The sequence below is a fragment of the Podarcis vaucheri genome, assembly GCF_965113315.1.
Source record: "Podarcis vaucheri genome assembly, chromosome: 9".
Lineage (NCBI taxonomy): Eukaryota > Metazoa > Chordata > Lepidosauria > Squamata > Lacertidae > Podarcis > Podarcis vaucheri.
The window spans coordinates 62,995,014-63,139,192 of record NC_138767.1 but is presented as its reverse complement, the minus strand read 5'-3'; the positions used below and the strand labels follow the sequence as shown (position 1 = coordinate 63,139,192).

Sequence of the window (144,179 nt, the reverse complement as noted above, 5' to 3'; positions counted from 1 at the left end):
GCCCATCTCACTCAAGAGGCCGGGGGCCAGCGCTGTCCGGAGACACTTCCGGGTCACGTGGCCAGCGTGACAAAGCTGCATCTGGCGAGCCAGCGCAGCACACGGAACGCCGTTTACCTTCCCGCTGGTAAGCGGTACCTATTTATCTACTTGCACCCGGGGGTGCTTTCGAACTGCTAGGTTGGCAGGCGCTGGGACCGAGCAGCGGGAGCGCACCCCGCCGCGGGGATTCGAACCGCCGACCTTTCGATCGGCAAGCCCTAGGCGCTGAGGCTTTTACCCACAGCGCCACCCGCGTCCCATTACAGGACTTACTATAACATAATTTCCAACGTGTATACAAAAATTATATACAAATTTTATATACCTAGAAAGAAAAGCCATTCAACTTCTGAGGTGCGTTCAAAAACAGAAGCATTTACTTCCGGGTTTTCGGCGTTGGGGTTCCGAAATGTTCGTCAATGGAGATGTTCGAGAACCGAGGTACCACTGTATCTGACTTTTAGAATACATCTGAAGGCAGCCCTGTATAGGGAAGTTTTTAATGTTTGATACATAATTGTGTTTTTAATATTTTGTTGGGAGCAGCCCAGAGTGGCTAGGGCATATAAAGAAGAATTAGAATTCGAATTCGAATTAGAATTAGAATTAGAGACCATATAATGAATCTGCAGCATTACATAAGTGCTGCATCATCCTATGCATGTCTAATCAGCCCACACTCACATACCAAAACACACACACACAATGGGGAAGTTGTGGAAGGTTCATTTACAATATTACGATGTAGACCAGCAGGAAGCACAAGGCAGTTTCTGCTCTCCGTCCATTAGGATAATATCCAAAACCACTCTGAGAATTCACAAGTTCATCTAGGCATTTGGCCAACTTTTCCAGCAGCTCAATGAGATTTATTTATTTATTTATTTGTTGCAAGAATTTCAACAGCTAGAAGTCTGGCACTGAGATGATGATGATGCCCTACTGAAAATCAATGGCATTTAACACATAGACAAATGGGAACCATACCAGGAAAAAAAACACCCAGCGTTTTGTCAATAAGTGTTGCTTCTTCACCTTTACTCTTTGGCTCATTCATGGTTTTAGGACAAAGGAGGTTTCTGGGATGGTTCTACATAGGAAGAGATGCCACTAGAATTCTTTACCTACCAGCATAACAGACAACTCCTACGGGCTGTGGGGGCTTTGGCCCCTACGGGACCGTCTCTCCTGGTATGTCCCACGGAGGACCTTACGGTCTTCAAACAAAAACATATTGGAGGTCCCGGGCCACAGAGAGGTTAGGCTGGCCTCAACCACAGCCAGGGCTTTTTCGGCTGTGGCTCCGATCTGGTGGAATGCTCTGCCACAAGAGACTAGGGCCCTGCGGGATTTGACATCTTTCTGCAGGGCCTGCAAGACAGAGATGTTCCACTAAGCCTTTGGCCAAGGCACAGCCTGACCCCCTCCTTTGGTAATTCTTCACAGAACTCTAGCCCAATGGTTGCCATCAATTTGATTTGAACTGATTTTTTAATGAATTGATTTTAGAATGCTTTATTATTTTACTGTTGTTAGCCGCTCTGATCCCGGCTTCGGCTGGGGAGGGCGGGATATAAATAATTTATTATTATTATTATTGTTGTTGTTGTTGTTGTTGTTGTTGTTGTTGTTGTTGTTATATTAGATGGTGCCGGGCCCCCACAAAGTTGCTGGGGATTCCCATTCAAATGGGGTGTGTGATCAATTATGTGATCATGCCTACCAGAGAATTCCATGTCAAATGACAGGAGCCATCACAGAGCACTTGGTCCTTTAGAAATGAACACAACATGAGATGACCAGAACAGGCTTCCTAAAGCAATCAAAGGATTAAATCTGATATACATCAGATTTATTTAGTCCATTGATGAATTGCTTCCTATGAAACAAGTGATGGAACAAGGGAAACATGTATAAAAACAATTTCAAATGCAATGCAGGCGCACCATTGTGTTCCAATACTAGTCCTACTCCGAGGAGACCCATTGAAGTTATTGGCCAGGACTATCTTGGGTTTCAATGGGTGTATGCTGAGTATAATTTAGTTGGATGCAACAAAGAGAGAGGGTCAGAAGTGCAGGCTTTTGCTCCTAAGGCAAAATTTGTAGATCTGGCACTGATTCTAAGTCTGCCCCACTGAACCACTATGTAAACACTTGGCTTCAGCTGATTGTTGTTGTTTAGTCGTTTAGTCGTGTCCAACTCTTCGTGACCCCATGGACCAGAGCACGCCAGGCACTCCTGTCTTCCACTGCCTCCCGCAGTTTGGTCAAACTCATGCTGGTAGCTTCGAGAACACTAGCCAACCATCTCATACTCTGTCGTCCCCTTCTCCTTGTGGCCTCCATCTTTCCCAACATCAGGGTCTTTTCCAGGGAGTCTTCTCTTTTCATGAGGTGGCCAAAGTATTGGAGTCTCAGCTTCAGGATCTGTCCTTCCAGTGAGCACTCAGGGCTGATTTCCTTCAGAATGGAGAGGTTTGATCTTCCTGCAGTCCATGGGACTCTCAAGAGTCTCCTCCAGCACCATAATTCAAAAGCATCAGTTCCTCTCACAAGCCTGAAGTCTGCCTGCTCTTTCTGCAGACAATGCTGAGCTAAATGAACCCATGTTCTGACTCCGTGCAAGGTCACTGCTTGTGTTTTTCAGTAGGGAGAAGAGAAGTAAGAGACAGGAGCTGCTATTTTTGGTTGCAACTGACACCTGCAACATAGGGTGGGAAGATAGAAAAGGGGGCAGGGACCCGACACCTTGAATAATCGGGTAGAGGAGGAAGAATTTCGTTGCTGCATTTTCAGGGCACAGCTTAGAAGCTCTACTGTCAGTATAAACTCCCCAGCAGTACACATACCACCGTTTATTTTTAACTTTTTAATTGGTTCCTCTCATTAGAGAATTGCACCACAGCCTAGAAATTCTTCAAACAAGCAAGTATTGTTTTTGGCTGATTTGTCGTCTTTTTAATCAGTGTGTTGGGAGGGGCTCCTAATTATATGTTTACCTAAAATGGCTTGGGTTCCCCACCCCCCTAAAAAGTAGCTTTCATGCAAACGATAAACTACTGCTTTCTAAACTCAGTGTCTAAAAGTTACCCCAAGTGACAACACTATTTTAAAAAAAATGTGTGTGTGTACATGTTCATCCATTTAGGGACGCAGGTGGCGCTGTGGGTTAAACCACAGAGCCTAGGACTTGCCAATCAGAAGGTCGGTGGTTCGAATCCCCGTGATGGGGTGAACACCCGTTGCTTGGTCCCAGCTCCTGCCAACCTAGTAGTTCAAAAGCACATCAAACTGCAAGTAGATAAATAGGTACCGCTCCGGTGGGAAGGTAAATGGTGTTTCCGTGCGCTGCTCTAGTTCGCCAGAAGCAGCTTAGTCATGCTGGCCACATGACCCAGAAGTTGTACGCCGGCTCCCTCGGCCAATAAAGTGAGATGAGCATCATAACCTCAGAGTCGGCCACGACTGGGCCTAATGGTCAGGGGTCCCTTTACCTTTACATGTTCATCCACCTGTATGTGAGTCTACTGGCAGACAATGCAGTTCTTTCAGCACAGGCATAGGAAGGGGCTATGCACTGAATATCCTAGCTGCTGCATTATGCACTAGCTTAAACTTCCAAAGAAAGGGAACAGGTACTCTAGTACCTTTCTAGTAGTCTAACTGTTCTATTACCCAAGCATGCCTTTGAAGGTGACTCGGAAACTACAACTAATCCAGAATGCCGCAGCTAGACTGGTGACTGGGAGCAGCCGCCAAGACCACATAACACCGGTCTTAAAAGACCTACATTGGCTTCCAGTACATTTCCAAGCACAATTCAAAGTGTTGGTGCTGACCTTTAAAGCCCTAAATGGCCTCAGCCCAGTATACTTGAAGCAGTGTCTCCACCTCCATCGTTCAGCCCAGATGTGAGAAGTGAGGTTACAGGGAACCAGGCAGAGGACCTCCTGAGCAGTGGCTCCCTCCCAACAGATGTCCAGGAGATAAAGAACTACACAACTTTTAGAAAACATCTGAAGGCAGCCCTGTATCGGGAAGTTTTCAACGTTTGATGTTTTATTATGTTTCTGTATATGCTGGAAGCTGCCCAGAGTGGCTGGGGCAACCTAGTCAGATGGGCGAGGTACAAATAATAAATTGATGATGATGATGATGATGATGATGATGATGATGATGATGAACCACCACCATAGCCAGGCTTTGCGTCTTGAGGACCCAAGCCAGCCCCCCACGGACACAGAATTAAGGTTGATGGGTAACATTAAGGCCACAACTTTATTGATTGCAAATTAAATGTGATAGGTATTGGCATAGGCATTGGCTGAAGACTATAACAGACTACTGCCCCAGTTGAGTTTATGTAGGTAAACCCATCGGGGCAGCAACATCGGGGTTTTGCCTGACAGAAGCTTGCCGCGAGGTTCTTGTGATCCCGGCATGGCCCTAGCCCATCAAGCGGACTTCGGATGAGGTCAAGGACCCCCAGATTCCTTTAACGGAATACCTTTTGATCATTGAGGGGCAGGTGATGGCCACACCTCCCCTCCACACACAAAATTAAGCCAATGCCTAACCGCCAAACCTGGAAAGTTGTGATGATTGCTAAGGGGGTAGGCAAAAAACCAAGTAGCCAGTGCCAATTTGCCAAATGGATAAAAATTCCTACCCAGCCCCTGTCCCAAGACAGGCGACTCACACATAGTCCAAAGCAAGGCCGAGAACCTACACTAAGGGTGGGAGGGCGGGTGTTCAGCAGTGCCAATCAAGTGCCTATATAAGCTGATGCTTATATAATTCCTTAACCACCCCCACCCCTTTCCTGATTGGCTGTGACCCATGATGCCTATTTAGAGAAATGAAACTTAGACCTAGAAATGAAACCTATTTAGTCAGGGGTGTGTCCAGGGGCCCAGTCGCAAGAAGGACCGGCTTCTGAGGACAATCCCATATCCCTATCCAGGAATGGATGCAGTTGTCATAGCAACTGAAGTCGATAGTGGGTACTCCATGCCATCAAGACCACCTGGGCCTCCAATGACAGAGATGACTCCAAGGGCACTCCCACACTACATAACTGTTCCTTCAGGGGTGCAACTCTATCAAGAACAGGTAACGCAACTCAGACCTGGGGAGCCACCCATCCATCGGGACTTTGTGTTGTAAGGACTCCATATCCGTTTTGTTAGCCTTCATCCAGTCCATGACTGCAATGACTCCATCCAGACCCCTTCCTTTCAAAGCCTATGACTTCATTTCACCAGTACCCTTGTGACAAGCCTAAAGCAGCCTGTAAGGAATGGCACAAGCAAGTGTGAAAATGAAACTGCAAAATGTAACGAAAGCACAATGAAATTGGCTGCACAGTGCCAGTTAACAGAAGCATCGTTTTCAGGAATTAAAGGTATCATCTGTGCAAATGCAGAAACTTAGCACCTCCAGCTAGGGAAGTCTAAAGAATTCAGCTCTGTGAATTCTGGTGAATACTGGCCTGCTCCACATCTACCAGATTAATCTGCAAATGGAAGATCATTATCCTTTAGATTTTGAACTTTTCCAAATTTTGTGATACAATTCTAGAGGTGTTTTTTTAAAAAAAAAAAAAAATACCAGAATGCATTAAACTGTGTATTTTAGGATGCAACATGTTTAGAAAGTGAGTCCTTGAGATACATTATGTTTACAGATGTGCATTTTGTGATACAATACTACTTAAGTATATATTTAAATACAAACTTCCACGTGGATGCTTTGTAGTACTTTTTGGTTTTATTTATATACAGTGGCACCTTGGCTTACAAACTTAATCCGTTCTGGAGGTCCGTTCTTAAACCAAAGCGTTCTTAAACCAAGGTGTGCTTTCCCATAGCAGCGGGGGACTCAGTTTACAAATGGAACACATTCAACAGGAAATGGAACATGTTCTGCTTCCAAGGCAAAGTTCACAAACCAAAACACCTACTTCCTGGTTTGCAGCGTTCTTAATCCAAGTTGTTCATAAACTAAGCTGTTCTTAAACCAAGGTACCACTGTATATCTATTATTTTAAACATTTATTGTATGAATAAAGACAATTTGGCCCTACACATAAACACAGAGGGCGGTATTCAACTAAGTTTTACTAAGAGTAGACGTATCAAAATCAGTGTCCCTAAGCTAGTCATGTTCATAAATTTCAGTGGGTCTCCTCTAAGTAAAACTTAGTTGACTACCATCCAGAGGACTCTCTCCAAAATTAGTGCAAATCACAATGAAACTGGTGAAATTTTACTCACTTGCGTCCATTTATCTCAATGGGACTGCTCTGAGTGTAAGTTAAGTTGGATGCCACCCAGTGAATAAGTCACAGAACAGATAATGCCTTATTAAAATATTGATGAAACGTAATTGTACAAAAAAGCATCAGGACACAACAAACGAGTCCATTTTAGAAAGAGAGGAAGCACATCCTGGAAAGAATTCTTAAAAAGAGGTAATGTTGGATCCTGGGTAATGGGATAGAGAAGCACAAATGGAAAATAAATGAATTTCCATGGCAACCACTGTGTTTATTTTCCATCTGGCAACCAGACTGAAGACATTCTGGGCCTTTAAATATTTAATTGGCAATAATATTAAGCTTGCATATTGGGCAACTCATTCCAATGTTCTTGTCTTGCCAAGCTGGGCATCGGCCACATGCTCCAGGTGGTCAAATGGGAACCTTCATTTTGTTTCTAATTCTGCTCTTTTCCATTCTCACTTTCAGAGGTGACAAGTTCCCATCAACATTGGCACGGGGGGGGGGCTCGTTGTGTGCATGTGTGTGTGCAACACACACTTTGGAAGGAGGCCACAAGGCCCAGAGAGGTCTGCCACCATTGTGAGAGGCCCGGTAAGGCCCCTGGGGAGGTCCGGGGAGGCCCCACTCAGCCCCATTCCCACATACTTTGGTGCCTATGCTCATTCAAGTGCAGTGGCAAAGAGTGTGTGTATGTGTGATACACATGTGATACACCTTCATGGTGCCCAGGTTTTACTAAGTGTTTACTAAGCCCTAAACGGCCTCGGCCCAGTATACCTGAAGGAGCATCTCCACCCACATCATTCTGCCTGGACACTGAGGTCCAGCGCCGGGGGCCTTCTGGCGGTTCCCTCACTGCGAGAAGCCAAGTTGCATGGAGCCAGGCACAGGGCCTTCTCGGTAGTGGCACCCACCCTGTGGAACGCCCTCCCACCAGATGTCAAAGAGAAAAACAACTACCAGACTTTTAGAAGACATCTGAAGGCAGCCCTGTTTAGGGAAGCTTTTAATGTTTAATAGATTATTTTAATATTCTGTTGGAAGCCGCCCAGAGTGGCTGGGGAAACCCAGCCAGATGGGTGGGGTATAAATAATAAATAATAAATAATAAATTATTATTATTATATTATTATTATTAGGTACATTTGCTTGGCAGAGGGAGCAGCCATCCCTCAGCAGCAGAGAATGCCCTTTGCACAGAGAAGGTTAGAGGGTCAGAGCCTGACATCTTTCATTAAAAGAATTAGAGTGGGAGGAGTGCTTGATTCCCTGGAGAGCCAATCAGATTAGATAATACTAGGCTAGATGGACAATGGCATTCCTGTCCTCAGGTGAATTAGCCTATCTCAATCAAGAGGAAGTCTCTCTCTTTTTCCCCCCATCACAAAGTATTATTTAAAAAATAATATAATGAAATAAAACTGCTTTGGTCTAAAAAAGAAAAAAGAACAAAGGGGGAAAGGGGGAAAGGGAAGGAAAAGAAAGAACTAAATAGAAAGAAGAGAAAGAGAGAGAAAAGTTTTTAAAAAGATAAAGAAGAATAAAAGGACTTCTGACTTCCTGTCTTGCAGCTGTGGTGCTGTGGTCTAAACCACTGAGCCTCTTGGGCTTGCTGATCAGAAGGTCAGCGGTTCAAATCCCTGCAATGGAGTGAGCTCCTGTTGCTCTGTCCCAGCTCCTGCCAACCTAGCAGTTCGAAAGCACTCCAGTGCAAGTAGATAAATAGGTACCGTTGTGGCGGGAAGGTAAACAGCATTTCCGTGCACTCTGGTTTCCATCATGGTGTCCTGTCGCGCCAGAAACGGATTAGTCATGCTGGCCACATGACCTGATTTAAATTAAGTGTATGTTTACAAAAGGGAATTTTGTGAAAGGTCAGCTAGCCTGCCAATTAAGTGCCTTCAGCAAGCCTTATTTATAAGAAGGTCCAGAGTTCAATTCCTGACATCTCCAGATAGGTTTGTGAATGCCCTTGCTTGAAACTCTGAAGAGCTGCTGTCAGTCATTCTGACAGCAATGTCATACTGACAGCATACCAATGCCCTGACTCGGTAGAAGACAACTTCCTGTTGCTACACTGTTAACTACTAATTTTATTACATTCCTGTTTGCCACCATACCAGATGGTTTTTTCCTCCCTGTTTTAAAGTTAGAGCATCTTAAAAAGCAGAGACATCACCTTGCCAACAAAGGTCCGTATAGTTAAAGCTATGGTTTTCCCAGTAGTGATGTATGGAAGTGAGAGCTGGACCATAAAGAAGGCTGATCGCTGAAGAATGGATGCTTTTGAATTCTGGTGTTGGAGGAGACTCTTGAGAGTCCCATAGATGGCAAGAAGATCAAACCTCTCCATTCTGAAGGAAATCAGCCCTGAGTGCTCACTGGAAGGACAGATCCTGAATCTGAGGCTCCAATACTTTGGCCACCTCATGAGAAGAGAAGACTCCCTGGAAAAGACCCTGATGTTTGGAAAGACTGAGGGCACAAGGAGAAGGGGACGACAGAGGACAAAATGGTTGGACAGTGTTCTCAAAGCTACCAACATGAGTTTGACCAAGCTGCGGGAGGCAGTGGAAGACAGAAGTGCCTGGTGTGCTCTGGTCCATGGGGTCACGAAGAGTCGGACACAACTAAATGACTAAACAACAACAAATTGATTTCTGGGGTAGGGGAATGACTTCATGTTTATTGCTCTACAGTCTCTTTCCTCTCTCCCCCCCTCTATCTTTTTAGCAGGCACATTACCATCTTGCTGTGAATTGCATAATTCATATTAATTAAATCCCCCCCTTTTTTTTAATCCCAGCTGGAATAAAGCACAGTCACAATGAATTCCATCCTCCTCCTGGCTTTGGGGAAAATATACAGGAGAGGCTGCTCATCACCTCTTCCCTGCACAGACCACCTCTCGTGGAAGGATAAAGAAGAGTTTAATTTGAGAGCAAGGTTCAAAGGAACGGGTTTATGAAATTTTCATCACAGGCCAATTTGACAATGTTTGTTTTGGCTATACCTTTTGAGTTTTAATCCTAACGGAAGGCAAATGCTAATAGCTCATCACCTCTAGCTTCAAGAGGCGGCAAGCTGCTGAGATGCTATTTAGCATCCCAGCAGGAGCCTCTTTTCCACATCACTTAAGACCTGAGAGTATAAAAAGAGAGAGCGAGAGAGCCCTAGAAATAGAAGGGAAGTGGAATGCAGTCTGTGATTCCCCTCAGAAGGAACTTCCACACAACCAGCTCACACAAATAGTTGCTCTTAGGTTAGATATCTGAATTTGGACCTACACAGCTGGTCAGCCATGGAGCCAACATGGCAACTGACCAGTCAAGTATGGTGGCCCAGGAGGACCTCAGTAAACGTCCTCTCTTTGCTGCCTGCCTAGAACTGCTAAAAAAAAGAATGAGTGTGTTGTTCAGCACAAGGAAAAAGTGTAAGCCTTATGGGCTGTGTTCAGCTTGGTGGATCACAGTTGTGGAAGCTTCAAATTAGGGTGGCCATGTGCCCTGCTTTGCAGAGGACAGGCCTCTATTCAAAGATCTTCCTAGTCCAAGTCTGTTTTAAAGATCAAGAAAGAAGAGAGCAGGAAGGTTAAGTCTCCCATCAACAGTTCTGTGAACTGCCCTGGGACCCCTGGGTACAGGGTGGTATATAAATTCAAGAAATAAAATAAGAGTTTGCACATGGACAGGAAACTGATCAAACATGCTACTGACCTCGTCACAGACGTCCCTACCTTGTGTAATGCCTTTCTCTCTATACTGGAGAGAGAAATATTTCTTGATTTGCATCTGTACACAAACATGAGCACAGTCGTTACAGGTTTTCCAGCATTCCAGATACAGTGGTACCTCGGGTTACATAAGCTTCAGGTTACACACGCTTCAGGTTACAGACTCTGCTAACCCAGAAATAGTACCTCAGGTTAAGAACTTTGCTTCAGGATGAGAACATAAATTGTGCTTCAGCGGCACGGCAGCAGCAGGAGGCCCCATTAGCTAAAGTGGTGCTTCAGGTTAAGAACAGTTTCAGGTTAAGAACGGACCTCTGGAACAAATTAAGTACTTAACCCGAGGTACCACTGTACAGACACCAGATCCCTGAGTCATCCAACACCAAGATGTTTCCTACTGCGTAGTGATACTGCACTTTGACATTTGATATTGCTACAGGACAACCAGCAGCTATTACATCCTAGCGTGTTGACAATATGAGAGTTAATCATTAATGAAGTTTAATTGGTTGCTAATCCAACAATACAAAGTGGCTAATTGTTTGCTTTGTGTAATTGTTACCAAACGAAATCCACGGCTTTTTAAAATGAGAAATGTTGACTCCTTCCTCAGTCCCACTTTTGTTTCTGTGTTCTGAGGCTGCGATTCTAAACACGCTTATTAGGGAGCAGGTCCCTTTGAACACAGTGGGAATACTTCTGAGTAAACATGTATAGGATTGGACTATCAATTGTCCAGAAATTGATTCTGGTCTTGGCGATCTCCACTTGTCTTTTTCTTGATGTTGTATTATTTTAATGTTGTTAGCCTCCCTGAGCCCGGCTTCGGCTGGGGAGGGCGGGATATAAATTAAAAAAATATATTATTATTATTATTGATCATTGGCTATTCTTTCTCTGTTCACCAGCTCACCATACAGAGAGCTTGCTATTCTCTTCTCTTTTTAAAATTTATTTATTTGGTTTTGCAACTTAGAATTTTACAGAAATATATCAAACATAAATAATAAAAACAAGACTCCAAGGAATTTCCTGGACTGCCATCCTCCCCTTTGTGGGTCCTATTATTAATCCTTTCCTCCCGCATCTCCCTTTTATGATAATCCAAATCTTTTACATCTCCATTATGTCCAGAATTCAGCCTTAAACTACAAGTGATATTCCAATCCTACTAATGATTTTAACTGTTTACAATGGTCTTTAAGATAAGTTATAAATTTCCCCCATTCCTTGTTAAAAATTTGGTCTTCCTGGTTTCTTACTCTTCTTACTCAATTTAGCCATTTTAGCATAGTCCATTAATTTCATCTGTTATTCTTCTCTGGTAGGGACTGTATCTTCTTTCCATCTCTGGGCCAGTAACAACCATGCAGCCATTGTCGCATATATAAATAGTGTTTTCTGCTCCTTTGAGATTTTGGCCACTAGAATTCCTAAAAGGAAGGCTTCAGGCTTTTTAACAAAGGTTATTTAAACTTTTTTTAAAAAAAAAACAACTCAATATATATCATTTCCCAAAATCCTTTTACCACCTTACAATTCTACCACATATGATAAAAGGTGCCTTCCGTTTCCTTACATTTCCAGCATACATATGAGCATGTTTTATACATTTTAAAAATACATTTTTGCTAATTTAAAGGTAAAGGGACCCCTGACCATTAGGTCCAGTCGTGGCCGACTCTGGGGTTGCGACACTCATCTTGCTTTATTGGCAGAGGGAGCCGGTGTACAGCTTCTGGGTCATGTGGCCAGCATGTCTAAGCCGCTTCTGGTGAGCCAGAGCAGCGCACGGAAATGCCGTTTACCTTCCCGCTGGAGTGGTACCTATTTATCTACTTGCACTTGGACATGCTTTTGAATTACTAGATTGGCAGGAGCAGGGACCAAACAACAGGAGCTCACCCTGTCGCGGGGATTCGAACTGCCGACCTTCTGATCGGCAAGTCCTAGGCTCTGTGGTTTAACCCACAGCGCCACCCGCGTCCCATTTTTGCTAATTTGCTAGGAGTTAAATACCACCGGTACCATTGGTACATCATTTTCATATAATTTTCTTTCGATGTATAACATGACAAAAGCTTGCTATTCTAGGCTACAACAGAAACTCCCACTATTGACCCTCTTCGATTCGTAACCCTGTCTCCTTTCTCAGAAATTAATATCTCAACTAAAGTTGTTTCTAGCACAGTGTTTCACCCTGGAAATCAGTACTGACCACTGCATTGAATAACATTCCCCAATGTCTCTTTGACCATGTGCTGTCAAAGGGTGTTAAAGAAGACAACTGGTCCCCTGATAGTTGTGGGGAAAGAGCCCGGACAGATGAGCGTATCTTTGTGGGAAGAACTATACATCCAGTTGCAGCTAAGGATGAGGCAGCAGTTTGCATTTACAGGGAAACCTACCTAGTTCACACTTTCTGAAAAGCTGTGGAGCAAAACACATCCTCTGAAAATTTGCACTTCTCTAAATTTTGCAGTGCAGTTCTCCAGCCAAGCAAAGTGTAGAAAAATATAAAATGTGCATGTGTGTGTATATATTACTGAAAATAGCATACAAACATGCATTACATTTGGGGAAACTGCTGTGCAAAAACATGTATATTGGGCAAAATTGCATACAAAAAAAATGTGTGTATTAGGAGAAATCCATACTCAGATATTGATGGTATTTTGGAAGGACTTTAAAAAAAAAAAGCAGACTGATGTGGAAATGTGGAGGACCACATTTAAGAATGGGTAAATGAGAGAAAGCAATTTTAAAATATTCTCCCATCCCTGCTGGGAGAACATCATGTTCTTTGTCAACTGTTACTCAGAAATATATTGCCACTGATCACTGAGGTTCAGTTTTAGGTCTCCCTTACAAATAGGCTCCCAACATTTTCTGATCCACAAAATGTTGTTCTAGGCTGCTGGCCCATCCACATCTATATTTGTCATTTGGGGTGCAGCTGCCTACAAGCCTTTGATAAACCCTTCCTTGCATCAAGTTCCCTCATCCCATTGTGAAAGACACCAAGGCATTTAGCAGCAACTCCACATGCTGTGGCAGTGAATTTTTTTACATGTGAATCCATTTAAATTTACCTTAAACTTGGTATCAACCATTCCCAGCACCTGTAGTAATTGTGTTTGCTGGGGCAATAGAAGTTAGAGCAAATGCTTTTGCCCAAATGTGATGCTCTAAGCCATGGGTAGGCAAACTAAGGCCCAGGAGCCGGATCCGGCCCAATCGCCTTCTAAATCTGGCCTGCGGACGGTCTGGGAATCAGCGTGTTTTTACATGAGTAGAATGTGCCCTTTTATTTAACATGCATCTCTGAGTTATTTGTGGGGCATAGGAATTTGTTCATCCCCCCCAAAAAAATATATATATAGTCTGGCCCCCCACAAGGTCTGAGGGACAGTGGACTGGCCCCCTGCTGAAAAAGTTTGCTGACCCCTGTGACAGCTTACTAATTGAAATTCTACATTAATACAGTGGTACCTCGGTTTAAGAACAGCCCTGCTTACGAACTATTCAGTATACGAACTCCGCAAAACCGGAAGTAGTGTTTCAGTTAGCTAACTTTACCTCAGTCCACGAATGGAAGCCAAACGGTGGAAGGGCACCAGCGGCAGGAGGTCTCATTAGGGAAAGTGCGCCTTGGTTTAAAAACAGCTTTGGTTTAAGAACGGATTTCCAGAACGGATTAAGTCCGTAAACTGAGGTACCACTGTAGACAAAGCAAAACTGCTAGTTCATCAGCACAACAATGCAAAAGGCAAAGGACAGCTAACAGTGCAAGCTTAGCCATGTCTACTCAGAAGTAAGTCCTGTGGTGCTTTCTCCTAGTTAAAGTGATTTAGGATTGCATGGAAATAAATTATAGTCCTGGAAAGCTACCTAGAAAGGCAGATCTTAGTAACATTTTAAAAATAGCAAACAAATCTTGCTCGCATTGTCCTTGTTGCAGAGTGCATGGGGGTTTTTTTGTTTTGTTTTGTTTTAAAAAGAGGTGAGTGTCTTGTAACAGCGCTCCTGGCAAACAGCCTGTGAAATGTATATCGCATGCCCGCAGTCACATCTTATAATCATAGGATTAAATAAAAATAAAAATAGAGAGGCAGATATAAGGAACTGTCAAACAATTCCTGCCTCAGTTCACAAAACACAAGCGTAAATGCTGCCTGGTGTCAGACTGAATCATTTTCAGTTACAGAAAAGGAGAATTAACAAACACCACTGTGTTAGTAGAAGCTGCTTTGATCAATACGGGACTGTTCGCCAGCCTCGTTCAAATACTATTAGATAAAAAGTTAATGGCCTCTGAGTAAAAGCACATTCTTGAGCATTTTCTTTGTGAAATCCTGGGAAAGGCATTACAGACCACAATCTGAGGTGTGTGCCAGCTCCTTAAGCTGAGGAAATAGATGTACAAAAATGTGATTCCATAGAAACGGAGGATCAAGAAGATCAATTAAAAGAGGTGTGGGGAAATTATGGGAGAAACGTATGTTGAAAATGCTGTTTATATGAATAAAAGAAGATTATTATAAATTAGTTTGGAGATGGTATTTAACGCCAGTCAGATTAAATCAAATGAACAAGGAATATCTGGTGTTATGTTGGAGGGGGTGCCAGGAAACAGGGAATTGTGTTCACATGTGGTGGGGGTGTAAATATGTACAATTTTTCTGGCAAAGGGTGTTTAAGGAGATAACAGAAATCACTGGGGTAACGCTGACCGAAAGTCCAGAGGTAGCATTATTATCAATTTATGATGTGGTGGAGGCTTCACAGGCTATGAAGGACTTGCTCACAAAATTATTGACAGCTGCACGCATTATGATAGCTAGGAAGTGGAAGGGGCAAGCAGAATATCAAATGGAAGAATGATATAAAGAGGTGTAAAAGGTAAAGGTAAAGGGACCCCTGACCATTAGGTCCAGTTGTGACCGACTCTGGGGTTGCGGTGCTGATCTCGCTTTATTGGCTGAGGGAGCCGGTGTACAGCTTCCGGGTCATGTGGCCAGCATGACTAAGCTGCTTCTGGCGAACCAGAGCAGCGCACGGAAACGCCATTGACCTTCCCACCGGAGCGGTACCTATTTATCTACTTGCACTTTGATGTGCTTTCGAACTGCTAGGTTGGCAGGAGCAGGGACCGAGCAACGGGAGCTCACCCCATCGCAGGGATTCGAACCGCCGACCTTCTGATCGGCAAGTCCTAGGCTCTGTGGTTTAACCCACAGCGCCACCCGCGTCCCTCTATAAAGAGGTGTGGGATATAGCTATTAATAAATTAACATGTGCCATTAAGGTAGGATGAGGAATATGCAGAAGAAATGATTCTGAGGAGATATGGAGGGTGTTTCTAGAATTGGTACCGTTAAAACAGAAAGGGGTCAAACCATCGCAAGAGGTGTTGAAATTTTGGGAGGTTGGATAGTTACAATGGAATGGTCTCGGTGGTGGGGTCACATTTTTATTCTTATTTATTTTTTATTGTTACTTTGTCAAAACAAAAAACAAAAAAACACACACATGTGATTCCATAAATTGGGACCACCTGCTCCAGCTACATGGTATGAAATTACAGGCCCCCTTTCCTCCTCTGAACATTGCAGAGAATTCTGAGAGTGACAGTGCGTTTTTCACTTCATGCCAGTCAAGAGAGACTAAGCAGTTTCCTTCCATTTAAATAAAAAGGCAAGCCTGTTAACTTTTCGCCCTGCCCCCAACACCATGGTCATAGTCACCTTGTGGTCACTTAACACTTTCGGTTTGTCCCAGACAGAACATAAACTGGGTTATAATTTCTATTAGGCTGCTTTTAATGGTACTTAATCATACCAACTTTCGCCCCCAGTACAGTGCCAACTATACTGGGAAATCCATATAAGTGCATTTAGCAGGTAAGCTCTGATAGTTAATTTCCAATATTTCATCAATTAGAAATTCAATAGACACCAGCTACCATTTAGACTCAGTGCCCAAGTAGCTATTAAGCATTGGAGGGGCATGGGCTGAAGCACGCACTCATGTGATCTTTTTAAAGCTCCAACTCTTTTTCTATTAACAACGTTTATCCAATCTAATCAAAGCGTTTCTGAGTCCAATTTGGCACTCTTTTGAAGACGGGAACAATTTTGTTCAAGCCCCATTCTTTTGCCAAGAGTATTCAGCTTCACAAAGAATTTAGCAAGGTTGAGAGTCTACAGATCAGGAGTCAAACAAAGGGTAGCAGGGGATATTTGTTCCTTCGTGCATCCAGATGAGCTTTTACTTTCACAATGGAAACCAGTGGGCAAGAGGATTGTGCAGATAACATTGAATTGACAGAATGACTTAAAGGAGAAGAGAGGAACATGAGCTGTGCTGTTACCAGAGCTTGCGAGTCAAGAAGAATTCCTGTAGATCTCCATTCTGGGGAACATTGGGGCAAATGGGGCACTGCCTCACCATTCTCACTCTGTCCTGAGGTAGCCCCAACCTTCCTAACTAGGGGTGGGTGAGTCTGCCACTTTCGATTTCCCCCTTCTTTTCTCTTCTTTTCCAGTTCACATTTCCACATCAATTTTCGAAAGTCGTTGCGAAAATTCATTAGCATTTTCCCTGCAAATTTGTCCTAACATACGCATTTTTTTGCAAAGCAGTTTTCCCGAGTAGAATTGCTGGATGAGTCCCGGTTTGTCTTCAATGACTTCATTTGTCCAATCCATAATCCCTCATTGGCTAGGATTGCCCATGTGACCTGTCCAGGATGCTTTGCCTTCACTCTAACCTGATTTCGTAAGCCCTCTGTGATGTCGTTATGCAGCTAAATCTGAGTGGTTACATAACATTGTAATGTTGTCAATTTCAGGGTGTGATCCCTGGTTAGCTGTGATTACTCTGGGAAGAAGACAATGGGGGCAGAATTTTGCCAAAGAATTTTGCCAAAGGTCATGGAAATAAAGGAAAGATAATGGTACACAGTATAGTAATTTATTTGGAAATATTTCTGCCTCCGGGAAGTACGATGTACCCTAAAAAACTGATGAACATTTGGCTCTAAGTTATGATCTCTGTAGGCATATTCCTAAAATGGGGCTGGCTAACCTGTGACAACCCCCCCCCCAATGTTGTTGGCCTACATTTCCCACCATCTCTGATTGCGACCATGCTGGCTGGCATTGACAGAAATTGGAGTCCAATAACATCTGAGGGTCACAGGTTAGCTAACCCATTGTCAAATATTGTAAAAAGCCCTCTTCAGGAGTGATGCTCTCAGGCTTTGGGGAATCAGCTTCCTCCCCTGTGCCCTGTGGTAGTAAACAAAAGATCAAACAAAAGGAACGTCTTACCAGTTAGAATCTTTAATAATCACAGTGTGAGAACAAAAAACACGTCTCCTAGAAATGGTGGTGTTCCCAGTTAAGGATCATTCCCCCGCTCCATCCCTATTAATCTACATCACTCCTACATCTTGTAATCTGAGTTTGTAGCCTCTGCGCTTTCTGTTCTAATACTTTCTGAGCTCTCCGTGACTTTGGAGACGGGGAGTGAATGCTATCCAGAGACTGTGAATCTGTGAACTCTCTCTCTCTTCTAGCGTTTCTTCTGCTAGCTGTTCCCCATCCAGTATTTCCCAGCTTCTACCTTCTGAACTATGACCCTCTGCAAACCACTGTTTCAAATCTATACTGTCCTCCTGCTCCTGGGAAGATTCAGGGTCAGGGGGTGGCTCAGCACAATTTCTAACAGATGCTCACTGCTTGAACCAGGCTTCCAGATTGCATGGAAGAATGTAAAGTCTTTCATACAAACAAAATGTCCGTTGCTGCCAAAGTTCTCACCGATATGTGGATCATGACTTTTAGAAGACATCTGAAGGCAGCCCTGTTTAGGGAAGTTTTTAATGACTGATGTTTTAATTTATTCTTAATATTTTGTTGGAAGCTGCCCGGAGTGGCTGGGGAAACCCAGCCAGATGAGTGGGGTATCAATAAAAAATATTATTATTATTATTATTATTATTCAGGGCACAGGGCAAGCTGCTGTGTGGTGTTGGGGGTGGGGTACCTGGCATAGGCCTGTTGACACACTGGTTCATAAGTGTGAATGTTGCTTCAGAAACAGGGTAGAGAACGTTTAGAAACTGGTTCAAAGAGGATGCGGGAATAGAGCCACTTCCGACCTAGGGAGGAGGTGGTGTTGCGGGCTTCCCGCACCCAACATTCACGCGGTGGCTGACTCCCAGCCCCACGCGACCCGGAGAATCCTCTGCCGCGTCATTCTCTGGCCAGCCACTCGGCTGGCTCGGGGGGGGGTGGCTTGCCCCATTTAAGGGCAAGCATGGCAGAGGAGTGTCCTCTTTTGCTGCCGATCAGCTGGGGTCCAGAAAGATCTTGGAACGCTTGGTGGCTCGTAGAGTGGGGGCACTGGGGGGATGGATTATTGCCCACCCCAACATTCAATTCAGCAATGCGACCCTCTACCACAGGGATGGCGTATATCTTTCCAATGAGGGGAACAATGTCTGGCTGGCTGACATTTTGTGGGGATTAAGGATTGGTTGCAGGTCTGAGGGTATTGGCGGCGAGCTTTGCTCGAGTGGCGGTTAGGCATTGGTCGGGGTATTGTTATGTAGATGAATGGATAGTGAAGGGCTGTCCGGTAAAGGACTCTGGGGGCCGTGGCCCCATCCGAAGCCTATGGAGGCCAGTGCCCAAGGCACGCCCCCGAGCGGTGACTCCGGGGGAGTGCCTAGTTGATGTGCATCAGCAGGGCTTCCCCTGCTGGTGTTAACCCTTCCCGGCCTCTCAGACAGACAGACTGAAGCCGGGTAGTTGATTAGGACCAATGCCTAAGCCAATGCCGCTCATCACCTGTAACCAATAAAGTTGTGGCCAATTTTCGATCATTAACCTAAATAATGTTGTCTGGTGTCTTTATTTCTACTGGTGGGAGGGGGGAACTCGCCACGCAACTAAACCTGCAGGATCCACAGGGTCCTTCAGAAGGCTGTCAGGCAGGTTATGTTGAGGCTGTGATCAATATTCACATAGAAGTCTGGACAGTTCATGCAGAAATGTTCTGTACAAAGCTGTGCCTATGTTAAAAATATACTCTTCACAATTAGACACCATTTGACAAGAATTTAGCGAACAAGATCTATTTAGGGTATTAAAGACAGGACAGCTATAGCAACATGTTTTCATTACACATGGCTTCGAACAGTTCCTGTGCTGATGTGAATATTTCAAAATTGTTAAACACCGGTCCAATTAGGAGGTGTGCACACTGCTGGTTTTGTTTAGGAAAATAATCCGAACTGCCACACACATACACAAACATGAAGAATTCTAACACCGTAGTACACGTTTAAGGTGGAGAGAGCAAACCTGCGATTCTGACATTTACTTTTTGGGAATTATAGAAAGGTTTTGCTTAAATTAATTGCCATTTTAATATAAAATAATAAATACATATACAGAAACAAATTCTAGAGATATAAAAATCACAGTAGGCGTAATATAATTATTGCGATGCGCAGATGTTATATAATGAAAAACTGCAGATTGGATTTAATATTCACATAACCCAAGACCGAGATGGAGGGAAGTCAACTGCTATTTGTTGTAATGTTTGTTTTTTGGTTGGTTAAGGTGTTTCTGATTTGGTTGATGTTTTCTTTTGTCTTTGGTATGTGTTTGTTATTTTTCCTTTTTTGTTGTTGTTGTTTGGTAATACAAAATGAATAAAAAGAAGATAAAAATAAATAAAAATAAATAACTTTTACATATTAAGTTAAACCATACTAAAGGACTGTTTACAAACTATTTGGTTTATGAGCACCGCAAAACCGGAAGTAGTGTTCCGGTTTGCAAACTTTACCTTGGTCTATGAACGGAAGCTGAATAGTGGAAGGGCATTGGCAGTGAGAGGCCTCATTCGGGAAAGCGGGCCTCAGTTTAAGAAGGGATTTGGTTTAAGAATGGACTTCAGGAACGGATTAAGTACGTAAACCAAGGTACCACTGCAATGGACTTCCTCACAGGAATTTCAGGAGGGACAAGCTAGTTAGTCCTGGCAGGAGCAGACTTTGGTATTTCAAATTTCAGAGGCGCCCTGTGCAAGACCAAAATTCACTCCCATACACACCTTGCCTTCCATTCTGTTCAATTCACAAGATCACAGTTGTGGTGCCCTGCAGCACCCCCTCAGCTCAGCACACAGTGTGATGAAACCAGTTGTGCTTCCCTAAATCCTAGACAGCGTCTTCCAATCCAGAATGTTGGAGAACAAGTAACAGTATGTTTGTGGAAAGTATGTGAAGGTTGGAATGTGAAGGTTGGGTTTGCAAGAGAACCATGTGAGAATCGCCTCCATCAGTTGTATTTGGATCTGGAACAATAGTATGGACATTCAAGTTTCTGTGCTGGTCCCGTGGGTTACCCGAGAGGCGAGGTCCAAGTCCGGTCCAAGGTCCAAGGTGCACATGGAGGCAGTCTGTCGTAACTGAAGCTGGGTGCAGGGCAGGGAGTCGGGTGAAGTCAGGAACAGGCATGCAAGAAGGGAGCCAGGGCGGGTCAGGAGCTCTGGCAGAAAAGCAGGACAGGGTTCAGGCAGGAACTAGCAACCAACAATGTTGCTCCCACAACATTGGGATTGGGGCTGGCCGGATTTTATCTGCCCTGAGGCATTGGGTGACCCCGATCCTCTGGTGACTCACCTCTCCTGGCCTGGAGGCGAGCACTCCTCCTGCAGGAACTTAGTTCCCTCTGCCTCTCTGCCCTGAGCCTCTGCAGATCAGGAGAGGCTGGAGGGTTACTGGACCCAGAGGCAACCTCACCTTCCCCTGACGGGGCTGAGAGTGGAGCACCTGCAGGCAATGGGTCCTCCATCACCTCAGGAGCCAGAGCAGACTCAGCTGGTGCCTGCACCTGAGGATCCTGCACAGGTGAGGACCCTTCAGGCTCATGCCCCAGCCCCGGCTCAGCTGGTTCTGGAGGCGGGGAATTCTGTGCAGGCTGGGATCCCTCAGGTTCAGCCTCCAAGTCTGAATCCCAGGCCATCACAGTTTCTCTCTAAAGTGTCATCACATGAAGGTGACTCCCTAGGGAACAGTTTGAATATTCTTGCCCTTCCCTCATTTCATTGCTTCTGCTGTTGCCATAGAGATCTTGTCAGTAAGAAACCCATTGTGCTGGCAACCATAGCAGCCGTGGCTATGATGAAGCAGAAAGATGGTGGAAGCATTCAAGTTGCATTCAAGCAACAGCCCTGCTATGGCCCAACGTAGCGGTGCAGCAATAAAACTGCTAGCACATTTGCCAAGCTGAGCAAATTTGATGGAGGACTGCGTGTTGAGATTCTTGCATTGCAGGGCATTGGACTAGATGACTTCTAACTCTATGGTTCTACATGAAGCCATGTGTATGGCTGGTGACACCAGCAAAACTTCTAATTATGTTGTCCATCCTTCGAGTCAAGAAGGATGTATAATCATCTCTGAGTGCGAGACATTGAAATTGTAATATGTCCATAATTAAAACTGTTGCATTTCCCCCCTGCACCCACGTGGTCTGAGTGGTTGGAATTACTATGCATTCAGAATGCACCAGTTCCTGGTAAACGGCAAGGACAGAAAATGAGACTGGTAGGAGCTGCAACACACTAGGTTCTCTGATGAAGAATGTGGTACTTCTGCTTTTGGTTTCTTCATGCCTGCTGTCTCCTTGGTTTGCAAACAAAACACGTGATAAGACTGGCTGGTCAAAGAAGGGTGCATCCTGGTTCATGACACACACGGGTGAAGAAAGTTGTACTTGTGTGGTGCATATGCACGAAAAATTTGGCTGTTTCTGAAATTGATAACATAGGAATGTTTGTTCAAGAATATACCACTGGACTCATAAATCAGGCCCCGACTACACATTGCACATGTATTTTACAGAGGGGTGATTCCTATTGGGAATGCATTATGCATGGAGGGGAGTTTTTATCTCTTCCCTTCCCAATGTGATCAGAACTAAAAATTGATCCCAGTGATCAGATAGCTTAAGGGGGGTGGGAACTTCCCACTGGGGCCAATGGGAACATTTTTCTTGGTGATGTAACTCCAAATCACAAAGGGGTCATTTCACCCAACACTGGTTGAGTTTGGGGTTTCTGTTCAAGTCAAAGTGCAGGGCATGACTACAAGAGGCCTCCTCAGTATCTCAACACCAGTCAAAGATAGTAGATTCCCATTGCTGTTGTTTTCCATGCCATCATTCTAAAGCCTTAAACGGCTCAGGACCGCAGTAACTCAAGGACCACCTCTTTCCATATGAACCTACCCAGAGACTGAGATGAGCGCTGCAACCCCAGAGTCGGCCACGACTGGACCTAATGGTCAGGGGTCCCTTTACCTTTACTGTAATTTGAGGAACAACCCCTGTTATACAGCTGGCGTGTGAAGCTCTCTTCCTATCCTATTCTAGTTCTTTACCTCCTCAGATTCTGGTGAGATTTTTTGAGACAAGCCTTTTTCCCAGATGCCTTAGGTGTTCAGTGCAAACATTGTAATTTGGATTTTTAAAATAGCCTTGCCTCAAACAGTTTCAAATATCTTTCGACGGATATTTGATTGACAGCAAGTATGCTGTTCCAATTAATATCGGTCTTAGAACCTACATAGGAAGATTGCTGGGGATATGAATTTAGCCCAACTGCTGAAAAACTCAGATTGTGGTGATTGATGGAAGAAATTTTTGTAGCTGCAATGGCTGGTTAAAGTCCAGAAGACCTGAATAAGAAACAGAGCCCTTCTTAGCATACTAATTTGCATTTTGACATTCTAACATGGATTCCAGTCTGGGCTGTTTATGAGCCTGTCAGCAACAGTCACATTTAAGATGACAAAATGACTGACAACCATATTACTATGCCCATCTTTATAATCTTCTTTGGCGGAAAATAAGTGACAGCTTACCTAATACCTGTCACCCTTCATCAATTAGTTGTAAGCCATCCAGATACAAAGGTCCAAATTGGATCAAAGAAGACGCAGTTGGTGAGGCGTGAACATTTCGTACATTTTGAAATGAGGATGTGTTTTACAACAGAACCCGTCTGAGTTATTTATTAAGAATACTTTATCACATTTTATCCTGCTTTTCTTCCACGGAGCTCTGGGTGGCATGCATGTTAGCAACACAGCAACTCTGAGAGGTTAGTCTGAGACATGGTGATTAGCTCAAAATCATCCAATGAGCTTCATGAATAACTGGGGATTTGACATCGGACACGGGTGGTGCTGTGGGTTAAACCACAGAGCCTAGGACTTCCCGATCAGATTCAAATCCCCACAACGGGGTGAGCTCCTGTTGCTTGGTCCCAGCTCCTGCCAACCTAGCAGTTCGAAAGCACGTCAAAGTGCAAGTAGATAAATAGGTACCGCTCTGGCGGGAAGGTAAAAGGCGTTTCCGTGCGCTGCTCTGGTTCGTCAGAAGTGGCTTAGTCATGCTGGCCACATGACCTGGAAGCTGTACGCCGGCTCCCTCGGCCAGTAAAGCGAGATGAGTGCCGCAACCCCAGAGTCGGCCATGACTGGACCTAATGGTCAGGGGTCCCTTTACCTTTACCTAACAACTTTAAAGGGTCTCTCGGTGTCCTTATAGGTGCTGACATCCATTACTCTGAAGTCTGTTCGTGGAAAATTATTAATAAATATATGTGAAGGCTGTATTTGGAATAACCATGTATATCATCTCAAAAAGAAAATGGTGGCACTGGAAAAGTTTCAGGGAGGAAAGTAATAAGATCAAAGGATCAGAGAAGGATATACTTTATGGGGGGAAAGGGCTAAAATGTGGAGCTTTCCTTTTTAGTGAAAAAAGATGACCAAAAATAAGTCCAGAAAATTACATATGGTATGGAGGAGAATCATGAGGGGATTTATTACCCAGTTTCAAAATAACAGAACTCAGGATTACCCAATAAAAGTGGTCTAGAGCAAGTTCGAAATGAACAGAAGGAAGTCCTGTTTTACACATAGTAATATATGGAACCCACAGCTGTGAAGAATCAGGCTGGCTAAAGTTGGAAATAGGATACTGATCTAAATGCACCCTTTGTTTCATCCATCAGGGATCTTGTTATGTTTTTATGATGGGGATGTGAGGTGGAGAACGCAGGTTCAGTTCCCTACAAGATTTGAAATACTACAAGATACTGTATGTGAGACATGGAGGAGGAAGAGGAGAATTAAAGCATATTTGTTTGCTTGTTTAAACCATTTTTGCCTTGCAGCAACATTCTCTTTCTACTGCACTGCTGACAGACAGAGCTGTCACTGTATGCAGGAAACATATCTTAAGCATTGATGTAATCAAAGACTGCCCAAGGTATGTTGGTACCTGCTGAAGAAAAATATAAATTGGCCCTCTGGGAAAAATAAAAATAATTGAAATAAGGTAATTAACATTTTGCAATTCTTTCATGCATGGGTGATGTCAGGCCTGAGGAATCCCTCCCCTCCCCTCCCTAGCGATTCGAGGAGCCAGGAGGAAACAAGAAAGCTTTTAAGTAAGATTTATTCAGTCTCTGCGATAACAGACAAGATGAGTTGCTCACTCTGACTGCTCCTCCTTCCCTCTTTCCCAGCAACACCTGCTCCAACGGAGTCTTCTCTTGGACAATTTTCTCTGCACATGCTGCTCTCGTATCCTTAAAAACCTCCTCATTTGAGAGGAAGGCAGGTCACCTACGCTGTCTAATGAAGTGTCGGTTGCCTGCGCCATTTCTGTTCCTGCTTCTGTTAAATCCTCATATCTAGGGTGTTCGCCAGCCTCTGCCTGATTCTCTGGGTCGCTTGGGGCATAAAAAGTTATCCACCCCTGTTTAAACTTTTTTGTGTGTGTGCTTCAGGATCTTTTATTCAAGTAATACAAAAGGGTCTTATTCCCCACGCTTCTCTTCTTGAGGTGGTTCATACTGAGCGAGCTTTGCTTTTAGTTTCTTATTTTCTTCCAACATGGCTTTGTATTTCTCTTTCATCACTGCCACTTCCAAGTGAAGTGAAGGAACAGGTTAACCAAGTCTAAAACCTGCTTGCACAGAGCTACCCAAATCAGGCCCCAATAACTCCCGAATCCCCTCTGCAAGGATCCATTAGCTAAAGTCCATTAACTTGAGCCAGTGTATAAGCATTGAACCCAGCTGTACAAACATAGCCATCTCCCTTATCAATCCATGAAGGCTTAATGACGGATGGCCTTGTCAGTTCCGAGTGGAGACGGGATGGAAGATCCGGGTCTTATCTTGTAGGTCCTGACCACAGACCTTGCCTGTCAGGCCTGTCAGCCCCCCTCTCCCAGAGATGGCGCCAGGAGTACCCTATAGCTGGGTGACCTTCTTGACCCAAGATAAACACACAGGAACAGGGATATCTGTTCATGCTCAAGGATGCTCTAGGATGTCAACTTACGTGTACAGGCTCACGAGGCTGGATTCCTGGGGAAGGGGGAGAGGGGGCTTGGAGAGGATATATACTGTATGCAATTTCTCTTTCTTTTGTGCTTGCTGTGAACCGATTCACACAGTGCCTTTCTGCTGCTCCGGAGAGCAGAAATAAAGACTCTTTCTCTGAACCAAACCTCGGTGTCTCTTGACTCCTTCCTCCCCTCTCGGGAGCAACGCACACCCAACCAATGGGAAAGGTATGAAAGGCTACAGAAAGGCTTCCACTTCAGGATTTTCTGGAGCAGTAGCTCTTAAATGATGTTTCATAAAGTCCTAGGCACAGCTGGGTTTCTCCGGTTCTTCGTATAAGGCCACCAGGACTTTGGTGAGGCTGTCCATGACGCCGGACTTCTCCAGGTAGCGGCGGAACTGCTATCCACCCCTGTTTTAATAAAAATCTGCTGCCTGCGATGAGTTTCCTCAACCTGCCTAACGGATAGGCTGGCCCTGAATGACACTTGGCTTGGCTGAAATCGGACAATTTACTGGCATTAAAGAAAAGGCAGCATCAAGAATTCTTCAGAACGCATATGAACAGGAGCCAAGGGAAGCGAAAACAGATGAATTTCCGAGTGCCTTGACTTAGCTAATCAGAATTAACTACCTGGTGAGCGACAGAGCTGTTACAAAAGTGTCAGTCACCGGGAAAGTGTGCATTTATGGCCTTTCAATTCTGGAGGGGGAAGTTATAAAGCTTCTGTTAAGCCAAGTGTGCTGGAGTTCAAGATATTTACGAAATATAAGACATTGTGGGGGATGGGAAGGAATCGTTGGCATTTACAGAACAGCTATTATAGTTGGCAATGAAACAGTTCTAAAAAGAAACAGACAGCATAATGATTACCCCCAAGCAATGTGCTGCAGACATATATGGTTATGCATATTAGTACTTTGGGAATATATGGGTAAGTAAAACTTCTTATAAAATGTCTCACTGCAGGGTCTCTGTTCTCTAATTTAACATGAATTGTCCACTAACTACCTGACAGCTTGGTAGAACAAATCGGTTCTATTATTACATACCTGATTGTTGGAGTTTTTTTCCCCTCTAGTCTCAGTGTGTAGTTACTTAGGTTGCAAATTGATTTAGATGTTGTACTGTTTAATCTTTCTTTTCTTTACCTTACTTTTTTTTTGATATTTTTTTTAAAGCAGTTTGCTATAGACACAACTTCTGCCGACGTTTTTGTGGTTCGGCGTTTGTGAGTAGCAGGCGACAATGTGGTATTCAAATTGGCTTTATCTGGGTTACAGCCAGCGGAGTGTATATACATGGGCAGAGCTTTGCAAAGGATTTTTGTGCACTAATAGATTATTGAGGCATGAGCCACTACTGCCAATTCCCGTGCAGTATATTCAGCTATGACTGTGTTTACACTCTTGTTTACTGTGAACTCACTGCATTCCCAGTGCTGGGTTTATAACTTGTGTCCACACAAAATTATCCAATATTCATTGAAAATCCAGGCTTATGGCTAGATAAAAAATTGCTTCTGCTTCTTGCCATTTTGACCTTGAATGAAGCTGATACGTCAACATGCTTGCTGAATGTTTCAAGAGAGGCGAACTCTGGGTTGTTGTTACAGTGGTACCTCAGGTTAAGTACTTAATTCGTTCCAGAGGTTCGTTCTTAACCTGAAACTGTTCTTAACCTGAAGCACCACTTTAGCTAATGGGGCCTCCTGCTGCTGCTGCACTGCCAGAGCACGATTTCTGTTCTCATCCTGAAGCAAAGTTCTTAACCCGAGGTAATATTTCTGGGTTAGCGGAGTCTGTAACCTGAAGCGTATGTAACCTGAAGCGTATGTAACCCGAGGTACCACTGTATACTTAGAGTGCTACCGGAATAAATTCCTGCAAAGAAATAGCAGAATGAATACAGAGAGGCCAACAATGCTGAATCTTGAATATCATGCAATTGATTGTGCTACAAGATTCCCATATGCTGCTGTGTATTAACAACAGTTCTTACAAAAGAGATGAGGAGGCTCAGGTATCATGTTTTCTTTGTAGCCTTCCCATCTGGGCTTTCACATAACACATTCATATGCCCCTAGGAAACTATCCTCTTACAACCTTATCAACAATACAGTTGGAAATTAATCTCCAAATCAGATTTGAAGCTTGCCTTCTGCTTTATTTATTCTGCTGGAAATGCCAGAGGGAATGATCACAGTCCAGTAGGATTGCTTACTTATGGGTACATCAGCATTGCCTTCAGTTTAATTGCTGCCGAAAGATACAGCAGTGGCAGAACAAGCCTCTTTGCCAGGAGTCCAGCTGAGGGACCTTTGGAATCTGGGTAAATGTTGTTCCACCTGGGTAAATGTTGTTCCACAGGGGGTATGCTGGTCTTTTGTGAGTGGTAGGAACCAAACTGGGGTTGATCGAGGCTGAAATTGGGTGGTGTCAGGGTAGCCAACTGTAGTGATCAGGTGGGATTGCTATGAGGAATTATATTCAAATAACTTCACCTGCCATTCCAATTTAGTTATCTCCCTTCCACCATCTAGCCATTATCAAGACTCAGAGGTAGAGGAGGATGAGCAAGTCAGGTTTGCTATAGTGCCAGATGGATGGCCGACCTGGGTTCCTAACACTGAACTGATGCTCATGGACCTGCACAGATCCATGTGTCCAATTTGCTTGAGGAACAAAGTCCCCCCTGCTCTTCACCTGCTCAATGGTGGAGGGAGTGCACCAAGTGAGAAGCTACAGAGCACATGTCAAGCACTCACCTTCATGTCAGGGCCACAGAGAGTACATTAGGCATTTCCAAAGTCCGTTTTGGGGCCCTAATTCGGCCCGCCGGTCAGTTTAATCCGGCCCCCATGGCAGTTTATTTCCTGGGGTAAAATCCTAAAAAAAACCTCAGCAACTTTGGTTGGCCCTCACGGTCCTTCACTTCATCAAATCTGGCCCTCTTTGAAAAAAGTTTGGACACCACCGGAGTACATGGAGCTCCAGCAGTGCTCGAGAGTTGTTCACTTGGAGCTATCCAAGGTTCTGAAATTCAAGCTGTCTTGCCTCATGAGTTCCTGTTGAGTATCTGTAAGAACAACTTGATCCTGTCTCCTGGTTCTTTGCCCCAATTGTCTCTGTGGTCCTAACTACAGTGGAACCTCAGGTTACGGCGGGGATCTGTTCCAGAAGACCTGCCACAACCCAAAAATGATGCAACCCAAAGCGTTGCTTCTGCGCATGCACGAATGGCACAAACCCAGAACTAACCCATTCCGGTACTTCTGGGTTTGCCCCAGTCTCAAGCTGAGGGTGATGTAAGCCGGAGGCAACATAACCCAAGGCTCCACTGTACTGGATTTGTCCTCTAGTTCCTCCTGACTCCTACCTCAGCTCAGGCTGCTGCCCTCAGCCCAGCCCTGACAGTTCTTGGGTGCTAACTCCTTCTCTAGGAGCCTAAAGACCTAAACTCTGCCAGCAGAAATCTTTCCCTGCGGCCACATCAGAAACTTGCTTCAAAAACCAAGCAACACCTAGCTACTCTATACATATGTTCAGATAGAAATAAAGTCAATGGTGAGCCGTCAACCAGCCTTGAAACAGTAGTCTGATAATGATGATGATGATGATGATAATAATAATAATAATAATAATAATAATAATAATAATTTATTTATACCCCGCCCATCTGGCTGGGCTTCCCCAGACACTCTGGGCGGCTTCCAACAAAATATTAAAATACAGTAATGCATCAAACATTTAAAGCTTCCCTAAACAGGGCTGCCTTCAGATGTCTTCTAAAAGTCTGGTAGTTGTTCTTCTCTTTCATCTGGTGGGAGGGCATTCCACAGGGCGGGCACCACTACCAAGAAGGCCCTCTGCCTGGTTCCCTGTAACTTGGCTTCTAGCAGCGAGGGAACCACCCGAAGGCCCTCGGTGCTGGACCTCAGTGTCCGGGCAGAACGATGGGGTGGAGACGCTCCTTCAGGTATACTGGGCCAAGGCCGTTTAGGGCTTTAAAGGTCAGCACCACTTTGAATTGTGCTCAGAAACGTACTGGGAGCCAATGTAGGTCTTTCAAGACCGGTGTTATGTGGTCTCGGCGGGCACTCCCAGTCACCAGTCTAGCTGCCGCATTCTGGATTAGTTGTAGTTTCTGGGTCACCTTCAAAGGTAGCCCCACATAGAGCACATTGCAGTACTCCAAGCAAAATATAACCAGAGCATGCACCACTCTGGCGAGGCAGTCCGCAGGCACATAGGGTCTCAGCCTGCATACCAGATGGAGCTGGTAAACAGCTGCCCTGGACACAGAATTGACCTGTGCCTCCATGGACAGCTGCGAGTCCAAAATGACTCCCAGGCTGCGCACCTGGTCCTTCAGGGGCACAGTCACCTCACTTGGGTAAGGAGAATGGTGTGGTTTGGGTATGATCAATTAATTTATTAGCTTGTGGTAAGTATACTGAATTTATTTTATCAATTGGCAAGACTAATGGAATACAAGCTGTGTGTGTGTGAGAGAGAGAGAGACTTCCCTGTTTCATCAGCAATGGAAGAAAACTAAAATTAAAGAGATTCATCATTCTATGCATCATTAGAAAGATGGCTCCCAGTTTTGAAAACTATTTCCAATGAAAATGAAAAAGCAGATTGAAAACTCTGTTTGGATCACTTTTAACAGGGTGTCTTAATGGATCTATGTGAATGCACACATTCCTGTTGTTGTTTTACTCTGCCAAGGATATGCAGTTTATGTCCCACGGTTGGAAAGGCAGTGGAAGATAGAGAAATACATTAAATAGAAAATATAGTGGAAATTCAAATTGTATTTCTTTTTTTAAAAAAAACAACAACACCACACACATCCAAGCCTTATCAATGTTTTCTAAATCTCCATGCAGGTCTTCTTACCAGCTTCTTCAAGACAATTTGGCTTAAGAAGACAATAACAATTTCTGCTCAGCACTCTGGCTTGGTATTATGCAAGACTATACAGTGCTCATACTTACAATAACATGCTTTTCAGCTATCCTACATGTTATATAGTCATTCATGTTTGCCATGTTCCCAGATGGTAGAATGTTGAAAATAAAATGAAAATTTTAAAAAAAAGAAAATATCAGTGCATCTTTTATTAGGGGTGGTATCCTAGCACATACGGGAGATTTATGCTGCCTTCCTGTATTTTTATTTACAAGTTGAGCAGGATGACACCTAGAAAGGCAGAACAAGTCTTTTAATGCAACATGTTCCACTGAAAGCAACCACATAGCTTTGAAGCCTTCCATTCAGGAGGCTCATTGACAGCTAGATGCAAAACTCATCTGGTGAAAGAATAGTGCTTTTACTGAATTTCTTTTTGGCAAAAAAGGGGAAAGAAACAAAAATTGCATCCCAGCCATGTGAGCAAAAACACCCTCATTCACTAAAATACTGTGTGGTTGTGGCTCCATGTACCATTCAATAAGGTTGATGGGAAATCCTAGACACATGGAATCTCTGTGTTTCAAGATAGCAACCCAAAAAGCCTCTCTTTTTCTTTTTTTCTTCTGACTAACATTATTTGTTATTGCTACCCTATGACCTTTTAATGAGGGTGAAAGAGGAGAGCGCAAAATATGGTCTGAAGCTCAACATCAAAAAAACGAAGATCATGGCCACTGCGCCCATCACCTCCTGGCAAATAGAAGGGGAAGAAATGGAGGCAGTGAGAGATTTTACTTCCTTGGGCTCCATGATCACTGCAGATGGTGACAGCAGCTACGAAATTAAAAGACGCCTGCTTCTTGGGAGAAAAGCAATGACAAATCTAGACAGCATCTTAAAAAATAGAAACATCACCTTGCCAACAAAGGTCCATATAGTTAAAGCTATGGTTTTCCCAGTAGTGATGTATGGAAGTGAGAGCTGGACCATAAAGAAGGCTGATCGCTGAAGAATTGATGCTTTTGAATTATGGTGCTGGAGGAGACTCTTGAGAGTCCCATGGACTGCAAGAAGATCAAACCTATCCATTCTGAAGGAAATCAGCGCTGAGTGCTCACTGGAAGGACAGATCCTGAAGCTGAGGCTCCAATACTTTGGCCACCTCACGAGAAGAGAAGACTCCCTGGAAAAGACCCTGATGTTGGGAAAGATGGAGGGCACAAGGAGAAGGGGACGACAGAGGACGAGATGGTTGGACAGTGTTTTCGAAGCTACCAGCATGAGTTTGACCAAACTGCGGGAGGCAGTGGAAGACAGGAGTGCCTGGCATGCTCTGATCCATGGGGTCCTGAAGAGTCAGACACGACTAAACGACTAAACAACAACAACCCAGCATGGAGACAGCAGACAACTTGGGGAAAGAACATTTCAGCTGTCCCACCCTTAGGATTTCTCCACCTACAGAAGATCACCTGGTGCTTAGAGCAGTAACTTTCCAGCAACAAGTGAAGACATATATGTCCAGCTTTTGCCAATAGGCTGCAGTTTCTTTTCTGTAAACGATTTTGAAATAATTTGCCCAGATGTGCACATTATTCAGAATCAGTATGACTCCCCACAAGGCATTGTGCTAAAATGATACTGTATTCTATTCTAAAATGATTGTTATCTTGTGTGAAAGGTACTCTAGTTAGCCAAAACAAGGCTTGCCATTCTCAGCCCAATATGTCATGGACAACCGACATTGGAAATATTTTTTTTGACATGAATTTCTCAGGAAATGCACTTGTGTAATGCAACAACAGACGACGAGGATGAAAGGTCAGATTTGATGTGGTGTGGGGAAAGCCTCCCGGGTCTTCATCACATCTAAGTTAGCACTTCCTTGAAAGTTCAAGGTCATCCTGACCTATTTCTCCTTTCACTTTCAATAAATCTCAGGGTTACTTTGAAACCTCAACAACCAGTTTCATGCCCTCCTGTGATCAGCATGAGCTTCTCACTGCATTTCTGCTGTTAGTAAATAAATTGATTATACTGCACCAGTTTGGATCTGATATCCCACTTTATCACTACCCTAAGGAGTCTCAAAGCGGATAACAATCTCCTTTTCCCTTCCTCCCCCACAACAAACACTCTGTGAGGTGAGTGAGGCTGAGAGACTTCAAAGAAGTGTGACTAGCCGAAGGTCACCCAGCAGCTGCATGTGGAGGAGCGGGGAAGTGAACCCGGTTCACCAGATTACAAGTCCACCGCTCTTAACCACTTCACCACACTGGCTCTCCAATGTGCTTAGTGTTTTACAACATAAGTGGACAACCTGTAGCCCTGAGGGGGTCAACCTCATTTTATGCAGCCTCAACACCACCTGATACTGCCCCATTCCTCCAACCCATTAGTTCCTGCCTTCTCTTAATTTCCTTCTTATTTTTCTTCTTTGACAGTGACCCTATCAAACCCAGATGGGCTTAGTTTTGAGTAGTCCTGCGCAGGGTTGAGGATTTTATCTGAGGTAGCAATGATGAAAATTGAACCACGGTGGTCTTGAGTCCAGATTAGTTAATCCATCATACCATTCTCTCTCGCACTGTCCTTCATAAGTTCTGGCTCTGACCAATGCCAGAATGTGGCCCCTGACAGATTACTCTTGAGGGAATGCGGCCCTTGACAGAAAAAGGGTTGCCCACTTCCCAGAGTCCATTGGTGTTTTTCTTTGGTAGCCATTCTGGCTACAAATTGGCTTAATTGAGTTTCTCCCTGGGAGCCACACAGTGAAGGAATCTTCCTTCACTGCTTCCAATTTTAGGCTCTCAAGAGGCTCATATTAAGGCTCTAGCCATGAATACAGATAACTGAAATGCTGTAGATTTCAACAAATGATGGCTTAAGAGCCTACTGCTAGCTAATCTGACAGGAAACAAATGCAAGAAATAAAATAAATAGAATTAGTGTCCAAGCCAATTTTTTGATGCCTCCTGAGCAGTAGCAGATACCAGAATGGGACAGCAATGCTCACCTGACCTCCCAACAGCTGAATCACTGCAATTTACCAGGAAGGAGTGGGCAGAGCAGTGCAGAGGATGTTGCAGTTCAAATACACCTGCAGAGCCTATGCAGCCTCCTGCCAGTGCATTCGCACCATGCCAACCTCCCTGCCGACTCGCTGCTTCTCTTCTCTTTCCTGGTAAGCAGCAGCGACTTAGCTGTCAGGAGGTCAAAAGAGAGTCCATCTGCTACAGCCATTGACTTAAGACTAATAAAAATGAGTGCTGGGGCCATCCTGCACTGTGTCCTCAGCCACCAAGTAAAGTTGGCACCCTAGAGAGAAGAAAAGGGTATTGGTGATGAGGCACAGCGCACCAGCAAGCAAGAGATTCTCTTTCCCCTGTGTGAAAATCGTCAGGGTTTTGCTCCCCCTCTCATTTTCTGCAAAGAGCTAGCCAACTTGTTGCCTACAGCAGCAGCAACAGCAGCAAACCTCAGTGAGTCAAAATGGCCTGACTATTATCAGATGACCTCAGATTCCAAGAAGAAAGGTTCCCTTGCATCTTTCCCTTGCTTCTGCGGCACTATCAAAGGTTATGCATCTGCAAGCTTCTCATCGCTGTAAGCTTCTTTTTCTGGAGTGTGACAAAATACTGAAACTTTTTATCAGAAATTATAAAGTTTCTACTTCCCCTGTCCTCTTACATGTCTGAAAAATTCACACCAGACCTGCTTTAAGTGCATAGTGTTTCCAGTAAAGCCATCTGTAATCAAATATCCAATTCTGATTGACTCAGCAATTAAAACTAATATTGTCATTGTTGTCAGGAGTTCAGCTTATACTCGAGTAAGACCCTGGCAGAGACACATGCCCGACTGGCATGTTCTCCCCCTCCTGATCGACTGTTCGGGAGCTTCATAAGCTTTCTTCTGCCCGAACATCACAGTGACCAATGCCAACTGACACCGGCACACTCAGAGATTCGCAGAGTTTGTGCACCTTGCGTGACAGACCTCAGCAACTCAGCATTTTGGCTAATCTACTTTATTTACATATAAACATACACTGGAGCACTGCAACATGGCTCCCTCTCTCTCTAGCATCAGACAGCAAAGAGAAAAAGAACAAAGGACAACAGTCCCACGTCACGGAACACAGTAACACAAACATCCTGTCTCCGTCACATCCCACTCTGTGGAGTCAAAACATATACCGTCATGTGAAAGACAAAAATCCCATGACTGCAATCATGGAGCAGGAATCTTAACATCCTCCCCCGATTCATGATCTGTGTTGCAGTCATTTCTTTAAGCAGGTGGCTGTGATTTTACTTAAGTGCAGATGGCAACCATTTTACGCATGTGCAAATTACCAACGTGCAGGTACTTTTGGACCAGAAAGAGGGAAGAATGGAGGGAAATGGGGGGCAAAACAGGGGTGGGAACATGGGCAGGGCAGAATTGTGCTTATGATCGCTGTGCCAACACACACACAGGCCAGGAACGGAACCCATGTGCAAAATGGTCTTTGCCTGTAGTGGAGGAAATCGAGGCACCCTATAGTAGGTCATTTTTTTTTCTTTTGGGAGTGTTGAGGGGGGGAGAATGAGAACTGCATAATTTGTAGTGACTGTGCAAAAACAAAACAAAAATATGTTTAATTTTAAAATTGATGTGCTCTGCAACTAAAGATGCATTGCATATACTGGGTACATGTATACATAAGTATGGAAAAGTCTGTGTCTTACTTTTCCCTCACTTGGTGCGCACACCTCCTACATCAGAGAAAAGGCTTCAGGGGTCAGTGAGATATATTATTTCATGGGGTGATTATCTTTCTCCCAATGGTCGTCTCTCACACAGATCCATATAAGCACTAACAACACAAAACTGGGGTGTAATTTCATGTCTTCTCTTTCTCTCCTTCGTTGTCCTCCCCACCACTGCCCTTCCCTCTAGCACCTATATTCAGTCTGCCCTAAGCTGGCAAACAAATTACAGACAAGCAGTGCAGATTTAGGGGTGGTCCCTAACACACAGGGTGCCAACATGAGCAGGTGCGAAATTGAGAAGCTCCATAATTGAGAAGATCCATTTGGGGGCACCAAATTTTGGTCTCACACAGGGCACCATGTTATGAAAGATCACCAGTTCCATCCCTGTAGACAAAGGGCACAGGGAAAAATATATATACCGTGGAGTGATCCTGTTCAGTGTTTCAGTCACATCCTCTCCCATGATAAAATATTCCATTTCCGGTAGGGGCTTTTTTCATTTCCCCCCTAAATTCCCAGTATTCTTTGGCATTCTGAGCATGCTCAGTCCTCATTGGGCTGTTGTGGAAGGTTTTTTTGTGTGTTTGCAACCTTACAGGTGTTATCCCTTGTTTTTGTGCAAACTTTGGCATTTCCTTGACTCCTCCCTATGTCTCTGTAGCCCAATTGTGGCTAGAATAATGTTGGCATGACTTGAGTTTGCTATTACAAGTGCTGTTGGTTTGGCACTTTAGCCTCTCATCTCCTATTCTCTTCCTTAAAATAATAATAAAATTTTCCATTATTTCCCCTGACAACTTCTGAGATTTGTGTAACACTCTGATAATGTCTACAGCCTGAATTATACAACATGTTCTGTCTTTTTAAACCTAAACCCCGAGTGTGACAATTGAATGCAGCAAATCAAGCCTATAATGTATCAACTGAAAGAATAGGATGAATGATGCAGTTTTCCAAGAATAAAAATGTCATTTAAGTATTGTCATACAATACAGTGCCAAAAGCCAAAGCCCGTAGGATCTCAGCATCTCTAAAAGAATGCCCTAGATACTGAGACCTAAGAAAGGAAAGAATTGCTGCTCAAGTATTTCAGATCATTCTGTTCCAGTTCAGTTTGTGGCACCTGCAGTTCTGCTGGGAATGGCCATTCATTGTGTAAGAAAGAAGTCACCAATTATTTTCTTTATACAGATTATTGTGTGGTCGGCTGAAAGGTCTCACTTTTTCTAGGTTCATATGTGTACAATATCCACAGTTCAAAATAGTTCTGCAAACTTTGCTGAATCTTTACAGCCTGCAGGTTGCAATCAAAACAATAAACATGTACAAAACAGCAAGGTACCCAATGTACCACTAAGCCAGTATGGTGTAGTGGTTAAGAGTGGTAGTCTCGTAATCTGGGGAACCGGGTTCGCGTCTCCACTCCTCCACATGCAGTTGCTGGGTGACCTTGGGCCAGTCACACTTCTTTGAAGTCTCTCAGCCCCACTCACCTCACAGCGTGTTTGTTGTGGGGGAGGAAGGGAAAGGAGAATGTTAGCCGCTTTGAGACTCCTGAAGGGGAGTGAAAGGCGGGATATCAAATCCAAACTCTTCTTCTTCTTCTAAATTAAAGTCACTTAGCAGTAAACTTGTGCTAACAGAATAACATTGCACAAGGTTGTCATCAAGCATTGTCCAACAGATTGCACAACAAGAAACAGCTATTGCATAAGGGAAAACACAAATAACTTTGCAAATATTGTTGTGCAAGCTATTTCACAGCAAGAATCAGCTCTTACACAACAAGCTTCTGCTAGAACACCTGTTGCATTGGGTTCTTTGGTGGCCCAACCATTTAAGCTCTGCCATCTGCTGATTATGCTGCTGGACAGACAACATTGGTTATGGCACAATATGTGCATATGATACATGAGTTCGTTCATTCAACGTTTTCAAGAATCTTCAAACAACTTCTCAGAAGAAGAATGGCCTAGAAACAAAGGAGCTCTCATGTAGTTCCAGGGATGGTTGAACTTGTACTGTATTTCTCAAAATGTATTCTGCCAGATGGTGATGAGGATTCCAAACACATTGATCAAAAAGATCAGCCATTCAAGAGAAGAACTTTAGAATTCCTCTGGCTGCATCCAAGTCATTAGCCATGGCTGATGTCACCCTTCAGACCCAAACCATCAGTTAGAGGTACTTAAGAGAATGAAAGCAGAGACATCACCTTGCCAACAAAGGTCCGTATGGTTAAAGCTATGGTTTTCCCAGTAGTGGTATATGGAAGTGAGAGCTGGGCCATAAAGAAGGCTGATCGCCGAAGAATTGATGCTTTTGAATTATGGTGTTGGAGGAGACTCTTAAGAGTCCCATGGACTGCAAGAAGATCAAACCTCTCTATTCTTAAGGAAATCAGCCCTGAGTGCTCACTGGAAGGACAGATCCTGAAGCTAAGACTCCAATACTTTGGCCACCTCATGAGAAGAGAAGACTCCCTGGAAAAGACCCTGATGTTGGGAAAGATGGAGGGCACAAGGAAAAAGGGATGACAGAGGATGAGATGGTTGGACAGTGTTCTTGAAGCTACCAGCATGAGTTTGACCAAACTGCGGGAGGCAGTGGAAGACAGAAGTGCCTGGCATGCTCTGGTCCATGGGGTCATGAAGAGTCGGACATGACTAAATGACTAAACAAACAAACAAGAGAATGATGATATGGAAAAATTAATTTAAAAGGTTATAAATGAAGCATAGGCCAAACTACACAAAAAGGATCTGCTTGGGGCAGGGCTGCTAGGATCCTGATAATTATCAGTCCCCTCTCCATTGATGCTATTTGCATTTTTAAAGACATGTGGGGAAACTCTAAAGAAACAGTGTGGGCTCCAGAGGAATCTGAATTAATGGTGCTTTGAATCTGTTACTGCTTATGTGCTTGCTTCTGCTTATACATTTGTAAATAAACAGATTATTAGGAAGTTAGTACCATATGTATCCAGTGCTCCCTTCTCCACAGAAAACTTACCCGGAAAAGGCTGCTTTATGCTTCCTAGCAAATGAGAAACAGAGAACCTAAAACAGTATATTGCCAAAAATTTTGACAGGGCAGTCTAGGCATTTTTCCAAAGCAATTTTATAGTAAAACAAAACAGCAACACTGTCACAGGGTTATAAAGTAGCTGAAGTCTATGTCCACACTGCAATAATCCCCCCCCCCTTTTGCCAGTATCACAAGGACAGCACTGCAAGAGTTTTGGGTTTTTTACAGCTGCAATAGAAACAGACATCCATCTCCCCCTTTCCAATTGACATTTACGGTATCGAGTCCTAAACTGCCTTGTCAATCCTCTACACATGAACCTTCTGTATTGTATTGTGTTCTTCTGGAAGATAAGATAGCTGAAATGGTAGTGGTGTCTCTAAGTTTTAATTGGATCAGTCGTTTAGTCTTTCAGATGCCAGTCCTACCTCTGGACTGGGACAAGAAGAACTTAATGAGAAAAGTAGGTCACTGGGTTTCGTTTTTAAAAAAAGAACAGGTTTTTTTTAAAACCATGGCCTCCTGATTCATTTTTTTAAAACCTCATTTTACAAAGCATTACCCATGTTCAGGGGCCAAGGACTTTTCAGGCTGGCTTCAGTCTATCTTATCAAATATGCACTTGCATTTCAAAATCACTGAGAAGATCGCTATAATCTGAAACAACTGTAATTTAAATGGAAACTAGCTAAACTAGCATAAAACAGGGCACTAGCCACAGCTGTCTATATTTGTTGGCATTCAACTGGGCTATCAAAGCAACAACAGATGGATACCTTCCATGCAGATGTTCGGCCTAGCACTTATTTAGAGACAAAGCATGTGGCAACAAAATTATGAAATGTGTCACTCTGGCCTGAAGGTAGCATCTGTTGAAATTATTGGGTGTCTCATTTATAATTTACCTGGAACAGACTCTCATTGTTCTTGATGTACACACTGTAGTCCACTGAGCCATTATATATTTATTTGCTTCTGGGGAATTTAAAAGAATATTTCCATCACAAAACTTGTCTCAACTAGCCCAAGGCAAGGAGTTAGTTAGCAGTTCCTCGTGGGAAAATTTATTCTGTATCGCTTACCAATTGCACACAAAGCTTGGTGACTGAGAATTAGGAATGAGCAAATAACTCCTTCTGTTGGGGTAGTGTGAATTATCATTTCTAGATCAGTGATCTCCAGTATCCAGCTCAAGACAAGGCCCGACCTCTGCAAGACAAGCTTTAGTCTGTCTTGATCCATTGTGATATGATGGCCCCAGCAAGAGGAAGACTGGTAGGTGCTGGAATAGACTGGAAGCATAAGGTGAGGAAGATCAGGACCCTGGACAAGGACCAAGTTGCTGGTTCAAGACCACAATTAGCACACCTGCAACTGAGGGTCTAGGAAAGTTGGTTATCCGTGGTACAAACAATAACACACCCCCAATGAGTTTGCCTGTCTTAGATTGAAGTTATCATGGTTAACTTGATTTATGCCTCAGGATATCAGTCTCTGAGATCCAAGCATTAGCTGCCACGACAACAAAAACGCTCCCATTCTCTTTTACAATATGTGTTGCTGAAAAGCATGCATCAAAAGAGCAGCAGTTGGTAGCACTGGGTGGAAGCTGTAAATAAAGAAGCAAAATAAACAGGTGGGAAACAATCTGAAGTACTTTCATGTACAGAAATGTTTCGGCATCAGTTGCGGGTGAATAGAGATGAATGATTAATAGTGAAATCATATGCATGTCTGACCAGAAGAAAGTCCCACTGAAGTCAATGGGGCTTACTTCCAGTCTGAGAAGGGTTACAAACATTACTGGGTGAACTGGAGGGTAGAAAAAGTTTATATGTATGTCGTGCTTTTTTCTGGGGGGACACAGGGGTACGCATACCCCTAAACATTTTGTGAATCTAAGTTTGGCCTCATTGAGGGGCAGTATTTCCATATGAGTAGGAAAATGAGCCCCTTCATGAATTGCTGCCTTGCCGTGGCGAAGGGGCTTGAATAACTCAGAGAAGCTATGAGCTATGCCGTGCAGGTCCACCCAAGATGGACAGGTCATAGTGGAGAGTTTTGACCAAAAATGATCCACCTGGAGCAGAAACTGGCAAGCCACTCCAGTATCCCTGCCAAGAAAACTACATGGACAAAGACAACAGGCATATAAAAGTTATGACACTGGAAAATGAGCCCCTCAGATCAGAAGGTGTCCAACATGCTACTGAGGAAGAGCGGAAGACAAGTACAAGTAGTTTCAGAGCTGATGAAGCGGCTGTGCCAAAGCCGAAAGGTCGCTCAGTTGCGGATATGCCTGGAAGCGAAAGGAAAGTCCAATGCTGTAAAGAAAATTATTGCATAGGAACCTGGAATGTAAGAATCATGAACCTTGGCAAGTTGGATGTGGTCAGAAGACAGGTGTACCTGGCGTGCTCTGGTCCATGGGGTCACGAAGAGTCAGACACGACTAAATGACTAAACAACAACAACAGGAAAATGAGAGTACCCCTAAACATTATTATATTTTAGGGGGAAACACACTGCACGTATGCTTTGACATGTCAAAGACAACTAGGCATCTTCCAGCTCAATGCTTCCTGGAATTCTAGCAGAGTCAGTTCACATATGTATGCTTATAGTTTTAGGCTGAAATCTTAACAGTAGTTACATGAGTGTAAGCCCAACCGGATTTGGTGGTGTTGAATGCTGAGCAAACATGGTTGGAGTTGCCCCGTTATTGGCTGTAACATCAAAAGAGTGACTTGCATGTGTGAATGCGACAAATCATCGTGGATAGAATTGGGCTATCGCCTATTGTCACTCAAACTCCTTGCTGTTTGATGTTGACAGTTAACAAGGAAAAAAGAAGATGCATGAGTCTCTTTTGAGTTCGGTACCAGCTGTCCTCTCAAATTTCTGAAAAAAACTTCAAACATGCAAAGCTTTCGTGAACAACCTGATGGTAGCTTTTGAATTTTAACCATCTCCCTCTGAAGTTGTCCCTGACACAATCTCTTCCTGCTTCCTAAGAAGAGGTAACTAATCTGGACATTGACATTTTACCCACAGGGGCTCGGATAAAAACTGGAATGCAAGATCTGACTACCAGAAGTATACTGACAAGTGTTTCCTCCAGTATTCTTTATTAATAATAACATATTTATTGGGCACAAATTAAGATGTGCTTTTTTCGGAATTAGGACTGGAGGCACTTCTACCTTTGACAAGATTTATTTTAGGGTCAAACTCGACAAGATGGCAATCAAGCAATTGGCAACTGTGTGGCTGGCATATTTAAATTAAATTACATACAAATGCGGGACGTGGGTGGCGCTGTGGGTTAAATCACAGAGCCTAGGACTTGCTGATCAGAAGGTCGGTGGTTCAAATCCCCACGATGGGGTGAGCTCCCGTTGCTCGGTCCCAGCTCCTGCCAACCTAGCAGTTCGAAAGCACGTCAAAGTGCAAGTAGATAAATACTTCCGGCGGGAAGGTAAACGGCGTTTCTGTGCGCTGCTCTGGTTCACCAGAAGCGGCTTAGTCATGCTGGCCACATGACCCGGAAGCTGTACTCCGGCTCCCTCGGCCAATAAAGTGAGATGAGCGCCACAGCCCCAGAGTCGGTCATGACTGGACCTAATGGTCAGGGGTCCCTTTACCTTTACCTTTTACATACAAATGTAGAGGGTAAACCAGATTGGGCCCCTGGCAAGGGAGCCAGGGAGATAAGTGGGGTCCCAAATCTGGATTTAGGGAAGGCAATGACTGCAATTATACATTCTTTATCAGTTGTTGTTGTTTTTTTTTGTTGTTGTTGTTTTTTAGAATATACATATTTATCTGACTTTTTAATGGAATGATCCTTCATGTGGCTTACAACAGCCTGCCACAACACACACACTTGACCCAAACCCATACAATCCATTCTTATCTCCTTGGCAAATGGATGGGACCAGATTGTTCTTTCCTTCTGCTCTTCAGTCCCAGGTCTACTGACAGCTGGAGCCAAGAGTCTTTTCTTGCAAAGGGAGGGAATCTAAACTCTCCATCTGCACCTTCTCTGGCTGATGAGTAGAGTCACACTCTTTCTTCCTGGGAGGCAGAGGGTACAGACTTGTTGCTGCTGCTGCTGCTACTACTACTGCATTAGTGGACAGAGACAAAAGAGATTAAAAGGTATAGGATTTCAGTTTGGATGACGTAAGCAAACAGGGGGAAATTGTCAGTTTTGCAAATTGGAGAGAGAGGGCCAGAGAGAAGAGGGTGGTTTCTTTTATGCAGTGCTTTTTTCTGGGGGATGCAAGGGGATGCGTACCCCTAAACATTTTGTGAATTTAACGGGAGAAGAAACTATTTTTTTTAAAAAAAATAGTTTCTTCTCTAGCATGGTGAATCGTCAGTTCTGTTGCTACCCCCCGATGGCGGCCTCATTTCCTTTCCCAGTATTTCCCGAGTCTCAGACGGAAGCAAGAGTTCAATGTGTGAAGCATTTACTGTATTTATTTTTCCCGATTTGAACTATAAAATGGTGATTTTCTTGAGTCAAAATAAGAGTACCCCTAAACATTTTTTTAGAGAGAGAAAAAGCACTGGTTTTATGTTTCAGAGAGAGTTTGACACCATGGAATTGCAGCCTGCAGTAATGGAAGGAACAGAACCCTCTTGGGACGTGAATGTTCTGCACTATCTCCATCTAGGCTCAGGTTGTATATATGTGTGTGTGTAAATAAACCATATATCATAAAGACACCACAGTCTCTGCTGTGCCTCACTGTCCAAAAGGAAACACAGACCCCTGGACTCCCACAGCACTTAGTGATTGGGGAGGCATGTAACGCTGTCTTGATGGATGCCCCACCTCAAGTTCTCAATATTATTGCAGAAAACTTGGAGGAAAAGGAAAGAATGGTGACAATGCTCAGAAAAACCTCTTGTCAATCTAGACCAACACCTCAAGGGTTCCTGGGCCTGATTTAACATGTGGGCTTTTTGGTCACAAACCAAATGTCAGCTAGCCCATTACAGTGGTACTGAAGTGAAAGCACAAGACAGGTGTTGATCATCATGTGAGCTGCGCACAGGTGGGCTGAAGTGAGCTGCTGAACAGTCCTGTGGAGCCTCCTTTTATTGAGACAAATATGCAAGCTAGCCAGATACATTTTGGACTGTGACCTTTACACACCTTCGGTCCCGAGATTGTGGGGTGGTACAAAGTTATTTTGGTACCTGTTTCCACTGCGTCATTTTCCCCTTGCACAGTGTATGACGAAGGAGACAAAAGGTCTCAGGGACAAAGGTTACAGACAGGACACCGCCGAGTACTGAGACCGCAAAAGGTCAGACAGAGGAAACGATGTACAGACAGCTGTGGCTTGTCTTGGGGGGGATGTACCCCGCACCCCAGGGTCATGCGTGCAGGCAGCCACAGTCTCCCTCTGGACCCCACTGCCCAGTCCGCAATATCCCTACAGGTACCTTGGTTCTTGAGTGGCTTAATTGACCAACAAATCGGCTCCTGAACATCGAAAACCCAGAAGTAAGTGTTCCGGTTTTGAAACATTTTTCAGAAGCTGAATGCCCAACACAACTTCTGCTTGTGTGAAGGAAGCTCCTGCAGCCAATCGGAAGCCGTGCCTTAGTTTTTGAATGGTTTTGAGAGTCAAACAGACTTCCAGAATAGATTGAATTCGAGAACCAAGGTTCCACTGTATTTTTTTTAAAAACCCACATAATAATAATAATAATAATAATAATAATAATAATAATAATTTATTTGTACCCCGCCCATCTGGCTGGGTTTCCCCAGCCACTCTGGGCGGCTTCCATAGAAACCAAAAAAACACTAAAATATCATACATTAAAAACTTCCCTGAACAGGGCTGCCTTAAGATGTCTTCTGAATGTCAGGTAGTTGTTTATCGTTTTGACATCTGATGAGAGGGCGTTCCACAGGGCGGGCGCCACTACTGAGAAGGCCCTCTGCCTGGTTCCCTGGTTCTTGCAATGAGGGAACCGCCAGAAGGCCCTCGGTGCTGGACCTCAGCGTCCGGGCAGAACGATGGGGGTGGAGACGCTCCTTTAGGTATACTGGGCCGAGGCCGTTTAGGGCTTTAAAGGTCAACACCAGCACTTTGAATTGTGCTCAGAAACGTACTGGGAGCCAATGTAGGTCTTTCAAGACCAGTGTTATGTGGTCTCGGCGGCCACTCCCAGTCCCCAGTCTAGCTGCCGCATTCTGGATTAGCTGTAGTTTCCGAGTCACCTTCAAAGGTAGCCTCACGTAGAGCGCATTGCAGTAGTCCAAGCGGGAGATAACCAGAGCATGCACCACTCTGGCGAGACAGTCCGCCGGCAGGTAGGGTCTCAGCCTGCGTACCAGGTGGAGTTGGTAGACAGTGGAGTTGCTAATCTGCTAGCAAGCCAGTAATATCTCATTTAAGTAGCTTCACCCGCTATTACTACTGACTTGCTGCATTTTAAGCATGCTGAGCTGCGCACCGCTGCTGCATGGAAAATTAGTAGGTAGATTTCTGGATTTAAAAATGGGTTCTCTTTTAAAGGGTGCTGCAGCATATCACAACATTCATGAAGACAAATCTTCTCCATTGGGAAACCTGCCCTTTCAACTGGGCAGCTTGCCCAAGCAGAAAGCCTCCCTTATCAACTATAACTAATGGCTGCCTCTCTCACCTGTTCCCTTCAATTATTTAGGTGTCCCCGGCACTTAGATTGGCTTCCTGCTGACAGCATCCTGGAGCATGTCTATTAATCATCGACTGTCCTTGTGCTCCTTCTTCTTTTTTGCAATGGACTCAACCCAAAAATAGAACATTATTTTTCCGTCCAGATGAACAAGTGACAGTTGTGTGCTTCAAGATTTCACACCTCCTCCAAAACAGGCGATCCATGAATACCCTAACAGGCATGTGCCATAATGTGAGCGGAATGTATATCAAACACAATATGAGGCACGAACAAGATAATAAATACCTAGGACCTCCATTGCACACCTTGTTTCTGTACCCATTGTAGTATGTTTCCTAGATGACCGCTGTGGTCCCTTCCAACTCTGTGATCTTTTGATTTTATTATTCTACCTACCATAAACATTGAAGAGGTTGGCTGCAGTCAGTGGCATAGCATGGGGGAGGCACATAGGGGTGCAAAATTGTTAGGGGTGCAAAATTTCAACATCAGGTGTTGCCTCAATGGAGAGATAGATAGACAGATAGACAGATAGACAGATAGACAGATAGACAGATAGACAGATAGACAGATAGACAGATAGACAGATAGACAGATAGACAGATAGATACCTGGCTGGCTCTTTGGCGATTCTCCCCCCAAACTTAAAAGCTCATCTGCACCAGCTACTCACAGTATGCAAACATCAAGAAGCATCTTGGTTCTCAAACACCGAAAACCTGGAAGTAAGTGTTCCGGTTTTCAAATGTTTTTCGAAAGCTGAACGTCTGATGCGGCTATCAGCTATTCTTCCCAGGGTGCCTGCACCAATCAGAAGCTGCACCTTGGTTTTCGAACATTTCGGAAGTCAAACAGACTTCCGGAATGGATTAAGTTAGGCGCTTCTGTTTTTGCTATTTGCGTTTTTGTTTTTGAGGCTTTTCTGGTTAATTTGTTCTTGTGACTGTGTGGAACCCAGTTCAGCTACTGATTGATTGTGTGACTGCAGAAATGGATAAAAGGCCCCCCCATCAGTGCAATTTTTATCATCTACAATACTGTCTTATTTATTTTATAGTACAGTACGTTGATTATCGCTTTCATTTTATGGATCAGTGGTCTCGTTAGATATTAAAATTCAGGTTAAATTGCTGTTTTAGGGGTTGTTTTTAAAAGTCTGGAACGGATTAATCCATTTTGCATTGCTTTCTATGGGAAAGCGTGCCTTGGTTTTGGAACGCTTTGGTTTTGGAATGGACTTCCGGAACGGATTAAGTTTGAGAACCAAGGTACCACTGCATATACAAAGTATATAAGTTCATGAAAGCATACAAGTTTGCTTTGGCCCAGTAAGGTCAGTAATAGAGGACTAGCTAGAATGAGAGAGCCAATTAGAGGACAAGAAACTCTATGTCTTGCCCACACCTTTTATGAGTGAGAGATACATGAAAGATAGAAATACAGTAATAGAAAAAACCAACAGGGTTTGGGGGTTCAGGTGTGTGGGCGTGCAGTACCAGATGACATGCTTAAGAGAAATGTGGGGGGGGGGGTCAACAAAATGCTGCAAAATACCTTGTCTTTTTGCCAAGCATTCTTCAACTACAGTGGTACCTCAGGTTAAGTACTTAATTCGTTCCGGAGGTCCGTTCTTGACCTGAAACTGTTCTTAACCTGAAGCACCACTTTAGCTAATGGGGCCTCCTGCTGCTGCTGCGCCACCGGAGCATGATTTCTGTTCTTATCCTGAAGCAAAGTTCTTAACCCAAGGTACTATTTCTGGGTTAGCGGAGTCTGTAACCTGAAGCGTATGTAACCTGAAGCGTATGTAACCCAAGGTAATACTGTACTGCTGTTAATAAAGCCACTGTATTGGAGAAACACGTTTTGGCATCAAAAGAGTGGGGAAATGTACCTAAAACAAAGCAGAGAACCTCTGATCACAAACTGACAATAAGCTAGCCATCCAACAAGAATGAGATTGGTAGTGCCAAAAGATATGCCAAAAACTGGGGTGGGGGTGAAGAGAGCCACTTCTTATGAAGGTGCAAAGTCTGAGGTGAGGTGTTACTATCTCTATCATCTATCATCTATCATCTATCATCTATCTATCTATCATCTATCTATCTATCTATCTATCTATCTATCTATCTATCTATCTATCTATCTATCATCTATCATCTATCCATCCAAAATTGGAATAATGTGAGGCTACTGAGAATAGACAAAACATTCCAGTTGCCTGGAATGTACCTGTGAGGCAAAAAACAAAGTTACTCAAAGAAGAAGGTCAGCATTCCATCTGAAATGAAGAAAATTCTTTAAAAACAGGAACAGAATCTCATGGCACCTTGAAAATGAGTTTCACTGTGGCATACATTTAAAAGCAAGAGTGAATCACCTTTCCTCAGAACTTCCGGAGACAATGTCAGCCTGATCCAGAGATTTATGCCTAGAGGGATTTTGCAAAATTATTTTTCCAGGAATCTGGGCACTTTCAGACAAACGTTAAGTGCTACATTTATTTAAAAACCACAAGCATTTAATATTAAAATACATGTTCCATAGCACAGCTTCCTTACATAAATTATGTGTTTTAGAATAAATGTTGAAAGTGACTCTTCACATAGTTTGAAAATACCCTTTTTTAGTCCCTTCTCCACCAGGGAAAATTGCTTTTTAAAAGCACATTCCCTTACCTCCAGCAATTATCCCCAGCAGCTACCTGGAGGTCATATTGGAACTACCTAGAGATCAGAACACCAACTGCCTTTTATTTCATTACTTTCTTTAGTTATAAACTGTTATTAACACTCACAACCTCCAAGCCAGTGGTGAGGAGCCTCTGGTCCTCCAGATGTTGTTGGACTCCAACTCCCATCATCCATAGCAGTTGGCCATGCAGGCTGAGGCTGATGGGAGTTGGAGTCCAACAACATCTGGAAGACCTCCATTCCTCATTCCTGCTTTAAGTGGCTTACATAAAAACAATCAAAATATATTTAAAGTTTTATTGTGTTATGTTTTTAGATACACAGATGATGATAGATGATAGATAGATAGATAGATAGATAGATAGATAGATAGATAGATGATAGATAGATAGAGATGATAGATAGATAGATAGATAGATGATAGATAGATGATAGATAAAATAAATTGAGTACCACACAAAACAAAACATTAAAATTAGCAGCCAGTGTCTAGGAAAGCTTTGGTAAACATGTAAGTTTTTAAAGAGGCATTTAACATGCATTACAGTGGTACCTCAGGTTACATACGCTTCAGGTTACAAATGCTTCAGGTTACAGACTCCGCTAACCCAGAAATAGTACCTCGGGTTAAGAACTTTGCTTCAGGATGAGAACAGAAATCGTGCTCCAGCAGCATGGCAGCAGCAGGAGGCCCCATTAGCTAAAGTGGTGCTTCAGGTTAAGAACAGTTTCGGGTTAAGAACAGACCTCGAGAACGAATTAAGTACTTAACCCGAGGTACGACTGTACCCCACGACGGGGTGAGCTCCCTTTGCTCGGTCCCTGCTCCTGCCAACCTAGCGGTTCGAAAGCACATCAAAGTGCAAGTAGATAAATAGTTACAGCTCCGGCGGGAAGGTAAATGGCGTTTCCGTGCGCTGCTCTGGTCTGCCAGAAGCGGCTTAGTCATGCTGGCCACATGACCTGGAAGCTGTACGCTGGCTCCCTTGGCCAATAAAGCGAGATGAGTGCCGCAACCCCAGAGTCAGTCACGACTGGACCTAATGGTCAGGGGTCCCTTTACCTTTACCTTTACCACTGTACTGTATTTGCCTCATCAATTACTGAAGGGAGGACATTCCAGATTTTGACACAAGAAGTAAAATTAAATTCTCCTCCTGACTCATACATTTGGAAACATGGACAGGGGCGCCGACTTATAAAAAATATTGGGGGAGCCCATGAATAATAAATAATGAATAATAAATGAAAGCTCATGAATAATAAATAAGCTCATGGATATGCAAATAAAGTGGCGCCACCTCCTTGTGAGCGAATAGGGGAGAGCGTGCTGTGCCTATTAATCAGCTCCTAAGGAAATTGGGTGGAGCTTTTGCTCGGGAGGGAGGGCAGGAGGCATGCAGCCCGACCCTGTGCATTTTGGGCTGGGGGAGGGGCGGCGATTGCGCTCTGCTGGAGGGGTGCCCGAGATTATTGGGGGGGCAGAGCCCCCCCAAACGAATTTTTGAGGGGGCTCGGGCCCCCTCAGGCCCCATGGAGTCGGCGCCTATGAACATGGAGTTCATGAACTGTGCCCCAAGGAGATGGTCCAAGGAGGAAAACGAGGTGTCCAAACATCTCCAGCAATGACCCAGAGATGGATGAAGATATGAAGGTCTTGTTCTTCAGACTCACCTTTTCAATTCCCTCACATTTCACTCTTGTAGTAGCACCAGAGCTGAAAATCTTTCAATCTGATTCCAAATTGGAGGGGATCGTGGCATGAACCACCATTGTGCCTTCCCCAATGTTGGTGATGGACTGACTCTCCATCCTCGCTCTTATTTAACTAGATGTTAAGAGAGAGGCAGGACATACCTGAGGAGAGGGATGATGGAAGAAATGATAGTGGCATTCTTCTGAGGAGCACCAGTTGGCCACTGCTGTGGTGGACCAGCAGCAGCTGCCTGAGGATGCTGAGGAACCACCATTGCTGATGCCACAAGAGATGCTGCGATCTCTTTTCTCGGACACTGCTGAGCACATCGTGGTCACCTCTATAATTGTCAACATTCTTACCCACTTTTCAGTTAAACTGCATAACTGTGCACCGACAGCATGTTTGCGTTTGAATCACGCCTGCCTCTGGTTTCATGTAAACAGCTTAGAAGCCCATCTTGGCAATTAAACACTCTATAAATTAAATTGTAATAACGTTACATGTGTCAGAATAATACAGTTATAGTACTGAAACCCAATTTAAAGTGTTTATAAAAAAACACACGATACAGGATACGTTTCCGTAAAATGTTCTATTATTAATAACTGCAGCAACATTTTGTGTGATCTCAGAAGTAGTTAACAAGCCACTTACAGAGATAAATGTTTCATTTGCAAAAAAAAAAAAAAAAACACTTTTGGATTTTTTTTCTCCCCTGCAGTTTCCAGCCATTTTGTAGGGATGTTTCCAGCTCACAGCTACAATGTCTTAACCTTGCAATGACAGCCGTGCAACCTTAGCTATTTGCTCAATGGATTATCTGGCAGAGAGCAGTGTCTGAGCAGTTTGGCTGGCCTCCTTCCTTGAAGATTAAGCAAACAGTCTCTTTGACATCCATCCCCCTCCAACATTTCATGGATGAATATAGGAACATTTGTATCTTTGTAACACCTATTCGCATACTAAAATCACTACTGGGGGACCCTCCAATTACACACTGAGGCTGTTTTCTGCTTGCTCTATCCTTCTTTGTTATTCTACCTTGTCCTGTCCTATCCTGTCCTGCTCTGACTTAGAGGTTCTGTTAGTTGTTGTTGTTGTTGTTTAGTAGTCTAGTCATGTCCGACTCTTCGTGACCCCATGGAGCAGAGCACGCCAGGCACTCCTGTCTTCCACTGCCTCCCGCAGTTTGGTCAAACTCATGCTGGTAGCTTCGAGAACACTGTCCAACCATCTCGTCCTCTGTCGTCCCCTTCTCCTTGTGCCCTCAATCTTTCCCAACATCAGGGTCTTTTCCAGAGAGTCTTCTCTTCTCATGAGGTGGCCAAAGTATTGCAGCCTCAGCTTCAGGATCTGTCCTTCCAGTGAGCACTCAGGGCTGATTTCCTTGAGAATGGATAGGTTTGATCTTCTTGCTGTCCATGGGACTTTCAAGAGTCTCCTCCAGCACCATAATTCAAAAGCATCAATTCTTCGGCGATCAGCCTTCTTTATGGTCCAGCTCTCACTTCCATACCTCACTACTGGGAAAACCATAGCTTTAACTATACGGACCTTTGTCGGCAAGGTGATATCTCTGCTTTTTAAGATGCTGCCCAGATTTGTCATTGCTTTTCTCCCAAGAAGCAGGTGTGTTTTAATTTCGTGACTGCTGTCACCATCTGCAGTGATCATGGGGTTCTGTTAGTAAAGAGACCATAATCACTTCCTAAGAAAATTTCAAAGTTAACCTGATTTGAACTCCCTAAAGCACCTTGAACTGTAGTAGTCTAGCATAACTACCTTGTGGGGGAAACTGATAAAAAGTGACATTATTTATAAGTTGAAGGAGCTGGGTATGCTCAGTCTGGTAAACAGGAGACTCAGAGGAAATAGTATAGTCATCTTCAAATATCTTAAGGGCTGTCAAATGGAAGGTGGAGCTAGATTATTTTCTCCTGCTCTGGAGGATGGGACATGAATCAATGGCTTCAAGTTACAAAAAAAGGCGATTTTGACATCCGGAAGAATGTTCTGATAGTAAGAGCTGTTCAACAGTGGAAGAGACCCTCACAAGTGGTGGGTTCTCCTTCCTTGGAGGATGGAGGGCCATCTGTGATATATGATCTAGATGAGATTCCTGTATTGCAGAGGGTTGGAATAACTTTGATCCCTTTGAACTCTTCATTTCTGTGATTCCTAACAGCACACAGCTGAAACTTTCTGGTCTTTTGAATTGGGTAGTCTCCATGAACCAATTTCATGCCCAGTGTCAATTTTACAGCCCTAAAGTCTACTATTCTCCCTGACAGTGAAAGAAGCCAGGAAGTGATTCCTCCATACTTCTGAACTGTTTCTGCCTACATGAACTTTCTGTCTCTCCTTGCCCCTGGCATGTACCAGATTGACATCTGTTGCAGATTTGACATTGCCAGTAGCACTAGAACAGGCATGTCCAAAGTCCGTTTCGGGGGTCTAATCCGGCCTGTCGCCCGGTCTAATCCAGCCCCTGTGGCAGCTTATTTCCTGGGGTAAAGCCTAAAAAAACCTCAACAACTTCAATCCTAAAAGAAGCTCAACAACTTTGGTTGGCCCTTTGGTAATGATTAATAAAATAATAATAATAATAATAATAATAATAATAATAATAATAATAATAATAATAATTGTACCCCGCCCATCTGGCTGGGTTTCCCCAGCCACTCTGGGCAGCTTCCAACAAAGATTAAAAATACATTAAAATGGTGGACCCCCATGGCCCTTCACTTCATCAAATCTGGCCCTCTTTGAAAAAAGTTTGGACACCACTGCACTAGAACATTCAGTCACTGGGCCCTAGTAGAGATCAGTGCAAATCTCCACTCTGGATCTTCAGAAAGAGGAAGCACTAGTGAATCATGAATCCCTTGCTGGAAACCATTGTAATTCAGCCCTCAGCCTTGTCTAGGTAACAAAAACAAAGGAAGTTTTACTTGAGAAATAAGGTGGTGAAGCAAAAAATGAGAGGCGAAAGGTTCTGTACACACTTCCTCTGATGAATCATTCCATATTCAAGAACTTTCTGGTTTAGTCTGTAAAACTAATATAAGGGAAAGGAAGCATGAGAACAAATTCATTAATCTCTTTGAAAGATTGAGACGACCATCGCATAAAGGACTATAAATAATAAAAGCCAGAGGTACCGATCAACAACAGAGGTAGCTGAACAGGGGGAGGTAGGCAGTGTAAAGTTCTGCGTCCCCACAGTAAAAGCTGGACTCTTCCCAGCTATACATAGAATGTCTGATGAGGGGCTCGTAAGTTAGCTCAATAAAAATATCACTTTACATAAGTTGTCTTCTTCAGAGATACTGCCACCGTTTAAACTGATTTTTTTATATTCCCTTTTTTGTTATAAATGGCCCCTGGAAACTCATGGTAAAGGGTGGGTGGCTAAAAAATCAAACAAATAAATACACAGTGCAAACCAGAGGGGCAAATGGCTCTTTCTTGAAGTTTGGCTGCTAACGATGAATGAAAACACCGCAAAGAGGCATTTGGCCTTACCATGTGCTGCAGCCTTCAAGATCAGCCTCTGAAATACAGCTCAGTCCAGCCTGACTGGTCCAAAATGTCAACATGCCAGCCATGCTGTAGTTCCTTCACCTATAGCACCCATAACCTAGGAGGAGTAGCCATGGGTTTTCCCCATTTCTGTATGAGACATCAGTTGCTGAGACATGTTCCATTATCTTCTCCCCAGGTTCTTTCCCCAGAGCATCAGTGATCTCAGTTCCATCAAGAACTACAGGTAATGGCATTGATCCACTAAAAAGGACAAAGTTGAGGCAGACCTGAAATTATTGCTGGCTTTTATATTTTCAAAGGAAGAATGTCCATGTGTCTCTGAACATCTCATGGATGGAGGGCAACTCATCTATTCTTAGGGAAATCAGCCCTGAGTGCTCACTGGAAGGACAGATCCTGAAGCTGAGGCTCCAATACTTTGGCCACCTCGTGAGAAGAGAAGACTCCCTGGAAAAGACCCTGATGTTGGGAAAGATGGAGGGCACAAGGAGAAGGGGACGACAGAGGATGAGATGGTTGGACAATGTTCTCGAAGCTACCAGCATGAGTTTGACCAAACTGTGGGAGGCAGTGGAAGACAGGAGGGTCTGGAATGCTCTGGTCCATGGGGTCACAAAGAGTCGGACACGACTAAATGACTAAACAACAAACAACAACAAAGGGCAACTCACGCCAACACCTGAGTAAGGGAGCTTGACATGACACAGCTCTGCCCACCTGGATATCGGATACAGACCAGATATAGCATTGGTAAACCTGTGGCCCTCCAGACGTTGCTGGACTTTCAATTTGCATTATCCCTGACCACTGGCCATCCTGGCTAGATGTGATGAGAGTTTAGAAGCATTAGAATTGTAGAGCTGGAAGGGATCTCATGAGTCATCTAGTCTAATGTCAACTAAGGTTGTAGCCTAATAACATCTGGAAGGCCACAGATTAGCAACTCTTGATGAGGAACAGAGCCTCAGAGCTAGCCCTGTAGAAGGCAAGCTGTAGAACAGACTTCTCCAAACATCATGTCTGCATTCTCATGTGAAACTGGCTGTACCTCATCCAAGCAAATGTATGTGCACATGAATATATTTTTTTAAAAAAAATCCTTCTAGTAGCACCTTAGAGACCAACTAAGTTTAGTATGTGCACATGTTTAGTTATATTTATATGAATCTATCTTCTGACAACCTTGTGTCAACTAGTTCCCCAATCCCAAAATATTCCTATTCATTTCAGAGGTAATAATTGCACATGGTCTGAGAAACTGCTTGCCTCTTATTACAGTGCAGAGTATGATCTCTATTGCAATGATTTGAGCAGAAAGCTGGATAATGTCATTCCCTTCCTGAAGCAAGCTTTTTGCAGTTAAATCCAAAAGATATGCATTTGTGAAGTACACCATTGAATGTGGATAGACTTCTAGCTTATTCATCATATCCAGGCTTCCCTCTTGGGGAAGTGGAAACCCTTTCCAGATGTCTTGAGCAAGTGAGCCAAGCCACGTGCTATGCTAGAAGGCAAATGGTTGATTCAGTGTTTTTTCCTGTCCTAGTCCTTCCTTCATCACATTTCAGAGCACAACTCTGGCACAGCCACGCTTGCAGAACATATCCAAGACGGCATTTAGTAAGGCAGTGCAGCATGCTCCATCAGCTTACAGAAATCTCTATTAGGTACAGTAGACTTGAGCCAGAAATCCTACTGATTATTATTTCTGCCACGGGGGGGGGGGGGGAGCCTAGAATCACACAGTGAAATTCCTAGTTGATTGCAAGGATTTTCTCTGAGATTAAGTGCTTTGTTCCAGATCTGGAACAGGTGTAGAGGCTTTTTGGCACATCTGCGGCAGCAAGTCACGAGATAGGCAATGAAAAAGGATAACCTAAACACGCAGCTAAATGAGTGTAAAAATACTGGCAGCTGTTGCATTGGATTCCCCAACTAATTTCACGAACCTTAGCAGATCTGGAGAAGCCACCCTAGCAATGAGCAGGACATTTTCGATGATGACACTGCTCTGAACATCTTTGCAGGGGTGCCCACAGAAACTATCATGAGATATTAACATGGTTCTTTATACACCTTTTATTTTCAGTCTAGCATTAAGCCTGTTGACTTGGAGGTGAATCCCCTTTAGTGAATCTTATTCCCAAATAAATGTGCATAAGGATTTCAACCTCAGAGAAATGGTAGAACAGTTAATTTAACAGTGATATAATTGCATATATGTGCATAGGTTTTTAATATATGTATATAGTTTTAATTCTATCAATGTTTAATTGTTTTTAATTGTTGTTTTTCCCCATGTTTTTAGCAGTTCTTATTTTTATCCGTAAACTGCCTTGAGTCCCTTCAGGGGAAAAGGCCAGGTATAAATAGAGGCAGGGTAATAACAATAACAATAATAATACTGACCTGTATTTTATTAAAGTGTGTGCTTTGATTTCTGCTCATAAGCTTAATAATTGAATACTGACTATTTTATCTTATGTAAGTACCACAAACCGAAACCGTATTTGGGTCGGGGTGCCATTTGTTTTAAATGAGCACCCTTCTTCTTCAAGTAAAGATGTTTAGGATTGCAGCTCTAAATTACCAAATGTACAGAAGGTGCAGCTCAGTTAAACTGGAGGAAAACGCTGATGATATTTTCCATAACAGATGGTCTTCTCTTAGCTTGACTGCAGGCATGTTATGTGTTCCGTGGATCTAGCATCTTCCTAATTGCCGTTACAAATTCTGTTGTAAGATTACTTGCAATAACAATTTTCTTCAAGAGCGGGGACAAAGCAAGATTGAATGAAGTGCATGAGAACATTTTCGTGAGCTTCCTTTCCCTGCTTTTATATCCTATCTGAGCTCTGATTCCCTATTGTGCCACCTTAGAGAATCTGTGTGGTCTGGGTCAGAGTCCTACCTTTGCCACGGACTCAATAAGTCACTTCCTCTATACCTCAATTTTCCCTTCTGTAAAATGGGAATAGTAACCTGCACCAGGAGGTGAAAAAACATGTGCTACAAAGGCTATAAACCAGGGGTCAGCAAACTTTTTCAGCAGGGGGCCGGTCCAATGTCCCTCAGACATTGTGGGGGGCCAAACTATATTTTTTTTTGGGGGGGATGAACGAATTCCTATGCCCCACAAATAATCCAGAGATGCATTTTAAATAAAAGCACACATTCTACACATGTAAAAACACCAGGCAGGCCCCACAAATAACCCAGAGATGCATGTTAAATAAAAGGGCACTTTCTACTCATGTAAAAACACGCTGATTCCCCGACCGTCTGCGGGCTGGATTGAGAAGGCGATTGGGCCGGATCCGGCCCCCGGGCCTTAGTTTGCCTACCCATGCTATAAACTGTAGCTATAAACCATGGGTTGGCAAACTACTGCCCGGGGGCCGAATCCGGCCCAATTCCCTTCTGGATCCGACCTGCGAACGGTCCAGGAATCGCTGCATGGATCGGCATGGGGATTCTGATCATTCGGGCTGCGTCATTCCCCCCCCCCACACACACACACAAACACTGCGGTGGCGTCTCCACCCTCCCTCCTCCTGGCTTCTCCCTGCCCTGCCTAGAGGAGGAAGGGGGCTGGGCTTTGTTGAGCCGCTGTTGACTGAGCGCCATTTTATGCAGCCCCTCTCCGGAGTCAGCCTTCTCGCGCCACTCATCATCCCGCCGCCGCCAGCCCCTGCTGCTCACAAGGCACAGGTAAGCAGCTACGGGGCCTCAGCCGTTGCTGTGGAGAACAGAGGGGAGAGTTGGTGGGGGGTTTTCCCCAAAACATAGTCCGGCCCCCCACAGGGTCTGAGGGACAGTGGAAAAAGTTTGCTGACTCCTGCTATAAACTATGGGGAATGCTCCTACTGGCACAGGAAGCAAAAGACTTTTGCTTATTCCTCCTCCCTCTGCAACCTCCTCCCACACTGTTCAGTAGCTACTGGCATAGGGTGGGAAATTGGTCAAAGGGGCCTCTCTGAACCATTGCATTACCTCCAGGAGGGGGGATTTAAGGGGCAAAAGGAGATTGGTGGCTTTGGTACCACTGGGCTGCCAAGTTGTTGCAAGGTTCTGTGACATCATGATAGCTTGGCAGCTCAAATCATAGCTGTCAACTTTTCCCTTTTCTTGGACAATCGGACCAGAAATTATTGAAAGAATGGGGATGTGTTAAAGAGTATATGAAAAAACATTGTTCTGGAGTAAGCCTTTCGGTATGTAATGAATGATGCTTTACAGGGTTAAAGAAAAAGAAAAATGGCATCAAAAAGTATAAAGATAGAAGTAATCTACATTAGACACAACAATTTAGAAAGAGTAAAATTTTTGAGGTCTTAGAACAAAGGAAGGAATTCAATATGTGTATATGTATGTAATGACTAAATTAGAATGAAGATATGGTTTTATTTATAGATGTGTGCTTTTTCTTTTTTGTGGGTTCTGTTTTTCTTTCTTGTTTGTACAGTATTATTTTGGAGTCAATGTTTGTAATTTTTGTTGTAATTCAGCATTGAAAATAAAAAAAATAAAAAAAAACTTTTCCCTTTTCTCGCGAGGAATCCTATTCGGAATAAGGGAATTTCCCTTTAAAAAGGGGAAACGTTGACAGCTATGGCTCAAATCCCGTAGGACCTGAGATTTCAGGATCTCGTGAGATTTGTGGAACCCTCTAAAAGGGGCCTGCACACATAATACCTCATAACTACTATCCATTTGATTGCCACCATTCCATCCAATTATCCAGAAATAGAATTAAGTTGTTGGCACTGCATGCCATCCCCATCGCTACCTTTCTTCAACAGGAATCCCCTTCTGGATCATAATAAAAGCTTCCATGGACAGAAAGAGCCTTTCCATTTGCAGAAGGTGAAGCCTAGATCCAACTCAATAATAACTTTTCATGAACACAAATATTTAGAACTTTGAGAAAAGGCATTTGTATAAAAGCCACATAAACATTTTAAAGCAGAAGGGGGATAAGTATAAAAATGCTTACATACTCTAGAATACAAATGGTTCCTTTCCCAAGGAGTTAACAATCTAGGCAGTGGCGTAGCGTGGGGGGTGCAGGGGGGGGCCGGCTGCACCGGGTGCAACACCTGGGGGTTAGGGTTAGGGGGCGCAAATCCACGGGTTAGGGGGCGCAAATTACTTGCCTTGCCCCGGGTGCTGACAACCCACGCTACGCCACTGAATCTAGGGCAAGATTCAGGTCTTTAAAATCCCTTTGATTTAAATGACGGCTATTCAAGCTCTCTCAACGAGATCCTTAAATGCTTAACTTTGACTGGATCATATCTAAATTTGGCATTGGGGAAGACAACCAGTGTAGGAGGGGGAAGGGAGGAATGACTAAAAAAAAAAACAGAGAAGGGGGAGGAATGGAAGAAGAACCAGTAACAAGGGATGGATACGAGCCATATTGATATGATTTAAACACCTACGTTTAGAATTTGAGGAAAACATGATGAGCTTTTACTTATCTAGCTTCGAAGGGAGCTGAGAATTTTAGACCGCCACATTTCTTTCTTTCCTCCTTTTTTTTGAAAAGGAAAAACAACTCCGTTTGACATTTTACCAACACTTCTGCAGTTACAGAAGATAAGGCAGATTTTCTTTAAAGCTGAAGATGAAATAACATTGCTTGTACCACTGCCAGCTGGCAGACCATACTAGAACTTAGAAATAAAAGGGGAATATTTCTGCATTTGCATTTCAGCAACAGTAGCTAAGAGGAGAAGTTCCGTAGTGCTTCTTTCTTGGGTTTGGTCTGTTTCCTAATGTGAAATAATTCAAATATTAGATCTGAAATGTTGTTGTGCTTCATGACTTCACAGGAATATTTTTCACACATCTCTTGCACAAGTGTTGTTGTTTTTTAATTGTCTTGTCATTATGTTTATACCCCCATCCTAACCCATGGGCTCAGCACAGGTCATGGTAATTTTACCAAAGTTACCACTGTTCCTGGAGGGCTAACAATTTAAGGGAACGTTCCCACCATAATAACAACAACAACAACAACAACAACAACAACAACAACAACAACAATAATAATAATAATAATAATAATAATAATAATAATAATAATTTATTATTTATACCCCGCCCACCTGGCTGAGTTTCCCCAGCCACTCTGGGCGGCTTCTAATCAAGTGTTAAAAACAATACAGCGTTAAATATTAAAAACTTCCCTGAACAGGGCTGCCTTCAGATGTATTTTAAAGATAGGATAGCTGCCTATTTCCTTCACATCTGAAGGGTGTTCCACAGGGTGGACGCCACTACCAAGAAGGCCCTCTGCCTGGCTCCATGCAACTTGGCTTCTCGCAATGAGGGAACCGCCAGAAGGCCTCCAGCGCTGGATCTCAGTGTCCGGGCTGAACGATGGGGGTGGAGACGCTCCTTCAGGTATACTGGGCCGAGGCTGTTTAGGGCTTTAAAGATCAGCACCAACACTTTGAATTGTGCTCGGAAACGTATTGGGAGCCAATGCAGATCTCTCAGAACCACTTTGGCATTCAATGGGTCTACAGTCGAACACTGCAGTTGAGCGCTATCTGTACTGCCATGTCAGCGAGAACGCAGCTGAATTGGCAGGGCGGAAACGAAGCACTTACTGTTGGAACCATTTTCTACTGTTTTAGAGTCTAAGTTCAAATCCTTTGTAAGTAATGGGTATGGATTGTTTTGTTATTATTTATTTATTACATAATCTACATTTATATCCCAGCCTTTCCACCTAGGAGCTCAAGGGGGTCGGCATGGTTCTCCGCCTCCCCATTTTATAATCACAACGACCCTGTGAGGTAGTTTAGGCTGAGAGTGAGTGACTGGCCCAAGGTAACTCAGTGAGCTTCATGGCTGAGCAGGGATTTGAACCCAGGTCTCCCACGTCCTAAAATGACATGCTAACCACTACAGCAGGGGTCAGCTGTTAAGTTGTGGGTGAACATATCAGACGACACAGCAATTCTTCAAACAGCTCTTGTTTATTCACAGGCCAGAACAGAACTGAACTGAAGGGTTCAGCCAGCCTGCTTATATAGAGCTCCACTAGAACGCAACAGTAACCATTTTCTGTAACTATCCAATCACTGAATGTCACTTTCGATCCCTTATTTGCATATGTGGACCTGAACTATCTACAGTATCCCCTTGCTGGCCCAGGGTGAGAACTTCAGTAGATAACACCCCTCCCCACTGAGATAAAGCATTAGTTACAATCGTAATGGTTTCCTTATATACAGCATTACACGTAATGGTTCAATTAGGCACAAAAGCATATCGGTTACATCCCACCTTCCTCACCAGTGTTAAGTTGTGGGTGAACATATCAGACAACACAGCGATTCTTCAAACAGCTCTTGTTTGTTCACAGGCCAGAACACAACTGAACTGAAGTTCAGTTATATAGAGCTCTGCTTATATAGAGCTCCACTAGAAAGCAACAGTAACCATTTTCTGTAACTATCCAATCACTGAACGTCACTTTCGATCCCTTATTTGCATATGTGGACCTGAACTATCTACAGAACTATCTGCTGGCCCAGGGTGAGAACTTCAGTACATAACAACAGCAACCTTTTTCAGCCATGGGCTTGGTCCACCGTCTCTCAGACCATGTAGTGGGCTGGACTATATTTTGAAGGGGGGGGGGAATGAACGAATTCCTAGGCCCCACAAATAACCCAGAGATGCATTTTAAATAAAAGGACACATTCGACTCATGTAAAAGCATGCTGATTCCTGGACTGTCCGCGGGCCGGATTGAGAAGGCGATTTGGCCTCATCCGGCCCACGAGCCTTAGGTTGCGTTGCCTACTCCTGCACTACAGCATACTGGTGTGAAATCAAGAAATAAAGGTGAACGTGGACAAACAAAAAGTAATAAATTCCTAACAGCTCACTAAATTTTTATCATTCTGATATCCCAGATATTAATCACAGCAGCCCAACCACAATAACACTGGGATAAAGATAAGATCCAAAACAAGTAGGTTACTGCATTCACTCACACTTGTAGCTTAAATCTGATAACGGGATTTTGAGATTGAAACATAGTATGAATAAATGCAAGATCTGGGATGTCTATCAGGGATCTCTAGGATACCAAACCCAGAATCCAGTCCAAACTCTGGTTTGCTCACACAGAATGGGTTTAAAATGGATTTGAAGCAAGTCAACAACTCCCGACAAGATCAGTTGGCCATTGACTTTCATCCCATGTCACATCATAGCATACCATATATGCCACATTTTCAAACTGTTTTCCAGGTAGGGATGAGGAAAGAGATTTGATTCCGTTTGCATTTTGAGCGGAATGTAGCAAATTGGTACTTTTTGAAACAATATGTGAAGCAAAACACAGCTATCCTTCAAAACTAGTACTTATCTGAATTTTACTAAGCATAGTGCCAACCACTTTTTATAGGAGAAAGTGTGCAAAAAAAAGAGAGAGAGGCTATATTTGTGGAAATAACACAAAAATGCATTGCAATAGGGAAGATTGCATGCAAAAATGTGTTCATTGGTCAAAACTCCATATTAAAAATGTGTTTTTTCGGGAAAATTAGCAGTAGATTGCTGTTGACTTTTCACGAGAAACTTTTTTTAAAAAATCCGAATTGCTACAGGTGAAGAACTGAATTTAAGACTGGAAAAAATGATAAGGTGAGAGAGATGAAATTGACCAACCAAGAGCAGGAAGATTCGGTCCTGTCAGGGTCTGAAAGACTCCGAAAGAGCATGCTGAAGCCAGCAGAACTGAATCCTTCAGTCGCCAACTGGTGAGCAAAGGATTCAGTCCTGCTGGGGTCCACTTCACCAGTGTGTTCCTGCCGAAGCAGATGCCTGCAGCCTTCTCACCTGTTGCTCTCCCCTCCGACAGCCCTGTGTTGCTCCAGGCAGCCCAACATGGGGCTATCTCCACCCATTTCTCTGGCCCAAGCCCAGGTCCCCCTGAATGGGCCTGGTTCCATTCAGAATTTGGCTGAATCCAGTGCATAGCTCTCGTATTAAGCAGCTGTGGCTGAAACACTCCAGAATATCTTATTCCTTATAGACATTGTTACGAAATGTTAAGTTGTGGGTGAACATATCAGACGACACAGCGATTCTTCAAACAGCTCTTGTTTATTCTCAGGCCAGAACAGAACTGAACTGAAGGGTTCAGTCAGCCTGCTTATATAGAGCTCCAGTACAACGTAACTGTAGCAATTTCCTAAAACTATCCAATCACTGAACGTCACTTTCGATCCCTTATTTGCATAACTATCTACAGTATCCCCCTGCTGGCCCAGGGTGAGAACTTCAGTACATAACACTAAAACTTAGTGAAAATAATCACAGCTCAGTCGGTAGAGCATGAGACTATTAATTCCAGGGTCATGGGTTCAAACTCCATGTTGGCCAAAAGATTTCCGCATTGCAAGGGATTGGACCCTCATCCAAGTCTATGATTCTGTGATTCTTTGTAATGAGGGAGTTCATACAATACCCAAGGTGATAGGTACTACTGGTTGTACCTTGCTCAGAAAGTGAATTCTGACATGATCTGGCTCCAGCAACCAGCTGGACTCTGGGAAAGCTTCTCCTCCTCAATCGGCTGGAGGCTTGGGGGCAGAGTTTAGCCGCTCAAACACGGCCGCAGGAGCGTTTCCCAGCCATTGTGCTGCTGCTTCTCGTCGGATCTGGTTTCCCCGATTAATAATAATAATAATAATAATAATAATAATAATAATAATAATAATAATAATAATAATAATTTATTTATACCCCGCCCATCTGGCTGAGTTTCCCCAGCCACTCTGGGCGGCTTCTAATCAAGTGTTAAAAACAATAGAACTTTAAATATTAAAAACTTCCTAAACAGGGCTGCCTTCAGATGTCTTTTAAAGAGAAAATAGCTGCTTATTTCCTTCACATCTGAAGGGAGGGCGTTCCACAGGGCGGGCGTCACTACCGAGAAGGCCCTCTGTCTGGTTCCCTGTAACCTCACTTCTCGCAATGAGGGAACCGCCAGAAGGCCCTCGGCGCTGGATCTCAGTGTCCGGGCTGAACAATGGGGGTGGAGACGCTCCTTCGGGTATACAGGACCAAGGCTCTTTAGGGCTTTAAAGGTCAGCACCAACACTTTGAATTGTGCTCGGAAACGTACTGGGAGCCAATGCAGATCTCTCAGGACCGGTGTTATGTGGTCCCGGTGGCCACTCCCAGTCACCAGTCTAGCTGCCGCATTCTGGATTAACTGCAGTTTCCGGGTCACCTTCAAAGGTAGCCCCACGTAGAGTGCATTGCAGTAGTCCAAGCGGGAGATAACTAGAGCATGCACCACTCTGGCAACACAATCCGCAAGCAGGTAGGGTCTCAGCCTGCGTACCAGATGGAGCTGGTAGACAGCCGCCCTGGACACAGAATTAACCTGCGCCTCCATGGACAGGGGCACAGTTACCTCATTCAGGACCAGGGAGTCCCCCACACCCTCCCGCCCCCCCAAAACAGTACTTCTGTCTTGTCAGGATTCAACCTCAATCTCTTAGAAGAAGAAGAAGAGTTTGGATTTGATATCCCGCCTTTCACTCCCTTTAAGGAGTCTCAAAGCGGCTAACATTCTCCTTTCCCTTCCTCCTCCACAACAAACACTCTGTGAGGTGAGTGGGACTGAGAGACTTCAGAGAAGTGTGACTGGCCCAAGGTCACCCAGCAGCTACATGTGGAGGAGCGGAGACACGAACCCAGTTGTCGAGAACCTGCTCGTCATCAATAATCAGCCTCACGCCAAGTTGGATTCAAAAAGCCTAACCAACATTTATTGTGCACAGCAAAAAATACATCCTCTCTGCCTCCAGCCCAACGTTTGTTCTGCGTCGTACCCAAAAAGTAACAATCACAAGAATGCAACCTTGCCTCTGCCCGCAGACAAAGAAGTTGCTATATTTTGGCATCAGGTCATCACACCAGACCCTGTAACAAATCAGGCTATACTACGTGGGCCAATCATTAGTCTAACATGAGGTGTTCACACGCTCATCATGCTCCAAGCAATGTCTTGTGCTGTAAAATCACTCTGCAATAATAAAAGCTTTTGTTCATGCTTTTATGTACAAACAATCATTTTCCCACACCCAGTTCACCAGATTACGAGTCTACCGCTCTTAACCACCATCCATCCTCCAACCGCCTCCAGGCACTCTCACAGGACCTTCACCGCCTAATCATCCAGCTGGGGGAGAATGATTTAGCCTTCAGAAAGAGCGTAGACTTGCTATGGAGCATAAAAAAGGACTTTGACGAGCTGGCTGCTCTATCCCCCGGGACAATGTTGTTTTGATCCAACATTCTGAAGAGAAGGGTCTGGCGTGGCTCCCATAGCCCTATGGCCGTTGAAAAATCCAGGAAACTTTTTAACCATGTGGTGGCGCGCAAATTGTGCTATATGTATGGCCAAGTGATTCAGCATGCTGACATCTGGTTCAGCGAATGGTCTTTATTTCATGATGACGGAGTTCACCTTTCGGACCTCGGCAATGATATTTGGCTGGCTGACATCATCAGAAGCCTTAGAGATTGGTTGCAGCTGTGAGGATGTTGGCGGCGAGTGTCTTTTGGCTCGGGTGGCGGTTAGGCATGGGAATATGGTTGTGTGTTGGAGGGCAGGGTGTGGCCATCACCTACCCCTCCATTTTATGGGTATTCCAGTAAAGGAATCTGGCGGTTGTGGATCCTGTCTGACGCCCTTGCTGGTGGCTAGGGCCATGGCATGACCCCCGGTGACATCAGGGGGAGCTTTCCGTTGTATTTGCATCAACAGGCTCCTCCCACTGGTGGTTAACCCTTGATAGACTCACCCCTCCCTGAGGGGGTGGAGTCATGCTCTGTTGTTTTATCCAATACAGTGGTACCTCAGGTTAAGTACTTAATTAGTTCTGGAGGTCTGTTCTTAACCTGAAACTGTTCTTAACCTGAAGCACCACTTTAGTTAATGGGGCCTCCTGCTGCTGCCGCGCTGCTGGAGCCCAATTTCTGTTCTTATCCTGAAGCAAAGTTCTTAACCTGAAGCACTATTTCTGAGTTAGCAGAGTGTGTAACCTGAAGCGTATATAACCTGAAGCGTATGTAACCTGAGGTACCACTGTACCTCTCACATGCTGTAATCAATACAGTTGTGGCCTTTTTTAGCCCATTAACCTAATATACCGTGTCCATGTGTCTTTCTTATCCTCAAGCCCGGTGGTCCTCGAATCCCAAAGCACAGCTTGCCTTTCATTCTGAGCCGCCTTGGAAGAAAAAGATAATGCTCTGCAAATACATCTTCAGGTACAATAATATGACATGTAGCTGAATTGTGTGTTCCCAGTGTTTCAATAAGCTGCTGTTAGGTAAGGCATAACACACTAGGAAAATGACTTGTTGCTGACAAGATGTTTCAGCAGCAGCTGAATGCAACTACCCAGTAAGATGAGGAGGGGGGAAATGAACAGCATCATTAGAGTAACTACTATCTCATTGTGTGCCTTAGATCTGCAAAGCTAAGCAAAGGTCAGCCGTGCTTCATTCACCGGTTCATCAGAAATACCAAGGTGTTTTTCACCTCCATTTCATACAAGGCCACAAAGGGAGTGACAGCAACTCTCTCTAAAAGACAGGGCACCGAAAGGCCACATCTAAACTACGTAATCCATTATTAATCATTTACTGAGGTTTCCAAAATACAAAATAAAATCCAAAAGCTGTGTGGATTCTATGCATGCTAGGAAGACTGCTATGCTACACTTTATAGGCATTAATAATATCAAATAACACCAGTACCACTCCACTTTCAAGGACATATTATAAAACATTTAACAACGTTTATCAATAGATGCATATATGGTGGGAGTAAATGTTTATATTCTAATGGTTGTTAATGTTGTTCTAGTGGGTTGTCTTAAATTATTACGTTTTACACTGCCTTGGTAACTTCTGGTTTATAAATAATTTTAATCAGCAAATAATATTTGTTTATAGCAAAGTATAAAGTCAATGGAGTTAAATAAAAGAAGAGAATGACAAAAAGGATGGGAGAAGCTGTTTGGTTGTGTCCCTTTATCATCTTTAATACATGCCTAGATTTGAAGAAATGTATCTTCTGGTTTGTTTCTTGAACACTACCTGCTACCTGGCTTAACGGTTTGTCATCTGTTTCAGCCATAAATAAAACGATGGTGTAGACTTGGATTTGTAACTGCTAGGATTACTATATCACTTCAACCTTTGCTATCCATCATCTACACGGTTCTAACATTAAGATCCATGTGCCATGCAAGTTCAAGTTTCGAAAGAACAATGATAATACAATGAGCTGTTTAATATATGTCTGCCGAGGCTTTTAAAATATATATTTAAATATCTCCTTAAAAGAGAAAAGTAATCTTGAAGCACTTTATATGAATACCTGTGTGATATGTATCGCTAATAATAAGACTGATACTTCCAGGTAAGGGTCCACAGGACAGACATATAATATATGCCTAACATCATCTTTGAACCTTTCCAGTGTTCAAGTCTAAAGTATGGGATTTAATATGGGGCTGGGAGGAATTGAGAGCCCTTCTACTGCAGATTGTACGTTTTAGCTGCATTGTGATCTTAGCCCAACCCTACCTTCTGTGTCTTATCCTGCTACAAACTGGCTTCTAGGTTTGCATAGGGTCATAAGAAATTATGAAGAGCCCTGCTAGATCAGGCCAGCATCCTAGTTACACTGTGGCCAAACAGATGCCCATGGCAAGCCAACAAGCCGGGCATGAGCAGGGGCGGACTTGGGTCTTTCAGATTTCAGCGGCGCTCTGTGCAAGGCCAAAATTCACACCCCATACGCACACCTCACCTTCTGTTCTGCTCAGTTTCCTATGTCATAGTTGTGATGCCCTGCAGCGTGCCCAGTGTGGTGAAACTGGTCATGCTGCCCTAAATTGCACCTCTGGTGTGAGAAGAAGAAGTAGAGTTTGGATCTGTGGGTTAAACCACAGAGCCTAGGACTTGCCGATCAGAAGGTCGGCAGTTCGAATCCCCGTGACGGGGTGAGCTCCCATTGCTCAGGTCCCTGCTCCTGCCAACCTAGCAGTTTGAAAGCACGTCAAAGTGCAAGTAGATAAATAGGTAACGCTCTGGAGGGAAGGTAAATGGTGTTTCCGTGCGCTGCTCTGGTTCGCCAGAAGCGGCTTAGTCATGCTGGCCACCTGACCCGGAAGCTGTACGCCGGCTCCCTCGGCCAATAAAGCGAGATGAGCGCCGCAACCCCAGAGTCGGTCACGACTGGACCTAATGGTCAGGGGTCCCTTTACCCTTTACCTTTAAGGAGTCTCAAAGCAGCTAACAACAATCTCCTTTCCCTTCCTCCCCCATAACAAACACTCTGTGAGGTGAGTGAGGCTGAGAGACTTCAAAGAAGTGTGACTGGCCCTAGGTCACCCAGCAGCTGCATGTGGAGGGGCGGGGAATCGAACCCGGTTCACCAGATTACGAGTCTACCACTCTTATCCACTACACCACACTGGCTCTCGAGCACAGCAGCATTTTCCCCACTTGTGATTCCCAGCACCTGACATTCAGCCATCTTTGTGGTGCAATGGGTCAGTGTGTCCGGCTGTTAACCAGAAGGCTGGTGATTAGAGCCCACCCAGGGATGGCTGTGGGCAGGTTTCCTGCACTGCAGGGGGTTGGCACAGATGGCCCTCCCTTCCAACTCTATGCAAGGGTGCCAAGTTGAATAAATGGGGGGCAGGTAAACCGCACCCCACATAATCAATCGCAATATGCAATGCACACACACACACCATTGGAATGGCAATGACCATCAGCTTGGGGTTGGGGCTCGGCCCCCTCAAATATTTTATTGAGGGGAACCTCAGCCCCGAGGAGTTGGGTGCTATGAAATTTCCAGGAGATTCAATGAGATCACCCACAACTTTCCCCTTGCGAACTTTGGGTGAGCCCAAAGTGCTCCCGAAAGCAGCTGAGCAACTGCGAAGGCTGCATGGTGCGCCTCTGCACCCACTTCCTTACCCTGCCCGTGCCCAGCTGATCTGATGCCAGGGCTCACAGTCTCTCTCTTGCCTCCAGGGGAAACACTCAAGCCCTGCAGACGATTCCAGATCGGCGCCCCCCTTCTTCTCGCCGCGGATCATCCGGGCCAGGCTCTCCTCGCCGCGGTCTTTTCCTGGCACGCTTTGCGGCTGGGGGCCGGGCAGGCGCCTCCGCCCCCTGGAGGAAGCGCAGGGGTGTTTCTCTGCGTATGGACTTGTGTCTCGGCAAAAGGAGGCTGGCAAGGCGGCGGCGGCGGCGGCTGTCTGAGCCCGGCCAGACATCATCAACCTTTCTGCATATTTCATTGGAGCTGCTCGCCGGGACACCGGGACACTGACCGCTGCAAAGCAGCTCGCCGGCTTCCATTGTGCGCGCCGCTTCCTTCCCGTCTGCTGCTTTTACGCTTCAAAGCGGGCTTTTCTCTCGCTTGGTGAATACCTAACCTTTGCTGCTTTCCGCGCGCTCGCCGTGCCCTTGCAACAAAACATCCAAGGGGGTTCTCTGAACTCTTTCCTCCTCCTCTTCTTTTCTTTTTTCTCTCCCCCCCCCCCCATTTGGAGCGCCCGAGCCGTGCAGGACTATAAAAATATCTCGTTTGCAGGAGAGAGATTGCACGAGCAACTTCGACGAGAAGACGACTTGGAGGAGAGACAGAGAAGAGTTGCAAGAGGAAAGCTCAGCCCGAGCTTGCTGGCTGGCTTGCCTGCCTGCCTGCCTGCCTGGCGATTTCGAAGTGGCATTGCAATTTAGCAAAACCATTTCGCAGCCTTCCCAACGGCTCGGCGCCGAGAGGGAAACCGCAGCAGCGGCTAGCGCCTGATCCAAACAGATCTCCTTTTTTTGCTTGTGCGTTTTTGCGCGCGAGAAGGAAGCGGCCGACTGGCGTCGTCTCTCGAAGCGCCGCTTGCATTGAACTAGAGCAAGAGTTGCAAGACTTGAGCGGCCTTGGAAGAGCAGGGCGCCGAAGGGAAGCCGGCCCCGGCGTGGCCCTGACATTGCAGCGCGCCCCTGCCGGCCGGGCAGCTCCTACTATCCTCCGCGCCTCGACGACGCGCCCCAGCGCTCGGCCCGGGGCGCAAACTTTTCCTCTCCGGCCGAGAGCGCTGCGCTCTTGCTTCTCCCAAAGCCGCCGCCGCCGCCGCAGCGCCGCCTGAAAGCTCCCCGCTTCCCGGTCGTCCCGTGACCTCCCGCCGCCCCCGCCGCGGCTCGCCCCCGAGGGGAGCTGGCGGCGGTGCGGCGGCGGGCTGACAAGGACCCGCATGGCCGGAGAGCGCCGACGGCGGTGGTGGTGAGCCGAGAGGGCTGCGGAGGAAAAAGAAGAGGCGAGCGCCCTGAGGGAAGCTGCGGCCGCAGCTTCCTTCGCCCTTCCGCGAAAGGACGGCCGGGAAAGCAGGACGGCGAGGCGGAGGAGGAGGAGGAGGAGGAGGAAGAGAGACGGCGACGGCGATGTGGCCGGGCGGCGCGGCCGGCAAGCTGCCCTGCCCGCGGGACTCGGCGCTGCGCAGGGCGGCGTTCTCCGGGAACCTCTCGGCGCTGCCCTTGCACTTGGCGCCCAGCGGGAGAAGCGTCAGGGTTTTCATCAGCGCCAATCCCGAAGGTAAGCTTGGGCTTCCCCGAGGGGCTCGGAAGTCTTGGCCGCAGCCCCGTCCACCGTCCCTTTTTACCTCTGAGCGGCAGCTCCGCGCTTGGCGGAAGGCTGCGCGCGGCCCAGGCGCGTGGGCCGCCTCGCCGGGCAGCTGGGCGCGCTCTGGACGCCCTGGAGATGATGATGATGATGATGATGATTATTATTATTATTTATTACACCATCCATCTGGCTAGGTTTCCTCAGCCGCTGTGGGCCACGCTCAACAGAAAATTAAAAGCACAATAAAACATCAAACATTAAAAACTTCCCTAAACTGGGCTGCCTTCAGATGTTTTCTAAAAGTCAGGTACCAGTAGTTGTTTATTTCCTTGAAATCTGATGGGAGGGCGTTCCACAGGGCGGGTGCCACTACCGAGAAGGCCCTGTGCCTGGCTCCCTCCAACCTCTCTTCTCGCAGTGAAGGAACCACCAGAAGGCCCTCGGCGCTGGACCTCAGTGTCCCGGCTGAACGATGGGGGTGGAGACGCTCCTTCAGATATACTGGGCTGAGGCCGTTTAGGGCTTTAAAGATCAGCACCATCACTTTGAATTGTGCTTGGAAACATACTGGGAGCCAATGTAGGTCTTTCAGGACCAGTGTTATGTGGTCTCGGTGGCTGCTTCCAGACAGCAGTCTAGCTGCCGCATTCTGGATTAGTTGCAGTTTCCAGGTCACCTTCAAAGGTAGCCCCACATACAGCATGTTGCAGTAGTCCAAGCGGGAGATAACTAGAGCATGCACCACTCTGGAGAGACAGTCTGCGGGCAGGTAGGGTCTCAGCCTGCGTACCAGATGGAGCTGGTAGACAGCAGCCCTGGACACAGAATTGATCTGCGCCTCCATGGACAGCTGTGAGTTCAAAATGACTCCCAGGCTGTGCACCTGGTCCTTCGGGGGCACAGTTACCCCACAGTTATTTCAGCGCGGCCTGCTCTGCGCTTGGTGGGAGGCTTCACGCAGCCCAGGCGCATGCGTCGCCCCTCAGGGTTGCTGGGCATGCGCTCTGGACACCCCAGAGCCGAGCCTTGAGAGACCACTGCGCCTCTAACAGCCCACAGAGCGACGTTTTGTCCCACGTGCGGCTTTGGTTGGGGGGTAGGGGCTGGATGGAATGCTGGGCTCTGTCACGAGGTCAGCTTCATGTCCCGAGATATGATAATAAATAATAATAATTTATTATTTGTACCTCACCCATCTGGCTGGGTTGCCCCAGCCACTCTTGGTGGCTTCCAACAAAATATTAAAAATACAATAAAACATTAGACATTAAAAACCTCCCTAAACAGGGCTGCCACTGGCCTCATCGATATTGCCCAACATGTGGACATCAGGGGATAAAACAATGATGTGAAGCTAGAGCAGGGATTCCCAAACTTGGGTCTCCAGCTGTTTTTGGACTACAATTCCCCTAATCTCTGAACACTTGCTTTTTGGAGGGGGGGGACATAAACTTCCAACTAGTTTTTATTATTTATTTGTGTGTCCGTGGACTACCACGTTTCAGCTTTCTGGGTGGCCTACAAGTGGTTCCACCATTTTGGGGTACGCCTCTAGCCTCCCCCCTTTTAGGGAAAGGGGAACGTCTCCTTTTCAAATTGTTTTTATTAAAGATTTTCTGGGGTTGTAAAAGCAGTACTTTTTTTCTAAAATAAAATAAAAAATAGTGGTACTCTCATTTTGGCTCAAGAAAATCACCATTTTATATTTCAGATTGAGGAAAATAAATACAGTAAATGGACAAAAGTACAAAGGTTCACAAAATGTTTAGGGGCATGCGTACCCCCAGAAAAAAGCACTGTATAAAAGTACATGCACTGTCTCTATTTTCAGATCACACAGTCCTCTCTACAGATCAGTTATATTCGATGTTGTATGCAGTATAAGGTTGGGGGAGAAGAGAGTTGGGGGGGGTGGGAGATAAAGGGGGTAGTAAACTTTTTATCTTTTACCTAGTATATATGTGAGGCTTTTGTGTCATGTGGGTAGGTGAACATCTTCTGAGGACTCCTCCGGGTGTTCCTTTTTATTGTGCCTTCATAATGTTGTGGGGTGGGGTGTTGGAAGGGACCACAAGCATCTAGTCCACCCCCCCTGCAATGTGGGAATCTTTTACCCAGCCTGGGGCTTGAACCCACAACCCTGAAATCAAGAGCCTCATGCTTTTCCAACTGAGCTATCCCACTTACTTTGTTTGCTATCGTTGCCCATCCTATAACTTCCTGCTGAAATCCTGTAACATTTTATAGCACAGATCTTCCGGTTTATTCCCACCCCCTCCTGCTTTTATTGCGCTATAGTGCAAGAGTGCCCCTCCAGATGGCAATAATGTGACAACACAACAACTAATAAAGTGGAATGGATGTGTGGATTGTGCTATTATTGCACCAATGACATCTTGTAGAATACACCTGCCCAAAAAAACAGTCTGGAGGGGCCTTTAGACTTTTTGTGTAATCCTAGTGTTGTGTTTGTACTTGCATGCCTGGCCTGGAATCACCCTAATCATTTCACTCCTTGCCCTCCATTTCTAATCTGCACATTTCCCCCTTTCAAACTTCTAGTAAAGTGGGGAGTGGGGGGAGTCCGTTGGGCTGTGCATGGCCCAAATTTGAAGGGTCTAGCTAACCTGAAAGAACCTTTGCAATTAAAGTGCCATTAAGTCAGTCAGTAAGTGAGGCAATCATTAGATTTAGAGCAGGTTGCCACTTGGGACTTGTATAGTATTTAAAGGGAAATAGCTTGCCTTACAATTCCACTTCGTTATGTATGTCAGTGACTGCCTTCTAAACTTAGAATCCAATAGACTTCATTCGGCAGTTTATGGTATTTATTCTGTGTGGACATGCACATTAGTATAGCTGTGTGGAACACTCCGGCACGTGAGTGTCATATTTAAACGGGCAGATTAGGTCAGTTTTGAAATCCCTTCCGAACCTATGTAGAAGACAAACTCCATTAAATGCTTCTTTGTCAGTTTCCTTCGGGGATAGACACTCCCATCCCCATTTTACTTCAGCCTTGGCTGATAAAGCACACTAAATAAGGAAATATCCTAATCAATCTGGTGGCCTTGCTAGCAGGAGACCTCCTCACTTGCCTGCTTTTTTATTGCCATGCTCATTCTCCTAGTTTGAGACCAAAGCACAGCTGAAAACTGGGACCTTGGTGGCTGCAGTACATGGTGTCCCAGGGAGCACTGGTGCCTAGCCCATTACTTACAGGAAGAGTAGTGGGGAATAAGAGGAAGATGCTTACAATCTCTCTTGATGAAGCCTCCTCAGTTCTTGTATGTAGAATGTTATGTACTGAAGTTCTCACCCTGGGCCAGCAGGGGGATACTGTAGATAGTTATGCAAATAAGGGATCGAAAGTGACGTTCAGTGATTGGATAGTTTTAGAAAATTGTTACAGTTACGTTGTAACTGCTCTATATAAGCAGGCTGACTGAAGCCTTCAGTTCAGTTCTGTCCTGGCCTGTGAATAAACAAGAGCTGTTTGAAGAATCGCTGTGTCGTCTGATATGTTCACCCACAACTTAACATAGAACACCTGTGCATTTAGCTGCAGCCACGTGTGTGTTTGTGTGTGTGTGTTCTTGTATAGTTACTGCCTCTCAAGCAGCCCCCAATGCTGAGTTGAGTTAGCACTCTCGTGACCCTCCCTCGCTGCTCATTCCTGCACAGCAAACTACACTTGCCCAAGATCGCTCTTCCACACAGCTGTTGACGGTATAGAAGCCCTGTCCTGCTTTGCATCTGTTCATCTGTAATGTAGAGACGGAAAAATAGTTCCAAAATGTGAGTCCCGTGCTGCCGGGTCAGCTCAGGTTACAAGTGGTTCTGCATTTTGGAAAAAAGCTGACTCTTAGATTGGTTAACGTGGTTCTCAACCTGTTGGCCTACAGCTCCCATCATCCCTGACCACTGGTCATGCTGGCTAGGAATGATGGGAGTTGTAGTCCAACAACGTCTGGGGACCCACAGATGGAGGAACACTGAAGGGTGGCAAACCGTGGCCCATTAGGCTGAGTCCAGCCTGCCAAACCACTACAAGTGGCCCAACAGCTGCCACTTGGTGATTTGAATCACCATCACAGCAACAGGCTGACAAGAGAAGTCTCTTCTCAATATTTATGAAGGAAGCACTGCCCCATTGAATTGCTAGGATGATGGGAGGGACACTTTGAATCTTCACTGAAGTGGGGACAAGTGTTGTGTGTGCAAATGAGTTGATGTGTGTCTGAAGATAGGCGTGTGAGAGAGTGAAAGAGTTTTCCTTCCTCTATGTGTGGGGGGTGTGTGTATATTGTGAATTTGTGGTGTATATCTCTGTGTATACACAACCACTTTGGCCATGATCACTCTTGTGCCCATGCTGGCAAATAGCTTTTGGATGACTCGCCAACTTGAGCCCAATCCTTTAAAAAGGTAGCAGCAACCCCGCTTTAGTTGATTACCAGTTACGCTAATTGAAGGTTGCCACTCTAGAAAGTAGTTGTAGATGAAGGCATATAAAAATATTGTTATTTTGGTTACTTTATTTATTGGTGACCTTTTGGTTGTAATAGCTCCCAAGCTCACAATGAAAACAATTCACAAAGTAGTCCAAATCTGAGGTAATAAATCCACTCATCAAGAACCCTGCCCAATTTGCAAATTACATACCAGTTTGCACTATTAGTCAAATTCGAATGTGATGCATTTTCCTAGCTGGATAGAACTTTCATTGTAACCCACATATGGGTCATTATTTCTGCAATTGCATATCCATATATTTTGCTACATGAGCTATCAGCCAAATACGTAAACATGTAATTGTTGCACACAGGACTTGGGGCAGAATTTCTTACACAGAGGTAATATCTAGGTAAGGAATTTATAAGTCTCCCATATACGTCCCTGTTTCAGGTATAATGCTAAACCATAAAAGGCTGCAATGAGGAAGTTCAAAGCATCCACTTCCTGTTTTTCACTAGCTGCAGTTTCTTGGTACATCACACAGACTGTGATTAGTTTAAACCATATCTATGGTTTATGAACCTGGCTTGTTAATGAACTATAATTTAAACCAGTGCTTTTCAGACTTCAGGCTTGTGGGATCTACAATGTGTTTTTCCTAGAAACCAGGGCCCGGTGCAACATAGTGGCTCACAGGCTGGAACTGTCTGACATAAATCATACACTGGAATAACCTGAAGATATGAGTACATATCTGCATCTTCGTACAGATCAGGGGTTTGGAATACAAAACTTTGTGCCAACAGTATATGCACAAAGACCTGGTCAAAGGCAAATGATTTATATTCATATTTTACAGGAGAGGAACACAGAGACTAACTAAGTGACTAGCCCGAGGTTATTAAAGGCAGGGAGATAATTTTTTACTTGCTATGGTTAAATTATTGGGCGTCAGAAACCCTTGCTGATCTACTGTAAGTCATCCAGAGAACTACCATTAGAACCTTGTCTATGTTTTGCCTTCCACTAGTTTAAACTAGCCATAGTTGGCACCATTTTTAGGCACAATAAACAATAGTTAGTGAAAGGCAGGAAATGGATGCTTCCAAACCCTCACAGCCAAGGGGAGTGTATGAGCCCAAGGTTAATGCCCACTCATTCATAATTTAGTGTTATGTCAAAACAGGCCACTGAGCCAAACCACAGCTACTCATTGACTATTTTGGTTGGCGGTGGCTGTCTCAAGGCCACAGGCAGTCCTTCTTCCTGTGGTCCTCTAACTGGAGGTAACAGGGATTGAATTTGGAAGCTTCTGCATATAAAACGTGTTATGTGTCAGAGCTGTTCCCTCCCTGCAATCAGGATTCAAACCTATGACTTGTGGCACATTTTCAAAGTGAAAGCCCTGTGCTTTTCACATAGTGCATGGGCCTTCATCAGGATCTTTGATTTCATCAGTCAAAAAATATATCAATAGGGCAAACAATAACTGAATATAACACTTAAAGTGAGAAAGCAATAGGCATGGATAGCAAAGATCCTAAGATTTAACGGCTATCATGCAGTGATTCTGCATACACAAACTTAGGAGGAATTTCCATTGTACAAGTCAAGGACAAAGATAACAAAGTTATCTTGTCAACTCACTTAGACAATTTCATTGTCGGCCATCAGTGTTTAGGAATCCTAATTCTGGAATTGCTAATTACAAAACTTTCTAAACATTTTGGGAGGTGTTCATGTGCAATTTGGATAGGGCATATACCAATTAAGCCATATTCATAGGTCTGCAAGATAAACTACTGCATACTTGATATATTTGGATGCAGTGTATATGTCAGCACAATTATGTATTCACTAGTCTAGCGTGCATTAGACAAGCTGCTTGTTGCCATTTTCATTTGCAAGCTACTTCAGAATAATCAGCAATGAATTAGTTTTAAAAGCAGGCAGTTTGTTTCAATCCAGCCAAAGTCAGTCTCAGCTGAAATCAACGAGACTTGAGTTAGGCTGCAAGCTTGTTCATATGGATTTGGGAATTAGACAGAATAAGTATTTACTACCAAGCAGACACGCATAGAATTAGGCTGGAGGTCGCAAGTAACTTGTACCCCCAAAAAATCTCAATAGTGAAAACAATAACTGCAGGTACCTAAAATGATAAAGCAATCTGTCATTGTTGGCAAAGATCCTAAGATTTATTGACTGTAAGGCTGCAGTCCTTTATAGGGCAGTGAGGACTGCAGCCCAATTCTATGTAGATTTACTTGGAAGCAAGTCTTCACTGTGTTCACTGAGTCTCACTACAAAGTAAGTGTCCAAAGGAGTACAGCCATAGCTATTTCTAACTTTTGTTAGATTGGAACAAATGCTTTAAAAAGCCTCTGCCTTTTATTATTTTTATGTGTGTTCTGTTGAGAATAATCAGCAGCTCAACCGTGTTTTGAAGACCGTCTGCCAAATCAACAATGAGCTACTTGAATTACTTGGCAGCTCAATGTGGGTTTTTTCAAGCTATTTTTCTGTTACATGCACTCTTTTACATACACCAACTCTGTGGAAGTTTACAATTGGTCTATAAAAGACGAAATCACTGCAAAACTCTGATATACACATTTTAATCTAAAAATCAACTGCCTTTTTAGGGCAAGGATGCAGAACTGACAGGCCCACCCCACCCTCTCTCCTTGCACCCCTTCTCCCCATTGCTGAGCTGTTATCACTGATAAAATTAGCTGCAGGGGGGAACTGCAACAGGAACTCTGTTCTCCCACCTGCTTGCTCAGCTGACCAGAGATAGCAGCACAGCACTGTGGAAGAGGAAGCATGGCAGAATCCTACTGCCAAAGCTGCCCTCTTACACACCATTGTGTGCTTCACAGAGCAGTGAAAGTGCCAGCAAGGCACCTTTTGCAGGTGTATATAGGAAGACCTCAGCACCTGTGCACCTGTATATAGGAAGAGGCACGCCTTCAGATATTCAGAGCCCAAGACATTTAGGGCTTTGTATGTCAACATAGGAGGGACGCAGGTGGCGCTGTGGGTTAAACCGCAGAGCCTAGGGCTTCCCAATCGGAAGGTTGGTGGTTCAAATCCCACCAACAGGGTGAGCTCCCGTTGCTCGGTCCCAGCTCCTGCCAACCTAACAGTTCAAAAGCACGTCAAAGTGCAAGTAGATAAATAGGTACCACTCCGGTGGGAAGGTAAGCGCCGTTTTCGTGCGCTGCTCTGGTTCGCCAGAAGGGGCTTAGTCATGCTGGCCACATGACCCGGAAGCTGTACGCCGGCTCCCTCAGCCAATAAAGTGAGATGAGCGCTGCAACCCCAGAGTCGGTCACAACTGGACCTAATGGTCAGAGGTCCCTTTACCTTTACCTGTGTCAACATAAGCATCTTGAATTGGGCTCAGAAGTACCAGTGCAGCTTTTTTTAAGAACGGATGTCAGCATCCTATCCTCTGTGTTCTGCACCAGTTGCAGCTTCTGAACCATCTTCAAGGGCAGCCCCACACAGAGTGCGTTAAAACAGCACAGTTTCCTGCAAGCTCAGTAAAGTTTTAGTGTTTGGCACATATACACCACGCACACACCAAATTAATATAGTAATTCTCCGTCTCATTCACCCCTAAGAGACATTGTTAAAACAATTTTTAATAATAACCGCACAGCCTGTTTGTCAAGACCCCTTCTCAACCTGTGAGAGAGTACTGGAATTGCAAAAGCACCTTAAACTTTAGTAGTCTAGCATAACTGCCTTGTGGGGGAAACTGATAAAAATTGACTTCATTTACAGCCGTATCTTGGGTCTCAAATGCCTTGGCTCCCGAACAAATCGGCTCCCGAATGATCGAAACCAGACGTGAGTGTTCCAGTTTTTGAACGATTTTTGGAAACTGAACATCTGACGCAGCTTCCGATTGGCCGCAGGCCGCTCCTGCAGCCAATCGGAAGCCGTGTAGCGTGGTGTAGGCTTTTAAGCATTGGCTGCATAGTTATACAGAAGAAGCATCTTGCCTGGTGGTGTAGAGCTCCAATGCTAGCTTCCTGGCATTAGTACAGCTGTCAGAAGCAAGATGGCAGTGAAGCCGAGGTTGTGCAAGTACGCTGGGGCTCTCCCAGCGTGCTTGCATGAGCACAACCACTTTGTCCCTCTGTCTCCCAGTAAGCAGCAGTGACAACGTTGCCAGGAAGTAGTTGTTGTAGTTTCAACCCATCAGGCAAACCACTACCCTCTAAATGCTAACAACCATCGTTTCCTCCTTACAATATAGTGAGTAAAGGTAAAGGTAAAGGGACCCCTGACCATTAGGTCCAGTCGTGGCTGACTCTGGGGTTGCGGTGCTCATCTCGCTTTATTGGCCGAGAGGACCGGCGTACAGCTTCCGGGTCATGTGGCCAGCATGACTAAGCCACTTCTGGCGAACCAGAGCAGCGCACGGAAACACCGTTTACCTTCCCGCAGGAGCAGTACCTATTTATCTAGTTACACTTTGACGTGCTTTCGAACTGCTAGGTTGGCAGGAGCAGGGACCGAGCAATGGGAGCTCACTCTGTCGCGGGGATTCGAACTGCCAACCTTCTGATCGGCAAGTCCTAGGCTCTGTGGTTTAACCCACAGCGCCACCCGCATCCCTTAATGTAGTGAGTACAGAGCACTAAACCATGGTTTAGCAGTGCCTGAATGAGCCCAAGCAAAGTGTCGAGCTTGCACACTCCTTCTCCTCTTCGCTTCATCGCTTCTTCCTGTGCAGCTGAGTTTTTCTTTTGAAGTTCCTGACTTGGTGATATGTTTGAACCAGGGATCCTGGTTAAACAAGTTCTGTTAGGGTTCATAACAAACCAAGTTTTACCATGGGTCATGAATCTCTGTGCTGTTAAAAGTTTAAACTTGATTAAAGAGTTTCTTTTAAGTCAGGAACCCTTGTTTAATGCTAAGCTATGACTTTCTAAAAGTGAAACAAAACTGTGGAAGTGTAGCAATAGGGGTGTCGCATGCGAGCCAGGGAAGGAGAGCTGGACCATCAAGAAGGCTGATCGCCAAAGAATTGATGCTTTTGAATTCTGGTGCTGAATGAGACTCTTGAGAGTCCCATGGACTGCGAGAAGATCAAACCTCTCCATTCTTAAGGAAATCAGCCCTGAGTGCTCACTGGAAGGACAGATCGTGAAGCTGAGGCTCCAATACTTTGGCCACCTCATGAGAAAAGACTCCCTGGAAAAGACTCTGATGTTGGGAAAGATGGAGGGCACAAGGAGAAGGGGACGACAGAGGACGAGATGGTTGGACAGTGTTCTCAAGGCTACCAGCATGAGTTTGACCAAACTGCAGGAGGCAGTGGAAGACAGGAGTGCCTGGCGTGCTCTGGTCCATGGGGTCACAGTCGGACACAACTAAACAACAACATGTGAGCCAAGAACTTTGTTCAGGCTCATCCACATATGTAGCTCCTAAGCATGGTTTAGTGTTGTGTGAGAATGTAGCTGCTACACCACCTACTGTGCTCAGTAATTTGCATAAAATTGGAGAACAGTATTCTAATGGAGTTTAGGGATACTGTGTTTTGAATGTTTTTATGAATGAGCTTAGCAGACGCGGCTGCTTTGCTTTGATCCAACAGTGCATGTTTAGTGTTGTGTATTTAAATTGCTTAATGTAAATGGGATCTGAACTGGAGCTTTGCATACTGAAGAAGTGCTAGAAAAGCGATAAATAACAACTTGAAGATCAAGCTTGTGCGTTGTTAATCATGTCTTAAGTTAGACATTGCTTTCACGCTTCGGCTCAATTAGCATTTGGTCATCATCTTTTCGCATGCAAATTGTGGTGAAATATTTATTAGGGAGCATCACAAAAGATTCAAGTTGTAATAATAAATGGCATAGTTTAGGTTATGCAGCTAGGAGGGAAAAGTTTCAATCAATATTTTGAGAGCACAAGAGTATGTTTCATTGCCTAATGGAACAGAACACAACATTGTCTCTGAGTAATCAGAAACAAGCATTACATATGCAAATTCCTTTTTGGCCTTTAAACAAAACAAAAAAAAAGTTCTTTCTTCAGTGAATATATGTCATAAAGACCATTGCAGACCTGAAACATGGAATACAGTGGTGCCTCGCAAGACGAAAAGAATCCGTTCTGTGATTCTCTTCATCTAGCGGTTTTTTCGTCTTGCGAAGCAAGCCCATTGACGGATTAGCGGATTAGCGCTATTAGCGGCTTTTAGCGGCTTATCTGCTGATCGGATCAGCTGATAAGTGGCTTAGCGGCTTAGAAAAGGGGGGGAGGGGAAAAAACCAGCAGGAACTCGCAAGACATTGTCATCTTGCGAAGCAAGCCCATAGGAAATTCGTTTTGCGAAGCACCTCCAAAATGGAAAACTCTTTCGTCTAGCGAGTTTTCCATCTTGCGAGGCATTCGTCTTGCGGGGCACCACTGTACACTTTTAAAAATTACAATATATATCCTCCTTTCTCTTCCTTCTGTCTGAATTTTCTTCTCATGCATGCGTGCACGCACACATTTCTGCTACAGCTCCTGAAATTCCTTCCTCACAACTATTAGAGTTGCAGGCGCCAGGTCCTCTTCTGCAGCTCACCACCCTACAGATTCTGGTCCCTGAGGCAGTGAGAAGCCCATTTCAGCCCTGGGACACTTGTTTTCTTCACTTCTATTAATGCTTAGGCACAGCACAGGCACTGTAATTTTTTTAAAAAAAATCCTGCACCATAGGAGAGGCTGCAGTCGTAAGAAATATGTCTTCTTGCACTGAACGGGACTTCTTAATAAGCATTCTTCAGAACTTGCAGAAATCCGAGGTCAGCAATGCCACACACCTTTTGCCTCTCCCACTGCACACATTTTGTGGATATTAATGACGATAAAAGTGCCATTTGGAACCACAGTTATAATTGCCTTTCCAGCTTGTTGTGGCAGATCAATGTTTCAGCAATGCTAAAGAACCCTTTAGAGGGTGTGTACATTCAGAATCAAGAAGGAACATGGCGTAATGGGGAAAGGGTTCATTGGACAAAATGCTGTGTATCACTTAACCTCTAACCTAGCAGGGCGAATTTTTAAGAAGCCATTAAAAAAAAGTAATCTTATATTTATATGCTTTTTAAAGAAAAGCAGGTTTTAAAATTTCAACTTGTAGAAAGTGTCTCTTTTTAAAAACAACCTGCTCATACTGTTTGACTCTTTCTGGCACTTGTAAGTCTTCCCTACTGAAGGTTGCCATCAATTTGTCTTGAGGAAATCTCTGTGACTTTAATATTTGCATGACTGACAGAAATTCAACAAGTGTGTCATCTCCCATCTCTGTGTCAGGAAACACAGCACTTATTGCATTTCTGCCTGTCAGTTATATGCTAAAGATTCAGAATTTCTGTTGGAAGAAGAAAAGAGGCAATCATACTTCAGATTAACATGATGTGAGCCTTTGGGAGGGGGGAATATATTATTCACATCTTTAACTGTGTTTACCTCCTTATGGCGAGAGGCAGAAGGCTGCTGTGGTTTTGACTACAGCGTTCCTTAGATCCACCTATTTCATATCTTTTTCTTAATTCCCAAGTGCAGATTTCTACACTCCCACATGATGGAAGATACAAAACCGACAGTTGCTTTGTTTCCACATTCTTTTAGCTCTCTCCCTGGGGTTTTTGAGAAATACAAGCACAGTCTCCAGGTACTTTTGAAGTATAAACACAAACAGCACCTGCCTCAGTCTGTATCGATCTGAAGCGACAGAGAAAGCACTGCCAATCTTTCTTTACACAGAGAGGTAATGATTTTGTGCCCCTCAGTAATCCCCTCAACACAAAAGCCCCAGCTTTTAAGGGGAAGACATAATGTATAGGGAGCAAAAGGGGCACACATCCTCTTCTGGCAGATCATAACAAACAGCCAGTTTCCCCATAGTCTACAACAGAGTGCCCTTTCTGCTGAATAGTTGGTCCACTTTTGACCCAATTAATGAGGATTTCCTGGACCTGTTCATCCTTAAACATCCATGTGTAGTGGCACAGTGGGTTTCGTTCACCATAACTGCATGCACAGCTGCATGTAAGAGCAACAGAACGTAAATAAACCTCACAAATAAGGCAACTGACATTGCAGGGAGAAGAATTCCATTCCTTTTATAGTGGCTGCTTCAGCAAAGCGACTTTTATTTATTTCCTTATTAAAGCCCCAACAACCATATGCTAAGCTGTTAACAAATATTTTATGTTTAGATGCATCATGGAGATCTTTACTATCCTGCTGGCTTTCTTAGAACACAAATTAATAAGTAGTACGTGGAGACAAGGTCGTATAAAAGTGTTCTAGTCATGCTTCTTTGAGTTCTTGAGGGTGGGATATCTCACTCATCGTTGTTGGTGGGTTATAAACATGCAAAACCATAGCATACTATAAATAATACAATGATACACTAGAAAAGCAGATAATCACACCTGAAAAATTCATACTAAAGCCAACAGATACTGTTGTCAGTTCCCTAAAAATACATCATATACATCACATAAAAGCTTGCAGAAATAAATAGGATTCAAGCTGGTTCTGTGCAATAGGGTTCCAGCCTACGCTGAAGCCTACTTGCACTGAGGACTTTGCACATGGGCTTCACCAATGCAGACATCCATGGTAAAGAATCAACAGCAGGTGTGTGGAAGGCATACAGTGCCAGGGCTGAGCCAGTGGCGCATGGTCCCACTGCCACTTTGTATATAGACGGCCCCTTCATGCGCTTGACATGGAGGGAATGTCAGCCGTGGGCATTTGGAACCTACATATATTGCACAATTCTTCAGATCCCAATCTGTCTGATGCATAGCTGTTAACCGTCCCTTATTTGGCGGGAAACTCCCTTATCCCAGCACCGTGTCCCGCTGCTGTCCCTTATTGATGATGTCCCTTAAATTTCCCGGGTTTCAAAGGAAGCAGCTCCCCTCCCTCCCTCCCTCCCTCCCACCCCACTTGATGGAACTGAGAGCTGCAGATGGAGCACGAGAGAAAAGATACAGAACTGCAGCAACATCTTTGTAGCTTGGACTTCGTTTTGCGTGAAAAGTGGTTGCTGCTTGTAGCTATTTAATTGCAGTGTTTCATCAGCTGGTGTCTTGAGCAGCAACCTCTGGAAACAAAGGGCTAAAAACCGGCTAAAAACCTCTCCAAAATTATCTGGTCCCTTTCAACTTCGTATTTCAGCTGGTTGTCTAAAATCCCATATTTTGGCTGCTGATCCCTTCTTTTCGAGGCTGCTGGTCCCTTATTTTCAAATCTGTAAGTTGACAGCTTTGGTCTGGTGGTGGTGGTGATGATGTTGGCATCCATCTGCCTCAAAAGACAGTAGAGTGCATCTCTGGGGGTGAAGCCAAACTGCTGTGTTAGCAGTACTGAAGTTACCTCCCCATGGTACAAGCCAGGGCAGTGTGTATGGAGGTCCTGGGCTGATGTGGTCCAAAGGAAAACAGAGCAAAATGTTTGGCACCAACTTGGCTGCAGTAGTTGTCAGAAGGATGCGTACAAGGTGCCATCCAACCATCTCAGGGACGGCACTCCAGTTTTGTGTAGGGTGTGCTGCTTAACCTTTTCTTCTTCCCAATATATCCCGCATAGCAGCAGAGGTTTAGGCTGAGAGTTTTCCTTCTCCTGGATGGACTACCTTCCCAGGTTGATAAGCCCCATCCGCCCCTCACTTCCCTGTACAGGACAAGCCGAAACCCCCTTCTTGACCATTGGGCCCCTATTAGTCTTATCTAGTCAATCCACAAGAGCCTGTCTTTGTATGCAGTGGAATTCTCTAACTCACCGAGGCTTTGAGACCCATTGGCTACCCTCCCAGTGTGGTGTAGTGGTTAAGAACGGTGGACTCGTAATCTGGTGAACTGGGTTCGCTTCCCTGCTCCTCCACATGCAGCTGCTGGGTGACCATGGGCTAGTCGCACTTCTCTGAAGTCTCTCAGCCCCACTCACCTCACAGAGTGTTTGTTGTGGGGGAGGAAGGGAAAGGAGAATGTTAGCCACTTTGAGACTCCTTAGGGTAGTGATAAAGCGGGATATCAAATCCAAACTCCTCCTTCTCCTCCTCACCTGGTTTAGCCAGCTAATTGAAGCCATTTCCTAGGGTGTGGCCACTGTCGAATCCTGACAGCTTCTTGGAGCCACTGGTGGGAGCTGAGAGCAGGGTGGGGCTCAAAGGTGGACAAACTACCCCAGAAGAAACACAGCATGTCCCCCACCAGAGGTACTACCCCTCCCATAACAACCCCCCCCACCTGTTATTTAGATGGTTTTATGCTGCTTTTTTGCCTAAACTGGTTACCATTTGCCGTGAATAGCATGTAATAAATCCAAAGTCTACAAACAATTCTTGCTTGCGTATTGTACGTTGCTGACTTGGCATCATTGCTGAAATGCGCCTTTGCCCCCATATAATGTTGGGATCTGGTTGTGGGTGCACATAAGTATATGATTTCAGCACTAGGATTTTCGGTTTGAAATGAAAGACATTTCCTTTGTGGATTTTAATTTCATAAAATTAAAGTGCCCAGCAGATACACTTCTGATAAAAAAAGAAGACTTCTGGGGGGGGAAACGTGATCATTGTATAGGTTCCTGTAAGCATTATTTTTAGTGGCGGCAGAAGAATTAGTACATGTCATGTTATGACTCCACTAATAGCATTGGAGTAGCTCAAGATGCTTTGGTGCTTATAATCTAGGTTACAGGAAAAAGTTTGATGATTTCAGCCAGAATAATAATCGAGGAATATTTTTAGAACTTGGAGCATTTTCCTTAATGTAAGCAGAGTTTAAGATAGCTACTTTATCCTCTTTTCTGGGGATTTAATTAAGGGAGGATAACAGAGGATCAGATCGGAGGGCAGAGTCAGTCATGCTTAAGTTCAAATAAATCTAGAATAACTCATACAAGCATAAAGTTGGAAAGGACTTCGTGGGTCATTTAGTCCTGTTTACTGCAACTTGAGTCATCATCCATTGTGCCTAATTATTGACTTACGTATGTGGGCCTCATAAGTGATGTTGGTGGTCGTCACTGGGCATCCTGGGGGTGGGGCGGAGTACCTGCAATTTACAGGGCTAGTGATTGCTTCAGAAAGGAGATGGTCTTGCTTCCTGATGTACCCCTGGCATCAGCACATCCAACTCCTATCACAGTGCACTCTTAAACTACCCATTATCATTTCCGGGCCCTTGCATGCCTTCTTTGTGTCTTCCTCAAATCACTCCTTAAAACTCTCTCGGCGGTTCGAATCCCCGCGACGGGGTAAGCTCCCGTTGCTCGGTCACTGCTCGTGCCAACCTAGCAGTTCGAAAGCACGTCAAAGTGCAAGTAGATAAATAGGTACCGCTCCGGCGGGAAGGTAAACGGCGTTTCCGTGCGCTGCTCTGGTTCGCCAGAAGTGGCTTAGTCATGCTGGCCACATGACCCGGAAGCTGTACGCCGGCTCCCTCGGCCAATAAAGCGAGATGAGCGCTGCAACCCCAGAGTCGTTCATGACTGGACCTAATGGCCAGGGGTCCCTTTACCTTTAACCAATCTACAATATTAAAAGCAACTCCAGGGGACATCTGGATTAGGGCTACAGAGAATGGAAATGGGCTTTTAGACCTTTGTCTATGACATCTTCCCTATGGAAATCACACATCAAACTGCTAACTGCGCCCATAGCGGTTTCCTCCAAGGGCTTGTAGTTGGGGTTATTAATAATGATATTTAATAATAATATTAATAGGAATTCTTCCTCACCTTTCACCATAAATATAAAAATGCAATTTTAAAATCAGCCTTAAAAAAACAAATACCAGCAAGCAGAAGAATGGGGTGGGTCCTAAAATATATTTCATGTGTTAAAGGGCTCCTGGCACATGGAGAAGATTTGGAGTGAGTCTCACTGAAGTCAAACAGACTTGCTTCTGAGTAGACATGGTTAGGGATGCCTTGTGAGTGTGAGATTGCATTGGTGTAGCAGCTAGTTTGGCACCCTGTTTGTTATTAACTCCTGGAGCAAGTAGCAAGCAAGCATAAAAACATGTAACTTTTCATCCTGTTATGTTTAGCGTTTTGTTTCTATATATTGAAAGGTACCTTTAAGCATTGTTAATGAAGAATGCTACAATTTATGAATGCTGCATAGTGGACTTGTAGAATTATTTTTTTAAGATGTGGTTTAAGGGAATGGCATATGGAGTTGGTGTCTTTTAAGTGTGCAAAATGAGCTTCAGGAAGGACTGAAAAAACACTATAGTTAAGAGCCTCCAAGCAAGCCAGAATATGAAGTGATGGTTTAAAGCTGGCTTCCAGGTCCTTGTTTGTTTGGAAGCTGTTAGCTATCACACCTGGTTCAAACATAGCAGGAAGATAGATATCTTGCTGTATTAAGCTAAGATTTGATTGACTATGGCCACTATGGTGTGCGTGTGTTTTTAAGTCATGCTTACTGCAAACAAGTTTGGTATGTTTTTATACATTTATAATCAGCTAATTCAGTACAGTCATACCTTGGAAGTCGAATGGAATCTGTTCTGGAAGTCTGTTTGACTTCCAAAGCGTTCAGAAACCAAAGCGCGGCTTCTGATTGGCTGCAGGAAGCTCCTGCAGCCAATCGAAAGCCCCATCAGACGTTTGGCTTCCAAAAGAACGTTCAAAAACACTCATTTTCGGGTTTCGATCGTTCGGGAGCCAAAACATTCGAGAACTAGGCTGTTCGAAAACCAAGGTACAGCTGTACATGGCATTTAAGGCTGCAATCCTTAAGACTGGTTAGAGTTGTGCTGCAAGTGCGTCTTCCGGAATGTAGGCATAATTACTTTTTTATTAACGAAGCAGGGATTTGGCCATCTCCAATGGCCTAACTGAACATCCCAACCAGTAGGTTTTGTTCAGTTACGCTGCTCAAGGGTCCCCAGTTCATGTTTGGAGCAAGGTACTTAATATTTACTTAACTTTATTTTTAGTCGTACGTAGCGAAGGCAGTGAGAGATTTTACTTTCTTGGGCTCCATGATCACTGCAGATGGTGTCAGCAGCCACAAAATTAAAAGACGCCTGCTTCTTGGGAGAAAAGCAATGACAAACCTAGACAGCATCTTAAAAAGCAGAGACATCACCTTGCCAACAAAGGTCCGTATAGTTAAAGCTATGGTTTTCCCAGTAGTGATGTACTGAGTGCTGAGTGGAAGGACAGATCCTGAAGCTGAGGCTCCAATACTTTGGCCACCTCATGAGAAGAGAAGACTCCCTGGAAAAGACCCTGATGTTGGGAAAGATGGAAGGCACAAGGAGAAGGGGACGGCGGAGGATGAGATGGTTGGACAGTGTTCTCGAAGCTACCAGCATGAGTTTGACCAAACTGCGGGAGGCAGTGGAAGACAGGAGTGCCTGGCGTGCTCTGGTCCATGGGGTCACGAAGAGTCGGACACGACTAAATGACTAAACAACAACAGCGAATATACAGTTGGTTTCTTATGTGCCTGATATGCAGCATTATGAAAATGAAAAGATAGACAGACATAAAATAGAGGGAATTAAACCGGTACACTTTACCGACAGTGGCACATTGTGAAACTAGGAGTCTACTAAAAAAAGGCACTGTAATTAGGTCATCCCTGAACTGAAGCAGGGGCTTGAAACTCTTAAGGTATTATCTTCCCTCTGAGCACTTTTCACAACTACATTTACTGTCTGTATTTAGCATTTCATGTGCTTTCTCACATGTTACTCATTTTAAAAGTGTGCAGTGGACTCCTGCTGCCGCAGAGATTACTTTACCAAATTATGTACTTTTCTGAAACTTGTTGCATATGGAGGAAAACCTGGGTGAAACAATAGATGGTCAAAAACCAAGTGAAACCAAAAAGCCTATACTTGGTGTCAAGCCCATAAAATGATGCATATAACTTTCCTGATGCAGAAAAGGATATTGTATTGCAGGCACAGCCTCGCATGTATGTAGTCATTGTCTTGGCCATGACTACAGCCTGGAGGCCAATATTATTCAGCAACCCTAACCCCCATCCAGCTCCTTGAGTGGGAATACATTTGACAGCAAAGTCACTTCCTTGTGAGGAGATAACACTGGAGATCTATTACATGTTTGTCATATTTGCATATTTGCAAATACCGTATTTTTCGCTCTATTGGATGCACCGGACCACAGGACGCACCTAGTTTTTAGAGGGGGAAATCAAGGAAAAAAATATTATCCCTCCCCCCAGCCCCAAAGAGCAACGGACAGGCTGCGCGCAGCCTGTCTGCTTCTCCCAGAGCTTCTTGGGGCTGCGGGGGAAGCCCGGGTTCCCCCACCAGCCCCAAAGAGCAAAGAAGCCAAGACAGCGCACGGGATCCATAGCCGCGCAACCTCTCCAGCCAGGAGCTAAACCTCTCCAGCGTGGCTAAAGAAGAAGACAAGGCAGTCCAGGGCAGGCACTCACTGCCCTGGCTTCCTCTTTAGCCTTGCACAGCATCTTTAGTCTTGCACAACGGGATGGATTGCGCCCGCTGTCCACCGGGGCTGGACTAGATGACTCCTGGGGTTCCCTTCCAACCTTGCAATTCTATGACCTCGGAAGGTGTTTGGGGTCTCCACCACTGGAGGCTTTTAAGCAGTGGTTGGGGGACCATCTGCCTGGCATTCTTTAGCTGTGATTCCTACATTGTGAGGGGGCTGGGCTAGATGACCCTCAGGTGGCCCTCCCAACTCTATACAGTCCTACAGTTCTGCAGCAGGAGATCCACAGCCACTTAGAATCATAGAATCATAGAATTGGAATAGACCACAAGGGCCATCGAGTCCAACCCCCTGCCAAGCAGGAAACACCATCAGAGCACTTCACACAATGCCCACTCCCAATTTTCACCTGAGAGACATGTGGCTTCAGTGTCTAGGCAGGTACCCCCCTACTTGCCACACTTCCCCCACCCCACTTAAGCTGAGGGAATTCCTGCCCAGAGAAGCTCCCAGGTGAGGCAAGGGTTAAGATCTACCTCTGGTAGATCTCTTGCGGCTGGAGAGGCGCGCAAGTCTAAAGAGGAAGCCAGGGCAGTGAACGGGATGGATCGCGCTCGCTGCCCTGGCTTCCTCTTTAGCCTTGCGAAGCCTCCCACCCCCCCCACCCCCGGAGAGGCGCGCAAGTCTAAAGGGGAAGCCAGGCAGCGAACGGGATGGATCGCGCTCGCTGCCCTGGCTTCCTCTTTAGCCTTGCGAAGCCTCCCACCTCCCCACCCCCGGAGAGGCATGCAAGTCTAAAGGGGAAGCCAGAGCAGCGAACGGGATGCATCGCGTTCGCTGCCCTGGCTTCCTCTTTAGCCTTGCGAAGCCTCCCCCCGGCTGGAGAGGTTGTGCAAGGCTTTTCTAGAGGAGGGAGAAGGGACTGACTGGCGGCGTCAGTCCCTTCTCCCTCTTGGGGAAAAGCCCGCAAGAGCCGTGTGACGCTTGTGTGGGGCTCTTGAGGGCTTTTCCTGCCTGCCTCCTCCCTGCATTCGCTCCATAGGACGCACAGACTTTTCCCCTTAGTTTTTAAGACGGGAAAAGTGTGTCCTATGGTGCGAAAAATACGGTATGTAGATGAAGTAGACCTAGACAGCATCTAAAAAGCAGAGACATCACCTTGCCAACAAAGGTCCTTATAGTTAAAGCTATGGTTTTCCCAGTAGTGATGTATGGAAGTGAGAGCTGGACCATAAAGAAGGCTGATCGCCGAAGAATTGATGCTTTTGAATTATGGTGCTGGAGGAGACTCTTGAGAGTCCCATGGACTGCAAGAAGATCAAACCTCTCCATTCTGAAGGAAATCAGCCCTGAGTGCTCACTGGAAGGACAGATCCTGAAGCCGAGGCTCCAGTACTTTGGCCACCTCATGAGAAGAGAAGACTCCCTGGAAAAGACCCTGGTGTTGGGAAAGATGGAGGGCACAAGGAGAAGGGGACAACAGAGGCCGAGATGGTTGGACAGTGTTCTCGAAGTTACCAGCATGAGTTTGACTAAACTGCGGGAGGCAGTGGAAGACAGGAGTGCCTGGCGTGCTCTGATCCATGGGGTCATGAAGAGTCGGACACGACTAAACAACTAAACAACAACAACAACGACAGATGAAGTAGAAAGCAAGCGGACACACAAACAGGCATTGTTAGTCCTAAAGCAGTGTCGGATCCCATATGCGACAGCACACTTTGAACCTCCCTGAAGATGCATATTGTCAGCTAGCTCCAGCAGCCCAAACGACTTTATTATTGTCATTTATTTATTTATTATGGCCCTTTATATAATGCCATTCAACAATCTGCATTAACAAAAATAATATAAATAAAATCAATATTTTTTAAAATAAAATAAAATAAAATATGATTACTATATTAGCATGCCTTCTTTCCTGAGGGAATCCTTTCCCTAACCTTCATATGCACACACCAGGCACCTTAGCCTGAACCTTGAGCTCTTTGAAGAAAAGTCTACAAGGACCAGAATTACCGCAATCAAAATTAATTTGTAAAAACAAGTACTCCTTGTACTCAGAATATGTTTCCTGGGTGATTTCTAAAAGGAAAAGAAATGTGTGACAACAGCATAATGATAATCAGAAGTAGTATTGCAGTTAAAAAGTAGATGGATGCAACGAACCCAATCTATTGAATTAACGAGACACGGTGTATCGTTTATTTGTATTTAAAATACAGAAGGAGTTATATTTTGAAACCCGAAAGACTGCATAGCAAAAGTGTAATGCTTTTGTTATTACTCATTAATATTCTGCCAGCCCTCTCTCTTTCTTTGCACCAGTAAGCCAGACAATCTGAGCATGTAATAAAATGCAGGTGACTGATATAAAATTTTTAGATCATGAGGTAGCTGGTGGCCTTCTCACTGCATCCAGCCGTAATGTATGTAAAACTGTTTTCTGAAGCATTTTGGAACAGTTCAGTTTGAATAGGGTGTTGTGCAAGGTGTCATTTGTTGCTGTGACATCACAAATATCTCATTCACAAGAATCTTAAAAAATATTTCTTGTTAAGGAATGAATGTAAGCAAACCAAACACACAAACAGCATTCATCTCCTTTTACATTATTTTCAAAGGGAAGGGCAAAAGTGGTGAGTGAACCAGTGTTTGATATTCTCATATGATATGTTCCAGGCAAGCTGGAATTATACGTAGGTGAAAATCCCATTGTGAGCACTTTTAAAATCCCAAATCGCTATGGGTATATTTAGTAATCTGTCACTCCAAACATTAATCTGCACCTGGGTTGCTGCTCAGGAAAGGAAAGTTTGCACAGGAAGTGAAATCCTCTGAGGATAAGCAGCTTTCATATTCTAAAAGCAACCTTTTTGGTGAGTCAAGTGCACCTTCGAATGGGGAAAAACATCTGTTAGTTACTAGAGGTTTGGGGAAATACCTAAAAGATTGATGTATTCTCTTCCATGGTGAGTAAGGTTATAAAAAATGTTATAATTGATTCTCTAACATCTCTAGAATAAAGAGGAGGGAGAAAGACAGACATTCTTCAGATTCCATTGAGTTTTGTTTATTATTATCAGATTGAGGCCAACACAATTGGGAGCCCATGTGCTAATCCCCCGGCCTGGGAGCCAGCCCGTAAATAAGGAGACATGACGACAAATGTATGAGATCAAATGAGGCCAAAACTTTCAGATGTAGAAAACCTTGGCTTAGTAATAATAATAATAATAATAATAATAATAATAATAATAATAATAATAATTTTTATTTATTTATACCCCGCCCATCTGGCCGGGCTTCCCCAGCCACTCTGGGCGGCTTCCCAAAAAATATTAAAATACTGTAATACTATCAAACATTAAAAGCTTCCCTAAACAGGGCTGCCTTCAGATGTCTTCTAAAAGTCTGGTAGTTGTTGTTCTCTTTGACATCTGGTGGGAGGGCGTTCCACAGGGCGGGTGCCACTACCGAGAAGGCCCTCTGCCTGGTTCCCTGTAACTTGGCTTCTTGCAGTGAGGGAACTGCCAGAAGGCCCTCAGTGCTGGACCTCAGTGTCTGGGTAGAACGATGAGGGTGGAGACGCTCCTTCAGATATACTAGTCCTTCAGAAATACTTAGGCATTGGGCGGCATCCCTCTCAGTCCCGGTGGGGTCTGAGGATGCGCAGGGCAGACAGGTGTTGTGAAGGGGACTGTAAAACGAGAATTTACACAGCGTGCCCCCCCCACTTCACCTGATGTAGGGAGTTGGACCTTATGCCGCCACTCTAGGCCAGTGACTCCCACAACCAACCCTTTAACAGGCCCTGCATACACCGCCACATACGCCCCCCCCCCCATTCTGAAGATAGACTATAGGATTCTATCCAAGGCCTAAAAACCACCAAAGTTGTGACAATTGCTACGGGTAAGGCAACACCCGCAGAACAGGAAAAATCCCTTCCCGGCTCTGGGAAATGGCAACCATCGTGCGACCGTAGCAACGCCCATGGTCCTGAAAAGGAAAAGGTTAGCCTGCAAGAAAACCACATTAAAATTAGAGGAAGGAATGGGTGGGTGATGCTCCAGAGACCAAATGGAGAGATGGTCAGCTGGAGCCCAGCAGTACTTGGTCTTTGCTCCGCCCCCCAGCTAGCCGCCAATTGGGTAGCTGGGGAGGGGGCAGAGCAACAGCTAGCAACTAAAGGGGGTGTCACCCTGGCATGGGAAGATCACTCACAGTTGCAAACTCTGCCCACTGTTTCGATGAGTGAGCGGTAATTACTTTCAGAAAGTCTGCTATGAGTGTGTACCTGGACTCGCATGTATACAGCCAGCACTATTGTATGTTCGTATACACAGTGCTGAGAGGTTTAGGATCTTTTGCTGGAGTTATGGCTTGTGCTTGTTATGGATGTGTGTTAATCTATGCCCACAAGAAGCTCCTGTGCAAAGAAACAAAGAAAGCTTGTTTATTATAGAAAACAGGAGTGACAGAAGATATAAAAATGCTGCTATAGACAGCAAAGTTACAATATAAGCAGGTTTTGTTGTTGTTGTTTAGTCGTGTCCGACTCTTCGGGACCCCATGGACCAGAGAATGCCAGGAACTCCTGTCTTCCACTGCCTCCCGCAATTTGGTCAAACTCATGCTGGTAGCTTTGAGAACACTATCCAACCATCTCGTCCTCTGTCGTCGCCTTCTCCTTGTGCCCTCAATCAGGGTCTTTTCCAGGGAGTCTTCTCTTCACATGAGGTGGCCAAAGTATTGGAGCCTCAGTTTCAGGATCTGTCCTTCCAGTGAGCACTCAGGGCTGATTTCCCTAAGAATGGATTGGTTTGATCTTCTTGCAGTCCATGGGACTCTCAAGAGTCTCCTCCAGCACCAGAATTCAAAGGCATCAATTCTTTGACGATCAGCCTTCTTTATGGTCCAGCTCTCACTTCTATACATCACTACTGGGAAAACCATAGTTTTAACTATACGGACCCTGGTCGGCAAGGTGATGTCTCTGCTTTTTAGGATGCTGTCTAGGTTTGTCATTGCTTTTCTCCCAAGAAGCAGGCGTCTTTTAATTTTGTGACTGCTGTCACCATCTGCAGTGATCATGGAGCCCAAGAAAGTAAAATCTCTCCCTGCCTCCATTTCTTCCCCTTGTATTTGCCAGGAGGTGATGGGACCAGTGGCCATGATCTTAGTAGATTACAATACTTACACGCCTTAATTAAAGAGCAAAGGATGCCATAACTTTTCTAAAAGGTCTGCAGATATGTGACCATAGATAAATGGGGGGAGGAAAGTATACCTGTCCCTAAAGCAAAGCAGAAGTATTCTGAGTCCTGGGGAGCCCAGGGTAAGTTCTGTCCTGTTGGAGCTATGAGAGTCAACTCACCTTTGAATCTACTATATTTTTCCGTGTATAAGACTTGGTTTTTCCCTCTAAAAAAAAGGTCAAAAATTAGGGGGGATTTTATACTCTGGGCCATCTTCCTCCAATTTCTTAAATTTCTTAAAATAGGAGGCGTCTTATACATGGGGGCATCTTATAGATGGAAAAATACAGCAATTTATATATATACTGGGTCTTCATCCAGGCACCTCTTGAGCAATGTGAAACATCAACCCCTGTGATTGCCAAGCAATCACAGTATGGTGAACTGTGGGGTCATCACCTTGGCCTCCAGCTCAGACTGTTTTACTTGTTTGAAGATAGTATACATCTGAAGATAGCTGGGAGGAGGAAAAGAAAGCCTGGAAGAACAGTGAAAAGAGAAGAAAAATCCACCCAAGTACATCTCCCCCATGAAGTTTTTCCATATCTGTGACTTCCAATTGCAAGTGCTCTACATTTACAGATCGGCTCAAAAGGGCGAAAGAAAGCTTTGCCAAAGCCGTAGATGGAGTTTGGACTTGGAGCTCAAGGATCTACTGAAGGAAGGATGCTGTACCTAAAAAAAAGCAGTTTTCTTTATACAATGGCAGCTCCTACAATTTCAGCATCTCTAATGTCGGGAAAGGGGGTTGAGAGATTCAGATGAAAGAGTGTGTAGAAATTCAGATAGCTGTGATTATTGGGGCATTATATGCAGAGACAACATTGCCATAACACTAGAAGACTGACAGCTTTATTTTCCTCGGTGGTGTTCAAAAGCTTTTTGTAACATGAGCAGCACACAGCGATTCAAAGCAATTTCTCTGAAAGAAATGCTGCTTAGTGGGAATTATTTGTTGCTGGATATTGTTGTGTGTGATTGAAATGTCACTCCCTGCCCCCTGTATTTAACAAGAGACTCAAGCCGATATTTCCCAGTTCCAAACAGCAGTGGACTGAATAGAGCATACACAATATGATATACTAAAGAATGTAATTGGTGATCTATTTACTGACCTATTTATTCCTAGTTTTTCTTCGTTGCCCTTCACCCTAGGGTCCCGGGGTGGGTTCGATGAAGTAAAACTCAACCACGAAACAACGCATAATGAACAAACCGTAAAACCAGCAATAAAAGCATGAAGCATAAACTGTAACTGATAACACCGTTTACAGGGAGGTCAGTGAACAACTCACACTACACTTTTAAAGGCCAGGCTACAGTGGTACCTTGGTTCTTGGAGCTATTCCGTTCCAGGATTAATCCGTTCGACTCCCGAAACCGTTCAAAAACCAAGGTGTGCCTTCCAATTGGCTGCAGGAGCTTCCTACACTCAAGCGGAAGCCGTATCGGATGTGCAGCTTCTGAAAAACGTTCACAAACTGGAACACACCCTTCCGGGTTTGCGGCGTTCAGGAGCCGATTTGTTTGGCAACTAAGCCATTCGGGAACCAAGGTTCCACTGTATATAAAAAGAAGGCCCTGCCATGAGCTACTGCCCCCTGAGACTTCTAAGGATGGCAGCGCTGTCAACAGGACCTTTGCTGATCTCAATACGCCAGCTGGCACGAGAGGAAAGGAGGTGCTCCTTTAGATATTTGAGCCCCAGGTTGCTTATGACTTCATGCATTAACATAGACAGCTTGAATTGGGCTCAGAAGCAAATAGAGAAGCAGTGCAGATGCTTCAGGTGTAATAGGAGTTTTTACAAGCATGGCGGACTTCATTCTGGCTGCTTCATTCTGCACCATTTACAGCCTCCATGCTATTTATATGCCACTTACGATTGTAATCATCTCTAAGCTGCGTACAACAAACATAGCAAATACAATAAAATCATTTAAAAACTACCCATAAAATCATAAATGACTTCAAATGCCTGCTGAAATTACTGATTTGTTGGGTGGGGGGACTTGTTATATTAATGAATGAATGAATGGGCAAGGGTGAATTTGGCATAGATAGATAGATAGATAGATAAAGGTAAAGGGACCCCTGACCATTAGGTCCAGTCATGACCGACTCTGGGGTTGCGGCACTCATCTCGCTTTATTGGCTGAGGGAGCCAGCGTGCAGCTTCCGGGTCATGTGGCCAGCATGACTAAGCCGCTTCTGGCAAACCAGAGCAGCGCTCGGAAACGCCGTTTACCTTCCCGCTGGAGCGGTACCTATTTATCTACTTGCACTTTGACATGCTTTCGAACTGCTAGGTGGGCAGGAGCAGGGACCGAGCAATGGGAGCTCACCCCATCACGGGGATTAAAACCACTGACCTTCTGATCGGCAAGTCCTGGGCTCTGTGGTTTAAACCACAGCGCCACCCGTGTCCCTTAAATCAATTAAAAACTACTCATAAAATCATAAATGACTTCAAGTGCCTGTAGTTTAGGGTGGGGAAAAACTTGTTATATTAATGAATGAATGAATGGGCAAGGGTGAATTTGGCATAGATAGATAGATAGATAGATGATAGATAGATAGATAGATAGATAGATAGATAGATATAGATTGATAGATGATAGATGATAGATAGAGATAGATGATAGATAGATAGATAGATAGATAGATAGATAGATAGATAGATAGATAGAGATAGATAGAGCAGCCTGCCTGAAGCATTGAGGACTGGGTAAGACTGATAACTGAGTGCTTCATTTTGCCAGTCTGCCATTCAAACTGGAGCCGGGACTGAACTAGGCTGCCACTAGCTGTGTAGCTCTTTTGTGAGTTCTGTTTTTGTGTTTCATCTCCTGTTGTCGTGAGAAAGGCTATACAGTACTTTAATCCCTGCCTCTTAAGCGCAATGAGACAAACAGTCCAGTGTATAGGATGATGTGGTGGGAAGGTTGAACACAGGCAGCATAAGATAACATCACAGGATCATAAAAGCAGTAGTGTTGAGATTGAATGGCCAAAAGCAAAAGTAGACAAGGACTTGTTCACTTTTAATAGGTGCGCAGAAGAGCAGGCATTACTAGCGGCATCTGCTGAAATTCTCTCTTCTGCCTCTGCTCTATTTTTTGCATCTGCTATATTGTCATCTCTGATACAGTCCCTGCGCAGACATGTCATACTAAGTATTTTCAGCAGCTCAACCAGCCCTGTAGCTGTGCTTTTTTTAAACAGCAGATGACCCCCCAGAATTAGGTGGAGAAACATTATCATTTGCTAATTGGTGCACATCACACTGCTGTTAAAGCTCCAACAGGAAGGGCCATTTTAAACTTGTAGGATTGTTCTGTCAGTCTGAAAAAAAACCTGTTATCTGTACACATTCTTATGTGACTTGAGACTTCAAAGACACTAAAAGATTCTTGGCACATAATTCATTTTGGGTTTTTTTTACAAACAGGCTCCCATGCCCACTAACACGCAGATTTCAGAATGCCTAATTAACGTGATACAAAAATAACTTGTGGTCCATTTCTATTTTGGCAGCAGGAAAAGGACATTTAAGTATGTATTTTCCTCTGCAGAAGGCTGGCGTTTGAAAACCTCCCTTCTGGCACAGCTCTTTCTTGTTTTATTTTAGAGTGAGCTAATCCCGCAGACTTCTTATCATGAAAAGTCGGTTTAGATTTGTATGTAATTAAACCAGGTTATCTGTCATGCAACCTAATTAGTTCGTTCCATCTTAATTATGTGTCATTTCCTTTCCAAGCTCGGAAGCACCAGACAGGAGGGTGTGCAGGAATTTCTAACATACATACTTATAAGAATCGTTAACACGCTCTATTTAAGCAGGAAGAGTTATTCTGCCTTTTAAGTGGTTTGCGGAATAAACACATGTGCAAAAGTGCCAATCCATAGCTGATCCCTGCTTTAAGCACCAATATTCCCTTGCATTGGCTTTAATTGAAGTTGGCAACAGAGTGGCTCTTCCTCTGCAAGTGTGGCTGGAGCCATGTCCACAAATGATTTTCTTGCAGTGAGATCATTCTTCTTGCAGGGGGCTGGACTAGATGGCCCTCAGGTTCCCTTCAAACTCTATAATTTTATGATTCTATGGTGGCAGGTAATTGACAGGTGGGTAGCCCCATCCACCCGTCAAAATCATCTACAGGAGTGAAGATCTTACCTTCTGCTTGATTCAGTTCTCAACTATTATTTCAGTCTATTTCAAGAGTACATGCTTAGCTTGGCCCACTATGAGGTCATAAGAAGAAACAAAGGATTTACCGCTTTCATTTCTGTCCAGATGAACCACTTAAGCTTAAGCTTGTTCAACCTCATCCACTCCAAAACCTTCTCCAGATAATTGATTGTTGCTGGAATAACTATGATTGTGGATTATTGGACTGTTCAAAACATTTTATCATTATTTATTTATGATCACTGTATCATTCTGATACACATTTGAGCTGAATTGCATATCCAGTTTTCTATTTTAGGTCTCTCATTGTGATCCTAGAGCAGGCATAGGCAAACTCAGCCCTCCAGATGTTTTGGGACTACAGCTCCCATCATCCCTAGCTAACAGGACCAGTGGTCAGGGATGATGGGAGTTGTAGTCCCAAAGCATCTGGAGGGCCGAGTTTGCTTATGCCTGTCCCAGAGTCTAGCAAAGGGTATTTGCTAAGGATTTTGTCAGCCTAGGTAACCTTCACTTTCTCTTTCAGTTAAATGTAAAAATATCCCATTCTTACAACATTTTGAAGTAGTTACCGAGAAAGACTGGATCTGCTTTTATTGTGCTACAGTGATCTACCGTAGTGGACTGTTTGATACACTACTCACAGCAAACTCAAGTCTGGTGCTAAGAATGCCCTTAACAGGGCCACAGCCAATTCTCATGCATTAATGTTTATATGTGTATCATACCTTAGTTTGCAAACTCACGTTTCTCCCCTACTTACATTTGCAAGAGTATACAGTACCTCAGGTTAAGAACTTTGCTTCAGAATGCGAACAGAAATCGCGTGGCGGCAGCGGGAGGCCCCATTAGCTAAAGTGGTGCTTCAGGTTAAGAACAGTTTCAGGCTAAGAACGGACCTCCGGAACAAATTAAGTACCGTACTTAACCCGAGGTACCACTGTACTTATAAAAAATGATAAAGTATAAATAGAAAATCTTTTAAAATATTTATTAACTGTAACAGCTGGGCTGCTGCTAGCCTTTGGAATGTCTCTTCTTCCTTGCTAACTGTAATAATAATAATAATAATGATGATGGTGATGGTGATGATGATGATGTATTATACACAACAGCACAAGGTTGAATTATTGGAGTGAGTGTTAAATTAAATATTGGTAAATGTCACAACAAGCATTTTGGCTCACTAAGATATTCCCTAGAGCATCGAGTTCAGATTGCTGCATTAAGCTTGCGCTCACAGCTTTTAAGATCAGTGTTCTTTCCTGCATGAAACTACAGCGCTATTTAAGCCCACAGTTGTCACAACTATTGTTAACAAGCCTCGTTTCCTTGTTGCCTGCAGATACAGTAGCAGAAAGAAGCGCATTACGAGAACATGTGTATCCTAAACTACGGGAGTTCTGCAGGGAAAACTACGGACTTGAATTTCAGGTAGCATTTTCCTCATTAAATATTTAAGTTGTGATGCACATGCAGGGAATCTCTTAGGTTGATGCTGTACGGTGGACCTTAAGGTATCATTCTATGCAGAATTTGTTTTAAAAAAATCAAAGGGGGTGTGATCATTCCACACGCAGGTGTAGCTACACTTGTGGGAAGGATCAGCTTGGACTCATTGCAACCCTCTCTTCTCTCCTCCTTCTCCATGGCTGATTCTTGGCTACAGACACATCCTACGGCACTGACTCCTACTTCCATAAGGAGAGTGTCACATGCCTCTATATACCTCCACCCGTTCCTCCGCTCTTCTTTGTCTCCAGCCCAGTAATTTGAGGAGGCCTTCCAAAAGAGAAGGGGGCAAATGGATGAGCATGTACAATATATGGCCAGGGAAAAAACAATGCTATCCATGGTTGTAAAGACTGCAGAGAGAATAATTGGGTGCACTCTTCCCACCTTAGATCAAATCTATGCTGTCAGGTGCCATAAGAAAGCGGCAGAGATAGCGCAGGATAGTACACACCCCGGAAATGATCTCTTTCAGCTTCTGCCTTCTGGAAGAAGGTATAGGGTTATAAAGGCCAGGACTAGCCGCCTGAGAAACAGTTTCTACGCAAATGCAATTCTGGTTCTAAACGCAGCATAAGGGGTCTCTATAGTATAGTGTATTTTTTTAGTATAGTGTATTTTATAGCATAGTATAGTATAGTATAGTATAGTATAGTGTATTTTAAAATGGGGTTTCAGAGTTTTTAGGGGTTTTTGAATGTTTTATGTAGTTTTTCAATTTCATTGTTCTGTATGGGACAATGACAATAAAGATACCGTATATCGCATATCAACATGCACTGGACTCCTGTTGCAAGTAATGGCCAGCACGCTATGGTGTGTGAGTGACTGAGAGCCAGACAGGTTAGTGTAATAATGAAGGCTCCCAAATCCATCACTTGCTTTGACCCCATGGGGATGAATTTCTTCTTTTTTTAAAAAAAAAAATAGTTTTTGTTAAGTTTCTTACAAATATAACACATACTACAACAAAAAACAAAATCACAAATATAAACAAAAGAGAAAATAAGAAAATAAAAATACATATCAACAAACACCCAAACAATACAAATTAACTGGCTATTTAAACTTCTTACATCATTAACATGGTTTTGACTTCCTCTGAGCCCTTCCATCTGAATTTCCTTGTATTTAAATGTAGCAGTTTTCTAAAATCATTATTAAAACACAATATTCCAATTAAAATCAAATTTCTTAATTTTTCTTCAAGTTCTAAATCTCAATTATTTTACTAACTCTTACTTTCATCCTTGGCCTATTTAGTACTTTCAAGTAATTTCTAATTTTTAATGTTACAATATTTATTCAAATAGTCTTTAAATCGTGGGGATGAATTTCAACTTGGACGTATCAGTCGGACTTGAGTTGATAATGATTGGACTGTGCCTATTATTATTCAACAAGCAAAGTGGCTTTGGCAAGGAAACACACTTAACTGCTCCAGCATACATAGGTGTTGTTGAGTTCCTGTGTCAAATCTAGGTGGGCTCCGTAGTTTTCCTGCCAGCTTCTCCTTCACTCAATGGAGATCACAAGCTCGTTTTCAACTACCCTAGCACCCTTCAGACATTTCCCTTCAGACCAGAGCTCCCATCAGCCAAACAAGCTGGGAGGATTGCTGGGGGTGATGAGACTTGTAGCCCCAAACATCTGGAAAGCACCAGTTTGGGGAAGTGATTCATGAGTTGGACACAACAGGGATATTGAATATTGACCAAATGCGTTTGACTTTTAGGTTTTCTACAATGGTTCACAGTTTAACATGATTGTTGTTGTTGTTTAGTCATGTCTGACTCTTCGTGACCCCATGGACCAGGGCATGCCAGGCACTCCTGTCTTCCACTGCCTCCTGCAGTTTGGTCAAATTCATGCTGGTAGCTTCGAGAACACTGTCCAACCATCTCGTCCTCTGTCGTCCCCTTCTCCTTGTGTCTTTCCCAACATCAGGGTCTTTTCCAGGGAGTCTTCTCTTCACATGAGGTGGCCAAAGTATTGGAGCCTCAGCTTCAGGATCTGTCCTTCCAGTGAGCACTCAGGGCTGATTTCCCTAAGAATGGATTGGTTTGATCTTCTTGCAGTCCATGGGACTCTCAAGAGTCTCCTCCAGCACCAGAATTCAAAAGCATCAATTCTTCGGCAGTCAGCCTTCTTTATGGTCCAGCTCTCACTTCCATACATCACTACTGGGAAAACCATAGCTTTAACTAGACAGACCTTTGTTGGCAAGGTGATGTCTCTGCTTTTTAAAATGCTGTCTAGGTTTGTCATTGCTTTTCTCCCAAGAAGCAGGCGTCTTTTAATTTTGTGACTGCTGTCACCATCTGCAGTGAACATGGAGCCCAAGAAAGTAAAATCTCTTACTGCCTCCATTTCTTCCCCTTGTATTTGCCAGGAGATAAGGGGACCAGTGGCCATGATCTTCGTTTTTTTGATGTTGAGCTTAACATGATTACAAGACATCAAAAGATAATCTCTAAACAATAAGCAACTAGGAAGAAAAAGAAATGCATTTTTAAAAAATTAAAATAACTCCACCAATCATGGCTAACACTAATCCGAATGAAATGTGTAGAAATTATGGTTTATAGACAGTGGATTAGTTGGGCTAGTTTTTGGGATATTCCCATTGGCAGGGGAACCCACAAGTTTTCGAGTTCTCATTTTTAATAAGAGACATATATGATGTACTCAATGCAAGGGCAATATCTGTGGCCATTATCTGTGATAATGCTGATATCCTCATCTTGTTTCTTAGTGACTCTGTTTTGGCTACAGTTCTGTCAACATTCACCAGCAGGTTACATTACTAGAGGAAGTAATTCCATTATCAAGAAAAAGTTATTTTGAAACGAATTTTTTACAAAATCAGTTACCTTCTAATCCTCAGGTAAAAAAAGGCTGATTTTGGTAATTTGTTACATATTGTAACTGTATAAATTGTAACCCAATAAAGTAACAAAAGGCATGATACAAATGCCTTGGAAATATATACAATATATCTTACCCTTTATGGACCTTTCGTGCCTACAATTTGCAGTAGTTCATTGGCTGTCTATTGTCTCTACAGACTTGGTATCTTATCTTGTCATCAGTCTGAAAACCCGGAACATTCAGCTGATCAGCCGTGAGGGGTAAATGATTTTGAATCAGATGCTTCTCAGCTCCTCTTGCTTTTCCCCACAACATTAACGTCGTAGGGCTGTGACACAGAAGCATCAGCTTTGCATAATTTTTAACGGACGAGGACGCACACAAAACGGGACTAGGTTCTTATGTTGTACAACAGAATGTGTGCATACCTAATCAGGCATCCAAGTATTGCTGTTCAGTGGCCAAAAATACTGAATTGCAATGATGTGATTATGCTTGGCACATGGAAACCAGAACTGGGACAGTAGTATGCCAACTTATGCTGAAGGGCAGGCTTTTCGTTTACAAGTTCCTCTCTTTTTAAAGGTCAACGAATTGCCTTTCAGTTGCACGTTGTGTGAATACTGATGTTAAGTAGTTGTTGGTTTGGGGATGATTTTTGTTGCTGTTGTTGTTACTTTACACCCTCCCTTCTAACTTGATAATGTAAAGGATTAGTGCAGTTACGTGTGTCAGATGCTATATTTTGTGGCATTTATACATGCCACCTATTTTTTCAGCTTCTTTTGTTGTTTAGTCGGTTAGTCATGTCCGACTCTTCGTGACGCCATGGACCAGAGCATACCAGGCATTTCTGTCTTCCACTGCCTCCCGCAGTTTGGTCAAACTCATGCTGGTAGCTTCGAGAACACTGTCCAACCATCTCGTCCTCTGTCGTCCCCTTCTCCTTGTGCCCTCCATCCTTCCCAACATCAGGGTCTTTTCCAGGGAGTCTTCTCTTCTCATGAGGTGGCCAAAGTATTGGAGCCTCAGCTTCAGGATCTGTACTTACAGAGAGCACTCAGGGCTGATTTCCTTAAGAATGGAGAGGTTTGATCTTCTTGCAGTCCATGGGACTCTCAAGACTCTCCTCCAGTGTCAGGGAACTGCAGGCAGCGAGGGAAGAAAGAATTAGAGGATACAGGGAACGATCTCCACTGATCAGTACTGAGTCCTCCTCAGAAGACAGAGAAGAGGATAGTGAGTCTGGGGAGGAAGGGGTGCTTCAGAGAGAAGGGGATCTACGTCACAGGGGAAAACGGAAGGGGCTGAGCCATTGGTCTCGAGGGAGAGGGAAAAGAGAAAGTAGTTAGAGCAACGCGTCATGAGAGACGGGTCGCTTTGTTTATTCGGCATGTAATCTTGTCTGAAGAAAATAAACAAAGGAATTTATGGCTGGCTGCTGGGGGTGTTTTTCTGCTAAGTGCAGCAACGCGTGCAGCTGGCAAGCTCACATCCAGCACCATAATTCAAAAGCATCAATTCTTCAGTGATCAGCCTTCTTTATGGTCCAGCTCTCACTTCCATACATCACTACTGGGAAAACCATAGTTTTAACTATATGGACCTTGGTTGGCAAGGTGATGTCTCTGCTTTTTAAGATGATGTCTACGTTTGCCATCACCTTTCTCCCAAGGAGCAGGCATCTTTTAATTTCGTGACTGCTGTCACCATCTGCAGTGATCATGGAGCCCAAGAAAGTAAAATCTCTCACTGCCTCCATTTCTTCTCCTTCTTTTCAGCTTCTTAGACATGGTTATATTATTGGATTCAGAAACATTAGCAAATTTGAATATTAAGAGGAAATCCCATCACCCATTACCGGAAGACGTTCCCAATATATCGACAGTAAAAATCCAGAGGTTTGCTGCCTTCAAGGACAAAAGGGAAAAATCTGCACTTTTGACTTACACATTTAGTACCTGTTTTCAATGCCAGATGCCGGTGACAAGCGACAGGGCTTAGCTTTTATCACTGTGCCCTGTTTGGGAACTCCCACAGGCATCTGGCTGGCTATTAATGAAAAACCAGAATACATGGCCCCTCAATCTGATCCAAGAAGAGAATTGTTGTGTTTTTAATATTGGTACCTTCAGTGACTTCCATACCATAAGGTTTTATTTCCACAAGCCTTGGCAATATCCCTTATTTGGGGGATTAGCCTGCAAACTATGTTCAATAGAAAGGAAATCCTAAATAAATCCTAGCATTATTTCAATAGGCCCTACGCTACATTAAGATACTGGTAATAGAGTTCCTTATCAGGCATGCCATTTAGAAAAAAAAGGTTAGTCCCCAACCTCTCACAATTCTCTGCTTTCCTTCTTTAAATTACACATCCTTGAGATAATTAAAAGAGCTGTTTTTAAATTCAAACCTTTCTGAATCCAAGAGTTAGCACATTGGCAGAAGCTTGTGATGCACAATAGATGTTGAAGAATACAATAGTAGGCCATATTCAATAAATAGCAGTACTAGGGATGTAAATATAAACAGCAAAGATGTTCAAGTGCCTGTGCTGTTAAGAAGACCATGATCTTTAGCAAAACTGTTCTGCAGTCCTTATGTTATCCAGCCAGAACACAAACATACCCAATGCAGAAGCTATTCTGGTGATAGTATGCAAATCTTTGCAATTAATTCAAGGAGCAATCTGTGCACACTAAGTAGGATGCAAGGCCCACTGTATTCCATGGTGTGTCTTCCAAATAAACTTGCATAGGATTACCCCTGTTAGTAACTAAAACTTATTTAACTACAGTTAAAGGTAAAGGTACCCCTGACCATTTGGTCCAGTCGTGGCCGACTCTGGGGTTGTGGTGCTCATCTCGCTTTACTGGCTGAGGGAGCCAGCGTACAGCTTCCGGGTCATGTGGCCAGCATGACTAAGCTGCTTCTGGCGAACCAGAGCAGCGCACGGAAACGCCGTTTACCTTCCCGCCAGAGCGGTACCTATTTATCCACTAGCACTCTGATGTGCTTTCGAACTGCTAGGTTGGCAGGAGCAGGGACCGAGCAACGGGAGCGCACCCCATCACAGGGTGAATTCATCTCATGATGTAGTTTTTCAAGGCTTTGAAGGATGCAGTCCTGTACAGTGGTACCTCGGGTTAAGTACTTAATTCATTCCAGAGGTCCGTTCTTAACCTGAAACTGTTCTTAACCTGAAGCACCACTTTAGCTAATGGGGCCTCCTGCTGCTGCCGCACCGCTGGAGCCCGATTTCATTTCTTATCCTGAAGCAAAGTGCTTAACCTGAAGCACTATTTCTGGGTTAGCAGAGTCTGTAACCTGAAACGTATGTAACCTGAGGTACCACTGTACTCTCTTACTTAAGGACTTAACTTCTGGACTTAACGTTTGAGTAAGCATGCATAGGACTGTACTGTTGTAGAGTTGTACAAATGACAGAGCGGAGTTTCATTCCAGGCATCTGGAGCATATAGCAGACCGAAAAGTTTGTAGAGTTGCAGCTTTTCTCCTGTTATGACTCATTTCATAGCACATTGTTGGCACCAGACAAACGATGAGCTGATAATAGCAGCTGCAACACCCCCTCTCAGAGCACTCCGCATGCAGTCTCCTTCTCTCCTGTTCCCACACCTTCCCTTGTTCCTCCTGTTGCACAGTCCTAGCCCCCACACCCTGCAAATATCCCCCATACTTCATCATGGGGAAAGGTTTTGGGGTTTTTAGCTGATCTCCACACTGGGGCTCTAATGTGTAAATTGGATGTCAGAATTTGCAGGCACAGGGGAAATGGTGCAATTCAGCAGCAGCAAATACAGTGGTACCTCTGGTTACGTACTTAATTCATTCCGGAGGTCCGTTCTTAACCTGAAACTGTTCTTAACCTGAAGCACCACTTTAGCTAATGGGGCCTCCTGTTGCTGCCGCGCCGCCGTGTGATTTCTGTTCTCATCCTGAAGCAAAGTTCTTAACCCAAGGTACTATTTCTGGGTTAGCAGAGTCTGTAACCTGAAGCATATGTAACCTGAGTTACCACTGTATAGGCAAAACATACTGCCCGAAATTATTTTGCCAGTCTTCGCTCCTTTAAACACGGCAGTGTCCCTCTTTTCCATCTGAGCTAAATTATGAAGTGAAGTGATGCCACACTGTCTCACTTAATCTCTTTAAATAAATATAACAGATTCCCCCCCGCACAAACACACACGTACACTAACTTGCATCTTATTAACATTATTCAAATTAGATCTTTAGGCAAAATCGAAAGTCTAAACAGCAAGCCATCTGCCATTTTATATTCACTGGGACTATTGCTTCCAAAACAACAAAATATTAAATGGGGGGGGGGAGGGCATTATAGGGGTCTGAGTTGTAGTGGTTTGTCTTTTGTGGAAAGTATAGTGGAGGTTTCAAACCTGGCTTCTTTTTATTTTCCTTTGCTTCATTCTTCCTTTTTAACTTTTGAGCCACCTGCCGAAAGTGAGCAAGGCTGTTTCTCTCTTCTCAAACTGCTGGCCTTAAATGTAGAGACAGATGTGAGGCTGATCTTTCCCCAGAGTGATGGGATCCACACTCAAACCTGCCCCCAAATTCTGGACTTCGACTTCAGACCTAACCAACACTAGCTCTGTGGTTCCACCCAATGAACCCGCACCAAAATCAGGCCCCAGAAAACACCAAACATTTAAAAAATAGATATTTCAAGACCTGAACGGCATATGCAAAATGTCATACAAAAGAACTTTTTCTCTCATGGGCACTTGGGATACTGAGAAACTTTTTCTTTTCTTCTTTTTTAATTAAAAAGATTCTAGCCCTCATTGTTATAAATGGTTGCTGCTGGCAATCAAGGCTCTGTACAGTGGTACCTCAGGTTAAGTACATAATTCGTTCTGGAGGTCCGTACTTAACCTGAAACTGTTCTTAACCTGAAGCACCACTTTAGCTAATGGGGCCTCCCACTGCTGCCGCGCCGCCAGAACACGATCTCTGTTCTCATCCTGAAGCAAAGTTCTTAACCCGAGGTACTATTTCTGGGTTAGCAGAGTCTGTAACCTGAAGCGTATGTAACCTGAAGCGTATGTAACCTGAGGTACCACTGTACAGGTAAATAGTTTCAGTCTCTAGGATTCTGGGAGGGGCCCCCCAAAGTGTTCTTGTTCTGTGCCGCTGGGGGCATAGCTGTCAACGTTTCCCTTTTTTTAAGTGAAATTCCCTTCTTCCGAATAGGATTCCTCACAAGAAAAGGGAAAAGTTGACAGCTATGGCTGGGAGTCCCCTACCACCCAAGATTAAAAGAGGGATCAAGCTCAAACAAGTAAACAAAGTCAACACCAAATCTCTGATTGCTTCATTGTTACATGTTGGAATGTTAAATTGTGAAGCGTATTAACAACCACGTTGTTTGTTGGATTTCCAGGTCATTGACCTATACTGGGGAGTGGAACCAGAAGAATGGGACAGACCAGAGTTGCAGAAAACTCGTATGAGGCTCCTAGAAGATTGCTTGAAAACATCTGCAGGTCCATGTTTTGTTGTGGGTATAAAAATAATGCTTTATCTAATTAACCTACAAGCCGTAGTGTGGTTATAGATGCTTTCCTAAGGACATACCTTTAACAAACAAAGTAATAGTTCACTTTATTTTAACCTCACTCTGCAGGCACTACAGAGTGCCTATATATCAGCAACTCTTCCAATAACCTCATGATGTAACTGACACCCCTGTGAAAATTAGTTATGTAAATTATGGTGCACAGGAACTGACCTCAATCTTTGCTGCTCATTGGAAGGGAGTATATATTTTACGTAACGCTTGCAGATTTGTTTTTAGAGCAACTGTTTCAGGTTTCGGATGTTTTGGATGGGGCTGAAACAGGGGTAGCCAGTCCTACAGATCTTGGCTGGACTTCAGCTTCCATCAGCCCCAGCCAAGATGGCCAGTGGTGAGGAATGATGGGAGTTGCAGTCTAGCAGCCTCTGGAAGACACCACACCAGCCGCCACCACAATAAAACTATTGCGGTAACCCACAAACAGATGCATCAGAATAGCAAATTTTCAGCAGCAGAAGTCTTGCTGTAACAAATTTGATACTTGGCCTTGCTGGCTGGAGCTGACAGTAGTTGGATTCCAACTGCCACATGTTTCTCATCCCTGCTCTGTATCATCTGTAATCGCCACCAGCTGTATCTTCTTGTTCTCCTCCAGGGTTGCAGTTGCATTGAATGCCTGCTCTGAGCCGAAGCATCTTTGCAGTGTTTTGCTCCACTCAAGCCAGAATCATCTTCTCTCGCTTTGTCTCAGGCCTGTATTTGTGGGCCAGTTTCAGAAGCCAAGTAGCTTGTGGGAGCTATTTAACTGCCAGGGGCACCTTCAGACTTTTGCAGAGGATGGCTCCCTGGTCAGACCTAACAAGATCGTTTCCCAAAGTGGGCCAGATCCCATTTGGGCTGGTTATCTTGCCTAATAATAATAATAATAATAGTTTACTTATATCTCTCCCTCCCCAGCCGAAACTGGGCTCAGAGCAGCTAACAACAGTAAAATAATACATGATTCTAAAATCAATTCATTATAAAATCAGTTCAAATCAAATGAATGGCAACCATTGGGCTAGAGTTCTGTGAGGATTACCAAAGGAGGGGTCTGGCTGTGCCTTGGCCAAAGGCCTGGTGGAACAGCTCTGTTTTGCAGGCCCTGCAGAAAGATGTCAAGTCCCGCAGGGGCCCTAGTCTCTTGTGGCAGAGCGTTCCACCAGATCGGAGCCACAGCCAAAAAAGCCCTGGCTGTGGTTGAGGCCAGCCTAACTTTCCTGTGGCCTGGGACCTCCAAGATGTTATCGTTTGAAGACTGTAAGGTCCTCCGTGGGACATACCAGGAGAGGCGGTCCCATAGGTACAAGAGTCCTAGGCTATATAGGGCTTTAAAGGTTAAAACCAGCACCTTAAGCCTGATCCTGTACTCCACTGGGAGCCAGTGCAGCTGGTATAGCACCGGGTGAATGTGATCCCGCAGTGAGGGCCCCGTAAGGAGTCTCGCCGCGGCATTCTGCACCCGCTGGAGTTTCTGGGTCAGTCTCAAGGGCAGCCCCACGTAGAGCGAGTTACAGTAATCAAGTCTGGAGGTGACCGTCGTGTGGATCACAGTGGCTAGGTCAGGGCGAGAGAAATAAGGAGCCAACTGCTTAGCTTGGCGGAGGTGGAAAAATGCCTCCTTTGTTATAGCTGCAATCTGCGCCTCCATGGAAAGGGAGGTGTTGAAGATTACACCCAAACTCTTAACGGACGGTGCTGGCACTAATTGCGCCCCCGCAAGAGATGGGAGTTGATACCAAAGGTCTTGGGCCTTTTTTCAAAGAGTGTGTTGACAGCCCTCATAGTCTCCTGCTTCTTGACCACAGCAGGAGCTGGGGCCACCTTCTTTGCCTCGGCCTGTTTTCTCCCTATGGCAGCTTGATGAGGGAGGAAATCTGGCAGGTGAACATACTACAGGTGAACCTAATGGGAGTGTCAGGAAATAAGCAGGAGGTGTTAAAAAGCTACCATAGGGATTGTGTTTGTGGCAGTGAATTTTTACCAGAAACACTGTATGTATCAAGAAGGAGATCAGGGGGAAAGGCGGTTGGGAAAATAGGTGCTGTGAGAAATGAGGCGAGGAGAGAGAGAAAGAAATGATCAGATAAGCAAAGAGAGAAGGGGGAAGAGAGAGAGAGAGGCAGGCAGGCAAGAAGTTGGCGGAGGGAGAGAGAGAAATATACAAATAAGCAATAAATCAAAATGGATAAACTAAATATTCTAGTAATTGTCACCCACGGTTTGCTCACATGCATGCAATAGCTGGAAATTTGCTGTTTCAGGGACGCGGGTGGCGCTGTGGGCTAAAGCCTCAGCGCCTAGGGCTTGCCGATCGAAAGGTCGGCGTTTCGAATCCCCGCGGCGGGGTGCGCTCCCGCTGCTCGGTCCCAGCGCCTGCCAACCTAGCAGTTCGAAAGCACCTCCGGGGGCAAGTAGATAAATAGGTACCGCTTACCAGCGGGAAGGTAAACGGCGTTCCGTGTGCGGCTCTGGCTCGCCAGAGCAGCGTTGTCACGCTGGCCACGTGACCCGGAAGTGTCTCCGGACAGCGCTGGCCCCCGGCCTCTAGATGTGAGATGGGCGCACAAACCCCACAGTCTGTCAAGACTGGCCCATTCGGGCAGGGGTACCTTTACCTTTACCTTATGCTGTAGGCCTGTGGCTTTTAGAGATATATGCTTTTAATATTAGAGGGACAAATAGACATCTGTTTTTTGTGGGGGGCTCAAGAACCATCTTTGCTTTTTATTGTTTGAAGATGACCATCAATAGGAGTATATTAAAACTGCCAAATATAGCATAGGCTTCTTAGCCAGTGAGTTATCTTAAACAAGACAACTTCACTAAGATTTTTGTGTGGCCATAAAGAGTTTCACCACAATTTCAAATCTGAAGGGGAAATGTAGAAATTGCCTTTGTCACTTGTTGGCAGTTTTTGTGTTATGTTTGCTTTTAATTGCTGGTTATGCTAATGCATTCAAAGAAGTTGAGCTGTAGCTCATTTCTAACAATTTTCCAATCACAACTTAGAATTTTAATGCTCAGAGCGCAGAGATTAGCAGAGTGCTGAATCACAGTGGTTGTTAAAAGAACAATTCCATTCATAGATTATCCCATCTCAAGAAGTATTTGTAACAGGCTCAGTTTTGTGGAGCTACTTTCATATTTTTTCCTTGTTGGATCTGTTAATGGACATTCTGGATTACAAAGTTATAAGCAACAGATTCGTTACATTAAAAAAAGTGGAGAAATTGGAGGAAGAATTGTAGGACGGGACACTGATAACCACTTAATATAGCTTTGTATGAGTTTTCTTTTCTTTAAGGCTCTGTGCCGAAGAATAGCAGGGAATAATAGGAAAGTAATAGAAGATATTTCTCTGTTCGTGTTTGTTGTGTCTTCTCTATTCATAGCAGCAAATTCAGCAAAGCAATTGGGTGGCAGGGGGTGGGTAAACAGCAACTTTCCTGCAGATATGTGTGCAATTAACCCAGAGATTCCCTGACCTCATGCCATCCCAATCAGTGCAACACCAATTCAGTGGAATGACTTTTTCTTTCACAACACATTCAACAATCGTGAGCTGCTGGTATAGCTCACCTCCATCTTTGAAACGTATTGTGATTGGCATGGCCGATGGTTGATTGTTAGATGCCCATACCATCTTCTGCAGCTAAGCAGCCACCTTGGCGCTTTGGACCGGCAAAGTTGGCGAGAAAATTGCGGTGCCGTTTCTGTTTGATCCATTTGCTTCTTTACTGCCTATAATTTTAACTTTGCTGGTAGGCATTTCTTTCCTCAGTGAGGCTGCCGTAAAGGTAAAGGACCCCTGACCGTTAGGTCCAGTTGCGGACGACTCTGGGGTTGCGGCGCTCATCTCGCTTTACTGGCCGAGGGAGCCGGCGTACAGCTTCCGGGTCATGTGGCCAGCATGACTAAGCCGCTTCTGGCAAACCAGAGCAGCGCACGGAAACACCGTTTACCTTCCCGCCGGAGTGATACCTATTTATCTACTTGCATTTCATGCTTTTGTACTCCTAGGTTGGCAGGAGCAGGGACTGAGCAACGGGAGCTCACCCCATCACGGGGATTCGAACCACCGACCTTCTGATCGGCAAGCCCTAGGGTCTGTGGTTTAGACCACAGCGCCACCCGCGTCCCAAAGGCTACCATAGCTCTGCTCAAATGGAGTAGTCATTTCCTACAAGCTTTCGGTCACACTGCTGTTGAGAGGCAATCTCTTTATGAGCCAGGTTTTTGTACAGCGGCACGTGCTCTTCCAGCATTGCAATTTCAGTTTTGCAGAAGTTGTCGTTCTCTCCCACACAGAGACACCAGTATGTCACAAGGACACACTGATGCTTCCGTTCTTCTTTGTAGCAGAAAGGTCGATGTCTAGCCATCCCTCACTTTGATCAAATGTCATTTCAAAAGATGAAGGCAAAATGTTATTATTTTCAGGCCACATGTGCCTGAATTTTCAGAGAAACAAAGCATGATTAAACAGAGAAACACAGAGCACTATTTTCTCATCTTTTGGTCTGACAGCCAAGAGGCAGAAAAGTATTGCTTAAGGGTCATGATGTCCTGTTATTCAAAGCCTCTCTTTAGCATTGGCTTGGATACTAACAGGGAGCCCTAAATAAAAGGGAACGGAACTGAGAGCTGTTGATCCTTCAACGCCTCGATTGCCAGGATTGCTTGTGCTGGTTTGGGCAGGAGGCAGAGTCAGTGCAGCTGTTTTCCGTATCATGTCCATTGTTTGCTCCGGACTATGACAAAGCAGAAATATACACTGGTGTGTTTTGTTTTTTATTTTTTTTTATAATAATTTTTATTACATTTTTTCCAAATTACAGATAAAACAGAAAAAAGAAAGAACATAAAGAGCAGAAAGAAAGAAAAAAAACAAAAAATCACAACCATTTCAACAACTTATTTCAGATTTCTATCGGACTTCCCCTCATCTCCCACCTAATGCATTCTTGACAATAAAGTTATCAGCAAATTATAACCTTGTTTCGTGTGTTTCTTTGTATTTTCAATTGCGGTTTAAGTTTAAATTCTTATTTTCCATTTACTCTAAAAATATAACATATTATCATTTTTACCCATTTAAACTTTGATTCTTTCATAAATATTATCCAATTTCATATATAATCAACTTTCGTTGCTGGGGCTAACATTCCAAATCATACGGCATCTTAAGATTCATATAACTTATAATACTTTTGCAAATAGTCTTTGAATTTTTTCCAGTCCTCCTCCATTGCCTCTTCTCCCAAATCTCGGATCCTTGCAGTCATCTCGGCTAGTTCCATATAGTTCATCAATTGCGTCTGCCAGTCCTCCAGTGTGGGCAAATCTTGAGTCTTCCAATGTTTGGCGATAAGGATTCTTGCTGCTGTTGTAGCATACATAAAGAAGGTTCTATCCTTTTTTAACACCTTCTGGCCGACAATGCCCAAAAGAAAGGCCTCCGGTTTCTTGGGGAAGGTGTATTTAAACACCTTTTTTAACTCGTTATAGATCATTTCCCAGAAAGCCTTCACTCTTGGGCAGGTCCACCAAAGATGAAAAAATGTCCCTTCAGCCTCCTTACATTTCCAACATTTATTATCGGACAAATGGTAGATCTTAGCAAGCTTGACTGGGGTCATGTACCACCTGTATACCATTTTCATAATATTTTCTTTCAAGGCATTACATGCCGTAAACTTCATACCGGTGGTCCATAACCTTTCCCAGTCCTCAGACATAATGTTATAACCAATGTCCTGAGCCCATTTTATCATGGCTGATTTAACTGTCTCATCCTGAGTGTTCCATTTAAGCAGCAAGTTATACATTCTCGATAATAACTTGGTCTTTGGTTCTAACAGCTCTGTCTCAAGTTTCGATTTTTCCACCTGGAATCCTATTTTTTTGTCTAACTTAAAAACCTCATTAATTTGGGCATAATGTAGCCAATCTTGCACCTTACCTTTTAATTTTTCAAAGCTCTGCAACCTCCAATTACCTCCAATGTTTTCTATTATTTCCCAATACTTCGGCCAGTAGGCCTCCATATTGGGTTTTTTCCGAGCCTTGGCCTCTATTGGTGATATCCACCTCGGAGTTTTGCTTTCCAATAAGTCCTTGTATTTTTTCCAGACCATAAATATTGCTTTTCTGACAATATGGTTTTTAAACATTCCAAATGTTTTTGCCTTGTCATACCACAGGTACGCATGCCAACCTAACGAATTGTTAAAGCCTTCCAGATCTAGGACATCAGTGTTTTCTAACAGAATCCAATCTTTCATCCAGCAGAAGGCCGCAGCTTCATAGTATAACCTTAAATCCGGCAGGGCAAACCCCCCTCTCTCCTTTGCATCAGTTAGTATTTTAAACTTTATTCGGGGCTTTTTGCCCTGCCAGACAAACTTAGAGATGTCCTTCTGCCACTTTCCAAAACAGTCCACTCTGTCCACAATCTGCAAGGCTTGGAACAAAAACAACATTTTTGGCAAAACGTTCATTTTTATAGCTGCAATTCGGCCTAACAAGGATAGTTTCAATCTTGACCAAATTTCTAGATCTTTTTTCACTTCTGACCAGCATTTCTCATAATTATCTTTAAATAAATTCAAGTTCTTGGAAGAGAGATTGACCCCCAGGTATTTCACTTTTTTAACAATATTTAGTTCTGTTTCCTTCTGAAACCCCTCTGCTTCATTAACTGTCAGGTTTTTCCCTAACACCTTAGTTTTTTGTTTATTCAACTTAAAACCCGCCACCCGACCAAATTTCTGAATCAATTCCAAAACTCTTTTTGTACTAGATTCTGGCTCCTGTAATGTTAAAACCAAGTCATCTGCAAATGCTTTCAGTTTATATTGTTTCGCTCCGACCTGAATTCCTTGCACCAGCCGATCCTTCCTTATCATATTCAGCAAAACCTCCAGGACCGAAATAAACAATAAAGGGGAAAGGGGGCACCCCTGACGTGTTCCTTTTTCAATATGAAGTTCTTCTGTCACCACATTGTTCACTATCAACTTAGCTTTTTGTTCTGAATAGATTGCTTCTATTCCATTCTCAAACCCCCTTCCCACTCCCATCCCTTCCAAATTTTTCTTCATAAATTTCCAAGAAATATTATCAAAGGCCTTCTCCGCATCAATAAAAATTAAAACTGCTCTGGTGTTAATATTTGTTTGTAAAAGTTCCAGAATATCAATGATATTCCTAGTGTTGTCAAACAGATGTCTACCTGGGAGAAAGCCAGCTTGGTCCTTGTGAATTACTTCGTTTAAAACTTTTTTAAATCTGTTAGCCAATATATCTGCAAATATTTTGTAATCCACATTTAGGAGTGAGATGGGACGATAGTTCTTAAGTTGGGTCTTTTCAGTCTCCACTTTGGGTATCAATGTGATGAATGCTTCTTTCCACGTATCTGGTGCCTTCCCTCCCCCCATAATCTGATTACAAACCTCCATTAATGGTTGTATCAAGAAATCTTTTAACGTCCTGTAATATTTGGAGGTAAGTCCATCCGGGCCTGGAGATTTGCCTAGCTGCATGTTCTGAATGGCATCCTCAATTTCCTGTTGTGTTATTTTACAATTCAAGATTGACCTCTTCTCTTGTGATAGTTCTGGTAGGCCATTGTCTTTCAGGAATTGTTCTATCTCAATTGCTTCCTCGGGTCCTTGTGTATAAAGTTTTTTAAAATATTTCTGGAAACACTTTCTAATTTCTCCCGGTTTCTGAATATTTTTCCCTTCAACTTCTAGATTGGTAACATAGTTTAATTTTTGTCTCTTTTTCAACTGCCAAGCTAGCAGTTTCCCACATTTGTTCGCAGATTCAAAAGGTCTTTGTTTCATTTGTTTAATTTTCCATTCCACTTCTTGGTTAATCAATTTCAAGTATTGTGATTGGTGGAATTTGATTTCTCTTAGAGTCTCTTTTGATTTTGGATTCAGTCTTAGTTTTTTCTCTCCTTCTCTTATCTTCTCCAATATCTTATCCTTTTTCCCATTCCAGAATTTTTTCTTAATCGTATTCTGTTGTATCAGAAACCCTCTCATAACAGCTTTGCTTGCGTCCCAGATTATTCTTTTTTCCACCGAGGTATTCAAGTTAATTTCAAAATAGTCCTTTAAAGCTTTTTGGGCCTTCTTTACAATCTCTTGATCTCTTAACAGGTTGTCATTCATTTTCCATCTGAAGGAATCGGCAGTAGTAAATCTCATTTCCATTTTCAGAGCGTTATGGTCGGAGCAAGTCTTTGGGCAGATTTCTACTTTTGTAGTCTTAGGTGCCAGCCCTCTAGTTGTCCAAATTTGGTCGATTCTTGTCCATGACAGGTGGGCCTCAGAAAAGAAAGTTCCTTCTTTACCTAGGGGGTTTCTCGTCCTCCATAAATCAATTAAATCCATATTGTCAGTTAGTTCAAAAAAAGTTTTTGGTAGTCTTCCATCTTTAGTCAAATTCTGGTTCTGTGACTTATCCATAAGGGTAGAGACGACCCCATTCATGTCTCCCATCATAATGATGTTAGAATAGTCCAGATAGTCCAGTAGTGTCTCATGTAGCTTCTTGTAGAATTCTGATTTCCCCTCATTTGGTGCATAAATTCCTAGTATCAAAACTTTCTCTCCTTGGGTCTGTATTTCAATAGCCAGGATTCTTCCTTGTTCATCTTTGAACAAAAATTTTGGTGATAGATTCTCCTTAGCATAGATCACCACGCCTCTCTTTTTAACTCTATCTGATGAGATGAATTCTTGGCCTAGTCTTTTGTTTATTAACACCTTCCTGTGGAGCCTGGTCACGTGGGTTTCTTGCAAACAAATTATATCCAAATTTTCTTTCTTTAAAATATGAAAAATCCTTTTGCGTTTTTCCGGGGAATTTGCGCCATTAATGTTCCAACTGTACAGCTGTAGAGACATCCTGTATCAATCTGTTGTTGCTCTTTATGGGGCGTCTTCTTTTTTATCCAAATCCGAGGGTGCTAGCTCTTTTCCAGACTCTGGTGGAGGCCAAAGAGCTGCTGCTGGTGTGTTTTGTTTTTTAGGGAGGGGAAGTCAAAAGTCAAAAATTGAATTTCTGTAAAACCATTACTATTATTTATAAACTGCTAAATGATGCTCTGAATTCTAAACAATTGAAATGAAAATAAATCCCTGCTAGCTGGTTTGCAGTGGAACAGACAAGAAACAAAAGGAATAGAAAAGGGAAGAGTGGGGCATCTGCACTGTGTTCTCAACAGACTCTAGATACATCTAAAATTTGGTCACTGTGCGTAATGTTCTCCAAGTTCAGTTTGTTAAAATCCAAAGCTTTTCTTCTTCTTCTAAACAAATCTTTGGCAGTATTTGAAACATGTGCTTTTGCTACAGGTGGTTTCAAAGTAGCTAAGAAAATAGATTTTATTTCCTCAAGTTTTTCAATGGCTAGAGAATGTACTTTTCTTTTTAACATGTTGATTCTATGTGTTATTTGCATATTCCATCCTGCTTTTGTAAATCACTCTGGAAGCTGCACAAAGGTTGCATATAAAGCTTATATTATAAACCTTCTATAAGAAAAACCACTTCAGTAGTTTAGTGGGAACATTTTTACATAATCTTTATGTTTTTAAAGTTAGTGTGGTAGTGGATGGAATGTTCAAATCCCTACTCCACCATGAAACTTAGTAGCTGAATTTGGACTGGTGACGTTATCTCACAATAACCCACCTCATAAGTTGTGTTGGAATTTCTTGAAGGAATGGTGAGATAAAAATATAATAAATTGGTTTAAAAAGAAAGAAACTCATTTCCTTTTCACCTCAATAACTCAGTTGCTGAGATAAATAAGAATTTGTAATTATTTGCATAACAGCTTTTAGACATTCCTACTGTCTTTGAATATGATTTTTTTAAATTTTTAAACATCAACTAGTTCTAATAGAATGCCATCTAGTGGCTCAATATGATATGCTATTTCCATGTGTGACTGTTGAACAATTTTTAATTTGTTTGAGGGCTAATCTCCTTATTATGTTAAATATTGGAAATGTATACTCGATTCTGACCCAACTAAGCCTCCTGATGTATATTTTGCTCTATACACTTCCAGAGTTAACACTGAATGCATTACGTCTGGTAAATGAGCCACCATAGCTGCTAGGGGGCCGTGAAAATTTGTGTCCCAGGCTCTTTAGACTCTACCTATGTACTATCTGAAACCAAAGGGTTTTCAGTTTTGAAATATCTGGCTCTCCTTACCCCGCTATTCTTACCACTCAATCCTGAATGTTTACGCAGAAGTAAGTGCCACTGACTTGGTGGCAGTTACTCAATAGCAAGAAATTCTACGTGGGATTGTTTCCATTATTTTTATAAATTACTTTTCCGTGCGTGGCTGGAAGATTTGAACCTTATTCTGCTCTGGTTTCACTTCGCTGTCAGGAACATTTGTGGCAGGTTTTATTTTGGGAGCTAAGTTGTTTGTAGTCCCACTTTCCCCTTTGATTACGCTCGTTAATAATCAACTGTACAGGAATCAAGTCAAGAGGGGCTACTATTATCTGTGTATAAATTAGGAAGATAATCTACCTCAAAGTCTGTAGAGTATGTGTGGTGCTTTTCATCAACATCGTGACTCACCCGGGATATTAAAGCACCTCAGGATGAAAAGCCTTATTGGGGCTCATCCAGATTACCTATTTATTGAGCATTCCTTTGGAATTGTTTGTGGGGAAGTTACATTGCAAAGAGCATTCATCCTGATTTACTGTATTTTTTGCTCTATAAGACTCACTTTTTCCCTCCTAAAAAGTAAGGGGAAATGTGTGTGCATCGTATGGGGCGAATGCAGGCTGCGCAGCTATCCCAGAAGCCAGAACAGCAAGAGGGATTGCTGCTTTCACTGCGCAGTGATCCCTCTTGCTGTTCTGGCTTCTGAGATTCAGAATATTTTTTTCTTGTTTTCCTCCTCCAAAAACTAGGTGCGTCTTGTGGTCTGGTGAGTCTTATAGAGCGAAAAATACAGTACTTGTGGAGTATCTGTGTGTTTCCCTGTCACTTTCCTAACCACAAAAAGTTGATTATTATTTTCTAAGTGTATTTGTTGTTCTGTGGCAACAGAGCACCTTAATCCATCTTAATTCACAAATATCCTGGTTATACCCTTGAATCCCTTCCCCAAAATACTGGCAATCTGGAAGCGCCTTCAGATTCCACTTCTATTGTCATTTCAAGCTCCCCAGTAATTTAGCTTTAATTGCTTTGAACAATGGTCTTCAGCTTAAAATCTTAGCACTTTAAATTATTTCAGTTTGACATTTCCAGAAGACAAAGAGGCACTTTTCAGAAATCCTTAGCAATTCAACTTTTATGTATTCACTGTGTTGTTTAATAGTGCCTTTTAAAATGTAAGTAGGTAGGTAAGTAGATTTAGTAGTTATTAGCTTTGGCTGTTTAAGTCAGAAGTACCTGTTTCCCATTACTTGCCATTTTCTCAACTAACCAAAAGTCTGTGATTTTAAGCGGCAGACAGAAATTCAAATGGTGCCAGGTTGCAGGGGGTAGATAAAAATGCACTGGCTTGGTTTAAAGCAAGCTATGGGGTTTATATGAACAAGCAATGTGCTAACTCAAGGTGCTTAAAAGTTCCCACAGCCTCTGCTACCAAAACAAACCAGTGGCTGGCTTCCATGCCATTTGAACTCAGGCGCATGGCTTGCTTCCTCCAAACATACCTGTCCATTGCTCGTGTGGTTGCTCAAGAGTAACCAGGCAGGACTCCGACCTGTCTTTTACTTGCTTTATTTCGGTGCAAACTATTGACAGTGAAGAGCATCAAAAGTTCATGTCTGGCTCAATCGCTAGCAGAATCCGGGAGTGGTCTGTTCTTGAACCTCCCCCAACATAAAAGTTTCATCACCCCCAGCCTTTGCCGCCCCTCCTTGTGCCTCAAACTACTGCGCATGACGGGCAATGGCAGGGGTGTGCTTCCCGCCTCTCTGGCTTGCTCAGTCGCGGTGTTAAGGCTCTTCCTAGCATCCTCTGGTTCCTGCCCCTCTTCTCCGCTGGAGGTGGGGCTTTCCTCCTCGCCGGAAGAGGAACTGGTTCGCAAGATTTCCAGAGACTCCCTGTAACACAACTCCCCCTCTGTCTCTCGCCTCTGAGCCGATGGCAGTTCCCTGACAATACCACAAATGGTAAGCAAGGTTTGTTCGTGGTTTGGAGAAAACAAAGCATGATCCCAGGTTTGGACAGCATGACAATCATCTTCTATCTTGTTTCATCTGTGATGTAGCAAAACAGGAAGAGGAGCACTGTGGGAGCTTTAGAGAAGTGTGGGAACTTCAGAGCAGCATGTATCACCACACAGCTTGTTCGTATTAAACCATGGTTTGTTTTAAATTATGATCTAGTGTGATGTGACCTAGTATTGAAGGTGCTCGAGAGAATCGTCAGTTACCTACCTTCGTTATGTAGAAAAATAATCTTGTAAAGCTTCCCTTCTTGGTCTCTTCTTACCACACACAAGCAGCCCAATTGCTATTTGCAACACTGCATTAAACGATAGCAACAGTCTGTTATTAAATTTTATTGATACATCTTTACTGCAGGGAGGAAGGACAACCAAGGAGAAGCAAAGAAGCAGCACACTCACGTTAAGCCTTGGTTTGTTCATGTTGAGCCATGGTTTGGTTTAGCGTAATGTGCAAACCAGGCCTGTATCTGTCAGCTTGCATGAACACGATGCAGAGTTCCTCAAAAATAGACCAGAGGCCATTGTACTTCATCCAGCAGAGCTTTACTTGCTCCTGAAGGCAAATGAGCATAATGGTCACAAATCCAATACGTTCAGGATTGGCACAATCCATAAAAATCCAGTGGCAGCACTTGCAATGAAACTTACAATACAGTGGTACCTCAGGTTAAGTACTTAATTCGTTCCGGAGGTCCGTACTTAACCTGAAACTGTTCTTAACCTGAAGCACCACTTTAGCTAATGGGGCCTCCTGCTGCTGCCGCGCCGCTGGAGCCCGATTTCTGTTCTCATCCTGAAGCAAAGTTCTTAACCTGAAGCACTATTTCTGGGTTAGCGGAGTATGTAACCTGAAGCATATGTAACCTGAAGCGTATGTAACCCGAGGTACCACTGTACAGTGGACGCTCGGGTCGCGAATGTGATCCATGTGAGATGCACGTTCGCAACCCGCAGCGGTGCGTCTGCGCACGCACGGGTTGCGATTCGGTGCTTTGCGCATGCACAAAGTGAAATTTAGCACTTCTGCGCATGTGTGACCCCCGAAACCGGGAAGTAACCCGTTCTAGTACTTTCGGGTTTCGGCGGGTCCATAACTTGAAAAAACACAACCTGAAGCATCTGTAACCCGAGGTATAACTGTACTTATAATAAGACTAAACCATAACACTATAGCATACAGAACAGAACACCACAACAGAAACAAAGAGCTTTTTCCTCCCCAATGGGCAAGAGTATCTTCATAGCAAGCAAGACATGCACAAACTAGGTAACTCAGACATCACTTAATATGTCTTTAGCTTTGTTACTAAACTTTACTTTGTCTTGCACATACACAGGGCCTTTTGGGAGAAAAATACGGGAGCATCCGAATACCAGGAGAAGTGGAAGCATCTGAATTTGAAATGATTCTGGATGCTGCTATCGAGGCAAAGCTGGAAACAAAGATTTTGGAAGAGTGGTATTGCAGAGATGAGAACTCGGTGCCACCGATGTATTACCTCAAACCAAAATTTGAAATGCCGAAGAACAATCCCAACATGGTAAATCGCCTTCCTGAAATGTATAGGTTTCCGTTTGTTTCATAGTCATTGGATGTCATAGTTGACTATAGTTAACAATTTACCACGTTTAATGGAGATGACCTCTGCTTCACTTCTTCCCCAGAAGGAACAAACTGCATGGCTTAGTATTGCTTCCAAACTGGGGGTCATCATCTATTTTGCTACCAAACAAATCACAATGTGTAAAGCAAGGTTTGGGCTATGACTTAGCAATCATAGTTTTTTTCATTGAATCATAGAATTGTGGACTTGGAAGGGACCAGGAGGTTTGCTGCCTTATGCGAACTCTGCAGTTCTGTCCAAGAATCTGTCGGAATTGTAGGACTGCAAGTAAGCTAGAGGTCTCTAACAGAACTCACAGCATCCTACAGTTCTCAGGTTTTCATTGAGAAAGTCGTGGCAGTTACCGTATTTTTTGCTCTATAGGACGCACTTTTCCCTCTCCAAAAATGAAGGGGAAATGTGTGTGCGTCCTATGGAGCGGATGCAGGCTCCTTGGCTTCAGCGATAGCAACGCGAAGACTCCGAAGCGCAGAGGAAGAACTCCCCCCGCGCTCCAGAGGCTTCGCGTTGCTTTCGCTGAAGCCGCCTGAAGCCCCCGGATCGCAGAACTGCTGCTGTGCTCTGGGGGCTTCAGGCAGCTATCTGCAAGCCTTCGGAGTGAATTCCCCCACCTCGTAGAAAAGCCCGCAGGAGCCGTGCAGCCTTTAAAGAGCGCTCTTGGGGGCTTTTCCCCAAGGTGGGAGAAGGGACTGACTGGCCGAGTCAGTCCCTTCTCCCTCCTGTCGGCTTTTGCGGGAGGTGGGGGAATTCCCCCACCTCCTGCAAAAGCAGGGAGAAGGTCTGGGAGAAACGCACAGGCTGCGCGCAGCCTTTCCGCTGCTCCCAGAGCTGGGGGGGATCATATTTTTCCCCCTGATTTCCCCCTCTGAAAACTAGGTGCGCCCTATGGTCAGGTGCGCCCTATGGCGCGAAAAATACGGTAGCTTGGTAAACTTACTGTGTAGACTTACGCTTACACAGACATCTCAAAGGCCCTTCTGTTATCACGATCTAGCTTCTATTACTGTTACATCTCCATCTTATTCCTCGATCTGTTGCTGCATCGGTTCGCTGGCCCGGAGCTGTGAGTGCAGTTCAAGATCCCAAGTCAGACCACCCTTGAATAAAAAGTTCAAACACTGCGCTGGTTTGAAGAGATAGGGAGACATTCATATCTAGCGGCTGTTGAGCAAAATAAATTGTTGATTGCAATCCAGCTCTCAGCTGGCAAGAGTCCACAGCACACACAGAAACATGCACGCCATCCCGGTTGGCATTCTTCCTGGCACTCAGCAGAACAGCCAACGTTTCATGAGAATGAATTAGACGCCTCTTCAGCTACAGAGTCAAGATACATTTGTAAAGCAGTTGTCCACAGCTCCTAGCAGAGTTGAAATCTGTAAACTAATAGGTTCAAAGGGTGATATAGTGGTGCCCCGCAAGACGAATGCCTCGCAAGACGGAAAACCCGCTAGACGAAAGGGTTTTCCGTTTTTCAATGCGCTTCGCAGGAGGAATTTCCCTATGGGCTTGCTTCGCAAGACGAAAATGTCTTGCGCGTCTTCAGATTTTTTTCGCTCCCCCCCCTTTTTCTAAGCCGCTAAGCCTTTAATAGCCTTTTAGCAGCTAAGGCGCTAAGCCGCTAAGCCTTTAATAGCCGCTAAGCCTTTAATAGCCGCTAAGCCTTTAATAGCCGCTAAGCCTTTAATTGCCGCTAAACCGCTAATAGCGCTAATCCACTAATAGGGTTGCTTCGCAAGACGAAAAAACCGCAAGACGAAGAGACTCGTGGAACGGATTAATTTCGTCTTGCGAGGCTCCACTGTAATGCTGTGCCAAACTAAATCCCCTTGAACTTCAAACTGATTTCAAACTTGTTCAGCTGTTAGACAAACACAAAAGCAGCTTTCTTTTATATATTTTTCGTTTTATGCATGAATGACTGTATTGAAACAAGAGTTAACCTGGTTAAGTTTGATTAATATGGAGGTGTCAGGCTTTTGAGCTGCTCAGTGGCGCCAAGTATAGGGGGCTTCAGCTCCCCCAGTATTTTGGGGCAGAGAGCAGCAGAACCCCAATATTTAGGGGGCCACTGCCCACCACATGCCCCAACCTCCACCTGGCAGCCCAGGAGCCAGGTGGCGGCTGGGACAAACAAGCACAGAGGTCGCCCTCTGCCACGATCATCTGAGTGGCATCACATGATGCGTCATGTGACATGTCGTGTGACATGTTACCTGACTGCATCCCCTCAATGTGGGGGGCACGTTGGCGCCCCTGGAGCTTCTACACTATATTTAAGGTCTGAAACAGAAGCCCAGTACACTGAGGCCTCAGATTCTTTTTCAGGCGTAGAGTGTACAGGAATGCTGCACAGTTTATGAACTGGACTCCTTGATATAACAACTAGGATTACGATTTTTATATCTTTTATTGGGGTGGGTCACATTTGACCTCCTGACCCCACATATGTTATTTTGGACTTATAAATTTTGTTGCTTTTAAAAAAAGGAGAAGAATGTTACAGCTATGTTTGTTACTGGTTTTTTATCCAGATGTTTTATTCTTTTTCACATTTCTTAAGTTTGCTGAAATTGTGCGTTACCTTGCAATCCCCCCTTGAAGTCTGTGCTGAATGTAGATGTATTTTGAATAACACTATATGACATTAGAGACATAATCTAGCCAGATATAAGGGTTTTTATGCAATGTTGATTTTTATGTGCGAGACAAAAGAATGGGTTTTCACTCCTTCCATTAAAACAGTGTTATTGTGCAATTTTATGATAATACGTGGTAGTAATTTATTGTGTGCTGTTAAGCCTCACACACCTATCACTCTCTAATCGTAAGTCTTGCTCCAATTTGCATGTACATAACTCGGTTTCTGTACATTGATTGAGCTACGTGCGCAGCAGAATAGACAGGGCCACTTCAAACTCAAGGCAGCTGAGGGAGAAATTTGCATTGCTTTTCTGAAAACAGAAAACTCCCACAGCAGGGAATGGGCTAACCTAGAACATTTCCCCCTGCTTTGTTAGCCTTTATTTTCTGTAATTTTTTAATGTGAGAGAGTCTTCAATGTGTGTAGACAGAAGTGGTACTGTGACCCCTTTCACCTCATGCTGAACTAGAATTCTGAACTGGAAGTGTGTGTAGACTCAGCTTTGATAAACAGCAGCTAAATGTATGAACTGACTCCATTGAAATGCACTGCATATCAGGTGACATGAAGCAGCATGGAAGTTCTGCCTGAAATATTATATCACAGTTCTCTCTAGAGTATCTGATATCCAATTATAACATTCAATTTGTCACTTGATGTTGCAGTAATCTTGTTAGGGATATGGATGTGCAGGCCAGCTCTGTAATGAGACTTTCCTTATTTTCAGTAGGTGTTATAGTCCTTATTTCCTATCCTTCATGGTGCAAGCCCCATCTATTCCAGGCATTCCTGGAAATAAGGAAAAATGAGAAATTTCTAACTATGGGGGAACTTCGTCTTTGCTATGTTATTTTAGCTACTGTTGCCCGGTCTCTTAAATACAACCTTGGTGGTTGGTGAAGAAATCGATGCTGGCATCTTCAGCTTTAATTAACTATTTGTTTTCGTTGTTGTTTTAAAGATGGAAGCATCTTCGAACCCTGTCAGTGACAGCAAATGGCAAGAGATATCAGAAGAGATTAAGATGATGATTAAGACAGCTGTGAAGACGCTTTATGAAAAGGGGAAAATGAAACACAGTCAAGCAAAGAGATATCTTTCCTCTGGTAAACATCGAATTTGGGCATGCAGTGTACATACATATATTTCTGTGATCAGCCAAGTACATGCAAAAAGGGAAACATTTCCCTATTATTTTGATTGTAATAATTGTGTGTAGTTATTAATTGACTATGACCATGCATAACTTCTGTCTCTTGGTCATGGCGCTGAGCAACCAAGAGACAGAGAAGGCAACGCAGAGACTACAAAGTGCATCGATTCCTCCCTTGTGGAACCTTGTCACCAGCAACAGAATACAGTGGTACCTCGGGTTAAGTACTTAATTCATTCCGGAGGTCTGTTCTTAACCTGAAACTGTTCTTAACCTGAAGCACCACTTTAGCTAATGGGGCCTCCTGCTGCCACCGCACCGCCGGAGCCCAATTTCTGTTCTTATCCTGAAGCAAAGTTCTTAACCTGAAGCACTATTTCTGGGTTAGCGGAGTGTGTAACCTGAAGCGTATGTAACCTGAAGTGTATGTAATCCAGGGTACCACTGTATAAGGGAAGGGTTGGAGGAAGCTTGGGTGGTCTGCTTCAGTTTTGAATGTGACAGAGCACTTTTCATTCTGTTTTGCGGGGACTTTAGATTTCCTCTTTGCTCTTTTGTTCCCCTCCCAGCTATCGAAGATGAATTTGATTTCGCCTTAGGAAAACAAACCCCAGCTTTCCTGAAGAAGTGCGTTTGCTACATTCGGAAGATTGCAAACATAGAACGTTTTGTTAAAGTTCCCGAGATGGAGAAATACATGGACGTGTTTCATACGGGTGGAAAGTTTCTGCGGGACCCAGAAGCGCTGGAGAAACTCATCAAACTCAGGGATGAATTTGTTCCTACCATTGTTGCTTCATCTAATTTGAGAGTCTACACCTCTGTTACTCACTGCGACATCAAGCATGGTTACACCCAAGAAGTGGAGAACCACTACATCGAAGGGCTTGGCAAACAGTTCTATGAAGACATGGTGGATATAATCCAAGCAACCGTGCAACAGAATTTTGACATAGAGACAGACTGGCTGTATGATGAAGTCCTTCAACATTCCTCACTATGTAGAACCTACTCGTCATTCTATGAGTACAGATGTGATGCTAGGAATATTATGCACAAATACATTCTACCTAGGAAAATGGGACACATTAACCCTCTTGTCATATATGGAGGACCATGCACTGGAAAAACATTTTTATTAGCGGAAGTGGCAAAGAAGGTAAAACACACGCAAACACCTATGTGTATTTATTTTGCTGCTGTAAATTTAACTGCAAAAATACTATGTTTTAATTTGAGTACATCTATAAACCCATATTTTTATGACAAGCTATCATTATAGGTGCTCCTAAAGACTCCCACTGTGTTGTCCTATTCTTAGAGCAGATTGGTACAAAAATTTGCATAGATTTGCATAAATTGTAATAAATTTGCATAAATTTGTCAACACACCCTCTTTTTCCTATGCTCTGAAGTTCTGAGGGTGGGTGGATTATTTTAGTGACCACATTCTTCATTTTGCTAAAAAATAAAAGTATGTTTTGTAAAGACATATTTGCTTTCTTTAGATCTTTTTGAAGAAGGGGTACATTTCATCCCATATATAATACCCAGCAGTTTGGCAAATTGTCCTTCTTTTAGTACTATTCTTTCTGCACCGAGAAACCCCTGAGTATGTGCTCATCTGGCACAGAAAATTCTTGAGCAGGTTCTAGGATGCCCAGTCAGTTCACATAAAGTAATATGCTGGCTTCTTATGCCTTAACATTGCCATTTGTGAACTGAACGTTTACCTAGGAATATATCCAACTGTCCACCATGGATTTCATTGAAATTCTTTTTCAGGAAAACCTATGGGCCATTATTTTTCTCATCACTGAGAAACCCCCCTGATTTTCTATCGCAGGCATTAAAATTGCTGGCATGCTGTGATCCATCAATTTCCTGTGAGGGAGATGCATGTATAGACTTCCTCCGCTGTTGAACTGAGCACCTGCTCAAGCCACAGCACTGTGTAGATAAGAAAAAATAAAATCCAGCTAGGCAGCCATACACTCACTTCATTAAATGTGCAAGAATTACAATTGCAAACAATACTGCTCTTGAATTGTTAGCAGCACCTTTAATGACTTGCCATATGCAACAGTGATAGAGGACTGGTTCCCATGCAAGATTTGTCACCGTGGACAGGCTCCTGAAATCATTCTGGTGGAATGGTTAGCATTGGGGGCGGGGAGTGTTTCAGGGAAAATATATAGGTGAAAACATAATGTTTTTATCTGTATTATATCTTTAGATTTATTGTTGTTTAATTCTAAATGGTTTTATATCTTCTTATGAGCCACCCTAAGAGTTTTGTGGGTTTTTTGCCACAGGGCAACCTATAAAGACTGTTAAAAAGTAAATGCTAGTCAATTGGGTGGTGGAAGAAGCACCACAAAGTGATTTTCCTTCTCAGCTTTCCTGACCTAAAATAACCTTGCACAATATAGTAAAGTCAAGGCTTTATGGAAATCATTTTGTAGCACATAAGGATATTTCCCCCATATTTTATAATGTGAAATTTGAGGAAGGTGGATCTTCCACCTCATAAATAACCACGTACCTTAACTCTAATGTTCTACCACCACTTGGTTATCTTTCCTAAAAATTATATATATCTGGATCCAACCCACTATTTTCAACATTACTACTTCAGTAGGATCCGTGTAGAACCTGCCATTCAGTGAAGCCCTAAGTTCCTGTCTAGTTGCTACAATTTACACTGCCCAAACATGAATTCATACAAAGGTCTTGCATAGAATGTCCAGAAAAAATTAGTACATCTCTGACTTTTCCATTTATTAAAAAGAGAGAGAATAAAAGAGAAAGCCACATGATGTAATTAATTAGCAATAGCGACCTGCAGACTTATAAACAGTATCCCTTGCAATATTCCTGTCACTCATTTGAATATCACAGAATAGAATAATAATCATATTTGCAGTCTCCAGCACCCAACTTTGTTCACCTGCTCAGTGGGCCAGCCAAATGGTGGGTTATGGCTTCCAAAGTTATCGGTAGGGAAAGTTAAGAAGGTGCTGACACTCCCATCATTCAGCGTGGACACTGAGGTCCAGCTCTGAGGGCCTTCTGGCGGTTCCCTCACTCTGAGAAGTGAGGTTACAGGTAACCAGGCAGAGGGCCTTCTCGGTGGTGGCACCCTCCCACCAGATGTCAAGGAAATAAACAACTAGCTGACTTTTAGAAGACATCTGAAGACAGCCCTCTTTAGGGAAGTTTTTAATGTTTGAAGTTTTATTCTGTTTTTAGTCCTCTGTTGGGAGCTGCCCAGAGTGACTGGGGAAACCCAGTCAGATGGGCAGGGTATAAATAATAATAATAATAATAATAATAATAATAATAATAATAATAATAATTATTTTTATTATTATTATTATTATTATTATTACCTAACTAAGTCATACTCAGAATAGATCCATTTGAATGAATGGGCGTAAGTTAGTCATTGACATCACTGGATGAATATGATTTAGTTGGATATTACCCGTAAATCTGTACTACTTAATATTTGTTCATAAAGCAGAGTGGAACTGCTTTATGTCTGTCACATTGTTATTGTTATTTCTTTATTGTTTGATTTGCATTAGCTCTGCTAGTCCACATATTAATCTATTTTTACTTCTGCATTTGTAGGCTTATGCTTGGCTAAAGGAAGAAATGGGACCAGAATCTGACCCTGTGGTAGTTATAAGGTTTTTGGGATCCACAGAGATGAGTACAGATCTTAGGAATCTCCTTCAAAGTATTTGCGAGCAGTTAGCAATTAACTACCGATGCCTCGTACAAAGCTACCCAAAAAAAATCCACGACCTTCGGGACTTGTTTATAAACCTTTTGAATGAGTCTTCATTTCATAGACCTCTGGTTCTGATATTCGATGCCCTAGAGCAGCTTTCGGATAACGATGATGCTAGAAAGTTATGGTGGCTCCCTGTTCATCTGCCCCGTTCGGTCCGAATTATTTTGTCAACACTGCCGAACAAACATGGAATACTGCAAAAACTGAGGTGCCTTATACACGACGATGATAACTATATTGAATTGACTCCTAGGGACAGGAAGATGTGTAGTCAAGTTCTCAAGCAGCAGCTGCTACAAGTCAAGAGAAAAGTAACATCAGGCCAACAAATTTATGTCAACGAAGCTTTTTCCAAATGCACACTGCCCATGTTTGTAAATCTAACCTTCCGAGAAGTCCGAAACTGGAGATCTCACAAGGATGTCGATGAGTCTTCTCTCTGTGTTACTGTTCACGATAGCATAGAGCAGATGTTCTGGTCTCTAGAGACCAGCTGTGGGCCAAGGCTTTTGTCCCGAGCCCTTGGCTACATCACCATGGCAAAATCCGGTCTGAGTGAAATGGAACTGGAAGACATTTTAGCGCTTGACAACACGGTTATGTTTGAATTAAATGAGAGCATCAGGCAACACAACCCTCTGAGGGTACCTTACATCTACATTGCAAAGCTGAAAGAAGGACTAACAGGATACCTGATAGAAAGGCAAGTAAAAAACGTTACGCTACTAGTTTGGGCAAACAGGCACCTGCAACTTATAGCCCAAAAGATGTATCTTCACAACGAAGAAGACGTTCACGAAATGCATACCGTGATGGCAGAGTATTTTCTGGGTGTTTGGTCAGGAGGCAGAAGGAAATCTCTTTACAGTGAAGATCAATATCTGAATGGTTGCCTTGACAGCGACAGTCGGAGCATGAATGATGACGAGAGGCACATTATGGACCAGACAAATTTCGATAGGCAGTCACCTGATCAGCCTTGGGTATTCCAGTGCAACCCTTTGGAGCCTGACATCTTTTTTGTCAACCACAGGAAAATGACAGAGCTTCTGCACCACCTCACACGATGTGGGAAAACAGATGACATGTTGTACGGTGTCATTATGAACTTCAGTTGGCTGTACACCATGATCAAAATTGGGCAGTTTGACAAAGCCCTCTCTGATGTGGAGTTGGCCTATAACTACTCGCAAGAAAAAGAGCTGAAGTTCCTTGCAATCACGCTCCGTGCTATAAAATACAAAGTGATGAAATACCCAGGCACTCTCTCAGCTGAATTGCAACAGAGGCTTCTCCCAGTTGCCAGCTCCTTGCCGAAACTGAGGCAGCTTCTTCTGGAATGTGACAAAGATGGCCCCAAATATTGCTCCATTGTTCCATTGCATTCCTCTATGGATGTGACTTACAGCCCCGAGAGATTGCCTTTGTCCTCCAGTTGCACTCAAGTGACAGAAATCCTGCCCACTTTTAATCCAAATACGGTCATTGTGGCTCTAGAAAATGGCTCCATCAGTACCTGGGATGTAGAGACCCGCCAGCTACTGAGGCAAATTACAACAGCTCAGTCAGTCATATTGGGCATGAAGCTTACAAGTGATGAAAAATACCTTGTGGTGGCCACAACAAAGAACACACTCTTGATTTATGACAACCTAAATTCCTGCCTTCTGTCTGAGGTAGAGATTAAGGGATCAAAACACGGTGGGATTGGTGTAGGTTCTAGTTTTATAAATGGATTTACATTGTCAGTAAACCATGCACTTTCTTGGCTAGAAGCTAGCAAAGATGTTACCGTGATTGATCTACTTTATGGCTGGCCCCTTTATCAGTTCCATTGCTGGTATGAAGTGACTTGTGTCCAGTGTTCCCCAGATGGAATGTATGCTTTCTGCGGACAGTACTTGAATACTGCATCTATATTCCATTTAGGTAGTGGAGACAAGCTAGCCACTGTGACCTCTGAGTTTTCTGGTGGCTTTGTCAAGTTCCTTCTTGTCCTAGATACAGCTCAAGAAATGGTGATGGTGGACAGCGAAGGTGGTCTTTCGATCTGGAACACTGAGGATGTCGCCAACCCCCAACTAACAGATGACTTTGATTGCAAGAGAGGGGACAGTGACTTTGTCAGCTTTGAACTGGCTGAAGATCAAAGTGCAATTTTAATATGTAAGGCCCTCAATATAGAACTTCTTGACACAGCCATGTGGAAAATCGTTGAAAAGTTTAGAGCGAAACATAACGAGCGATTTGTATCAGCTGTGCTGTCCAAAAATGGTGACTGTATTGTTGCTTCCATTGAAAATACCTCTGCCATTTTTGTTTGGAGGCGAGACACGGGGCAGTGCATGGCCAGCTTGCAAGAAATCTCAGGAAACATAGTCAGATTAATTAAATCCAGCCATCATAACATGCTGCTATCCTTATCTACCAGTGGTGTCCTTTCTGTATGGGATATAGATATCATAACTGCTATGTCCAACATTGACAAAACAGGCAAGCCAATCCAAAGATTGGTATTGTCTGCTCGGGGTGAAGTGATTTATACACTCGATGGGTCTGAAACGATACATAAGTGGAATTTTGGCACGGGGTTTATTGAAGCTGTGTTTAAGCATGAAAGCATTGTTGAAAACTGTGTGCTGACTTCCACTGGTGATCTGATGATTACGTCTGATGATAAATGCAGTCAGTATGTATGGCACACCGGTTCGGGTGAAAATCTGTTCCGTATCAACGGACAAAAGATATGTCAGCTCTTGATAACACACAACGATCAGTTTGTCGTCTCCCTCTGTGAGCAAAATGCATCAAGGGTTTGGAGACTGGCAACAGGCCACAGAGTTTGCAATATTCTTGTAGCCTTACAGAATGCATTTATAACTACCGCTAACACGTTTGTCGTTGGAATGACAAAAAATAAAGTCTTGGCGGTGAGTTTGTGGACAGGGAGTATAACCAAGAAGTTCTGTTGCGATGATGGCATTGCCATCGTCGATATTAAACTGATCCCAGATTGCCCTGATATTGTAGCCTTCATAACATCTACTGAAACTGTAAACATCTGGAGTCTTACTGAAGAAGTAATTTGTAGACGTGTGCAACTGCCCAACACTTTCTTGAAGACTTTGGAAGATTTTGAAATATCACCCAATGGAAAACTGGGCATCATATCCCGCGGCGATGAGAATATCAACGTACTTGATCTTCACAGTGGCAAACTTCGCGTTGTCCATGCTTCCGGTATCATCTGGAGGCAGAAGCTGTCTCGAGACGGCCGCTACCTTGTATACATTTGTTTTCGCGCTGGTGAAGAGGATGATGATAATGGTGCAATCTCTATCTTGATTGTAATGAGACTAGCAGATGGCAAAAACATTGGTGCTTGCTCCCTTTACAAAACACCGACTTTCCTCGCTCTTTCCCAGAGGCATTTGAACATCATTGTAGGCTTTGAGGATGGAAGCATAGGCACTTATACTGTAGTGGATCGAGTGGATGCAGCGCTGAAAATTAAAATTGCTACTTCAAATAGCCGACAGATTTTCAGCAATGCAACACAAGTGATTAGACCGAAGTGCCACAATTATAATTTCAAGGTGACAGCAGACTGCATATGGAGGGAGTCTACAGAGGTGTTTGCAAGAGATAGTCCCATCACGGTGACAGACGCCGAGGCAGGTGACGCAACTCCAACCAAAAAACACAACTATTGCTATGACAAAGTGTGCTCTGCCATAGATTGCAGGAGCCACGGGTTCACCCCTGACAATTGATCATAAATTAATAAGTAACTAGTTCAACAAATCTCTGCTTATCCCATTTATATTTTACTACCAACAAATTGGGAAAGAGCAAATTTAAAGCAAGTTTAATTAGTGGCTGCAGAGTTTAGAAAGAAATATTCAAAACTAAGGCTTCCTGCAATGCCATGAGTGAAAATTTCTAGCAATATCATTTATTATGCCAACCTAAAATGTTGGAAGAAGAAAATGTTGTAAAGCTTTCTAACAAGAAATGAAACTACATTTCATATTGGAATGAGGTGGTTCAAAAGTTTTAAAATCCAGGTGGGCATAAGCCTAAATCCCTGGCTACTTCGAATTACTATCATGTTCAAAAAAAAAGAAAAGAATTTTATCCTTCTGATGGTGCAAATGACAATGTCACATGTCAGTCCGGATGCATTCTGTAAGCTTTTGAAGTAGTAGCTATTTGTATTGTGGGGGAAAATGGGGGCAAGCACAATTCGGTCAGTAAACAGAACTCCAGGGTCTTGCTGATTTCATTCGGGTCAAATGCTTCATAGGAATCGCTCCCACTAAAATCTGTGAGACTTCACTTTGCTTGGATTGTGCCCATTGTACAGAAAGAATAGAGAACCTGAGCATTGTGGCCAGTACTAGTAAAAAACACAGTAAACCCATTAAAACTAATGGACATAGGTCCATTAATTTCAGTGGGTCTGCTCTGAATACAACTTTGGTTGTCTACAACCCTGATAACCTACAAATCAAAAATAGGCACATGTGACACAATAAATCAGTCCTAATAACAAACTGAAAGTTACAAAATTTCTACGTTTGGACTTCTATTCAAGTTTTTCTATTACAAATCATAGGAACTACTAGATCGTGTAAGAAAGGAACTTAACTCCTGAAATTGTGTTGTTTTCTGTCTCTTTCACACTGTATTTTAGTACTGTGTATAAAATAACATTTTCAACGAAAAAGGGCATTAAGGATACCACCCACCCTGTTCCATTATATCTTTTGTTGTCCAAAAAAAAACCGGTATCATTAGTTCTGTTGTCCCAAATATTCCACTCCTTGCAGAAATCTGAACAGGAAGCATTCAGAAATGCCGTGCGTCGCTCTTGATTCTCGTAGTGTTTGCCTTACTATCATTCCTGTTCTTCCCTGTGTGAAACACAGATCAGATACTCTGGGACTAACATTATGCTTGTGTATGTGCTGGGGGGGGGGCAAGATTCTGGCTGCCCCAAAGGATTCTTTCCTGTTCGACTTTCTAATGAATTTCTTACTTCTATATACAGTATTTATGCCTCTTCACTTCCTGCTGTAGGACTGTTCATGGCCTTTTTATAGAACTTTATCAATTTCAAGGCAGAAGTTGTGGGATACCCTTCTTTTTTTCTGATTGCTTGGCTCACTCAGTTGAACCCAGAAATGAGCTACATGCATTCTGATGCCCCAATCCACAGCTCTATTAAGGGGAAAGGTGGCGCTGTGGATTAAACCACACAGCCTAGGACTTGCCGATCAGAAGGTTGGTCGTTCGATGCCCTGTGACGGGGTGAGCTCCCGTTGCTCGGTCCCTGCTCCTGCCAACCTAGCAGTTTGAAAGCACGTCAAAGTGCAAGTAGTTAAATAGGTACCACTCCGGCGGGAAGGTAAACGACTTTTCTGTGCGCTGCTCTGGTTTCCAGAAGTGGCTTAGTCATGCTGGCCACATGACCTGGAAGCTGTACGCCGGCTCTCTCAGCCAATAAAGCAAGATGAGCGCCGCAACCCCAGAGTCGGTCACGACTGGACCTAATGGTCATGGGTCCCTTTACCTTTACTTGGAACGTAGTGGCCAATTTTTCACACTTCTTATGGGAGATGCAAACTACATGAGCTGCCTAAGCCGGAATAGCTTGGGTGTGTGCTTGTGTGTGAGAGTGGGGGCCTCATCCAGGCCTAATCACAACTCATATGTATTTTAAAGTGTGAGAGCTAAATAGCGCACACATGAGCCATTCCTGCCAGGCAGCATTTTGCAGTAGAATATCCATCTCCAAATATCAAATAACCCAGCGGGAAGCAGCCCTGGGTGATGAGTCCCACAAGCGTTGGTGTCACTAATTGACCACAACCACAGATTCATCACAGAAGAAGAAGAAGAGTTTGGATTTGATATCCCGCCTTTCACTCCCCTTCAGGAGTCTCAAAGCGGCTAACATTCTCCTTTCTCTTCCTCCCCCACAACAAACACTCTGTGAGGTGAGTGGGGCTGAGAGACTTCACTCAGTATTTTTCAATCCAGATACTTCACACATTCCACCAAGATTGATCGAGTGCTGAATTGTCAAGTGACGCAGGGTCAGACAGTGTACATGCAAGTGAGAACCAGCCCAACGATTTTGCTGCAAGTGCTTATATGATAAGCAATAATACCAGCACAATGTTCAGCAAACTGAAACACAGAGTTAGCATGACAGGGGCATTGAGTTGGTGTAAACAGCAGATCAAGGGGGCCAAGAATTTAGGATCAGGGCGTCTGCTGTAGGCAGTTTAATGGAGCTGTGGAATGGCGAGAGGTTTGTTTCCCTTACTTGCTTATCTTAAATGTGGCATGTCCTTGGCACACGTTTCAAAGGATGTGAATGAAACCGACTTGCTTGTATTCGTAGATGTTGAAAATTGAACTCTGGCACTAATCAAGTGTATGGTACCTGTTTGTTTAGGCTGGAGTCTGACCTAATTACATATAAAGTGGCGGAAAGTGGCTTGATTTTTTTCATTTATAAAAAAAGGAAAAAGGTTTCAGGAGTGGAGGTGCTAAACCTTTGCTCCCAACAACTATTTCTCCAGTGTCACTTCTTTCCCTTAACTGGGCTCTTAATACCAGTCAAGAAAAAAACACCTTTGGCAAAAGAGGTTAACTATAGGTGCATCCCCAATAATATACCCGTTGGCTTTAAAATTTGGATATGCGCAAGCCACGCTTTATGCATGTTTGGGACAGACCTGAGTTGAAACAGATGGGTCTGCCACCATCACTTCTGTTTTGAGTCTTAGTGACCAAATTTCCAGGAAACAAATACCTAAACTAGGGAATAACTACAGTGTGTGACTATTCTATGTAAAAGCCAATCTAGTATATATATATGTATATATATATATCAAGTGACTTGAATGATTTTCCTAACTTGTTTGCAACCAATAGATCATATTGAATGTTTTTATGTAAACTTTGTATCGTTGGGGAAGAACTACCCAATCAGAGATTTATATTTTCATAAATGTTAAATTTAGTTAAATTTTGTTACAGAGTTGTTTAAATTAGAAATCTATTGCTGTCTTCAAACAATATACAGTCTTGTGTATGCATTGTTTGTATGAATAAATATAAACTACATAATGAAACTAGGGAGGGATTTTTTATTTCGAAAAAGCAAATTTCCTCCTGGTGTCGGTCCAGATGAGTAGCACAGTGCAAATGGAATTTCAAAGTTCTCTGCCGGTGCCTCACAGCTTTGCTGACCAGTGGCAATGAGCAGTAATCATCACTTAGTCTGAATAAAATCCCATTCCCAAGGCTTTGTAACTTGCTAAAATCATGGTAAGGTGTGAAATCAAATGGAAGGATTTTCAGACGGCTGAGGAACACAGTTCCCAATGATACTCACTGAGTTCTTTAAGACAGAATATGAGCTACAGCTGGTTAGATTGTAGATAAGGGGGGGAACTTTCTCCCCTTAAAACCTGGAACACTGGTTCAGGGTTAAGGTGAAGCTAAGCCCAATGAACTATAAAACTTTTATTCTTCCTGATCTAGCTACATTACTTTTCAGAGATAAATTAATGGCCGCCAGTTCCTCCTAGGGAAAAAAAGTACTTCACTTAAGGATTCCAGGGGAAGGATAAATCTGCCCACTGTGTATTACTCTACAGTGGTACCTCTGGATGCATCCAGAAGCGAATGCAAGCTGCGTATGCGCGTGCACAGGTCACGATTTGCTGCACATGCGTGTGATGTCATTTTGACTGCGCATGCACGAGTGGCGAAACCCGGAAGTAATGCGCTCCATTACTTCCGGGTCACCGCAGCGAAATATACCGAAAATACTTATCCCAAAGCTATTTCAACCCGAGGTATGACTGTAAAATGATCAGCTGTTCCCTGATAAAGATCCCTCTGGAAATCATATATACCTGGCTGGACATGTTGCAAATATAATAGCAATACATGGTTTTTAAAAGTTTCCTTAACTTTTCAAAGCAGTGCACAAATGCAGTCACGAAAATGCCCTGTAAGAAAGCCTTGTGCTGTTGTGCCCATATTAACAATAGCTAGTTGTGACTTGGGGGTGTTAGGAGAGAGTTAGTACCTCTGGTGGGGGACACATCGTGCTTCTTCTGGGGTAGTTAGTCCACCTTGGGTCTGCACCTTGCAGTCAGATCTCACCTGTGGCTCCTAGAAGCTGTTGGTGTGCAACAGTGGCCACCACACGGGAGCAGATTCAACTGGTTGGCTAAACCAGGTAAGGGTAGCCAATGGGTCTCAATGGATAGTGCCTTGTTTGTATTCCTCCTTGTAGGCCAAGAGGTCTTGTCATCTGGGCAGCCCAGACCCCCATAGACACTGCCCAGGCTTGCACCCTAGAGATAGCACTTCAGTGCTGCCAACACAGAGGTTTGACTTCACCCCCGGAGGCGCACTCCATTGTCTTTCGAGACAGACGGATGCCAACAACACGTGGTGGCTTGGCTAAGGCCACCAGAGAATTGATGTGAACTTCGCAACTCGCAAATGGAACCACTGCAAACGTTCCTGGACTACAGATTGCAAAACGGTGGGTTGCAGTAGAGAAATGGGTCTTGGTAGACTTAAGCCCAGGCTGATAGCAATGCTTAGCAGGAGGGAAAGGAGAAGAAATTGTGGGGAAGTCACATGTCAAGAGTTCTACTGCCATGAGATCTAGTGAAGATGTGGGTCACACCAAGCAGAGGCAATAAGCTTGCCCTCCTCCTTTGGAATGCATTTGCTATTGTGGCCACAATAATAATTTCGTTCTCCAATTCATATGGAGGGTTTGGGATTAATAATTTTGGAGGAAAGGTAAACAGCTGTATATTGCAGCTAGATGGCGCAGTTGACTTGTTTCCCCCTCTCTGAACACCTGTCATGGCATATTCACTGAAGACACAAGTAAAAGGGCACTGCTTACCTGCCATTGAAGTCAGTGTCCAAACTCACAATCACTGTAGCAAGTTGGGTCTGCCCTTGAAATATTCTATACAGTCGTCCTTTGGTTTTCAAACAGATTAGTTCTCGAAAGTTTTGGCACCCGAATGCCACAAGCCCGGAAGTGATTGTTCCTGTTTTTGAACGGTTTTTGGAAGCCAAACGTCTGGCGCAGCTTCCGATTGGTTGCAGGAGCTTCCTGCAGCCAATCAGAACTGCGCTTTGGTTTCTGAACGTTTTGGAAGTCTAACGGACTTACAGAACAGTTTCCAAGGTACAACTGTATATCCATATGGAGATGGGGAGAACCAGATGTCAAATCCTACTCAACCTTTATCACTGCCAATAAAAACAGCCACATGCAAGAGTAAATTTTAATAGCTTTTTTATTTTCCACAGTTTGGCATGATAGCCATTCCCTTAATTCATCAAGGATGTAGTCAGTGGAGTTTGGACAACTAGAAACATTAATTCTCATAGCCAGGGCCAGCCAACCCATGAAATAACTGCCTCAGGTGGCAGGATCCACAGAGGCAGCAGATCCCAATGCAGATCCCCTTGTTTCTGATGTCAATCTTCACTCACTCCTTCAGCGGAGAGAGGGGCACCATTTTGTGGTACTCCTCAAGCGCCAAAATGTCTTGGGTCAGCCCTGCTCATAGCTAAATTACTTGCACTATATTCCCTATTATCCTAAAGGCTGTACAGTATGCAGATAACACTCCTTTATTCATCCTCATGGGGGGGGGGGACATTGACATTGGTTGCTGCTATTCCTACTTTACAACAAGAAGCTGAGTGAATGAGCCAGCTTTTCAAAAGCAACTTCTGGTGCCATTTACCAGAACCATACCTTGTTATGCCAGAGATTTCCAAACTTCCTTTCTATGAATATTATTTCCATTTTTTCCTGCAAATGAACATTTATGGAGGATTCTGGAGTATATTCTAGGGCAGGGGTCAGCAAACATTTTCAGCAAGGGGCTGGTCCACTGTCCCTCAGACCTTGTGGGGGGACGGACTATATTCTTTTTGAGGGGAGGGGAAATGAACGAATTCTTATGCCCCACAAATAACCCAGAGATGTGTTTTAAATAAAAGGACACATTCTACTCATGTAAAAATAAAAAAAAATCCTTCCAGTAGCACCTTAAAGACCAACTAAGAACTAACTTAGTTGGTCTTTAAGGTGCTACTGGAAGGAATTTTTTTATTTTGACTATGGCAGACCAACACGGCTACCTATCTGTAACTACTCATGTAAAAACACTCTTGATTCCCGGACCGTCCGCAGGCCGGATTTAGAAGGCAATTGGGCTGGATCCGGCCCCCGGCCTTAGGTTGCCTACCCCTGTTCTAGGGCATCCTATCAGTTTGGTTGCTGAACACAAATTTTGGCTCTGCCCTATTTGCTCCTCTTCACCTTTGCCCTACAAGACAAAACAGGTAACAGCAATATCTTGGGTATCACTTTTTTGTGCCGTTCGCAGCCTTCTCAGGGCCAAATTAAATGTTTGGATTCTGTGAATTTCTTCCACGTTCTTCCATCTATAGTACTATGCTTTTTTAGTGTCTATAGAAACCCAGTGGTTCCACTGAGAAGAATTTCTCAGTGATGGCCAAACTATGGTAAAATTTCTCAAGCATTTCTTTAAAAGCATACTTAACATGTCACTTTTATTTTGAATGCAACCCTGCGTCGCCTTAAACCACGATGTGTTCTCAGATTGGGACTCCATGCCAGTGGTTTTCTGCTTAAAATAATCTCATCCGTCTGATATTTATTCCTAAAGGTGTTTGTAGTAACAGCATCTTCAAGGGCAAATACTACCCTGTGGGGATTTTATTTATTTTATTTATTTATTTCGTATCTGTAACGCTTTACATTTTTAAGAAAAATCTCAAAGCGGTTTACAGAATATTAAAACATCAGTAAAACACCAATAAATCTGAAGGAAGTCAAATATAGAGTTTACAGTCAAAGCAAAGGTTTATTTGCAGCAGGAAATTTGCACGGGGCCCCAGTGTGAATTCAGAGGCCACAACTTCTTCAGAACCTGGGGAAAATACCGTATTTTTAGCTCTATAAAACACACCAGACCATAAGACGCACCTAGTTTTTGGAGGAGGAAAACAAGAAAAAAAATATTCTGAATCTCAGAAGCCAGAACAACAAGAGGGATTACTGCACAGTGAAAGCAGCAATTCCTCTTGCTGTTCTGGCTTCTGTGATAGCTGCACAGCCTGCATTCGCTCCATAAGACGCACACACACATTTCCCCTTGCTTTTTAGGAGGGGAAAAGTGAGTCTTATAGAGCAAAAAATACGGTATATAAAACCAATGCTAATTGCGCCAACATCTGATTTCATGGAAGAAAAACCAGAGACAGGGCGTTGGTTATGGCAGGGGTCAGCAAACTTTTTCAGCAGGGGGCCGGTCCAGTGTCCCTCAGACCTTGTGGGGTGCCAGAGTATATTTTGGGGAGAAAAAATGAATGAATTCCTATGCCCAACAAATAACCCAGAGATGCATTTTAAATAAAAGCACACATTCTGCTCAAGTAAAAAGAAGCTGATTCCTGGACCGTCCGTAGACCAGAATTAGAAGGCGATTGGGCCAGGTCTGCCCCCCCCCCGGGCCTTAGTTTGCCTACCCATGGCTTATGCAAAGGAGCATTCTGCTCAATGTAGGCTTAACATTTGCATTATTACCTAAATTAAAACAACAGCTGCTATTTTTAAACCCATGAGGGTAGAAGTTCCTTAGCCTACAGCAATAGAAAGAAAGAATGGCTCTGTGATTTGCAATTCTGTATCCCAGAAGCCCTTTCCTATTCCACATTCGCAGTCTTCATTTTCATATATATATATATATTTATTGGTTTTCATTATAAAGGTAAAGGGACCCCTGACCATTAGGTCCAGTCATGACCGGCTCTAGGGTTGCGGCACTCATCTCGCTTTACTGGCTGAGGGAACTGGCGTACAGCTTCCGGGTCATGTGGCCAGCATGACTAAGCCGCTTCTGGTGAACCAGAGCAGCGCACGGAAATGCCGTTCCTGCCGGAGCGGTACCTATTTATCTACTGTTTCTTGCACTTGCTTACCTATTTATATACAATTTATATTTATCTATGAATAGGTATCTACGGTACCTATTTATCTACTTGCACTTGCTTACCTATTTATCTACTATTTATATTTATCTATAAATAGGTATCTACATTAATAAATAAAAAATTGAACAACTATATCATTTTGCATAATGTTTGCACATTCAATACAGTACCGAACTATGGGTTTTCTCCAATCCTCTGACTTCCCTCTACCCCTCCTTTATTTCATTGTTAAATCGTGCATGTCCAAATCGTATTTCCATCCATTCATATCTATTTTTATCTATTATGATAGTATTGCAAGTGTTTTTTAGAATCCTGCTGTTGTATTTACTTGTATACCATGCTTTGTTATATATGCAATAAAAGTTCCCCATTCATTTTTAAATTTGTTACCAATCATGATTTCTAAGTCTACCAGTTAGTTTGGCCATCTCTGCATATTCCATTAACTTAATTTGCATATATATATATATATATATGCATATATATGCATATATATATTGCATATATATATTTTGTGGGAATTTCCCCCTCTTTCCAGCATTGGGCTATCAATATTTGTGCGGCTGTAGTCACATACATGAAAAGGTTTTTATTTATTTATTTGTATTTCTCTTCCTATAATTCCTAATAGGAAGGCTTCTGATTTTTTAAGGAAGGCTATTTTAAACATTTTCTTCAGTTCATTATATATCATTTCCCCCCAAAAAAATTATACCTTAACACTGCCACCACATATGATAAAATGTACTTTCTACTTCTTTACATTTCCAACATTTCTTATCTTCTGATTTATACATTTGCGATAACTTGACTGGTGTTAAGTACCACCGATACATCATTTAACAGTCTTCATTTTCTTCCGCCCGTACAGCGAAGGAACTCTCATGCCGGCACCCAAATTTTGGCAACCAGTCGTGCAGAACTCTTGCGTGCCATAAGGGTGCACAGGAACACCTCAGGCAGCCTAGTTCCTTGTGTGACGTATGCAGCTTGCTTCCTTCAAGTGTATCTCTTTGAAGCTACAGTCCTTACCTGGAAGGAGGTATGTGACTGAAACCAATGGCACATAATCAAATATATGAAAGGATGTCACACAGAGAGAAAGGTTGCTTTCTGCTGCTCCAGAGAAGCGGACATGGAGCAATGGATCCAAACTACAAGAAAGAAGATTCCACCTAAACATTAGGAAGAACTTCCTGACAGTAAGAGCTGTTCAACAGTGGAATTTGCTGCCAAGGAGTGTGGCGGAGTCTCCTTCTTTGGAGGTCTTTAAGCAGAGGCTTGACAACCATATGTCAGGAGTGCTCTGATGGTGTTTCCTGCTTGGCAGGGGGTTGGACTCGATGGCCCTTGTGGTCTCTTCCAACTCTATGATTCTATGATAATTAGCAGATTAATCATTGCTAGGCTCAAGGCTGTGAAAGCCAGCCTTTGCTTCTCATAGGCTTGCCAGCTCTTCAGTCACCTCTGTAGCTATGTCTTGAATAGCAATTTGATGTGCAGATCATAGAGTTGGAAGGGACCCCAAGGACTATCCAGTCCAACCCTCTGCAATGGAGGAATCTCAACTGAAGCATCCATGACAGGTGGCCATCCAACCTCTGCTTAAAAACCTCCAAGGAAGGACAGCCCACCACCTCACGAGGGAGACCCTTCCACCATCAAACAACCCTTACTGTCAGAAAGTTTTTCCTGATGTTCAGTTGGAATCTTCTTTCTGGTAACTTGAAGCCATGGGTTCGAGTCCTACCCTGCAGAGCAGGAGAAAACAAACTGGCTCTGTCTTCCATGTGACAGCCCTTGAGTTATTCACATGTGGTTACGTGTATACAGTGGTACCTCGGGTTACAGACGCTTCAGGTTACATACACTTCAGGTTACATACGCTTCAGGTTACAGACTCCGCTAACCCAGAAATAGTACCTCGGGTTAAGAACTTGCTTCAGGATGACAATAGAAATTGTGCTCCAGCAGCGCGGCGGCAGCAGGAGGCCCCATTAGCTAAAGTGGTGCTTCAGCTTAAGAACAGTTGCAGGTTAAGAACGGACCTCCGGAACGAATTAAGTACTTAACCCGAGGTACCACTGTACAGTGGTACCTCGGGTTACAGACACTTCAGGTTACAGACGCTTCAGGTTGCATACACTTCAGGTTACATACGCTTCAGGTTACAGACTCCGCTAACCCAGAAATAGTACCTTGGGTTAAGAACTTTGCTTCATGATGAGAATAGAAATAGTGCTCCGGCAGTGCGGTGGCAGCAGGAGGCCCCATTAGCTAAACTGGTACCTCAGGTTAAGAACAGTTGCAGGTTAACGGAACGAATTAAGTTCTTAACCCAAGGTACCACTGTACTATGATTTTCCTCCCCTCGAGTTGCTGATAACAGTCACAAGTCCAGGCTGGTGTTTTGTTTTGGTCATCTGACGACCCTGGTAGAAATAACACACCCCAAAGGCACTTCTTGTCCCAGGGTCTCCTCATCTAAACAATGAGACTTCTGACAGTGCTCTCCAATGCTACACCTGTCTGCTCAGGTGTCCCCTTGGGTGGAAAGGAGATCATGGGGAGCTTTTATTTCCATAGAGCACTGCCAAGAATAGTGGTGTTTCCAGTTCCTGAGCTCAATCCGCCCAGCAGGAAGAGAGCTGTCGATTTTGTGACTTCCAGAGGGGGGAAAGTCCCGAAAACACACAAAAGCACGGTC

The 144,179-nt window shown here is 43.8% G+C and overlaps 1 protein-coding gene and 1 long non-coding RNA gene across 3 annotated transcripts; one reads left to right on the top strand and one right to left on the bottom strand.

Moving 5' to 3' along the window:
- Positions 1 to 42,019: 42,019 nt before the first annotated feature.
- On the bottom strand, positions 42,020 to 51,278 carry LOC309540973. Its single transcript, XR_014223593.1, has 3 exons — positions 49,458 to 51,278; positions 47,288 to 47,338; positions 42,020 to 42,340 (listed from the first exon to the last, which is right to left on the bottom strand). It is a non-coding gene; the product is annotated as an uncharacterized lncRNA (long non-coding RNA).
- A 17,843-nt stretch (positions 51,279 to 69,121) lies between these two features.
- Positions 69,122 to 134,731, top strand: NWD2 (NACHT and WD repeat domain containing 2). Of its 2 annotated transcripts, XM_082238005.1 has the most exons (7): positions 69,122 to 69,511; positions 99,273 to 99,361; positions 107,739 to 107,855; positions 121,493 to 121,696; positions 125,386 to 125,530; positions 126,147 to 126,736; positions 129,214 to 134,731. In XM_082238005.1, exons 1-7 carry the CDS (start codon positions 69,361 to 69,363, stop codon positions 133,150 to 133,152), a joined length of 5,235 nt encoding a protein of 1,744 aa, XP_082094131.1. In that variant the 5' UTR covers positions 69,122 to 69,360; the 3' UTR covers positions 133,153 to 134,731. The 2 variants fall into 2 exon arrangements, with proteins under 2 accessions (XP_082094131.1, XP_082094132.1); XM_082238006.1 differs by lacking the exons at positions 69,122 to 69,511; positions 99,273 to 99,361 and having other exon boundaries at positions 107,736 to 107,841.
- Positions 134,732 to 144,179: the final 9,448 nt, after the last annotated feature.

Bases quoted from the DNA above. Each gene is read 5' to 3' on its own strand.
- NWD2 (XM_082238005.1), top strand. From the start codon at position 69,361: ATGTGGCCGGGCGGCGCGGCCGGCAAGCTGCCCTGCCCGCGGGACTCG. The intron at 69,512-99,272 runs GTAAGCTTGGGC...TGTTGCCTGCAG, and splicing joins CATCAGCGCCAATCCCGAAG to ATACAGTAGCAGAAAGAAGC. The intron at 99,362-107,738 runs GTAGCATTTTCC...TTGGATTTCCAG, and splicing joins ACTACGGACTTGAATTTCAG to GTCATTGACCTATACTGGGG.